This window comes from Capra hircus, chromosome 2 (genome assembly GCF_001704415.2).
Source record: "Capra hircus breed San Clemente chromosome 2, ASM170441v1, whole genome shotgun sequence".
NCBI lineage: Eukaryota > Metazoa > Chordata > Mammalia > Artiodactyla > Bovidae > Capra > Capra hircus.
In genome coordinates, this window is record NC_030809.1 from 134,405,125 (window position 1) to 134,527,020 (window position 121,896).

At 42.5% G+C, this 121,896-nt stretch overlaps 2 protein-coding genes across 3 annotated transcripts; both read right to left on the reverse strand.

The window, feature by feature from the left end:
• On the reverse strand, positions 54,540-103,321 carry PLEKHB2 (pleckstrin homology domain containing B2). Of its 2 annotated transcripts, none has more exons than XM_005675826.3 (8): positions 103,207-103,321; positions 89,130-89,174; positions 87,331-87,483; positions 85,914-86,016; positions 78,192-78,231; positions 76,899-76,988; positions 62,604-62,709; positions 54,540-57,342 (listed from the first exon to the last, which is right to left on the reverse strand). In XM_005675826.3, exons 2-8 carry the CDS (start codon positions 89,164-89,166, stop codon positions 57,206-57,208), a joined length of 666 nt encoding a protein of 221 aa, XP_005675883.1. In that variant the 5' UTR covers positions 89,167-89,174; positions 103,207-103,321; the 3' UTR covers positions 54,540-57,205. The 2 variants fall into 2 exon arrangements, with proteins under 2 accessions (XP_005675883.1, XP_005675882.1); XM_005675825.3 differs by having other exon boundaries at positions 62,604-62,712.
• On the reverse strand, positions 120,399-120,937 carry LOC102190997 (60S ribosomal protein L23a). Its single transcript, XM_005675823.3, has one exon. It carries the CDS (start codon positions 120,929-120,931, stop codon positions 120,455-120,457), a length of 477 nt encoding a protein of 158 aa, XP_005675880.2. The 5' UTR covers positions 120,932-120,937; the 3' UTR covers positions 120,399-120,454.

The window sequence follows — 121,896 nt, forward strand, 5'->3', positions numbered from 1 at the left end:
ATTTTGTAACATTTTTTTTTCTGATTATAAATCTGTGTTCATTGCAGAAAATTAGAAAATGAGGGGGAAGAGGGAAGGTGAAGAAGAAATAAAAGCTATTCATAATTCTCCTGCCCAAAGAAAACTGCTGTTAATAATTCAGTATTTTTCCTACTGGTCTATATGTTTCAAAGGTGAGCTATTGAATATTCAGCTGAGTACCCTGCTTTTTTCAGTTAATACTTTATACTATCATTTCTTACTTCCTTAAATATTGCCTAAAACAAGACCTTTTATAGCAGTGCTACATTATACTAAGTAGATATTTTTGCTAATATCTCACTGCTAAACACCAGTTTTTCACCATTGCAAATGGCAATACAATGCCAATTCATGTTCACAGACAGTTTCTACCATCTCTAAAGCATCCTTTGTAATTGTAGCAGTGGCTAGCTGGTCATCCCTATCCCCCAGTTGCTAGCTGGTCATCCTCTTTGGTACACAGTCAGGCTCCACTCAGCCTCTGTGCCTGTGCCTGCACCCTGGCCACCCTCGAAATCCCCATAACTCCTCTCCTTGGAAGTCACATGTTCAAATGTCAGAACCACCCTCAGCTCTGCCCCTGAGTAGCTACATGGAAAAGAATGACCCTAGAGATCTTCTGAGCAGCCCAGGAGAGCCATATGAACAACAATTCAGCTTCTGTTGTATTGACCCACTTGGGTCTTGTGAACAATTTAGCTAAGCTACTGCATGGTGCTGCCTTGATAGCCACTCTGCTTGGCCAAGGGGGGGCGATGGGGCCTTAAATTGGCTTCAGTTCAGTTCAGTTGAGTTGCTCAGTCGTGTCCGACTCTTTGTGACCTCATGGACCGCAGCACACCAGGCCTCTCTGTCCATCACCAACTCCTAGAGTTTACCCAAACTCATGTCCGTTGAATCAGTGATGCCATCAAACCATCTCATCCTCTGTCATCCCTTTCTCCTCCTGCCCTCAATCTTTCCCAGCATCAGGGTCTTTTCAAATGAGTCAGTTCTTCACATCAGGTGGCCAAAGTACTGAAGTTTTAGCTTCAACATCAGTCCTTCCAATGAACACCCAGGACTGATCTTTAGGATGGACTGGTTGGATCTCCTTGCAGTCCAAGGGACTCTCAAGAGTCTTTTCCAACATCACAGTTCAAAAGCATCAATTCTTTGGCTCTCAGCTTTCTTTGTAGTCCAATTCTCACATCCATACTTAACTACTGGAAAAACCATAGCCTTGACTAGACAGACCTTTTTTGGCAAAGTAATGTCTCTGCTTTTAAATATGCTGTCTAGGTTAGTCAAAACTTTGCTTTCAAGGAGTAAGCATCTTTTAATTTCATGGCTGTATTCACCATATCCAATGATTTTGGAGCCCCCCCCCCCAAAAAAAATAAAGTCAGCCACTTGATGGGAACAGATGCCATGATCTTCGTTTTTTAAATGCTGATCTTTAAGCAAACATTTTCACTCTCCTCTTTCACTTTCATAAGAGGCTTTTTAGTTCTTCGCTTTCTTCCATAAGGGTGGTGTCATCTGCATATCTGAGGTTATTGATATTTCTCCCGGCAATCTTGATTCCAGCTTGTGCTTCCTCCAGCCCAGCATTTCTCATGATGTACTCTGCATAGAAGTTAAATAAGCAGGGTGACAATATACAGCCTTGACGTACTCCTTTTCCTATTTGGAACTGGTCTGTTGTTCCATGTCCAGTTCTAACTGTTGCTTCTTGACCTGCATACAGATTTCTCAAGAGGCAGGTGAGGTGGTCTGGTATTCCCATCTCTTTCAGAATTTTCCACAGTTTATTGTGATCCACACAGTCAAAGGCTTTGGCATAGTCAATAAAGCAGAAACAGATGTTTTTCTGGAAATCTCTTGTTTTTTTGATGATCCAGTGGATGTTGGCAATTTGATCTCTGGTTCCTCTGCCTTTTCTAAAACCAGCTTGAACATATCGCAGTTCACTGTTCACATACTGTTGAAGCCTGGCTTGGAGAATTTTGAGCATTACTTTACTAGCGTGTGAGATGAGTGCAACTGTGCAGTAGTTTGAGCATTCTTTGGCATTGGCTTTCTTTGGGATTGGAATGAAAACTGACCTTTTCCAGTCCTGTGGCCACTGCTGTTTTCCAAATTTGCTGGCATGTTGAGGGCTGCACCCTTATAGCATCATCTTTTAGGATGTTTAATAGCTCAACTGGAATTCCATCACTTTCACTAGCTTTGTTCGTTCATAGTGATACTTCCTAAGGCCCACATAACTTCACATTCCAGGATATCTGGCTCTAGGTGAGTGATCACACCATCATGATTATCTGGATCATGAAGATCTTTTTTGTGTAGTTATTCTGTGTATTCTTGCCACCTCTTCTTAATATCTTCTGCTTCTGTTAGGCCCATACAATTGTTCTCCTTTATTGAGCCCATCTTTGCATGAAATATTCCCTTGGTATCTCTAATTTTCTTGAAGAGATCTCTAGTCTTTCCCATTCTATTGTTTTCCTCAGTTTCTTTGCACTGATCACTGAGGAAGGCTTTCTTATCTCTCCTTGCTATTGTTTGGAACTCTGCATTCAAATGGGTATATCTTTCCTTTTCTCCTTTGCTTTTCGCCTCTCTTCTTTTCACAGCTATTTGTAAGGCCTCCTCAGACAGCCATTTTGCTTAGTTGCTTTTCTTTTTCTTGGGGATGGTCTTGATCCCTGTCTCCTATACAATACCACGAACCTCCATCCATAGTTCATCAGGCATTCTGTCTATCAGATCTAGTCCCTTCCACTGTATAATCTTAAGAGACTTGATTTAGGTCACACCTAAACTGGCTTAGCCTCTCACATAAGCACTTGTCTCAGACAGCAGCCCACAGGGTCACAAGTAAATATAAGTTACTTGCAGGACTGCCCCTAAGGCAGGAGACAGATGGGTCCCAGATTGAGCAGGTGGAGTCTGTCCCCTGTGGACAGATACTCCAAGATGGAGATAATGGCAAGAATGAAAAGGAGCTGAGTCCTGCCCAGGTCAGATATAAAGAGACCACATATTTCTCACTCTCAAGTTCAAGGAGACCTTCCTGATTACACAAGTACAGAAAGTTTCCTCTGGGATCAGAAATGGAGGATGCACCACTGCTTAGCAGGTAGTGTCAGTCTACTCATAGGCCTCTCCTAGGATCCATCTTGGCTAAGAGATGCATGCATACATTGGAGAACCCTGAGATAAACCAAATATGGGCCCAGAACAAGGCAAAAAAAAGCAAGATGACTGGCCAGAGGAAACTTGGAAGAAATGCCCCATATAAGTGATTTAAACTACTGCAAGGGTGCCTCTCTCTCTCTCTCTCTCTGGGCCTGCGCATGTATGCCTATTCACATGTACGCTTTTCCTCCTAATAACCATTTTTACTTGTTTCACCACTTCCCATTTCTTTGCTGAAATTCATTTCTGTGAACAGACAAGCCAGGGCCTTGTCACTGGCCACTGGCCCTCGTGGTCTAGTGGCTAGGATTCAGTGCTCTTGCTGTAGAAGCCTGACTTCAATCTCTGGCTGGAGTACTGAGATCCTGCTTCAAGTCACTGCAGACCAAGGTCACCCAAGATCACCTCAGTGACCCTTGGATCAACAGTCTCCCCCGACCTCCAAGGGAGGCCTTTGTTGGCCTCTTGGGATAAGACCCAGTAGAGCTTTACCAAAACTCCATTCTGGTCCAGACTGAGCAATCCAGACAGCCCAGAAACAAGAAAACACCCTGCCACAGACTCGAGCAAAGGCACGTGCCCGAGGCTTAACCTCACTGTCTGCACTCTACCTGGAGCTCCCTGTGCGCCCACTCCCAACCCAGGCCTGCTGCGAACATCCTCCAGGACTGGAAGCAACAACTTCCTATTGCACTTCCTCTGCTGCTCTATTGCTGGATCTCAGCTTGCCCTCCAGCAGCCTGTGCTCCACTTAAGGAAATTTAATCTAACATTGTCATCAAAACAGGAGGATGCCTCATGAAGACCTCGCATATTACTCAGGAGGCCTTGGAGGGTCTAACACGATGGCCTCCTGAGAAGGAACCATTCATCCAGACTCCCAGGTTTTATAGCTTCAAAGCGGCTTACAACCCCAAGGACAGTCCTCAGGGGGCAGGCCACACAACCCACCTCACAGAGCAGGCTCTTGGCTCCTGGTCCTGGAGCCCTCATGTCACCATGGTTAGGAGAAAGCACCTGGGGTGGTTCTTAACCAGTGGAGGGCCTTATGTTGGCACCTCTGCCAACTGGGATCCCCAACACTCTTATATCTGGGCCGTCCTGGTGCAAGTTCCTCTCCTTAAAATAAGCCATTGCTTCACCCCAGACTCCAGTCTCAAAGGCCCAGACAGACGCCTCAAAAGGCATGTATTAGAAGCCTTCAGAGAGTCGTGCAGGCCCCTCTGCTGTAAGCACTTCCCAATCTGCAGCCCCCCGGAGCATTCCCCTGGGGATGCCAGGGATGGTCCCTCATTTAGAACTCTGGCGGTCCACTGGGACAAAGGCCATCATCACCAGACTATTCTGGCTCAGTCACAATGATTTCATAGTGACTCTAAATCCCCCAAGAGAACCTCATACAGCCTAGAAGTCATAGCAGGTAAAACTGGAAGGGGAGTGCCAATGAAGCTGGGTGTTTCTATCGGCACCATATTTCTAAAATAGTTTCCAGTGGTGGGAGCCACCTCTGGCTCTCTTTTCCTATTAACTCAACCAGAGACATACTTGGAATAAACCTAAATCCCTGGACTTCCTCATCAGTTCAGTTCAGCCGCTCAGTCATGTCCAACTCTTTGCAACCCCATGAATCGCAGCACGCCAGGCCTCCCTGTCCATCACCATCTCCTGGAGTTCACTCAGACTCACGTCCATCGAGTCTGTGATGCCATCCAGCCATCTCATCCTCTGTCGTCCCCTTCTCCTCCTGCCCCCAATCCCTCCCAGCATCAGAGTCTTTTCCAATGAGTCAACTCTTCTCATGAGGTGGCCAAAGTACTGGAGCTTCAGCTTTAGCATCATTCCTTCCAAAGAAATCCCAGGGTTGATCTCCTTCAGAATGGACTGGTTGGATCTCCTTGCAGTCCAAGGGACTCTCAAGAGTCTTCTCCAACACCACAGTTCAAAAGCATCAATTCTTCGTCACTCAGCCTTCTTCTGAAGAAGGACTTCCTCATAGGAGCTGCCAAACGGGAGCCTTTCCAACTGCCTTCTCCAGTACAAACAGTAAATGCATCACAATATAGGCTAAAATAAGGTGCAGATGACCTTGGCCCATCATTAGAGATAAGTTTGATATTAGGTCATAAGGCCATCATCTCACCCTGTAATAGCTTATCTTGCCAGAGTCAAAACTGACCATCAGTGAAGGAGATTAATAATTGATTAATGATACTCTTAAATGCACAAGTTCCCACCATTAAGGTCCTCGTGCCCAGCATCTTAGAGATAGTAGATGTTGTCCAGAAGATTCTAGGCTCCAACTTTGCTGCCCTAGATCTAGCCAACATGATCCACTTGGTCTTGATAACCAAAGACTCACAGCCTCAAATTGCCTTCAATTTCAAGGGTGTCCACCATACCTTACTTGGGTGCCCATGGTTTTCTTGATCTGAATTCACTTAGAATAACCCACTCCTCCTTTTGGCGTTATATAGACAGCATTCTACCATGGCGGCCCCCTTAGGATGGCATCTGAGAGGGCTTGTACCTAATTACACAATATTTACAGCAGAGAAGATGAACCATTGCTGCCATAAGATCCAAAGACCACCACTTTGTTTGTCAAGCTTCTGGGCATAGAGTCATCAGCAGGCTGTAAAATTCCTCTTGTTAAAAAATGTCAGCTCCTCACAATCAAGGCTCCAGCACACTATAACAGATATGACATGTATTAGAGGAAACACCTCTCCACACCTACCCATTCAACTTAGGTTATTTGTGCCATGACACAAAAATTAGCTTCTTTCCACCAGAATTCAGCCAACTGCTTTATGATGGGCCAGCCAGCCACACAGCAGACCCTGGCCTTAGTCCCTCTGGCCCAGACAGCTGAGCTGAATCACTGGTGACATCTGACTACTCCTCTTAGAGTCTGGCTAAGCACAGTTCCACGGAGCTCTGCATGGGGCTCTGGATGAAATGTCCAGCCAGAGAGCAGCCACTTCGGTGATAAATCTCAGAGCCTACTGGGCTTCACGCACAACTCCCCACTCAAACAAGACTCTGGAAGGCTCCCATGTCGGGGTGAGTGTCTCAGGGTGACAAACTGAATCATGATGGCAAATTGACTTTGTTGGGCCGCTGCTGCCCTCTGCTGGAACTAGAAGGTGTGCACCCACCATCAGAGATACCTTGCCTGGACTTCTGCTGGCTACACCAAGTCACCTTCTTAATCAGGTATGTGCTCACCCTCTTTGGCCCACCAGACATGATAGATTTACATCAGTGTACCCATTTCGCCAAGTTGTTCAGCCAGAGGCTCTAGATTGTGGAATCTTGTGAAATTTCCACCTGGCTGACCAGCCCCAAGCAGCTGAACATAGAGAAAGGCCCAGTGTCCTCCTCAAACACGTGCTCCTCACACTTTCAGACAATAGGTCGTCCCTCATATGGACAGAAATTTTACCCCAGATTCTAATCCTGCTCAATGTGTGGGCCTCAGGTCTCCAAACTCCCAACCAACAACCAGTCAACAAAGACTCCTCTACTATTATTTGCAGGGACCACCATCTCTTTGACATCAGAGAGGATGTCATTTATATTTGCTCACCAGATGAATACTCCCCTTATGTCACGGTTTTTCTATCATCTTATCATCTTCTATAAGCTGGCAACCCAACTGAACTTGGATTATGTGATACGATCCCCTTATAATAGAAAGCCAAGGGGACAAACCCTACTGACTTGCTTAGAGACTGTGATTATACAGATTTCCTTGGCCCACATGGTGGCCTAGCGCCAGCCACAAAGCAGGCTAAGGCTACCAGCTTTGCCTCACCATTTGGGTTATAAGTGAAAGTCTGTTCAGTCGTGTCCGACTCTTTGAGACCCCATGGACTATACAGTCCATGGAATTCCCCAGGCCAGAATACTGGAGTGGGTAGCCTATCCCTTCTTCCCAATCCAGGAATTGAACTGGGGTCTCCTGCATTGCAGGCAGATTCTTTACCAACTGAGCTATCAGGGAAGCCCTGTATTATAAAGCCTGGCTAATTAAGCCAAATGCATCACAAATTTTGCAGGATAGTGATATTATGGCTTCAGGACAAACAGCAGAATTGTGTGGGTCTCAGAACATGGGAAAAAGTTTCTCCATCCAGTGGATGGCAATCACACTAGGAAATGAAACCCAAACCCAAACCCTGGAATCTAGCAACCTCTGCCCTGCCCTAGAGGAAGAGGGAAGAAACATCTTGCCCCAAAGCAACAACACTTGGCCTTTGGTGTTCAGTCCCCAAAGGAGGTCTCCTGGACACTACCCAATTCAGATGTTCTCCTTGGGTGGCTCCTACCATTACCATGTACAACCTGGGTAACAGGGATGCCAGTAGACCACTCTGGCCTAACCCTGTCTCAGGTAATGTGCTGGAACAAAATAGGGTGACTACCAGTCATGGACACTGACCCAGAGAACACCACCCTCTGTATTTACAGGTGCCAACGGAAGTGATGCTTGAAAGAGTTGCTCCCTCCTTATACCAAGCCTCAAATTATATCTCAGACAGGATGGCTGAGATATAATTGGTTACCCTCCCAAGGTAACCGAGGCAGATCCATCTGGCTGACAGGTTTGTGCTTTAATGGTTCTATAGTTTGAACAGGGCTAACTCTGGATTGTGAATCTGTCATCCGCAAAATGTCGCTACCGTAGACCAGAATCTATATGCATTGTGGGTGGAGTCCCCACAAAGCTTGGTCATGGACACCACGTGCTCTTTTGTAAGGGGCACCCCTGAAGACCTGCTGAAGGAGCAAAAGAGCCTGCACTTGTGGGGCTTCCTGACCCAGGCCTCCAGCACTCACATGCAGTCACCCTGACCTTTCATGACTCTCCACCTGGGAAGACTCCTCCCCAGTCAGCTCCGATTACCCCCAAGCAGACCAGTGCCCCAGACGACCTGGCCCTGGCCCAAGAGCTCGCTTTGTGAGGTGGCTGTACCAAGGCCTTCCAGAAGGGGCCCTCCATTCTGCTCAGCATCCCTGTGTGCTGGCCTCCTCCCTGGATGACTGGGCCTTCCCGTTTTACAGATAGGCTTTTTGTGGACATGATGTTGGTCTGGCTGTGTTCATCAGCTTTAGCCAGCGCCCTTCCCTGGCCTCTTCTTAGGCAGAGGTAAACTGACACCATATCATCACCACACACCAAGAATTTGCCACTCGGACTTTCACAGACCCTGCTTATAAGGGCCAGCCGGGCACTAGCACTCTAGTCACCACCAGAAGCTGTGGGAAGGAAGTATGGCCCCCAGCAAACTATGGAGTCACCCAGGAGGTTCCTGTACCACCAGGGAACTTGGTAAGCTGCTGTGGGAGACACCGCATCACTCCAGTGCCCTCACCAGCTTCTGAGAGTTCTGGGGTCCTCAGAGGTCTGCCTCCATGTGCAGTTCAGATCCACCCACCCCTGCTCCTCCACGGCTGTCTGAGGCATTTAGTCAGATTTCCATAGAAACAGTGGCCAAATTCTAGCCTTGGACTTCTGTCTGCAGCTGAATCAACCTTCCAGTCATTGGATTAATCTTTTCATGTGTTGAACCACTTTTGCCTTTTCATTCCAGTTGTTTCCACTCCTGCTCCTTGTTTTCTGTCAAGTGGAGGAGGGTGTCTTATTAGTGACTCATCCAACTTTGACTAAGAAATTTAGGGGAAAATAAGAAGGGCAAAGAAACACTCATCCTTAAATCTACTGTGTGCCCTGCAGATTCTTGGGAGGGAAAATGAATTACATGTAGAAGGGAGCATGCTACAGATGCTACCGGCCTCTGGGCTCCATCCCTCAGACCCACACTCAGTGCATCATGCTCCTCCGCCTCATGACTGGGCCATTGCTTTGACAGATAGGGTTCCAGCAGATGCATCACCCATGTTGACATGGTCAGGCATCCAACTGCACTTCTACCAGGACTTTGCATCTCTGCTGCCTCCCAGCCTTGGAGCTTAGCCATCCTAGCCAACCCACAGGCCTGAGAGCAAGAAATACATGCTGGTGGCTGTAAAAACATGGAGGTATTATCAATGCATGTTACAGAGCAAAACCTGACTGGGGTGGAGAGCAGTTTCTCCACTACATGAGTTCATCATCATGTCCCAGGGTGGCGACCACAAGTCCCCATACAGCCTGAGGCCAGCAGTGGCATGTGCAGTGAGAGCTTTGACAAGGGGACATTGAGTGGAAGACTGGGCAGAAGTGTGAGCAGGTGGGTGCGGTGGGGAGCAGTGACCCCAAGACAGGAGGTGTGCGCCTGCATGTGAAGGACACAGGAGAAGGGCCAGGGTGACAGCAGGAGCAGGGGGCAAACAACCAGAAGTTGATCCAGAGGAGCCTTAGGGGGTCCCTGGAGGGCAGGAAGTGTCAGAGATTCCAAGGGTCTCCCCACAGACAGGCGGGAGGCAGTAGCAGGACCCAAATAGAACCCGGTGCCCTGGGCCAGGCCAATGGTAGGGAAGGGGGTGCAGCTAGGTCTAGAATCCATCTTGAAGACAGAGGTAAATGCCTTTGCTGTAAGACAAAGAGGGCTGGACAGGAAAGAGAGGGATGAAAGGTGCCAAGGTCTGAAGAGGGGTGTGAAAGAGAGCCTAGCTGCCTTCCACCGGAGGATCCAAGCCTTCCCTTGGAGAAGACAGTGGGATTTGGTGTTCCCTCACTGGGCAGTGACTGAGAGAGCACCCCACAAACCATTGCCACCTTCAGGTGCTTGCCGACACTGCCCAGGCTAATGCAGATGCATGTGTGTCCCCAAGCCCAAGAATATTAATCTACTCCATCTTCCTGGAAAGCTGCTGGATTCTGCTAACACAGAAAGAAGGACAGCCCAGGAGGACGTGGCCAAAGTCACTTTCTTTTCTCATAATCACTAGGGCTCATTCCCTCCAGGCAAATATGAGCCAGAAACACCAGTACATGCCCCTTGGAGATCCTAAAAGTCAGTCTCTATCACCCAAAACACTGTGGTGTGTTTACTGTGTGCCCCTAACTTTGTCTTTCATTACACATCCAACATTCCAGAAGCTTGTATATTACCTGGACAGGCACATAGAAATGGGACCTCAGGTCACATCAATTCAAAAATGCCCTAACTCGTGCTGTGCACAGAGAAGGCCATACGGTGCAGCACGGCACAGCACAAGAAAATGCGGCAAGTACAGAGCCCTTAAGGAAGACTAGGGCTCACACTCAGATTCTGCGACTGTGATAAGCTGCTTGATCTCTCCGATCCTCAGATTATTCACGTGGGGAAAACATAAGACAGCCCATTTCACAGGTACTGGTGAAATGTGATGAACTCGTATGTGAAACTCCAGCCCATCCCATTCACCACCAGTCCCCACCACAAAAAAAGCCTTCCCAGAGTGCTCAGGACATCTGATGACAGTCAGAGAGGAAACAATGGGCCCAGAGGATGGAGTGAATGAGCCAGATTCTCCAGGACATCTGCAAGGCCCAAAGGACATCACAATAACATAGTAGGGTCTGCTCCCTAACCACAGACCACAGATAAGCAGCAGCCAGTGACCACAGCGAGCTGCTCTTATTCACAATTACTTTCTAAATGTGCATCAATCACCTCCTTTATTTCTCCAGCAACTTCAGGAGGAAAGTGCCGGCGATCACAGCTGCAAAACTCATGGCTGTGGCTCAGCCTCATGGCCCCACGTTCAGGCAACAGAGGGCCCATGTGCAGCTCTGGGTCCCCATACTCCACAGCCAGGCTCCCCACTTCCTGGGCAAACTCTCAGACAGCACCAGGACCCAAGGCACTGATTGAACCCCTAGCTAACTCTCACCTGGGTCACCAGTGGCTGACACCTGACCTCTTCTAGAGCTGGGTCCTCTGTGAGAGGAAGAGGATCATAGGCTGGCACGGCCAAGGTGTCCTAGAGGAAGGATCAATGCATGGAGAAGGTGCCAAAAGCCTCCAGGTAATCCTGAACCCCTCTGTTCAGAACGCATCATGGGCCTTCCAGCTGCGGTGGTTTAGCACTGGCACAGCCTGGCCCCTCCATCTCCGCCTGGCTCCCACCTCCACCCCCACGGAGCATTCCTCCCCACCAGCACAGTGGGCCCCTCCTCAGCAGCGAGTGCCTGAGCCCCACTCTCCCCCTGCTGTCTCACGCTTGTCAGGAAGGACTATTTACCATGGTGGGAAGAATTCTTCAGTCAAGCTGCCATCCTTCAACAATATTTATGAGGCTGTCACAAGGTGAAACAGAAATATTCACGAATATAAGAGGGCCTGCCTCCTGATACCTATATATTATAGTAAGCTATGGATGCAGACAGTTTGGCTACACAGAAAAAAAATGACTCTGGCATGATTATTAAACTCATGAAGCAAGTCTTTCCACATTTATCCACAAATGGAGCCTCAAAGTTATCCCAACAAAAGGTGCTCTACAGTGCCTGAATCCACCCCATGGTATCTACCCTACGTGTCATACAAGGTCCTCCCATGTTCCCAGCAGCCAGCTCCACGGGGGCCAGCAGGGCAAGGGGGAGGGGAAGAGGACACACAGAGGGAATGCCAATATGGGCCCGCCAAGGGCACTGACTCTCCACACCAAATCAGTGCTGCCTGTTCTGCTCTCAATGAAACGTTGCTGCTGCCAGCCATGTGTTACATCGTGATTTGTGACCTCCAGAGGACAGGATTTTGATCCAGGGTCAGAGGCGAGGCTTGACCACTTGGAGCTTTTTGTGTAGCAAAGTTTTATTAAAGTATAATAGAGATAGGGAAAGCTTCTGACATAGACATCAGAAGAGGACAGAAAGAGTGCCCCCTTGCTAGTTTTTAGCAAGGCATTTTATGTCTGTTAGCAAGCTGCTAATCAGATAAGAGAGACTCCTCAAGGCTGAGGGAGTTTCACCAGGTCGCTCTCCCGAGGTGTGTCATCCCCGGCCATAAGATGATTGACATGAATACTGGTTTGTTGAGCCATTATCAGTCCAAGGGCTGAGAAAAGAAAAAAAAAAGTTAGTCTTAGGCAGAGCTAGTTTCGTCAACAGAGAATGGGTTGGGGGGCAGGGGGGGCGGGAATGTCTGCCACTTGCAGTTTATTTCCTCCTGCCACTTGGGGACCTCTGGCCTTCCTACCTGCTACCCTCTCATTTCCCCTTTTCTTTTAGGAGAATTATGTTGCCTACGGGAAGGGGCAACGTTCTCATTCCATAATCGCTTCTGAGCTGATGAGGAGCATCATCCCTAAATTGGTGAGGCAACATATTCCCCTCACCCTCATATTGGGAGTCTCTGGTCCAAAGGCCCCAAGTAGTAGCTGGAGGAAGCTGTGGCACTCAGTAGGAGTTTGGACAACCTTTTGTAACTTAAAAGCCTTGAAGCAGCTATAAGCAAATCAAGCTACACAGTTACAGATGCAGGAGCAAACAGCAAGAACAGAACAATCAGAATTATTACAATTAAGATACTTCTCCACCATGGGGAGCTAGTTAACATCTCCCAAAGTGAAGGGGCTGAGACTTCAGGAGTATCCATAGCCTGGATCATCATGTTCATGTGTTTAGTAAAGTGAGTAACATTAGTGCTCATATCTGGTATATATGTACAGCATCGAGTATGAATAATGGCACAAGTTCCTCCTTGTGCAGCTGTTAGAATATCTAAGGCCAATCTGTTTTGTAAAACCACCTTTCTAATTTGTATTTGTTCAGCATTAGGGGCTGAAATAACTTTTTGAGAATCTTGTAAGGTTTGTTGAGTAAAGGTAGTCAGAGGATCAACTCGTAGCATAACGTCTGTAGTTCCCAGAGAGGGAAGGAATATTGCAGCCAAATAAGCATACCAGTAACATACAGACCTTATCCAATGAGTTTCAAGTTGTGGCAAATTAGCAGGAAGCTCTGAAAATATGAAGCCATGAGTAAAAGCTCGACCTAGGGTGCATCTCCCTATCCAGCTACGGTGAAGCCACGCCCATAGGCAAGAGTCACATATCCAATAGGCCCAGTTTGAAGCAAGCCAGCATGACTGAGGGATCCAGTCCCAATCAGTGCCTGGCCAGGCAAAAGCAGGACCTGTACTGGGGTTAGAAAACACAGGAATTATTATATTGCATGTTTCATATGAGGCAAAAACCCCAGTTGTTTCCAATCATTATAATTAAGTTGTCAGCTAACTTCTGGAAATGGTTCTGTTTGTTCCCAGCATATAGGGTCACTAGACATTAGGCACCCCTTTTCAGGAGTTAGCCATATGACGTCATCCCATATTTGATAAACATCAGGTAAAAAACCTGACCCATAAATCTAGACCCATTTGTCTTCTTAAGTACAGCAAAAGAGTCATTAAACCAAGACAAAGTATAATCAAAGTTAAAAGTTACAATATGTCCATAGTTAAGCTACAAAGTGTTTCATCAGTCCATTTTAGGATCATTAAATGTGATCAGATTAAGAAGAGGCACCACATATGATTGTTGTTGGCAAAGGTAGTCACAGACTTGGAGAAAGTCCTTCCCCTGAAGTGGAGATGCCCGCCATGGGAAGCCTTCCACTGAGGATGGGGGAAGTGCCCTGCAGATCCAGCAAGTAGACCGATTGTGGAATGCAGCATAGGAGTGAGCCCAGAACAGGAAGGCATTGCCTTGAGGGTCATATGGCAGGCTCAGGACTTTTGGAGTTAGCAGAAGCAGGCTCATACAGATTATCAGGAACACCTAAAAAGTGAAGAGTAAAATCAAAGAGAATAAAGACATAAAAATGACATGGCTTAGCCTGAGGGGGTCAGGATGCCACTTTTTAATTCCAGTACGGTACACCCACGAATTAATTCCTGGCACCTTGACATTTGTGGGAGAAGAAAGAATTACCTCATAAGGGCCTTCCCAGAGGGGCTCTAGAGATTGCCCCCCCAAGGTCCCAATGTCTTTATCAGGACCTCTGTTCCTGGCTCAAACAACAGCTTGTTTGACTCAAAGGCTGAATCAGGAGTCATCTTCCAGAGTTCCCATAAAGTCTGTTGAAAAGCTGAAATTTGAGTTATATAACAAAAACTGATATTTAAGAAGCCAACTGACTGTCATCCAAATATTAACTTTAGAGTTTAAGATTCCACTCACATCATGAGAAGCCAGTACAAGAAGATTTCACCCATTAGTAAACTAAAGAGCTTTAGGCACTGTTAAAGCAATAAAAGCAATTACTCTTAGACGATGTGGCATCTAATTTTCTACTCAGGTATCCTATACATTTCTGGTGAGGTCCTTGGGGTTGTGTCATAACTCCCAAGGCCATACTTTTTCTTTCACTGACAAACAAATTAAGCTCTGACACTGTGGGCAAGCTCAAAGCAGGAGCTTGCAAGAGAGCAATTTGAAGAGCCTTAAGTGTCTTTTGAGTATCTCAAGACCAAACCAGTTTGTCAGTTTGGGTTTGTTGAGTTTCAGTTATAAGTTTATATAAAGGCCAGGCAAGTTCCACATAACCCGGAATCCAAATGCAGCCGTAGCCTGTGATGCCCAAAAATCTTCTCAATTGTCTTAAAGTAATAATAGGTAAGGGATGATTTAGCATAGGCTTACTTCTCTGGGGCCTATGGCCCTTGTCCCTTTGGCTATGATTAGGCTTTCAAATCAATGACTGAAAAATATTTGGCTCATTCAGAATTTCAGATAATAGATATACCTCACATCCTTTCAAGTAAGGTCGTAAAGGAGAGTAGCACCCTTAAAGGCTCTAATATATTTTTCTGGGTCCTCCAAACAGTCCCCCAGATCCTCCTTGATTCTCTGTATTTCTTGATAAGAAAAGGGCTTAGTAACTCGCATCGATTGGTTGTTTTTCCCGGTGGGTGCTTCATGGAGAGGCAACAGCTTCTGTAGCTGTTCCTCAGCCCCTCTGGCTGCCCTTCGCATATGATCCCAGGAATAGATTGGAGAAACCGGTTTTTCCTTATCTGTCTGTCTCCTGTCCTCCATCTCAACCTGCATTTCACCCTTCGTTTTACCTGTCTGAGCTTCCCTTACTTCACTGATCCGAGTTTCACTTGAAACCTGTGGAGTCCAAAGTCATACTGAGACAGGAATTTGAACCTCTACTGACACTGGAGCAGTTTGAACTTCAGTTTGAGTTTCTACCAAGAACAAGGCCACCGTCCCCTGAGGGGTGCCCTGACTCTCAGTTTGCTCAGATGGAAGCCCCAGATATAGGGGCAAAGTAGGAGGACAGGAGGGAGCTGAAGGTTTCACACCCAAATCTATACCCTTAGGACAGAAGTCTGGCATGTCACACAGAGAGAAAAAAAGGTAACACCTATGCCGTTTCTACCCATTTCCCTTATTTTCTATAGAACCGGTCTAATTGTAAGACAGTATTGTAATTAAGAGACCCTCCAACTAGCCATTGTTCGCTGTCCTCCAATGGAGACTGTGGCCATGCAGTATCACATAGGAAGTTCAGGCGTGTCTTCTTGAAGCTCTGGGGGTCAAATCTATCCCAGTTTCTCAGGATGCAGTTCAAAGGAGTGAGGCTTGAATTGTTAGCTCCCATCAGTAAGAGAGAAAAAGCAGCGTCCAGCAGCCTTTTCTACCGGAGGCATCCCTCCCTGCTCTAGATGGGGGTGGAGACAGGTCTTCCACCTAAGCTTCCTTCCCTGGCCAGAGTCAACCTATATCTTACCAAAGCAGATGTCCACTACCATCCCTTCCTGTTCTATCACCAAGGTGGGCTGGAGATGCACCAGGGGTTAGACCCGGTGGCCTCCCAGATTGATGTCCTGTTCCTCACCATTAAAACTTTGCCTGATTTCTGCTCCTCCTCTGATGCCACCCTGGGTGCAACAGAGTAGCTTTCCAGAATGCCTCTCAAGCTAAGACCACCAGGGGAAACATCTGTCTCCTGCACGGCTGTGCACAGTCCTGAGTATATTCCTGACCATAATAGAACTATATAGTGAAGTCGGTCAGTCGTGTCCAGCTCTTTGCGACCCCATGGACTGTAGCCTACCAGGCTCCTCTGTCCATGGGATTTTCCAGGCAATAGTCCTGGAGTGGGTTGCCATTTCCTTCTCCAGGGGATCTTCCCAACCCAGGGATTGAACCCAGGTCTCCTGCATTGTAGACAGATGCTTTACCATCTGAGCCACCAGGGAAGTCTGATAGAAATGGCAAATCATAAAAGGACAAATATAAAAGCCAAGATGTCCCTTTTGAGTGTCACCACACCAGTATATGTGATAGCAAAAGAGGTGGTGAAGGGCTGGCCAGCAAGGAAAAAGTGATTTTTGTCCTCGAGCTATTAGGGCCAATTCTTCCAAAGCCACAAGAGAGCCGCCTCTGGTCCACTAAGAGCTAGCTTTACCAAAGGAAGCATTACCATTGCACCTCCAATCTGACCAGATCCTGGGATTCCAGATCTGTGTCCTCAAAACCTCTGTGTCCTCAAAAGCACTAGTCACCAGCAGTGCTTCTAGCCACAGAGATCAGAGGCACAGCCATAATAAAGACTCACTTTCAGGTCGCTAGCCCCTGAGGCAGGCAGCTAAGAGAACACCTTATAGCCTGAGAGATGTTCTTAGAACTAGAGCTCCACCTAGCTACCAAACGTGCTCTTGTCTGTTGCTGCTGCTGCTAAGTCGCTTCAGTCGTGTCCGACTCTGTGCGACCCCATAGACGGCAGCCCACCAGGCTCCCCCGTCCCTGGGATTCTCCAGGCAAGAACACTGGAGTGGGTTGCCATTTCCTTCTCCAATGCATGAAAGTGAAAAGTGAAAAGTGAAAGTGAAGTCGCTCAGTCGTGTCTGACTCTTCATGACCCCATGGCCCGCAGCCTTCTAGGCTCCTCCGTCCCTGGGATTTTCCAGGCAAGAGCACCGGAGTGGGGTAGTGCACAATAAAACAACCAAGAGCACAGAACTGCAAGTCCCTTGAAAGTCTGTGATCCAACAGGTTTGGTTATTAGTTCTAATTCCTCAGGCAGTTACCAAATGGCCAAAGAGACCAGGAAAAGGTGACCGAGAAAGGAATGTTTTGTCCACATGAATCACCCATGTCTGACCATTCCTCTCACAGGGACACTGGGTGCCTCTTGGTATTGGCAGGTTGGTATAAACCCCCAACAAGTCTCCCCTTGGGGGCTGCCTTCAGTCACTACGAGGCACTGCAAAACTGCAGAGCAGGGTTCAACACTCACTTCGTGAAACACTATTTTTATGTCTGTTAGCAAGCTGTTAATCAGATAAGAGGGACTCCTCAAGGCTGAGGGAGTTTCACTAGGCCCCTCTCCTACAATATGTGTTTTTGAGATAGGATGGCACAAGGTGTGCCATCCCCAGCCATAAGATGATTGACATGAATCCTGGTTTGCTGAGCCATTATCAGCCCAAAATTTGAGGAAAAAATAAAAATAAAAAAGGTTAGTCTCAGGCAGCATTGGTTTCATCAACAGAAAAGGGGGTGAAAAAACATCTGCCATTTGCAGTCTATTTCCTCCTGCCACTTGGGGACCTCTGGCCTTCCTACCTGTTAGCCTCTCACCAAACAGTGCCCGGAGGCTCAGACAGAAGGGATGCAGGGGACCGGCTGGCAGCCTGCTTGTGAAGCCCGCAGTGCTCCAGGCACTTTAAGTGGTAGACTTCTTTTCCAAACGAAGATTTAAAAGGAAGTACCACATATGAAACAAGAATGAGTGACACAGATCTGGATACAGTGGGTGAGGGGACTCAGAGTCCAGCCCCCTCTGCTTTCCCTGCCCGCCTCCAGCCAGCACAGGGACCCCAAGGCAGAAATCCACAGAGAAAACACTGCTCCTGTCCCCTGCCTCAAGCCCGCTGTCAGTTGCAGTACAATCTGGAGCTCTGTGAACTGCACAGCCTAAGGCTGGTCCCAGGAAACCAGCTGCATCTCTTGCGGAAGGTGGTAGCCAGGGCCCTGTCCACACAGCACACAGGGCACCTGCTCAGCCTTTATCCCTGGGACACTGTGACCCACGCCCAGGGCCCCCAGGGAGGCAGACATCAATCCAACCCATCTCCACCTGAAGCCTGCTGGCCCCACAGCAACAGACCAGGTTTCCCATCTCTCAAAGAGGTCTATTTTTACTAAAGATATAAAAGCAGAAATGTAATCTGCCATCACAATATTTTTATAATCTCTGATTTGAGTTCAACTCCTTTGTCTCTCCCACCTGACCCATAAAGAAAAGAGGTGGTCAAGGCCACACTGTCAGTACAGCATGGAGGTCTCAGGACAGGACTCCTGTGCTGGGCAAGCAGCAACCCCATGCCGGGCTCTCACCTGCCCTCAGGACCGCCCCCAGCCTTGGCCTCAGTTATAACAAACGAACGCCTGCAAACAAGCCTTGTGCAAGGATGAAGGGGAACCATATGAAAGCTGAAGGAGCCTTGGCCTTGCAGGGATTCTGTCTAATTCTCAGTAGACAAGGAAATATGAAGGCCACTATCTCAGACCAAGCCCTGAATAGATGCCAGCTCAAGACACTGCACCCCAGGCCCCACCACAAAAACAAATTCCAGACATTTTACCTTTTTTCTTTGACCAGAAGGAACACATACATTGTGTGTGTTCTGTGTGCGGAGCCCCTCATCCTGGCCCATCTTATTTCCTTCACCAACAGGTCTTATTTGCTTGTTTGTTGTTACCATCGGGCTCTCAGTAAGGAGCCCTGGATCTTCCCAGCATGTGAAGATGGTCAAAGCCCAGCAGCTGAGTGAGAGATGAGGCTGGGTACTGGGAGAGAGGCGTGCACCCTCCACGTGGCCCAGGAATGTGTGCAGGCTGCCCCTGTCATAGCAGGAGCAGCCACGGGAAGACCACATAGACAAGGGGTCAGCTCCCAGGTCTCCATGCAGGACCAGACTCCCTTGGGCGAGGTGGCCCAGCAGGGGCATGGCTTCTCCACATCTCACCACGCGCTGCCTGGTGGCCCAGTGGCCAGTGCGGTATCTGGGCCCAGGTGAGAGTTGGGACATCACTCACTTCTCATGCCACCCCCACTTCATGCAAGAGAAGTACAATAATACCACGTCCCAGGGTTGGCTCCTCCCCTCTGGCCCCCTGCTGCAGCCCTCTACACCTCAGACCACCCCAGCCCAGCCCCAGTTGCCACCAGGGCTCCTGCTCTCCCCATTCCAGCAGGAACACAGTCCTTCCCATCTGTGGGCCTGAGGACACGACACGACCCTGGAGGCCACCACACCAGCTGCAGGACCACGTACCCAGTCTCAGTGGGAGGGGATTCGCCCTGCTCAGCTTCCTGTCAGGCTGCCATTTCCAGGTGCTGGGCAGCTCCTGTCAACAGCTGGCACCCCAACCCAGACCACCCAGTGCTGAGCATGACTGCCGCTCACACACACAGAGAAGGCTGCTCTCACCCTCACCCTAAAGAATGGCCATCAGTAGGGCAGGGCTCCCTCCCCTGGAATATAACACCCTAGTGGAGGAACGAGAAAATCAGGGGACTCAGGCTTCCTCTTTTCTGGCTTCTCTTCTCTTCTCTCCAGGGTCTATGTGAATGCTCCCTGCCAGGCATATTCCTTGATCCCTATGGAATGACATCACAAACTGGCCAAGACAGGCAAGCAGCCTCTGCAGTGAGAGCAGAACAGACCAAGCCCAGGGCATCAGTGGACAGGGCAGCCTCACAGCAGGGGCTCTGCCCTGCCAGTCAGTCAGGAAATACTCAGGCTGCTTCTGTGATGAGCCAGGCCTACCGAGGGCAGGGGGAGGGCAGTGCAGTAAACAGAAAAACCCTTGGCCCTCAGGGAGCTTACCTTCTCGTGAGACTGAACAGGCAGTAAACAAAAGATCAAGTGTGTTAGGTGGTCTTCCCTTGGAGAAAAAATACAGCAGGGAACATGGGGACAGGGAGGGGTGCAGATGCAGACACTCTTCCATCACTGAGGGTTTCTGTGGACTCATCTCAATGAAATAATATTTTGGGGAGTCCTCTGTTGAAATAATATTTGGGGGAGTCCTCTATTTGCCACAGACATAAATGTCCAACCAGCTGGCCAGAGCATAGCCTCCCATAGTCTCAGATCAAGAGAACTGGGAAAAACAGGAACTCAGTTTATTCTATACTTAGAGAAATGCCAAAGAATGACTCTTGTCATAGGAATCTTCTAACTCCCTTTCCATTTGTAAATCAGCATCCTAAACAGCACTGCTGTAGTGAGCTGGTGACAGATGCACTAGAAACGCATCCTCCCGCATGCCCATCAACTGATTTACTGTTTCAATTAATCTTGACTCTTCCTCTTCCACAATTCATGTGGCTGCTTTTTAAGTAAGTCATCTTTGGAGCTTAAATGAGCACAAGCATGAACACCAGTTAATTTATGTTTTCACTGTAGATGATTCCACATCCCTCAAGTATCTCTCAGTCCCCTCAAAGGGCCAGCAGAAAGGTTCCCCCAACCAGCAATTGGGGTGACAGTAGTCCCTTAACCGCTTGGCCAGTGAGAGTACCCAACATATTGTGTCTTGTCTATTTGGAGAGACCATAATTTCAGATGCCCATATGAAAGAAAAACACTCATTTCCCCCACAGAAGAGAGTGCTGAGCCTGGGCAACCCAGAAATGGAAATAGGAGGAGGCCGAGGGAGACTTGTGGAAGGAGCGGGGAGCAAGTGGCCAGCAGCCTTGCCAGCATAGAAGGTGTGTCAGCCAGCATTGCTGACCTAAGTTCAGCTCAAAGACTTGCTGTTCCCTACAGAGAAAACACTGGAAAGCCCCACCGTAACCCCTCTCTGGATCCTGGCAAGGAGATTTCATGTAGGTTAAAGAAGAAAGTCACATGGCCTGTTTCCAGCCTGGCAGGAGAGCTGGGAGGACACTGCAGAAAGGATGGGAAACACAGACTACACATGACCAGACTACAGTGTGGAGATGCTGGGTGAAAGAGCACGGCATCCCAGGAGCTGAGTTGGAGAGATCACTCAGGCACAAACCCGCAGTCTCTAGGCTTTGTCCCTCCCCTGCCTTCTCTGGCACTATCACCCCACCCTCAGAGGACCCAGCCTCCTGGACCTTCCTTTGGCCGTCTCTTCAGTCAGCCTCTCCCTTCCCTTCACACCCTTCAGTGACTCCTCAGGGCCTCAGGATAAAGTCCCAAGTCCTCTGATGGCATTCCATGGCCTTCCTGATTTTCCTCTTGAATCTCACTCCCCATCCCCACCTGGAGGTCCATTCTCACTCAGGGGCCTGCAGTCCCCAGGACAGTCCAAGCCTCCAGGTACCTGCAGGCTAAGGCTCAAGTAACAAAGCTCTTCCCACCGCTCCTGTGCCTGACAACTCAGACTTGAGTCCGACCTCAATCACGACCAGGTTTTCCACACATCTCCTGATCCTGATGCTCCCCTGGTGCTCAGCGCTCCCTTGTGCTTTACCCATCAGAACCTTTCTCATCCAGTCCTGGACTCTGCTTATTTCTCTCCACTACCAGCCTGTGAACTCCCTTAGTAGAGGAATGGTGCCTCCTTACTGACTCAGTAAGACATGCAGCCACAGACTCCTGTGTAAGGGAAGACTGGATGGATGGAGGGATGGATGGAAAATATATTATAAACCATAAATACTTAAAGAGAGGGACCTAATCACTTTCAGGAAACTAAGTCTTTGAGTCTCAAAGAGCCAAAAAGTGAAATACCATTTAATGTGTGGTGTATTAGGAGATAGCATGTTCTTTTTTAAAGATATATTTATTTAGCTTTGGCTGCTAAATAAAGTGAGTCTCAGTTGTGGCCACGGGCTTTTCATTGCAGCATGTGGGCTTTGTAGTTGCAACACACTGGCTTAGATGCCCCCACAGCATGTAGGATCTTAGTTCTCATTAAAAAGTGTGTTAGTCATTCAGTCATGTCCAACTTTTTGTGACCCCATAGACTGTAGCCCACCAGGCTCCTCTGTCTATGGAATTCTCCAGGCAAGAATACTGGAGTGGTAGCCATTCCCTTCTCCAGAGGATCTTCTTGACCCTGGCATTGAAACAGTGTCTTCTGTATTGCAAGGATATTCTTTACTATCTGAGCCTCCAGGGAAGCCCAGACCAGGGATCAAACCTATGTCCATTGGAAGGCAGATTCTCAGCCACTGAACCACCAGGGAAGTCCCAGGAGATAATGAATTCTTTTTCAAACTCTGCCATGGACTTGCTGGTTGATTTTGGCCAAGGCACTTCCCCACTGTGGACTCAGTCTCCCCATATAAACAAAATACTCTGATTTCCAGGTCTTATAAGATGGTGGACTAAAATAACCTCAAAATCCTTCTAACACAAAAATCAAGAAATACTCAACCGAATACTCAACCAAGAAATACTAAGAGTATAATAATTTTTAAATGCATAACTGGGCTCATAAGATATAAATGAAGGGACTTCCTTGGTGGTTCAGTGGCTGAGACTCTGTGCTCCCAATGCAGGGGGCCCAGGTTCAACACTTGCTCAGGGAACTAGATCCCACGTGCTGCAACTAAAAAAAAAAAAAAAAAAAAAATGATGCCACAGCTAATGATCCCACATGCTACAACAAAGATCGAAGATCCTAAGTGCCAGGCACAGCCAAATAAGTAAAGAAATAGAAATAAATGAACACCTTTACATGTCAGAAACAAAAGGAACACCAAAATCTGCACCCTGAAATATATAAGCTGATGCTGTGACTGTCCAGTGAGTGGCTTGAGAGAGTTTTGGATCCAGCTGATTACAGCCTAAAGTGTTTATACCTACCCAAGACTCATGAAGATGATGTAATTCTTCTAAAGCACAGAATTTTGAAAGTTACACAAATAAAACCTCCTGAAATGAAAAATATAATAATTCAAATTAAAAATCCAAAGGGATGGATTCAATAGCAAATTAGATATATTTGAAGAGAAAAATAGTAAAGTAGAAGAAAGAACTGAAAAAGTTAGAATAAAGATCAAAAGATGGCAAGTATGACAATAAGGTTAAGAAACATGGGGTAGAGAATGTGAACGTACAACATCCACTGAACAGATGCTCCAGACGAGAGAACAGATAGAATGGAAGAGATATGAGTTTTTAAAAAGAAAATGGCTGAGAATTTTCTCAAAACTTTATTAAAGTATGAATCTTCAGGACTTGCCTGGTGATCCAGTGGTTAAGAATCTGCCTGCCAATGCAGGGGACATGGGTTCGCTCCCTGGTTGAGGAGGATCTCACATGCCACAAGGCAAATAAATCCATGCACCGCAATTACTGAAGTTGGTGCAGCTAGAGACTGTGCTCTACAACAAGAGAAACCACTGCAATAAGAAGCCCTTACACCTCCGCTCACCACAATTAGAGAAAGCCCACATGCAGCAATGAAGACCCAGCACAGCCATAAATAAATACATAAAATTAAAATAATAATATATGTGAGATATATACTGTATTATAATTAGTTTTTAAATGAATCTTCAAAAAGGAACCCTCCTTACACTGATGGTGGGAATATAACTTGGTGCAGCCACTATGGAGAACAGTATGGAGAGTCCTTAAAAACCTAAAAATAGAGTTTCCATGTGATCCTATATAGTCACTCCTGGATATATCTGAAGAAAATTCTAATTTGAAAAGATGTGTGCACCCCAGTGTTCATTGCAGCAGTATTTACAATAGTCAAGACGTGGAAGCAACTGAAATATCCATCAACAGATAGATGGATAGAGAAGCTCTGGTGTATATATTTGCAATGGAATGTTGTTGTTGTTTTTTCAGTCTCTAAGTCATGTCTGACTCTTTGTGACCCCATGGACTATAGCACACAAGGCTCTTCTCTCCTCCACTATCTCCCGGAGTTTGCTCAAATTCATGTCCATTGAGTCGGTGATGTTATCTAACCAACTCATCCTCTGCTGCCCTCTTCTGCTTTTGTCTTCAATCCTTTTCCAGTGAGTTGACTCTTTGCATCAGGTGGCCAAAGTATTAGAGTTTCAGCTTCAACAACAGTCCTTCCAGTGAATATTCAGGGTTGCTTTCCTTTAGAATTGACTAGTTTGATCTCCTTGTAGTCCAAGGAACTCTCAAGAGTCTTCATCACCACAATTTAAAAATATCAATTCTTCAGGACTCAGCCTTCTTTATGGTTCAGCTCTCATATCTGCACATGACTACTGGAAAAACCACAGTTTTGACTTTGTTAGCAAAGTGATGTCTCTGCTGTCTAGGTTTGTCATAGCTTTCCTTCCAAGGAGCAAGCATCTTCTAATATCATTTAACAGTAGTCAATGTCCGCAGTGATTTTGGAACCCAAGAAAAGAAAATCTAAACTGCCTCCATACTGCCACCCTTCTACTTGCCATGAAGAAATGGGACTGGATACCATGATCTTAGTTTTTTTAATGTTGAATTTTAATCCAGCTTTTTCACTCTCCTCTTTGACCCCCATCAAGAGGCTCTTTAGTTCCCCTTCAATTTCTGCCATTAGAATGGTATTATCTGTATATCTGAGGTTGTTGATACTTCTCCCAGCAATCTTGATTCTAGCTTGTAATTCACCCAGTCCAGCATTTCACATGATGTACTCCGCATAGAAATTGAACAAACAGGGTGACAATATTCAGCCTTGTCATTTTCCTTTCCCGATTTTGAACCATTCAGATGTCTTATGTCTGGTTCTAAGTGTTGCTTCTTGACCCTCATACAGGTTTCTCAGGAAACAGGTAAGATGGTCTGTTATTCCTATCTCTTTAAGAATTTTCCCTTAGAAGAAATGGGGTAGCCCTCATAGTCAACAAAATTGTCTGAAATGGGTGCTGGCTCTGCAGCAGGGAACAAATACTTACATTGAAAATGTATGATCAACTTTTATTATTTTATTAAACATTCAGTAAGCACACTTGTTTACAACATACCAGATACTAGAGATTGTATAAATTTTTTGAAAGTGTCTGAAATGCAGTACTTGGGTATAATCTCAAAATGGAGTATTGCTGCTACTGCTGCTGCTAAGTCGCTTCAGTTGTGTCCAACTCTGTGCAACCCCACAGACGGCAGCCCTTCAGGCTTCCCCGTCCCTGGGATTCTCCAGGCAAGAACCCTGGAGTGGGTGCCATTTCCTTCTCCAATGCATGAAAGTGAAAAGTAAAAGCGAAGTCACTCAGTCGTGTCCGACTCTTAGCGACCTCATGGACTGCAGCCTACCAGGCTCCTCCGTCCATGGGATTTTCCAGGCAAGAGTACTGGAGTGGGGTAAAATGGAGTATTACTCAACCATAAGAAAGAATGAAATAATGCCATCTGTCCCAGCATGGAAGGACCTAGAAGTTACTAGAAGTAAGCCAGAAAAAAAAAATCAGTTATATATGACATCTTAAATAAAAGTGATACAGATGAACTTATATATAAAACAGAATCAGACTCACAGACATAGGAAATAAACTTATGTTTATCAAAGGGGAATGGAGAGGAGAGACAAATTGAGAGTTTAGGGTTAACATACACATACTAATATATATAAAATATGTAACAAACAAGGACCTACTGTATAGCACAGGGAACTACACTCAGCATTTTGTAATAACCTGTAACAGAAAAGAATCTGAAAATATATATATATGTATGTATAACAATCATTTTGCTGTACACCTGAAACTAACACATTGTAAACTAACTATACTTCAATTAAAAATAAATAAATATAAATAAATAAACAAAGGAAATCTTCAGATGCTTAAATCATGACTTTCAAAATAAATTATGTTTAAACTATACCTGTTGTAATGAAACTGATAAAAAGCAAAGACAAAGAAGAAACAAAGAAGTAACTAGAGAGAAAAGATACATTACTAACAAAATGAAGAGAAATTGTATTGAAAGCAAGCCCCCAAATCACAAACTTTCACAAAAGATTGTGAAATACCTTAAATGTTGATCCAAAAGAAGAAGAATAACTATCAACATAGTGTTCTATTTTAAGTTGCAAACACTCATTCAAGAGTGATAGGAAAATAAAGATATTTGCAGACAAAAACAGGGGAAGTTTATCATCCGCATACCCAACAGAATGACTACTAAAGGAAAGAGATTGCACATAGAAGGAGAAGGGGATACAAGAAGTCAGGATGAGCAAAGAAATAGCAAATGCAGAAAATATAAACATCTGTTTACCATAAAAATAATAATGACAAAAAAGATGGAACTAAAATACTAGACAATAATAGAGAATGGCTGGAAATAATAGGAGTTAAAACATTCTAGGGATCCAGCATCATTGAGGAGGAAAATTTGACTTTATCAAGTGTGTTACGCAGACTGAAGAATAAGCACTAATGAGGAGGAAAATTTGACTTTATCAAGTGTGTTACACAGACTGAAGAATAAGCACTAAAATCTATAACCTCCAAGTCATGGAGGGGAGAAGGTTAAAAAAAAATTTTTTTTTAATGGAGAATTCCCTGGTGTTCCAGTGGTTAGGACTCTGTGCTTTCACTGCAAAGGACCCAGGTTCAATCCCTGTTTGGGAAACTAAGATCTCACAACCTGCACAGTGTGGTCAAAATTTTTTTTCTTTTCTTATTCACTCAAATAGAGCAAAAGAGAAAAGTGTACTTAAAAAAACAAACAAACAAACAAACAAAAACAGAGAGAACTACTAGTTCTGCACAAGATAGCACAGGCCCAATTCTCCCTGCTTCTCTCCACCAAGTGTAATTATAAACCCTGGAAATGACACAAAAAGCAGCAAAGGAGAATTCTGAAACGTAGTAAGAAGGAAAGCTAGCTTAGGACCCCAATTAGGACTGGAAGAACATATTTATATCTTACATCCCTCCACCCAAGACAAGGTGCCCCAGACCTATTGTTTCCCAACCGAATCAGAACAGGTGGCACAGGAAGGGTCAGGCCTTTTCTAGATGTAACAGGAGTCCCTCCAATCAAGTCAGCACCCCAGGTAAGGCGGCTGATCAAGAAAGAACCCAACTGACAATTAGCGATATGGTAGGCCCACTTCTTCCTGGCCAGGCCTGAGACTCTTCAACCCTAGTGGCCAGTTAGAACTAGCAGCCCAAGCCAGGGAGCCTCTTCACTGCCGGGGCCTGAGACTGCCCCGGCCATCAATAACCCAGGGGCAGCAGGGAGGCGTTGGGAAGCACAGGGGAGAGGGCTTCCACTACAATGAATGAGCTGAGCAAAGATAGGCAAAGGGGCTTTTTTATGCCCTTGAACCAGAGAGGCCCTTTCATGACTGGGACACACTGAAACAGCTGAAGGGAAACATTGCACTAAGCCGGGGACCCGAAACTCATCTTTGTGCTGGTGGGCCTGAGATGCCAAGATGCACTGAGAAATTACAAGAAGTTACAGGGAATTCCCTGATGATCCAGCGGTTAGGACTCATCACTTTTACTGTCAGGGCCTGGGTTCCATTCCTGGTCAAGGAACTAAAATTCTACAAGCTTCACAGTGTGGCCAAATAAACAAATAACAATAAATTACAAATTATCTTTAAAAAAGTGAAAAATAGAAAAATTATAATAAAAGCTATTTTGAAAAACAAGTAGAAATTATAAAGTTGAAAATTTCAATAACAGAGATAAGAAACTCACTGAACTGGCTCAGTAATATATATAAAGATGACAGAAGATAGAATCTGTGAAGCTGAAGACAGATCAATAGAACTTACAAGAGAGAATACAGAAAATAAATCAAACTAACAGAGCCTCAGAGTCCTGTCGGAAAAGGTCAAAAGAGCTAACATTCATATCTTCAATGTCACTGAGAGGAGAAAGAAAGTGAGTTTGAAAGGATATTCAAATCAATAATGGCTAAAAACTTGCTAAATTTGATAAACAACACATACTCACAGATTTAAGAAGCTGAGAAAATCCCAAACAAGATAAACCCAAATAAGTCCATTCCAAGATATGTCGTAATTAAACTTCTGAAAACTACAGACAGAAAAGAATCTTGAAAGCACTAAAGAAAAACATGATACCTATGGAGGAACAATCAGAATGACAGAGGCCGTTTCAACTGAAACCATAATGGAAAAGGAAGTGGCACAATATCTAACAAGTGCTGAAACAAAAAACTGTCAAGGGTGACTTTTTTCTGAAAGGACAATTTATTTTTTATTGAGGTCACATTGATTTATAAAAGTATATAAACTTTATGTGTACAATATTATATTTCTATTTCTGGATCACCTACAACATGCACGCACGCATGCCCAGTCACTTAGGTGTGTCCAGCTCTTTGTGACCCTCTGGACTATAGTCCACCAGGCTCTTTTGTCCATGGGATTTTCCAGGCAAGAATACTGGTGTGGGTTGCCATGCCCTCCTCAGTCCACAACATGCTAAACCACCAAAAATTTACTTTCTATCTATCACCAAATAGTCAATCCCGTTTAACCATTTCACCCTCTGCCCCACCCCTTCACCTCTGGTAACCACTATTCTGTCCTTTATATCTACATGTCTGTTTTTGTTTGGCTTGGTATGTTCATTTATTAATACTTTAGTTTTTCATTTGTATTTATACTCCACATTTGAATGAAACCATACATTATCTATCTTTCTCATTTCATTTAGCATAACACCCCCAAGATTCATTTATGTTGTATCAAAGTATAATATTTAATCTTTTATGGATGAGTAATATTCCATTGTACTTAAATACTACATTTTCTTTATCCATTCATCCATTGATTGATATCTAAGTTGCTTCCATATCTTGGCTATTGTAAATAACATTTTCAATTTAATGTTTTCATATTCTTCACATGAACTCTCAGAAGAGAGATAGCTGGATCATCTAATAGTTGTGTTTTTAATTTTTTGAGGAACCTCCATACTGTTTTTCATAATAGCCGCATGGATCTATATTCCCACCAACAGTGTACAAAGTTTCCCTTTTCTCCACATCCTGGCACACCCTTTTTTTTTTTAATCTTTTTGATAATAGCCATTCAAACAGAAATAAGAAGATACTACATTGTGGTTTGATTTGCATCTCCCTAATAATTAGTGATGTTGAACATCTTTTCCTATGCCTGTTGGCCATCTGTATGTCTTCTTTGGAAAAACATCTATTCAGGTCCCCTGCCTATTGCTTAATCAAATTATTTTGGGGTTTTATTGTTGAGTTGTATGAATTCTTTGTACATATTGCTTAATCAGATTGTTTTGGTTTTCTGCTGCTGCTGAGTTGTAGGAATTCTTTATATATATATATCACAAGTGTGGTTTGCAAATAGTGTCTCCCATGCAATAGGCAGCCTTTTATTTTGTTTATGGTTTCCTCTGCAGTGAAGAAGCTTTAGTTTGATTTAATTTAATTTGTTTATTTCTGCTTTTGTTTCCTGTGTCTAAGGAGATATACCTAGAAATATCTTGCTATCACCCATGTCAAAGGGCATACTGCCTATATTTTCTTCTAGGAGTTTTATAGTGTCAGCTCTTACATTATTTAAGCCGTTTTGAATTGATTTTTGTATATAGTGTATAACAGTTGTCTAGCTTCATTTTTTTTACATCTGGTTGTTGAGTTTTCCCAACAGTATTTATTGAAAAGACTGTCCTTTCTCCATTGTAGTTTCCTTACTCATAAGTTAGCCATTCCTACATGTATGCGTTTATTTCTGGGCTCTCAGCTCTGTTCTATTGATCTATGTATCTCTTTTTTCTGCCAACACCATGTTGTTGCTGTTGTTCAGTCGTTCAGTCATGTCCAACTCTTTGTGGACTCCCATGCACTGTAGCTCGCCAGGCCTCCCTGTACCTCACTATCTCCCAGACTTTGCTCAAATTCATGTCCATTGAGTCGGTGGTGCCATCCAGTCATCTCATCCTCTGTCATCCCCTTCTTCTCCTGCCTTCAATTTTTCTCAACATCAGGGTCTTTTCCAATGAGTCAGTTCTTTGCATCAGGTGACCTAAGTATTGGAGCTTCAACTTCAGCATCAATCCTTCCAATGAATATTCAGTGCTGATTTCCTTTAGGATTGAAAATGTTATAAGTTAGTTGTTCCTATATGAATGGGTTTGTTTCTGGGCTCGCAATTCTGTTCCATGGATCTATGTACCTCTTTTTTCTACCAATCAACACCATACTGCTTTGATTATAGTATCTTTGTAATATTGCTTAATATTAGGACATAGGATACTTTCAGCTTTGTTGTTTTTCTCAGAATTGCTTTGGCTATTCAGGGTCTGCTGTGGTTCTGTATAAATTTTAGAATTTTTCTTTTATATGAAAAAATGGGATTTTGATAGGGATTACATTTAATCTGTAGATTACTTTTGGAATAAAGGACACTTTTAACAACGTTAATTCTTCCAACCCATGAACATGGGATATCTTTTCATTTATTTGTGTTTTCTTCAATTTCCTTCAACAATGTATAACAATTTTAAGTGTATGAATCTTTCACCTCCTTGGTTAAATTTACTCCTAAGTATTTTGTCTGTTATAGTTATGTGAAATTGTTTTAATTTCTCTTTCTGCTGGTCATTGTTAGCATATAAAAATGCAACAGATTTTTTTATGCTTATTTTATAGCCTGAAACTTTACTGTATTCATATATTTCTAATAGTTTTCTGGTTGAAATATTTAGGGGTTTCTATATATAAAATCATGTCAAGGTGCTGGTGAGGGACCTCTGACAACCAGGCGGACAGGAGGAACCCCCAAGTGACTGGGGAGGATGTGGGAGGAAGCAAGGAAGGGAGAAGAAATAAGGCCAGACAGGACCAGTGCACATGATGGGTAGCTGGGGGAGGGAAGAGAGGTTTACAAGCCAGAAGAGGAATGCTTGCCAAAGGGGGACCCTTGGGACCTGGAGGACGGGGGAAGGTGCTTGGCATTCCCTGTCCCACCCACTTGATCCCAGGGGGCCTGCTGAGACCCTAGGACTAGTCCCATACACCCTAAGGCCAGAGGCACTCCAGAGGCCCTGCCAGGAGGGGCTGAGCCTGGGCCTTGCCCTCCAACTCACCCAAGGCCTTTCTAGTGGCATAGGTCCTAAACCTAGACCTTGCCGCCACCTAAACCCCACCTTAGGTAACTAAGCCCTTCCCTGGCTAAGGCCTCTCCCCTGGCTTTTTCCTTTTTTTCTTATTGTTGTTCTTTGCTATTGGAGTTCAGTTTCACCCTCAGGTGATTGTTTCACATATAGTCTAATTTTTTTCTGTTATACCCATTAGTTTCATAAATATATTTTATTTTTATTCTTGGTCATTGTTCTCTTCCTTTTTTTTTTTTCCTGCAGCAACCTGTGGCTTGCAGGATCTCAGTCCATGGGCCAAAGATTGGGTCTGAGTTCCTGCGATGGAAGAGCCAAATCCAAACCACTGGACTAACAGAGAGTCTCAGGCTCCAGGGAATATGACTTGCAGCGAGGTATTCCAGAGGTCTACATCTCTACCAAGACCCAGCTCTACCAAACTGCCTGAAAACTCCACTGCTGGAAACCTCAGGCCAAACCACTAGTGCAGCAGGAACACAGTCCCAAAAATCACAAAGAGAGAGACAGAGACAACAGAAAAATATGTTACAGATGAAGGAGTAAGGTAAAAACCTACCAGACCAAATAAATGTAGAGGAAATAGGCAACCTACCTGAAAAAGAATTCAGAGTAATGATAGTAAAGATGTTCCAAAATCTCAAAAATAGGATGAAGAAAATACAACAAATATTTAATAAGGAGCTAGAAGAACTAAAAAATAAACAAACAGTAATGAACGACACAATAACTGAAATTAAAAATACTCTAGAAGGAATCAGCGGAATAATTGAGGCAGAAGAATGAATAAGTGAGCTGGAAAACAGACTAATAGAAATAACTGCTGAGGAGTAAAATAAAGAAAAAAGAATGGAAAAAATTTAGGATAGACTCAGAGACCTATGGGAAATATTAATGCAACATTTGAATCATAAGGGTTTCAGAAGAAGAGAAAAAGAAAAGAATCTGAGAAAATATTTGAAGAGATTATAGTTGAAAACTTCTCTAACATGGAAAAGGAAATAGCCACTCAAGTACAGGAAGCACAGAGTCTCATACAGGATAAGCCCTAGGAGAAACACATCAAGACACATAGAAATCAAATGTTTAAAAAAATTAAGACAAAAAAATATTTTAAAAAACAGGAAGGGGAAAGGAAAAAATAACATACAAGGGAATCCCCATAAGGCTATCAGCTGATTTTTCACCAGAAACTCTGCAGGCCAGAGGGAGTGGATATCTTTAAAGTAATAAAAGGGAAAAACCTACAATCAATATTACTCTACTCAGCAAAGATCTCATTTAGATTTAATGGGGAAATCAAAAGCTGTCAGTTCAGTTCAGTCACTCAGTCATGTCTGACTCTTTGTGACCCCATGAATCACAGCACGGCAGGCCTCCCTGTCCATCACCAACTCCCGGAGTTCACTCAAACTCACGTCCATCGAGTCGGTGATGCCATCCGGCCATCTCACCCTCTGTCGTCCCCTTCTCCTCCTGCCCCCAATCCCTCCCAGCATCAAAAGCTTTACAGACAAGCAAAAGCTAAAAGAGTTCAGCATCACCAAATCAGTTTTACAACAAATGCTAAAGAAACTTCTCTAGGCAGGACACACAGGAAAAGAAAAATACCCACAAAAACAAACACAAAACAATTGATAAAGAAACATGTTGATAATTACATTAAATGTAAATGGATTAAATGCCCCAACAAAAAAGACACAGACTGGCTGAATGGATACAAAAACAAGACCTGTATATGTGCTCCCTACAAGAGACCTACTTCATACCTAGGGACATATACAGACTGAAAGTGAGGGAATTTAAAAAGAAATTCCATGCAAATGGAGATCAAAAGAAAGCTGAAGTAGCAATACTCATATCAGACAAAATAGACTTTAAAATAAAAACTGTTACAAGAGATATGGAAGGACAATACATAATGATCAAGCAGCTATAATAATTATAAATATTTATGCACCCAACATACGAATGCCTCAATACATAAGGCAAATACTACCAACCAACCATAAAAGGAGAAATCAACAGTAACACAATGATAGTGGGGAATTTTAACAGCTTCCCTGGTAGCTCAGACGGTAAAGCATCTGCCCACAATGTGGGAAAACTGGGTTCAATCCCTGGGTCGGGAAGATCCACTGGAGAAGGAAATGGCAACCCACTCCAGTACTCTTGCCTGGAAAATTCCATGGACAGAGGAGCCTTGTAAGCTACAGTCCACGGGGTCGTAAAGAGTCGGGCACGACTGAGCGACGTCACTTATACCAATGGACAAATCATCTGGACGGAAAATAAATAAGGAAACACAAACTTTAACTGACACAATAGACCAGATAGATTTAATTGATATTTACAGGACATTTCACCTGAAAGCAGCAGAATAAACTTTCCTCTCAAGTGCACATGGAACATTCTCCAGGATAGACCATATCTTGGGTCAGAAATCAAGCCTGGAAAAATTTTAGAAAGTGGAAATTGTATCAAGCATCTTTTCTGATCACAACACTATGATATTAGAAATGAATTATATAGAAAAAATACAAAAAAAACACAAACACATGGAGGCTAAATGATATGCCACTAAATGACCAAGTGATCTTTGGAGAAATTAAAGGGGAAAATAAAGCAATACATGGAAACAAAAGACAATGAAAACACAATGACCCAAAACCCATTATGTCTTGTCTTTTTTTTTGCTTAGTCACTGAGTCGTATCCAACTTTTTGTGACCCCCATGGTCTATAGCCTACCAGGTTCCTCTGTTCATGGGATTTTGCAGGCAAGAATACTGTAATGGGTATCCATTCCCTTCTCATGACTGCAGTCACCGTCTGCAGTGATTTGGAGCCCAAGAAAAAAACTGTATCACTGTTTCCATTGTTTCCTCATCTATTTGCCATAAAGTGATGGGACCGGATGCCATGATCTTCATTTTTTGAATGTTGAGTTTTAAGACAGCTTTTTCACTCTCTTCTTTGACCTTCAACAAGAGGCTCTTTAATTCTTCTTTGCTTTCTGCGACTAGGGTGATGTCATCTGCATGTCTGTTGCTGCTCAGTCACTCAGTTGTGTCCGACTCTTTGCAACCCATGTACTGCAGCATGACAGGCTTCCCTGTCCTTCACCATCTCCTGGAGTTTGCTCAAACTCATATCCATCAAGTTGGTGATGCCATCAAACAATTTCATCCTCTGTCATCGCCCTTCTCTTCCTGCCTTCAATCTTTCCCAACATCAAGGTCTTTTCCAATGAGTCAGTTCTTTGTATCATGTGACCAAAGTATTGGAGCTTCAGCTTCAGCTTCAGCATCAGTCTTTCCAATGAATATCGATGGTTGATTTCCTTTAGGATTGACTGGTTTCATCTCCTTGCAGTCCAACGGACTCTCAAGAGTCTTCTCCAACACCACAGTTCAAAAGCATCAGTGCTCAGCCTTCTTTATGATCCAACTCTCACATCCACACTTAACTACTGGAAAAATCATCACTTTGACAAGATGGACCTTTGTTAGCAAAGTAATGCCTCTGCTTTTTAATACACTGCCTAGGGTTTGTCATAGCTTATCTTCCAAGGAGCAAGCATCTTTTAGTTTCAAGTCTGCAGTCACCATGTGCAGTGGTTTTGGAGCCCAAGAAAATAAAGTCGGTCACTGTTTCCATTCTTTCCCCATCTATTTGCCATGAAGTGATGGAACCAGATGTCATGATCTTCGTTTTTTGAATGTTTAATTTTAGACCAGATTTTTCACTCTCATCTTCATCAAGGGTCTCTTTGGTTCCTCTTCACTTTCTTTCTCCCAGCAATCTTGATTCCAGCTTGAGCTTCATCCAGCCTGGTACTTCACATGATGTACTCTGCATAGAAGTTAAATAAGCAAAATGACAATGTACAGCCTTGACTTACCCCTTTCCCAATTTTGAACCAGTCCCCTTTTCTATGTCCAGTGCTAACTGCTGCTTCTTGACCTGCATACAGATTCCTCAGGGGGCAGGTCAGGTGATCTGGTATTCCCATCTCTTGAAGAATTTTCCACAGTTTGCTGTGATCCACACAGTCAAAGGCTTTAGTGTAGTCAGTGAAACAGAAGTAGATGTTTTTCTAGAATTCCCTTGCTTTTTCAATGATCCAACAGATGCTGGCAATTTGATCCCTTCTTCCTCTGCCTTTTGTAAATCCAGTTGTACTTCTGGAAAGCCTTGGTTCACATATTGTTGCAGCCTAGTTTGAAGGATTTTGAGCATTACCTTGCTAGCATGTAAAATGAGGAGAATAATATGAAGGTTCTTTAAAAAGCTAAACATAGAACTACCATATAACCAAGCAAGTAATTCCACTATTGGGCATATACCTTGAGAAAATCATAACTCAAAAAGATACATGTATCCCAATGTTCATTCCAGTACTATTTACAATAGCCAAGACATGGAAGCAACCTAGATGTCCATTGAAAGATGAATGGATAAAAAGATGTGATACATATATACAATAGAATATTTACCATAAAAAGGATCGAAAATGAGTCAATTGTAGTGATGTGGATGAATCCAGAGCCTGTTATACAGAATGAATTAAGTCAGAAAGAGAATAACAAACATTATATATTAACATATACATATGGAATCTAGAAAAAATGGCACTGAGGAACCTATTTGCAGGGCAGAAATAGAAATGCAGACATAGAGAATGGACTTGTGGATACAGGGGGAAGGAGTGGGTGGGATGAATTGAGAGACTAGCATGACACACATACACTACCATGTGTAAAACAGATTGCTAGCAGGAAGCTCAGCTTGTTCCTCTGTGATGACCTAGAGGGATGGAAAGGAGGAGGGGGTGGGAGGGAGAATCAAGAGGGAAGGAATATATGTATACTTATGTCTGATTCATGCTGTTGTACAGAGAAACTAATACAACATTATAAACCAATTATATTCCAAAAAATAAAAATAAATAATTTTTTTAAAGCACGTCATCTGATTTCTCCAGACATATGGATGGATAATAAACACATGAAGAGATGCTCAACACCACTCATTATTAGAGAAACACAAATCAAAACTACAGTGAGATGTCCCCTCACATTGGTCAGAATGGCCATAACCAAAAAATGCACAAACAACATGTGCTGTAGAGGGTGTGGAGAAAAGGGAACCACCTTGTACTGCGGATGAGAATGTAAATTGATAGAGCCACTATGGAAGACTATATGGAGATTCCTTTTAAAATTAGGAATAAAGCCACCATATGACCCAGCAATACCACTTCTAGGCTTATATCCTGAAGAAACTAAAAAAGACACCTGTACCCCACAGCTACTTACAATAGCTAGGACATGGAAGCAACCTAGATGTCCATCGACAGATGAGTGGATAAAGAGGCTGTCGTACATATACACAATACAATACTACTCAGCCATAAAAAGGAATGCATTTGAGTCAGTTCTAATGAGGTGGATGAACTTAGAGCCTATACAGAGTGAAGTAAGTCAGAAAGAGAAAAACAATTATCATATATTAACACATATACATGGAATCTAGAAGGATGGTACTGATGAACCTGTTTGCAGTTCAGCAATGGAGATGCAGACATAGAGAACAGACTTATGGACAAGGGTAGGGGAGAAGAGAGAGAGAGTGAGATAAATTGAGAGAGTAACATGGAAACATATACACCAACATATGTAAACAGATAGCCAATGAGAATTTGCTGTATGACTCAGGGAATTCAAACTGGGGTTCTGCAATAACCTAAAGAGGTGGGAACCTAGGGAGGTGGGAGAGAGATTCAAGGGGGAAGAGACATATGTACACCTATATTTAATTCATGTTGATGTATGAATGAGATGGATGAAACTGGAGCCAATTATACAGAGTGAAGTAAGCCAGGAAGAAAAACACCAATACAGTATACTAACACATATATATGGAATTTAGAAAGATGGTAATGATGACCCTGTATGCAAGACAGCAAAAGAGACACAGATGTGTAGAGCGCACTTTTGGACTCTGAGGGAGAGGGAGAGAGTGGGATGATTTGGGAGAATGGCATTGAAACATGTATACTATCATGTAAGAAACGAATCGCCAGTCTATGTTCGATGCAGGATGCAGGATGCTTGGGGCTGGTGCACGGGGATGATCCGGAGGGATGATGTGGGGTGGGAGGTGGGAGGGGGGTTCATGTTTGGGAGCTCATGTACACCTGTGGCAGATTCATGTCAACGTATGCCAAAACCAATAAAGTATTGTAAAGCAAAATAAAGTAAAAATAAAAATTAAAAAAGAAATCAAACCAATATTATAAAGCAATCATCAATCAATTAAATATTTTTTAAAAACATGTCATCCACAAATAGTGACAGTTTTACTTCTTTCTTTCCAGATTTGATGACTTTAATTTCTTTTTCTTGCCTTTCACTCTGGCTGAGACTTCCAATACAATTGTGAATAAGAGTGGTGAAAGTCGGCATCCTGGCCTTCTTCCTGACTTCAGAGGGATTGCTTTCAATTTTTCAACATTAAGTATAATGTTAGCTGTGGATTTGTCATACATGACCTTAATTATGTAGAGGTGCATTCCTCTATGGGTTTCCCAGGTGACACAATGGTAAAGAATCCACCTGCCAGTAAAGGAGATGCAAGAGATGTGGGTTCAGTTCTCGGGTTGGGAAGGTAAGATCCCCTGGAGCAGGAAATGGCAACCTGATCCAGCATTGTTGCCTGGAAAATTCCATACACAGAGGAGCCTGGTGGGCTACAGTACATGGGGTCACAAAAAGTCAGACATGACTAAGCAACTGAGTGCACACACAGACACACATTCTTCTATGCCCATTTCATTGAGAGCTTTTTAAAATCATAAATGGGCTTCAAATCTTGTCAGATGTTTTTTTCTGTATGTATTGAGATGATCATATGATTTTTATCCTTCATTTTGTTACTGTGATGTAGCATGTAGATTGATTTGTGGATGTTGAACCATCCTTGCATCCCTGGAATAAATCCTACTTGATTTGGGGATCCTTTTAGTGTATTGCTGAATTTAGTTTGCCAATATTTTGTTGAGGATTTTTGCATCTATGTTCATTAGAGATATTGACCTGTAATTTTATTTTTTGTCTGATTTTGGTATTAGGCTTCATAAGATGAACTAGGAAGCGTTCATTCCTCTAATTTTTTTGCTATTTTGAGACGTATAGACCTTAAGTCTTCTTTGACTGGTAAAATTCAACTGTAAAGCCGTCTTGTTTGGGGGAAGTTTTTTGATTACCATTTCAATCTCTTTACTAGTGATTGGTCTATTCAGATTTTATATTTATGATTCATCTGTAAGGTTGTATGATTCTAAGAATTTTTCCATTTCTTCTAGGGTGTTCAATTTGTTGGCATATAGTTGTTCATAATATTTTCTTATAATCATTTATATTTCTATGAATGTTATTTCTCCTCTTTCATTTCTGATGTTATTTTTCAGTCTTCTCTCTTTTTTAGTCAAAGGTTTGTCAATTCTTTTTCTTTTCAAAGAACCAATTCTTAGTTACATTGACCCTTTTAATTTTATCTTTAGTCTGAATTTATTACTGCTATGATCTGTATTTTTCCTACCTTCTACTGACTTTGGGCTTTGTCTGGCCTTCATTTTCTAGCTTCTTTAGGTGTAAGGCTGTGTCTCTGTGTGTGCGTGTTCACCCATGTGCAAGTCTTTGCAACCCCATGGACGGTAGCCCACCAGGCGCCTCTGTCCATGAAATTTTCCAGGCAAGAATACTGGAGTTGCTATTTCCTACTCTAGGGATCTTCCTGACTTCAGGGATCAAATCTCTTGCGTCTCCTGCATTGGCAGGCAGATTCTTTGCCACTGAGTCACCTGAGAAGTTCCGAGGTGAGCATAACGTTGGATTGTTTAAAATTTTGCTTATTTCTTGTTGTAGGCCTGGACTGTTATAAAATTCCCTCCCAGTACCATTTTTTGCTGCACCCCATAGATTTTTTCCTATGTTGTATTTTCATTTTCACTTGTCTTCAGGAAATGTAGATTTATCCTTTGGTTTTTCAATAGCATGGTGTTCAGTCTCCACATATTTGTGATTTTTCCAACTTATTTATAGTCAATTTCTAGTTTCATAACACTGTGAACAGAAAAGATTGATATGATTTCAATCTTCTCAAATTTAATTAGACTAGTTTTGTGTTGCAAGATAGGAATTGCTCTTGAGAAGGTTCCACAGGCACTTGGAATGTTCTGTATAAACCTATTAAGCTCATCTCATCTAATGTTCCATTTAAGGCTGCTGTTTCATTGTTGACTTTCCGTCCAAATGAGCAATCCACTGATGTAACTAGAGTGTTAAAGTCCCCCAGTGTTATTGTCTGCTGTGAATTTCTCTTTAAGTGTGTTAAAAACTGTTGTATATATTTTGGTGCTTTTATGTTAGGTGCATATATATTAATCACTGTTATTGTCTTATTACTGAATTTTCTCCTTTATTTTTATATACTGTCCATTTTCATCTCTTCTTACCTTCAAAACAGTGTGAACTCTGTTTTGGCTGATACAAGAATGACTAAACCTGGTATATTTAGGCTGCCATTTGCTTGGAGTATCATCCCTTCACTTTGAGCCTACGCTTGTCTTTAGAGTTGAGGTGAGTTTCCTGGAGGCAGCATTAGTTAGGTCTAATGCTGTGTCTTTTGATTTGTTAATTCACTTCACTTACATAGAGTAATTATTGCTATGCGAGGGATCAGTACTGCCATTTTATGTTTTTTTGGTTGCTCTGTATCTCCATTGCTTCTTTTCTTTGTTTTTCTGTCTACTATTTCAGTTTGGTCTTTTTCCGTGATTGTCTTTTCAGTTTCCTCTTTTTCTGTATTTCATGTCTCTGCTCTAAGTTTATGTTCTGTGATTACCATAATGTTTGTATAAAACATCTCACAGATGAAACAGTTCTTTTGCTGCTGACAGCAACTTGTCTTCATTTGCCTATTTGGGTTTCATCATTTTCCTTTTCCCCTTTGGCTTTTTTGTTGTCTCAAATTACTCCTTTTTATGTTGTGAGTTTGTTACCAAATTTAAGTAGCTATAGTTATTTTTTCTGCCTTTTTTCCTTTAGCTTTTATGCTCTGATAAAGTGTTTACAAAACCTATTCTGAGGAAGAGTTGCAATTTTCTGATTTATCTATCATCTTACTCAAAGTTTGGGTACTTTTGCCTTTTCATCACTCATAGGAAAGTTCCTTTCAATTTTTCTTACAAATCTAGTTTTGATGAACTCTCAGTTTCTATTCATCTCTGAAAGCCCTTATTTCTCTTTCACATCTAAAGGAAAATTGCTGAAATAGGATATTTTTGGATGACAGTTTTAATCTTTCAATATTTTGAGAATGTCATTTCACTTCCTCCTGGCCTGTAGAGTTCCTGCTGAGTAATCTGCTGATGACCTAATGGAGGTTCCTCTGTAGGCTACCATCCTTTGGTCCCTGGCTGCCTTCAAAATTTCTTTGTAATTTATTTTGATAATTTTAATATAATGTGTCTTGGAAAGTCTTTTTGCACTGAGGTAATTAGGTATTATTTTAGCTTCATGGACTATTCAATTCCTTCCCCAAGTTTGGGAAGTTCTCAGCTATTATTTCTGGGAACTCTTTCCTCCCTCTGTCTCTTTTCTCTTTCTGGGATGGCCGTTACCATGATGTTTTCCTTCCTAAAAGGGTTTTATAGCTCTTGTAGAGTTTTCTCTCTTTTTAGCCCTTAAATCTCTTCCCTATTCTGCTTGCATCATTTATAGATTTCTATCCTCAAGCTCACCTAATTCTCTCTTTCATTAGGTTTGTTCTAATGATTTTAAAGCATTCATCATCTCATTTATTAAGTTCTTCAGCTCTAGAATTTCTGTTTGGTTTTTTTAAAAGTTTGGTAAAGCAAAGAGAATTTGTTCCTCATCAGCACATCCAAAGTAGTGACTATCTTTCTACTTTAGATAAAACTTTTTTAAAAAAACTTGATTCTAAGTATTCAGTTCAGTTCAGTTGCTCAGTCATGTCTGACTCTTTGTGACCCTATGAATCACAGCACACCAGGCCTCCCTGTCCATCCATCACCAACTCCCGGAGTTCACTCAGACTCACATCCATCAAGTTGGTGATGCCATCCAGCCATCTCATCCTGTCATCCCCTTTTCCTCCTGCCCTCAATCCCTCCCAGCATCAGAGTCTTTTCCAATGAATCAACTCTTCTCATGAGGTGGCCAAAGTACTGGAGTTTCAGCTTTAGCATCATTCCTTCCAAAGAACACCCAGGGATGATCTCCTTTAGAATGGACTGGTTGGATCTCCTTGCAATCCAAGGGACTTCAAGAGTCTCCTCCAACATCACAGTTCAAAAGCATCAATTCTTCGGCACTCAGCTTTCTTCACAGTCCAGCTCTCATATCCATACATGACCACTGGGAAAACCATAGTCTTGACTAGACAGACCTCTGTTGGCAAAGTAATGTCTCTGCTTTTCAATATGCTATCTAAGTATTCAACATGTTAGAAATTATGGGCCTTTCTTTTGCTTTTCAGTAGCTGAACATATGTTCTTGGTTTCTCTTACCTGAGAAGCCTCTGCTTAACTGCAAGTCACACTTTCCAACTCTCCACTGTCTCAGAGTTATCACCCAGAGTCATCATCACTGTTCACTGCTTTGGAGTGATGGGTGCTTGACTGCTGCCAGGTTGCTGACATGCTGCCTGGAGCACCAAGATGGTGGGCTCTACCACCATGTCCATGATCTCCTGGGTCACAGGCTCCACCCCAACAAGGGGAAAGGGAGGGTGGGAAGGTCGCAGGAGCCTCTGCTGTGTCAGGTATTGTCAGGTTGGCAGATTCTACCACTGTGAGGGATGGGAGTCCCAGGCCCCACTGCTGCTATTACCTAGTTACCACGGCTACAGGTAGCCAGGAGGCCAGAGTCCTGGGCACCGCCTCCCCTACTCCTACCAGGTTCCCTGGGGCTGTGGCTTAGTAGCCTCAGCCAGGGGACCAGGATTGCAGGCACCAACTCCACTGTTGCACCTCCTCTATGTGTCCAGTCCATCTACCTATTCTCTGGCATCCTGGTGTGTTGGCCAGAGGTACCTTTCCTGAGTTATGTATGTTTTGCTGGCTATAGATTGAAAGAGAGAGACAAAGAGATCATCTTCCTCTGCCATAATGCTGAGGTAATTCCAAATATAATTTTCTATATTTAGTGAAATTATCTTTCAGAAACAAAGAGGAAATAAAGGTATTTGGAAACGAAAGAAAGTTAAAATAATTTGTCATAAACAGACTTAAAGATAGACTAAGGCTAGTACTTGCAATACTTCAAACATTAAGGAAATGATCAAAGAAGAAATAAAAAAGAAAAACAGTAAGAGAAGAAATATAAATATATACAATAGATTATACTTCTCTCTAAATAACTTATAAATTATGCTTGGTGACTAAAACAGAAATCATTTATATCAAAAACAGCAACATTTTTAAATAGGAGAGGTAAACAGAACTAAAAGGAAGGATATACAATTATGATTTATAGTTATCAAGATTTTCTTCTGCCTACTCAAATTTGCTGTTGAATGACCCTAGTGATTTTCATTTCAGCTACTGTGCTTTTCACTTTCAGAACATTGGTTTTATTCTTTTTTATAATTTTATGTTAACTGATATTCTCATTTCAGGAGAAATATATTTCCTTACTTACATTTAGTGTCACCTATCTTCATATATATGTGTATATATACACGTTTGTGTGTATTTAGAAAAGTCACTAAATGATGGTCAGCCCTCAGCAGTCTTTAAAGAGGGAAGAAACAAATTTCCACAGTAAACACATAATATTCAGGATGCCCAGCTCTCAAAAACACCAACAACAAAATTACAAATCATACAAAGGAAAAGTCGATTCACAGGAAAGTGAAAGTAAGTATTTGACAGAAACCATTCCTGAGGAAGCACAGACAATGGAAGGAAATATTAGTCAAAAACATTAAATAAGCTATCTTATAAAATAAATAAATTTATATATTTTTTAAAAAGCTATCTTAAATATGCTCAATGATTTAAAGGAAACCATGGAAAAGAACCAAAGGAAATCAAATACAACTATGTGAGCAAATTGAGAATATCAATAGATACAATTATTAAAAGGAGTCAAACCAAAATTCTGGAATTGAAAAGCACAAGGGCTGAAACAAAAATCACTAGAGGTCTTCAACAGAAGATGTGAGCAGGCAGAAGAAAGGACCAATGAACCTGGACATATGGCAACTGAATTGAACCCATCTAAGGAACAGAAGAAATATACAAAAAAGGTCTTCAAGACCCAGATAATCACAATGGTGTGATCACTCACCTAGAGCCAGATATCTTGGAATGTGAAGTCAAATGGACCTTAGGAAGCATCACTACAAACAAAGCTAGCGGAGATGATGGAATTCCAGTTGAGCTATTTCAAATCCTAAAAGATGATGCTGTGAAAGCGTTGCACTCAATATGCCAGCAAATTTGGAAAACTCAGCAGTGGACACAGAACTGGGAAAAGTCAGTTTTCACTCCAATCCCAAAGAAAAGCAATGCCAAAGAATGTTCAAACTATTTATTGCACTCATCTCACATGCTAGCAAAGTAATGCTCAAAGTTCTCCAAGGCAGGCTTCACTAGTACATGAACCATGAACTTCCAGATGTTCAAGCTGGATTTAGAAAAGGCAGAGAACCAGAAATCAAATAGCCAACACCTGTTGGATCATCAAAAAAGCAAGAGTTCCAGAAAAACATCTACTTCTGTTTTATTGACTAAGCCAAAGCATTTGACTGTGTGGATCACAACAAAATGTGGAAAATTCTTCAAGAGATGGGAATACCAGATCACCTGACCTGCCTCCTGAGAAACCTGTATGCATGTCAAGAAGCAACAGTTAGAACTGGACATGGAACAAAAGACTGATTCCAAATTGGGAAAGGAGTACATCAAGGCTGTACTGTGTTACTCTGCTTATTTAACTTATATGCAGAGTACATCATGAGAAACGCTGGGCTGGATGAAGCACAAGCTGGAATCAAGACTGCTGGGAGAAATATCAATAACCTCAGATATGCAGATGACACCACCCTTATGGCAGAAAGTGAAGAACTAAAGAGCCTCTTGATGACAATGTAAGAAGAGAGTGGAAAAGTTGGCTTAAAACTCAACACTGAAAAAATGAAGATCAGGGCATCTGATCCCATCACTTCATGGCAAATAGATGAAGAAACAATGAAAACAATGAGATTTAATTTGAGGGGCTCCAAAATGACTGCAGATAGTGACTGCAGCCAAGAAATTAAAAGGCACTTGCTCCTTAGAAGAAAAGCTATGACAAAGCTAGATAGCATAGTAAAAAGCAGAGACATTATTTTGCCAAAAAGGTTCAGCTAGTGAAAGCCATGGTTTATCCAATTGTCATGTATGGATGTGACAGTTGGATGATAAGGAAAGTTAAGAACTGAAGAATTGATGCTTTGAACTGTGGTGCTGGAGAAGACTCTTGAAAGTCCCTTGGACTTCAGGGAGATCAAACCAGTACATCCTAAAGAAAATCAGTTCTGAATATTCTTTGGAAGGACTGATGCTGAAACTCCCATACTTTGGAGACCTGATGCGAAGAACTGACTCACTGGAAAAGATCCTGATATTGGGAAAGATTGAAGGCAGGATGAGAAGGAGATGACAGAGGATGAGATGGTTGGATGGCATCACTGACTCAATGGATATGAGTTTGAGCAAGTTCTGGGAGTTGATGATGGACATGGAAGCCTGGCGTGCTGCAGTCTATGGGGTCGCAAAGAGTCGGATATGACTGAGCAACTGAATTGAACTGCACTAAAGGAGCAACCTAGATAGTATATTCAAAAGCAGAGACAGTACTTTGCCGACTAAGGTCCGTCTAGTCAAGGCTATGGTTTTTCCTGTGGTCATGTATGGATGTGAGCTGGACTATGAAGAAGGCTGAGTGCCGAAGAATTGATGCTTTTGAACTGTGGTGTTGGAGAAGACTCTTGAGAGTCCCTTGGACTGCAAGGACATCCAACCAGTCCATTCTGAAGATTAACCCTGGGATTTCTTTGGAAGGAATGATGCGAAAGCTGAAGCTCCAGTACTTTGGACACCTCATGTGAAGAGTTGACTCATTGGAAAAGACTCTGATGCTGGGAGGGATTGGCGGCAGGAGAAGGGGACGACCGAGGATTAGATGGCTGGATGGCATCACGGACTCAATGGACGTGAGTCTGAGTGAAGTCCGGGAGTTGGTGATGGACAGGGAGGCCTGGCATGCTGCGATTCATGGGGTCGCAAAGAGTCGGACACGACTGAGCGACTGAACTGAACTGAAAGGAACATAAAGAAAAAAGAATGGAGAATAATTAATAAGCTTGACTGACTTGTATAATAGCATCAAAAATGCCAACATATGCATAACAGTTTCAGGAGGAGATGGAAAGGAACAATATGGAACAGAAAGAATTCTTAAGAAATAATAGCCAAAAACTTCCCAGAGCTGCTGATGCATATACACATTCAAGTTGCTCAACAAATACCAAGCAGAATAAGACATCCACACCAACTCACATTACAGTAAGTTATCAAAGGCCAAACACTAAGAATGCTTAATGCTTAATACAGACTCATCACATACAAGAGATTTTCAATAAGATTAACAGCTGATATTCCACCTGTACCATGGAAGCCAGAAGACGTTGGATGGCATACTTAAAGTCCTGAAAGAAAAGAACTGTCAGCCAATAATTTTATATCCAGCAAACTATCCTTCAAAAATGAAAGTGAAATTAAGACATTTTCAGATGAATAAAAACTGAGGGAGTGAATTACAAGTAGACCTACACTACCAGAGATGCTAAGGGAGTCCTTCATGCTGATATGAAAAGACCGTAGACACTAACTCAAAGTTAGAAGAAATGAAAAACAATGGCAAAGGCTGATGTTATTGCACTTTAGGTTTGTAACTTCTCTTTTTGTCTTAAATGATTTAAAAGGCAACTACATAAAGCAATAATTAAAAATCAACATCAATGAGAAAATAATCTATTAAGATGTAATCTGTAACAATAATGATTTAAAATGCTTGGGGCTGGTATACTGAGACGACCCAGAGGGATGGTACGAGGAGGGAGGAGGGAGGGGGGTTCAGGATGGGGAACATGTGTATACCTGTGGTGGATTCATGTTGATATATGGCAAAACAAATACAATATTGTAAAGTAATTAACCTCCAATTAAAATAAATAAATTTATATTAAAAAAAATAAAAATAAAAAATAAAAAAATAAAATGTAAGGGATGGCAAGGTATACAAGCAGAATATTTCTATATTATTGATACTAAGTTGATATTATTCAAATAAAATTTGTTTAATTGAAACAATGGCTTATGGTTGTTAATTGTTAAAGGTAACCACTTTAAAATAACTAAAAATTATACAGAAAAGTAAAAAAAGAAAGGAATCAAAATGTACACTACAAAAAAAATCAACTAAACACACACAGACAAAAAATAAGGGAGGAACAAAATATATGTAAGACACAGGTAAAACAAATAGGCAAACGGCAGAAGCAAATGCTTCACTGAAGTAGATTTCTTTAAATATTAGTAAACTCTCCTATTAGAAGGCAAAGGTTGGCCTGCCCATAGGGGCAGTGCCAGCTGTTTCCAGACTGGAAGTGGGCCATGCAGTGGGCATGGAAGAAAGTTGGACCACACACAAGTCTGGCATTGTGGGGCCTAAACCCCCCATGTGGGCAGTCCTCATGAATAGAGATCCCAAAGATCCCCTTTCAAGCAGGCTTTAAATTTCCTCAGAGTGCCTCAATGCCATGGTGGGCTCTTGTCTCTGGTGACTTCCGCTTGCTAGTGATAGGAAGAAAATTGAGATTAAATAAATGGAAGTTCATTCATTCAGTATCTCCAGTCCCCCAACTGCCACAGGAGGCCTGAAGCTAGAAAAGGAACAGAAATAAATTCCACTCAGTGACTGAGAGTCTTGATTGGATAATTACAAAAATATACATGTATTGAAGGAGGAGCCCCAGAGGAGCAGTGAAGAAAAGGAAAGCACCATAAGAGAAATGAGACGCTTGTCTCCAAGGTCGGGGCAGGAGGTGGAGTTCCCTGAGAAAGTGCTCTTTTGGTTGAGAGTCGAAAGACGAGCTGCAACTCACTGGGGAGCAGATGCATGCTGTGAGGGAGGCAGAATAGGGTGGGGAAGGGGGAGACACGGGGTAGGGAGCAACGTCCACACTGGGGAGACAGTGAGTGAAGAAGGGTGGGGGACACCGGGGCAGGGAATGTTCAAGGGGTAAGAACAGCAAGTGCAAAGAGTGAAGAGGGGTGGGGAGGGAGACACTGGGGCAGGGAACAGAGTCCATGCAGGGGGAAGAAACCCCCTGTGGCTGAAAAGAAGGGAGGCTGGGGACAGTGCAGTGCTGGGAAGGTGCGCAGCCTGAATCCTGGGGGAAATGGGAAGTCTGCAGTGCCCGAGGACCCCGTGGCTATGGGGCCAGAGGCCTTTCCCGTTACTTGGCACCAGGCTTCTTGCTGCTTCATGATGTAGTCTGGAAAAACTGGCCAGTCAGTCTACAGTGTCTATGCACTGGCCGCTTCAGTCCAGGGCAAGCTGACGTCACTCCTTCACCAGCGTGGTCGCTCGTTGGCCCAAGTGTTGATCTAGTAAGATGCTTCTGTTCAAACCTGAATATTCAACAAATGTTAGTGAATTCCACCACTGCTAAGCACGTAGCCCCATGTCAGCCACAAGTACATGCTGGAACCAGTTCTAAGAGAGGGGACAGTCACAGGAGCCCTGACTGAGTTACCTTCCTGGGCTTCGGTGTCCTCACCTGTGAAAACAGTCCTAGGAGGTGCACACAGGATGCTCACCTATGCTGGACACTCTTTAAGAGTCTTGAAGAGTGTCCTGCATGTTAGCTCTGGAGCAGCTGCTGCCACGTCCCCCTTTTACAAATGAGACTGCTGAGGCTTCAGAGGGGAGGAGGGCAGAAAAGGAAACAGCTGGGCACATCTCTCTCCAGGGCTCTCCTTCCTGGTCACTGAGCAGGCACTCACCTCCCTGCACTGGTGATCAGGGCTCCCTTACAGACCTTGCAGCATGTGGCACACAGCCGCCAGGGACAGCCTGGCCCACTCAGAGTGGGTGCAACTCAGGGCCAGACTCGACCCTGGCAGCAAATGACAATAATGGTGATACCCACTTCCAACTTTAGATGTGGAGTACACCTTGAGGGTACCATCTGGAGAGTACATACAAACTGTGTGTGCACAGCTGAGCGTCTCCTTATGGCTCCTCCTGAAGCCAAAATGTGGCCCCTGGACCTCTCATCCTCATGTGCCACGGCCCCCTAGGTGAGGGTCTCAAAGTCGATGAAGCCCACATGCACTGCACTCTCAAAGATACTCAGCTTACATCACCTGGTGTGCTCAGAGGCTTAATCCCCAAAGAGGAGCTTCAGAGCTGGCTGATAGCCCTAATGCCTGAGACCAGGCCCTTGAGATAGGTGCCTGGGGATGGAAAGCTGGGGTGGGAGTGTGGGGAGTGGCAGGGGAGGGCGGGGGAGTCGTGCACGGTCTGTGTGCAGGCCTTGTCCCAAACCAATACTCCTGCCCTCTCCACCTTCCACTGAAACATGTCAAGATACTGACCTCCACTTGCTAAACCTCTATGGCCACATCCCCTGACCACTGTGTCCACACCTCCAGTAGCCTAGCTACTCTTTACATGCGCTCACCACCCCGTCAGCCCTCCTTATCCCTCACCTTGGCTGTTTGGCTGGCAGGGTGGTTGCTGAGTCCTTGCGGGCTCCACAAGGTGGCGGCCTTATCTGTCTGGCCCAGGGCTGTGCCTGGCACTAAGCAGGGTGCAGGAGTTTGCTGAGCACATGGGAGGGTAGGCTCTGAGTGGGCTTGAGCCAATTCACACAGAGGAAAGGACAGGGCAAAGACCTCACCCTGTCAAGGCTCAGGGGTGATCTCAGGCAGGCCCCTTAGCCTCTCGAGACCTCCCTGAGGCCCCTTCTCAGCCCAGAAACATTGGAGGCAGAGCCGTGGAGCAGGTGCTTCAGCCCAAGCCTGTGACAAGGAAGCAAAGCACGGGTACAGGACTTTGAGACACTGCAATCAACCCCATGCCCTGATCCAAGCACTTCCCTTTCTGGGCTAAGTCTGGGAAGCCCCAGGAGACACAGCAGACGTTGGAAGGACCTGAGAGCAGGTGTGACAGCAGGGACATTGCTGGGGCTGCTCTGACACCCAGTGGTGACTCTCAGAACCAGTTGTGGCAAGGAAGAAGTGCAGCTGCTTCCAAGGTGGAGAGAAAGAGCATGGGGGAGAGGAAGAGAGAATGTGAACGAGTCTATTCTAGACCAGTGATTCTCAAGATCTGAACATGCAGTGGAATCAATTTAAAGGCCAGTTGGTGACTCAAGTTTCTGAGCTGAGCCTGAGAATGTGTTTCTAATAGGTTCCCACTGGCCACTAAAGAACCACTGTTTAGGAGCGGAATGGAAGAGAAGGGATGGGTGTGTTAACACTGTGTCCTCTGGGGTCGAACTTCCATTATTACCCTTACTTTATGGAAGAAGTGGGCTTCTCTGGTGGCTCAGCTGGTAAAGAATCTGCCTGCAGTGCAGGAGACCTGGGTTCGATACCTGGGTTGGGAAGATCCCCTGGAGAAGAGAACAGCTACACACTCCAGTATTCTGGCCTGGAGAATTCTATGAATTGTAGAGTCTACAGGGTCACAAAGAGTCACACAAGACTCTCAGTAGCTGAGACTTGCAGAGCCCACGCTGTCTATGTCCCCATAGTGCTGGCCCCAATTCCTGCATGTGCTCCCTACTGCATGTCTGCGGGGGTGGTTACTGCCTGCCCTTGTACCTGCCATACCTATTTGGACAGGTGAGGTGGCTGAAACTGGGATAAACAGTCTCCGTGGCACATTGCACAGGACACCTCCCTGCAGAAACTCTAGGCCTCAGTCACCCATTGCACCCAGGATGTATTCCCTGCCCAGGCAGTGCTCACCTGGCCTCTGATGGGTAACTGCAAGAACCAGGCAGGCCCTGCCTGAGAGACTAAGAGCACACCAGGTCCACTGCCCACTGGGCAGTGGAATGTCACCTGGAGGGCACCGCGTCACCAGCCCTCCTAGGCCCCACAGGGAAGCACTTCTGATTTAACTTCCCATCAGCCAGGCAGAGAAAAGGCCAGACAGACATGCAAAGCCAGTGCCAGGCACCCACCCCTTGCTGTGTCCCACTACATCTCAAGTGACGTAGGGAGGTCTATTCTTCCCAGTGCAAGAAGAGACCCTGAAAACAGGCACCCACCCCTTGCTGTGTCCCACTACATCTCAAGTGACGTAGGGAGGTCTATTCTTCCCAGTGCAAGAAGAGACCCTGAAAATAACAGAGCAACAAGCAAGAATGTGTAACTCACAGAGAATCAGGGGACTGGAAATGGTGAGAAGGCAGGATATAATCTGCCATGATGCTCAATGAATACTTGATAGTAGACGGAATGAATTTAATGTATTAAAGAATGGATGTAATGACTATATTCCTTGTTGGAAAGGGTGAATGTCTTTCTCTAGGTGCAAACCTGCCAACCAGTTGGTAAGAAGGGAAAGAAATGATGAAGCAACAAAAAAATTGTGACGAAACAACATCTGTATTACATGAACCAACAATGTACGTGTAATTTGCAACTGTCCACTGTCAACTCAGTTCAGTTCAGTCACTTAGTCGTGTCCGACTTTTTACGAGCCCATGAATTGCAGAGAGCCCCTCCCCATCCATCACCAACTCCCGGAGTTCACTCAGACTCACATCCATCGAGTCAGTGATGCCATCCAGCCATCTCATCCTCTGTCATCCCCTTCTCCTCTTGCCCCCAATCCCTCCCAGCATCAGAGTCTTTTCTAATGAGTCAACTGTCCACATGAGGTGACCAAAGTACTGGAGTTTCAGCTTTAGCATCAGTCCTTCCAAAGAACACCCAGGACTGATCTCCTTTAGAATGGACTGGTTGGATCTCCTTGCAGTCCAAGGGACTCTCAAGAGTCTTCTCCAACACCACAGTTCAAAAGCATCAATTCTTCAGTGCTCAGCTTTCTTCACAGCCCAACTCTCACATCCATACATGACCACTGGGAAAACCATAGCCTTGACTAGACGGACCTTTGTTGGCAAAGTAACGTCTCTGCTTTTTAATATGCTATCTAGGTTGGTCATAACTTTCCTTATTAACCAGTAAATGCTGTACAAGTGGGTTAATAGAAATCTGATTTCCACTGAGTGTTAAGGATAGTTGATCATCAGTAGATAAGCCCTGGGTGTTCTCTGGAAGGAATGATGCTAAAGCTGAAACTCCAGTACTTTAGCCACCTCATGCAAAGAGTTGACTCACTGGAAAAGACTCTGATGCTGGGAGGGATTGGGGGGCAGGAGGAGAAGGGGACGACAGAGGATGAGATGGCTGGATGGCATCACTTACTCCATGGACGTGAGTCTGAGTGAACTCTGGGAGATGGTGATGGACAGGGAGGTCTGGCATCCTGCGATTCATGAGGTCACAAAGAGTCAGACACGACTGAGTGACTGAACTGAACTGAATTACCATTTACTCTGGCTCATCAGCAGCTGCAGCCAGGGCAACTTCTTCCTGAGCTCAGATTTACACCTCCCCAGACCCTTTGCAGAAGAAGGCAATGGCAACCCACTCCAGTGCTCTTGCCTGGAAAATTCCATGGATGGAGGAGCCTGGTAGGCTGCAGTCCACGGGGTCACGAAGAGTTGGACATGACTGAGTGACTTCACTCTCACTTTTCACTTTCCTGCATTGGAGAAGGAAATGGCAACCTGCTCCAGTGTTCTTGCCTGGAGAATCCCAGGGACGGGGAAGCCTGGTGGGCTGCTGTCTATGGGGTCGCACAGAGTCAGACACAACTGAATCTACTTAGCAGCAGCAGCAACAGCAAACCCCTTGCATGGCACTAGGGCCACATGACTAGCTCTCACCACTGGAATGAGAGAAGATTGAGCACCACTGCCAAGCTGAGAAGGGCTCTTCCCCATCGTCTTCCAGCAGGGTGCAGAAGCTCCCTGAGGACTCCAAGGTACCAGACGGAAGCAGCCCTTATCTCCACATGACTACCAGGAGCAAAAGCCTTGCTCCCACACAGGCCTCATGGATGCAGACTTGGGCAAGACAGATTTTGGCCTTCAGCCCCTGAGGTGGCTTATCACAGCAGTCAGCCTCTGTGCACACCATTCTCCAACTCCCAGTCTCAGGTGTTGGTGTGATCCTGGGGGCACCAACCAATGGAGAAGCTCCAGATATGCTCCAAACCTTGTCATCCACTAGTTCCACAAGGTAAAAAAAACACAATACCTCCACAAGCCCCACACTGAGACAATACATTTGAACTATATTTCATTCCTTGTTAGTGAAAGTACTGGGCTGGTCAAAACCTTTGTTCAGGTTTTTCGTAGCATTTTAGGGAAAAACCCAAATGAACTTTTTGGCCAACCCAATAAAAGGGTATGAATGGGCAAATTCCTTACGTGCTGATATGGAAATACCTCAGATACATTAAGTGAAAACATGGATAAAACAGCATATATCAGCAGTTTTTAAGGTATGATACAAGGATCCCTGAGGGTGCAAAAGACCCTTTCAGAGGGTCTGCAAGGTTCTCCAACTCTGTGTCTACATGAGGCCTTATTTCCGTCTATCCTTCAATCAAAAACAAAAAAACCAGACTGAATGCATAAGTAGATAAACAAATCCAGCTATTAAGCCAGATGCTACAATCTTTCAAATATAAAGAAAACTTGGCCTCACTGATTTTGTATTGGAAAATATTTTTTATAAAATTTATTTTTCAAATACAATGGGTTTACAATTTTGTAAAGTTTTTAAATTTTTCAACTTTATTATCTAATATAGTAAATAATGATAGATATAACTCACCCTAAAGAGTTCTTGGGAGGCCTCAAAACTTTAATCCTATAGAAGGATCCTGAGACTAAGAAGTCTGACTACCACTGGTATATACACTGGTTTCATTAAAAAAAAAAAAAGGCAGGAAAATAAGAATTTATCTTTATACTAGTTTATATATGCATTAAGAAAAACTCACAAAGGATAAATAAATCAGTATGAGTAGTTAAGCAAAGAGAAGGCAGAAAATGGGTAGACAGAAGACCCTTTAGTGACTTTTTCATTCTGAATCTGTGTGTGTGTCTATGACTTCGTGTGTGCGTGTGTGTGTGTGTGTGTGTGTATGACTTCCCTGGTGGCTCAGATGGTAAAATGTCTGTCTACAATGCGAGAGACCTGGGTTCAAGCCCTGGTTGGGAAGATCCCCTGGAGAAGGAAATGGCAATCCACTCCAGTACTATTGCCTATAAAATCCCACAGGCAGAGGAGCCTGGTAGGCTACAGTCTATGGGGTCGCAAAGAGTCGGATATGACTGAGTTATTCAAAAACAACTAAAATATTTTTAAGAAAAGAGCCAGAGACAGCATGACAGAAGAATGAAGTCCAGCTGAAAAGTAAAACAGCTTACAAAGTTTGTGTGGAGTGTCACCCCTCCCCCATACCGAGAAATAACTGTCCCCAGGCAAAATACTAGAGAATTATTCTCTGAAAAAATGAAACCAAGAGACTCAGAGCTTTCAGTATGAAGACTCCTCATCTTAAATTATGACAAGCAACCACACATCACAACTTAATGGAGGTCTGCAACAGAGGAGACAGACAAAAGCCCAGAGGAGAGTAATTTAGAAAGAAAATTTTAAATAATTTTTTAAAACAAAACAACAAAAACACAAAGTCGTACCCAAAGATATCTGAAAAGTTACTGAACCCACACTGCCAAGTTGAGGAACACACTGTCAAGTTGAGGAAGATAACTGTGCTCTCAAGAAAAGAATTTTAACTTCTGAGCCTCAGTTTCATGCAGTGTAGCCCGGATAAATACCTCTTTTACAGAGTTAAGACAGGAATTTAATGAGGTATTGTTTTCCGATGTGACAATACATTCCCTAGCACTTAGGGAAAGCTCAATAAATGGCATTCTTATTGCCTGTGATGCAGCAGAAAATGCTGTGTTACTACAAAATAATTTTTAAAAAAACAGATCAGTGTTTGCCAGAGGAGACAGTGGGGAATGGGATAAATGCCTGAAATGTTTTTATCTTTATAGTTAAAATAAACTGAATTAAAAAAAAACAATAGAAGTCAGTGAAATATGCTTTAAGGTTAACAATCATTTAATGTATTAACATTTTCACTTATAAACATACAATTTGCATATACAGGGAAAAACTGGTTCAGAGGACACAAAAGAATACTGGACACAGGCAAGCAATCAGAAGAGAAAAGAAAAGATCAACCCGAAGGGAAAAAAATGGAACTGCATTCCATGCCGGTGTCTATAAACTTGGGAGGAGAGAAAGATCGCACAGAATCACAATTCATGTAGAAAACAAACGTGGGTCATTCGGTATCAATGGCAGGAACTTCTCCCATGATCCAGATCTTGCATCCCGGTCCGCCCCATTTCATGAATGTTGATCTGAAACACAGTCGCTCATCTCTCCCTTCTCTTTAAATCTAACCCTGAAGTTAACTCAAGAAATTTAATGCACAGAGCTAAGAAACAAGCAGACTGGCATGTGTGCAATATCAACGGCCAACTATTTAAAAGTGCACGTGGAAATAAAATGCTGACTAAACATTTTACTTTAGTTAAAGTGAACAAGTTCCTTCCAACTCACCTAACTTCTTGATTTAGGACTACCTAAGCGAGGTGACCAAAGGATTGGCATCTATGAGAACTGGAGCCAAGGAAATGAAGCAGCTCAGCCCATCATTATGCTGAGCATGCACTTCCTCTCAGGACCAAGTCACCAGGGACAGTGAACTTCCAGACTCAACTACAGTTGCCCAGCGTGGCTTGCTTGGCGAGGGACAGGGACTGGAGATGGGGAAGCACATGTATGTCAGGACTTCAGTCCACAGTTCCTCCCACTCTGTCAGGGAGCGGAACACAGGGAGACCATCTGCTTTAAGGGCATTTCAGCGACATAACTCAGAATCTGTGGTTCCGGTAATTCCTAATTCAAAATTAACACTCCAGTGCAACATTAAAAACTGAGTTTAGTACTTTGCTTGTAAAGGATACAACTTGAATAATGATTACCATCTGAACAAAGTTATTCTTATTACATATGATGTAAAATAAGTAACATTTTAACCATCAAAACCAGTATTGTCACAAATCACATGTGGCAACTTTCTACCACATGACACATCCAAAGAGATGACAGCCAAGTATACTTCTTTTCAAGCTGGAAGCAGACTCTCCAGTGTCAAGAGGTACAGTAGAACCGGCTGGGAAACAGACCTGTGGTCACCACAACATTCATTTGGCATCTAGTTTCCATACAGAGATAGAACTATTTAAGTCTGCCTTAGAGGTGGAGTGGACTGATAAGTGAAACAAAAGACTGTGCCTGTAACTGGCCACATAAAATAAAAACAGAATTTGTGCTACCAGGAGTGTGTTTTAAGGAAATATGGCCACATGGAGTATACAGGCAGAGACCTTCAATATGCCTTTGTAAATGTACATTTTTTAAAACATGTGGGACAGAAAACTGGAATAACTGAAGTTTTAAAATTTACATAGCTAAAGAAATAAGAAAATTACAGAAATGCAGGACCCTTGGTTTTTCAGAGCTTCACATGTAAGTTGGGGCTCCAAATTAAATGGTTCAAGCTTCTCTGTGACACTAAAGTCAGAAATAAAAGCAAGGCTGGTGTCCTGGTCAGGTGGAGCGGTATCTTGAGCAGGTCATTCATGTCTCTGGGCCGAAATTCCCATCTATAACCTGAGTTTCCCCCACCATGCAGCACAGGCTCAGGGGCAGCACAGTGCCCAGTCCTACACAGGACAGGAGATGGGCTCATCAACAGCCTTCAGAAGGACATGAACACATCCTCCGTGCAGCCCAATCCCCTGGAACAGGAGCACTGCAACTATGGCTCTCATTTCACTTTCCTCACCATTCTCTTAATAATACTTTCTCAGCAAGTAGAAAAATAAGCTATAAGTAGGCTGAAGTGGCCATAAAAAATGCCCAAAGCAAACACTGAAACCATGATGCCTCTGAAAAAAATAAATCTACCTCCACACACCTTTCTGTAGTTGTTGTGCCTTCTTCAAGTTTTAAATGATAAAGCCCTAAAATGTTGACACTCAAGTCTACTCCTAATTTGGGATGCTTTCCAAGTATCACTACCAAAAACAAACAAATAAGAATAAAATGAAAAAGCATCATTTTCAAGGGGGGAAACTGCCATCCCATCCATCGTCCTGAGCAATCAGCTTTGCTGGAGCCCCAGAGGCTGTGGGATATCACACCGCTGCCTAAGGAAGGTTCCAGCCTACTAACTCCTGAAGTAACATGCAGCCAGTTCTGGTCTGAGGTTTCAAAGTCTGACATTAAACCAAAAGAACTGCAGCTTTTCTCGCCACAGTCATTCACTCACTCATACATCACCCATGTTACCAGCAAAACACTAAAATAAATTATCCCGTAAGAAGTAAGACCTAACTCTAAAAAGAAAATGGCCTTTCAAAACGGGTGTGTTCAAATAAAGCATTGACAGAGTTTTATAAGGAAACCCCTCAAATGAGCCAGTGCTGCCATAGAGTCCACATTTTAGCTAAACAGCAGTCCAAAGCTTTCTCTGCAGTACTTCTATGTACTTATAAGCATTTTGTCACTACTTTCAAAAGAACTATTAAACCTATTACTAAAAACATTTATAACAAACAGAAATGCCCTGCAAATCATATTATTGCACACGGGGTATCAGAAGCTGTGCACACCGAGGTTCCACGGACTCTAGAAGACCCAGAACAGAGACCCCAGGGCCATGCCTGTGGCTGCTCCGGCCAGCATGCCCAGCGCCAGGTCGCTATCGTTGTCTCGGTACCGCTCACGAATGATGACTTGGTTGGCAGGCTGCTGTCCATAAAGCCCTGGAAAAGAAGGAAAGAACAGACTCCTGAGGAGCAGTTTGTGAAGCTCAACATTCACTCAAAACGACAGCTCATTTGCCTGGGACCCTTCCTGAGGTTTCTCCATGCACAGCACTCTTCCTACAGACTCGTCTCCCTCAGAGAGCTGGGCGTGGGGGGGTGACTTTGGTGAGTGCTCCCCAGCTCTCCTTCACCAGAGGTGAAGGGGACTCGGCTTGGCCGAGTGAGGGGGACACTCCATATCTAAGATGGAACTAAGAGAAAAATCAAGATGCTCAGTTTCCCAAGGTCCACAGTCCCGGACACTACAGAGAGCAGAATCCTAATGAAGTTGCAAACCCCAGCCTACAATGTCTGCTTCAGCCCCCAGTGTTCATCAGGATGGCAGGCAGACCAGGAACACAGGAGACACACAGAGCCTAGAGACTGTGGGAGAGCCAAGGATCCCCATCCAGAAGTTAAACAGCTTCTTAGTATTCATGGAAACGATATGTAAATTAAATTAAACCTTAAATCTGCTAACATAATCTGCTCTTCATTTTTAATGTTATGCCTTTATGGAGAAAAATATTTGTCAGAGGGAAAACATCTAAAAAACAAACTTTAAACAAATTTAAACTTAGTTGCACAATTAAAGTTCTCAACTGGAAATGTTTTCTTCTATATTTCACAATATGTTGTCCAAAAGCTAGTTAGCTTTAAAATTGTTCCCACAGGACTTCCCTGGTGGTGCAGTGGATAAGAATCCATCTGCCAATGCAGGGGACACAGGTTCGATCCCCAGACCAGGAGGAGCCCACACTCCAGAGCCCACAAGCCACAACTACTAAGCCTGCAGACCGCAGAGCCTGTGCTCTACAACAAGAGAAGAGCCCCCAGTCTCTGCAACTAGAAAAAGCCCACATGAATCCATGAAGACCCAGCACAACTGGAGATGAATTTCCTCACATACAGTGCTAACGTTCCTCCTTAACCCATTATTCTCTTAACAGTTCAACCCTAGGAAAGTGAGAAATTGATCCAATAGTGATACGTCCATAAAGAATGAAGATACTAAATGATAAGTGCTTACCAGTCTAAGCACTTACAGTATTACAAGCATTTATATGTACAGACTCACTTAATCCTCACAACAATCCTTGGAGTTGAGCTTACTGTTATCCCTGTTCTATAAACAGGGAAAGAGAGAGGTACATGGGGCCTGAGCACACTGAGTGCATGCCAACCCAGGCACTCTGGCTACAGTGTGCACTCAGACACCAATGCCCCTAATATGATGAAGGAAAGAGAAGCATCAAAGCCACAGAGTAGGAAAATGGGACCATTATAAACCTAGAGGCTTATGAAGGTCAGGCAATAACATTAGAAGCAAAGATTTTTTTTTAATGTAATATTTAAACTACATAACTGGTAAACTACAGCATTCATAATCACAGCCTTGAAATTTTAAAAATTTCAACTAGGCAACTCCAATTAGTAACATGTAATACAGCAGGACCCTGTAGCTGACCTAATTTAAAGACCCCTGGAAAATCTAAATCTGCATTCCAGCTTTAGCTCCACAGAAGGACCCCTCACTCCATGACCAGGAGCCAACTTCTGCAGCTCATCTCTATTTCTACCAAAAGCTAAGTCTTTACCAAAGTCAGCTGGGGAACATTTCCAAACTGTATTCATTTTAATTATCTAGTTTAATCTTTACATAAATGATCCAAACATGAATGTAGAAAAGGAAGATACTGTTAGATATTTTAAGAACAACTAAGTCAGATACTTTTTAGCTTCCCTGGTGGCTCATATGGTAAAGAATCCGCCTGCAATGCAGGAGACCTTGGTTCAATTCCTGGGTTGGGAAGATCCTGGAGAGACTAAATAAAGGCAGATAACTTTTACAGATTACTATCAAACCAAGAAATTGAGAATTATAAAATCTAGAGGTGTTCTCTCAGACTTAGCCCTGGAAACTGCAGAGCAATTACGTGACATGAGTACCATCTCAACAAGACAGAAACAGAGGACTCCAACCAAAGGAGCCAATTCAAACCAAAGATCTCAAGGTCACATCAAAAGACAACTGAACAAATGTCCACTAGTGTGGGGAAATTAAAACAGAATACTTACAGTGTGTACACAGCACTTTTTAAATTGGTAGACTGACCACCAGTTCCAGTAATAGTAAAGAGAAGGCCTTTAACCTTCTCTGCACAACAAGGGCCTCTATGGACACTGCAAGGCAGTGCGTCATGAAGCTGGCAAAGCACCAGAATCCTAGAAAGGCCGACTGAAGACCTCCTGTCTGGTTACCAGCATGATGCTGCTGTGGGACAGCCACAACTGAGCAGCCCTTTCACAGCAAGCACACTTACAGTGTGTGCACAGCACTTTTTATATTGGTTGGTAGGCATTTGGCTGTCATGATGCAAATGCCAAATGCCTACCAACTGCACTCAGCCTTCAGCAGCAAGTTGTCTGAGGTTGCGCTGAGAATGCTGTCTCGTTTTTCATGATGAAAGTCAAAGGCAGGGATGGAATCCTATATATAAAACTTCCCTTCACAAGCACAAAACTTCTGCTCTTCTACAGAGTAAGAAACAGCTAGGATTATCGCAATCTATGGCCTAGGGGCTGAATAAAAGTCTGGCTCTCATCAGACAAATAGGCTGACTTAAAAACTGAACACAAACCCCAAAATAAATGTGAAAAAAAATAATTCATACAGGAAAAGAATTAATTTGTAAACAATTAATTATACAATCTTTATCTTTGCCAGTAATTAGAAATGTAAACTAAGGCAACCTGGTTCCATGTTAAGACCTAATGAGGTTATCAAAACTTTCAGAGAACAACAGAAACAGCAGGCAATCTTGATGCAACTGCAGAGAAACCAGCACATCAGTAACTCCTGCTGCCGCTGCTGCTAAGTCACTTCAGTCGTGTCCGACTCTGTGTGACCCCATAGACGGCAGCCCACCAGGCTCCCCCATCCCTGGGATTCTCCAGGCAAGAACACTGGAGCAGGTTGCCATTTCCTTCTCCAATGCATGAAAGTGAAAAGTGAAAGTGAAGTCGCTCAGTTGTGTCTGACTCTTTGCGAGCCCATGGACTGCAGCCTACCAGGCTCCTCCGTCCATGGGATTTTCCAGGCAAGAGTACTGGAGTGGGGTGCCATTGCCTTCTCTGCAGTAACTCCTAGGGGCATTATAAACTGGTGAACTACTCTGGGAAATAACTTAGTAAATGCATAGCATCAAGAGTTACTGTAACACTGTCAGATGAAATGAAATAAAGTATAAGCTTCCCTCAAAACAATCCAGAGCTGGGGGAAAAAGGTACAGATGAAACAAGATGCTGTAACTGTTAAAGCTGGAAACAGGTAAATTTAACAGCTCATTTACTGTCCTTACTGTAAACTTTTATAATTTTAAAATGTATCAAAAACAAAATGTTTATGCCCTTTGACATATTAACATACAGAAATCAAAAATGTATTCTAAGACATACTTAACAGGAATAAAAAACAAACTGATTAGAAACAGTCAAAGCAATATCTATGAGAGAAAAACTTAAAAGAAAAAGTAAACAGCCAGTAAGTACTAGAAGACTTAATATTACCCCATATGATAGGATGTAATCATTAAAAATAGTAATGAAGATTATGTAGCACTCTGGACAAAATACATAAAATTTTTAAATGAGAATGAAATATAAAATCTAATGTAATGCCATTAACAAAACAAAACATAATAAAGCAAACACGCTCCAAAAGAGTAATGTAAGATAACAAAGATGAAACTATTGGTTTACAAGAAGAAAATAATTAATAAAATAATTAATAAAATAATTAAATAGCTGTGCTCGGATCAGAGGATAGACAAATAGCTCATTTTTTAGTATCATTATTTCACTGGTTTTCAACCTGACATGAAAAAAAAAAAATCAAGCAAGGCAAAACTTCAGAGTCTACACTACCTTAGTGATCAGCATCAGATTTCCAAAACAGGTTAACTGGAGAAACTCTCCTCTATTAGGTGCTAACGCACCACTAACCACCACTACTGTGAGTCTGGGGAAATCCAGACTCTGTGGCAACCCCACTAGCTTCTTTGCGGCATTAATACCAGTGACCACTCACTCTTGTGGTAACAGTCCTTCCACTGCTTCTGCGATAAGGCACTGTGCTAGACTGCTGATCTCTCAGCAACCTGTGGGCGTGCGTCCCAATCCATGCATCAGTTCCCTCTCACGTGTGTCGCTCTGACATGCCACACTCACTGAGAACTGCCCCTGACTTCATTGGGGTCTGGTATGGCCTCACTCTTCAGGCCATTAGCCACACAGCTCAGGTCACCACTGCCCTGGCTGTAGGCTCCAGCACCATTCCCCACATATTCCTGACCTCCACCCTACAGACATCCCTCTGCCCAGGCTGCACCCAGGACTTGACGCTATCTCAGTTCAGTTCAGACACTCAGTCATGTCTGACTCTTTGAGACCCCATGGACTGCAGCACCCAGGCTTCTCTGTCCATAACCAACTCCCAGAGCTTGCTCAAACTCATGTCCATTAAATCGGTGACGCCACCCAACCATTTCATCCTCTGTCATCCCCTTCTCCTCCTGCCTTCAATCTTTCCCAGCATCAGGGTCTTTTCCAGTGAGTCAGTTCTTCACATCAGGTGGCTAAACTATTGGAGTTTCAGCTTCAGTATCAGTCTTTCCAATGAATATTCAGGACTGATTTCCTTTGACACTATCTACACAGGTCAATCGCTCACACCTAACACTTAGTTTCAGGTGAGATGAAAATGAAAGGAGTAAATATAAGCCTTCTCCAGAGTAAATATAAGCCTTTCTATGCCTCTACTTCATCTTCAAAATGAAACATCACCTCCGTAGTGAAAATTTTTGAAAGCTACAACCAGAAGGAAAAAAACAGGAGAAAGATTACCCCTTATTCCTTAAAACAGAACTCTTAGGTTATTTCTTAATGTAAGTGTATTTCAGTAAGCACAAATTCTCATCTTGGGAACGAATCTGAATACAACAGTGAAGTTTTAAAAATCAAGCCTACTCTAACTTTGTAAAGTAGTGTGAAAACATATAATGCTTTCTTTTTTTTTAAATAGCACAGTGACTTGTCATCTATAACCAGAAAAATTACAGTTCACTTACCTCTAAACTGAGAAACAAAAATTCCTCAGGCTTCACTGATCTACACACTAAATGACGAGAAACTAGGAATGAAAGGCTGGCATGAGTTACCTGCATACGGGTACTGATAGGGTACAGCATAAGCCTGTCCGTTTGCAGCATAGACAACTTGAGTTCCTGGTGGGTATGCACCACTGTATGGACCATAGCCATATGCCTGCTGAAAAAAATATAAGCCCATTAGAAATACAATTTTAAAACTCAACATCCATTTATAATAAAAACTCTCAACCAAATGGTTATAAAGAGAACATACCTCAACATAAGAAAAGCTACATATGACAGGCTCATAGCTAGCATCAACACTCAATGGATGATGAAAAGCTAAACAATTTCTCTATGATCAGGAATAAGACAATGATGCCTACTGTACCCACTTTTATTCAACCTACTATCAGAAGGCCAAGTCAGAGCCATGTAGACAAGAAAAGGAAATAAAAGGCATCCAAACTAGAAAGGAAAAGATACTGAGTTAGCCAAAAAGTTTGCTGGGGTTTTCTGTAAGATGGTATGGAAAAAAAACAAATGAAATTTTTGTCACTGTTTGCAGATGACAGAATAGTATATACAGAAAACCCTAAAGACTCTACAAAAAAACTAAGAATAAATGAATTCAGTAAAGTTCCAGGATACAAAATTAATACACAGAAATCTGTTGAATTTCAATACACTAGGAACAAACTTTCAGGAAGAGAAATTAAGAAAATCATACTATGTACAATTGCATCAAAACAATAAATTATGATCTTCCCAACCCAGAGAGCAAATCAGGGTCTCCTGCACTGCAGGCAGATTCTTTACCATCTAACACACCATGGAAGCCCATGATAAACATACTACTATATCTAAAACAGGTAATCAACAAGGACCTACTGTATAGCACTGGGAACTCTACCCAAAAGTCTGTAATAACCTATAAGAGAAAAGAATCTGAAAAATAACAGACATACATATATCTACAGATGAATCAATTTGTTGTACACTTGAAACTAATACAATATTGTAAACCAAGTATCTTGTTGTGCAGTCGCTCAATCGTGTCCAGCTCTGCCATCTCATGGACTGTAGCACGCCAGGCTTCCCTGTACTATCTCCCGGAGTTTGCTCAGATTCGTGCCCACTGAGTCAGTGATGCAGTCCAATCAGCTCATCCTCTGATGCCTCCTCCTCCTGCCCTCAATCTTTCCCAGCATCAGTGTTTTCCAATGAGTCAGCTCTTCTCATCAGGTGGCCAAAGTATTGGAACTTCAGCTTCTGTCCTTCCAATGAATATTCAGGGTTAATTTCCTTTAGGATTGACTGGTATGATCTCCTTACTGTGCAAGACACTCTCAAGAGTCTTCTCCAACATCACAGTGCAAAAGCATCAATTCTTCAGCACCCAGCCTTCTTTGTGGTCTGGCTCTCACACCCTACATAACTACTTGAAAAACCATAGCTTTGACTATACAGACCTTTGTCTGCAAAGTGATGTCTCTGCTTTTTAATACACTGTCTAGGTTTGTCATAGCTTTTCTTCCAAAGAGCAAGTGTCTTTTGTGGCTGCTGTCACCATCCACAGTGATTTTGGAGCCCAAGAATATATAATCTGTAACTGTTTCCACTTTTTCCCCTTCTGTTTCCCATAAAGTGATGGGACCGAATGCCATGATCTTATTCTTAGTTTTTTGAATGTTGAGTTTTAAGCCAGCTTTTCACTCTCCTCTTTCACAAAGAGGCTCTTTAGTTCCTCTTTGCTTTCTGCCATTAGAGTGGTATTATCTGCATATCTGAGACTGTTGATACTTCTCACAGCAATCTTAACTCCAGCTTAGGATTCATCCAGCCTATGTTTTGCATGATATACTGTGCACATAAGTTAAATAAGCAGGGTGACAATATACAGCCTTGACGTACTCCTTTTGCCAATTCTGAACCAATCCACTGTTTCATGTCTGGTTCTAACTTCCTTCTGAAGCTACTTACAGGTTTCTCAGGAGACAGGTTAAGTGGTCTGGTATTCCCATCTCTTTAAGAATTTACCACAGTTTGTTGTGATCCACACAGTCAAAGGCTTTAGCATAGTCAATGAAGCAAAAGTACATGTTTTTCTGGAATTCCCCTGCTTTTTCTATGATCCAACAGATGTTGGCAATTTGATCTCTGGTACCTGCCTCTTCAAAACCCAACTTGTTTATCTGGAAGTTCTTGGTTCATGTACTCCTAAAGCCTAGATCAAAGAATTTTGAGCATAACCTTGCTAGCATGTGAAATGAGCGCAACTGTACAGTAGTCTGAACATTCTTTAGTGTTGCCTTTCTTTAGGATTGGAATGAAAACACCTTTCCCAGTCCTGTGGCCACTGCTGAGTTTTCCCAATTTGCTGACATAATTGTGTGCAGCACTTTAACAGCATCATCTTTTAGGATATGAAATAGCTCAGCTGGAATTCCATCACCTCCACTAGCTTTGTTTGTAGTCATTAATTCTTCCTAAGACCCACTTGACTTCACACTCCAGGATATCTGGCTCTAGGTAAATGACCACACCATCGTGGTTACCTGGATCATTAAAATCTTATTTGTATAGTTCTGTATATTCTTACCACTCTCTTAATTTCTTCTGCTTCTGTGAGGTCCCTGCTGTTTCTGCCCATCTCTGGGCACAATAAAGATACCATGAAATTGTATCTTCCAATTTTCTTGAAGAAATCTCTAGTCTTTCCCATTCTGTTGTTTTCCTCTATTTCTTTGCACTGTTTACTTTAAAAGGCCTTTTTATCTCTCCTTGCTGTTCTCTGGAACTCTATATTCAATTGGGAATATCTTTCCCTTTGTCATCTGCCTTTTGCTTGTCTTCGTTCTCAGCTGTTTGTAAGGCATCCTCAGACAACCACTTTGCCTTCTTGCATTTCTTCTTCTTTGGGATGGTTTTGGTCACCACCTCCTATTCAATGTTACAAACCTCCACCCACAGTTCTTCAGACACCCTGTTTACCAGATCTAATCCCTTGAATCTATTCATCACCTCCACTGTATAATCATAAGGGCTTAGATTTAGATAATACTTGAATGGTCTAGCGGTTTTCCCTACTTTCTTCAATTTAAGTCTGAATTCTTCAGTAAGGAACTCAATCTGAGGCACAGTCAGCTCCAGGTCTTGTTTTTGCTGACTGTAAGAACTTCTCCATCTTTGGCTACAAAGAACGTTATCGATATAATTTCAGTATTAACCATCTGGTGATGTCCACATGTAGAGCTGTCTCTTGTGTTGTGGAAGAGGGTGTTTGCTATGACTAGTGCATTCTCTTGGCAAAACTCAACCTTTGTCCTGCTTCTTTTGTACTCCAAGCTAAACTTGTCTGTAACAGGTATCTCTTGAGTTCCAACTTTTACATCCCAATCCTCTATGATGAAAAGAACATTTTTATGGTGTCAGTTCTAGAAGGTCTTGTAGGTCTTCATAAAACTGGTCAACTTCAGCTTCTTTGGCTTTAGTGGCTGGGGCATAGATTGGATTACTGTGATGTTGAATGGTTTGCCTTGGAAACAGACGAAGATCATTCTGTCCTTTTTGAGATTGCAACCAAGTATACTTGTTGTTTACTTTTGTTTACTATAAGGGCTAGTCCATTTCTTCTAAGGGATTCTTGACCACAGTAGTAGATACAATGGTCATCTGAATTAAATTCGCCCATTCCCATCCATTTTGGTTCACTGATTCCTAAAATACTGATGTTCACTCTTGGCATCTCCTTCTTGACCATGCCCAATTTACCTTGATTCATGGACCTAACATTCCAGGTTCCTATTCAATATTGCTCTTTACAGCACTGGACTTTATTTTCACCACCAGACACATCCACAGCTGAGCCTCATTTCCTCTTTGGCCAAGCTACTTCATTCTTTCTGGACCTATTTCTCCACTCTTCCCCAGTATCATATTGGATAACTGCTGACCTGGGAGGCTCATCTTCTGGTGTCATATCTTTTTGCCTTTTCATTCTGTTCATGGGGTTCTCAAGGCAAGAATACTTCAGGGATTTGCCATTCTCTTCTCCAATACATCACATTTTATCAGAACTCACTACCATGACCCATCTATCCATCACAGTATGGCTCACAATTTCACCAAGTTACACAAGGCTGTGATCCCTGTGATCATTTTGGTTAGCTTTCTGTGACTGCGGTTTTCATTCTAGAGGTGGTGGGACTGTAGTCAAGTATATGCTAATATAAGTACACTTGATATTTAAGTGTAACAAGTATACTCTAATATAAAATGAAAATTATAAAACAAAACGAAAAAGCCATAAAATGGCTAGGATAAATTTAACCAAGGAGGTGAAGGGCCTATACACTGAAAACTATACAACAGTGATGAAAGATACTGAAAATACAAATAAATGAAAATATATTCCAAGCTAATGGATTGGAAGAATAATTAAAATGTATATACTATCCAAAATAATCTATAGATTCAATGCAATTCCTATCAAATTTCCAATGGCATTTTTTGTAGAAATAGAATAATTCTATAATTTGTATGGAACTACAAAAGACCCAACATAGCCAAAGAAAGAAGAATAAAGCTGAAGGTATCATGCTCCCAGATTTCAAACTAAACTACAAAGTAATCACAACAGTATGGTATTGGCATAAAAACAGACACAGAATCAATGGAACAGGAGAGCCCAGATACAAACCCACATATATATGGTAAATTCAGTCAGTTCAGTCGCTCAGTCGTGTCTGACTCTCTGCAACCCCATGAACCAACCGCAGCACGCCAGGCCTCCCTGTCCATTACCAACTTCTGGAGTTCACTCAGACTCACGTCCATCGAGTCAGTGATGCCATCTAGCCATCTCATCCTCAGTCGTCCCCTTCTCCTCCTGCCCCCAATCCCTCCCAGCATCAGTCTTTTCCAATGAGTCAACTCTTCTCATGAGATGGCCAAAGTACTGGAGTTTCAGCTTTCTTTCCTTCCAAAGAAATCCCAGGGCTGATCTCCTTCAGAATGGACTGGTTGGATCTCCTTGCAGTCCAAGGGACTCTCCAACACCGTAGTTCAAAGGCATCAATTCTTCGGCGCTCAGCCTTCTTCACAGTCCAACTCTCACATCCATACTTGCCTACTGGTAAAACCATAGCCTTGACTAGATGGACCTTGGTTGGCAAAGTAATGTCTCTGCTTTTGAATATGCTGTCTAGGTTGATCATAGCTTTCCTTCCAAGAAGTAAGCATCTTTTAATTTCATGGCTGCAGTCACCATCTGCAGTGATTTTGGAGCCCCAAAAAATAAAGTCTGACACTGTTTCCACTGTTTGCCCATCTATTTCCCATGAAGTGATGGGATCGGATGCCATGATCTTAGTTTTCTGAATGTTGAGCTTTAAGCCAACTTTTTCACTCTCCTCTTTCACTTTCATCAAGAGGCTTTTTAGTTAACTTACCACAAAGGAGCCAAGAATAATCGAAACAATGGGGAAAGGAGAGTCCCTTCAATAAATGGTGCTGAGAAAGTTAAGACAGTCATATGCAAAAGAATGAAATTTGACCATACATGGTATCTTATGGCAAAGAGTTGGACACAATTGAGCGACGTCACCTCACCTCACCTCTGGTATCTTATACCATACACAAAAATTGACTCAAAGTGGATTAAATATGTAAGATCTGAAACCCTAAAACTCCTAGGAAAAAATCATACGTGATAAGCTCAACAGTGGTTACAGTGATGATTTTTTTGGATCTGATTCCAAAATCAAAGGCAACAAAAGCAAAAATAAACGTGAGACTACATCAAACTAAAAAGCTCCTGAATAAGAAAGGAAATCGTCAACAAAATGAAAAGGCAAGCTATCAAATGGGAGAAAATATTCACAAATCATGTTATCTGATAAGAAGTTAATATCTAAAGTATCAACATATAAGGAACTCATACAACTCGAAGGCAAAAAACAATCTGATTAAAAAACAGACCAAAGAACTAAACAGACATCTTCCCAAAGAAGAAATACAGATGGCCAACAGGCACATGAAAACGATACTCAACGTCACTAATCACCAGGGAAATGCAAATCAAAACCACAATGAGTATCACCTCACACTTGTTAGAATGACTATTACTAAAAAGACAAAAAATAACAACTGCTGACAAGGATATGAAGAAAAGGGAACCCTCATACACAATTATGATAAGATTTTATCTTATCTGGTGCCTCCTGTATCTAAAACAATAATAGAAAGGAGTTTCTCAATGAGGTACCACTTCACACCAGTCAATGTCTGCGATCCAAAAATCTGCAAGCAATAAATGCTGGAGAGGGTGTGGAGAAAAGGGAACCCTCCTACACTGTTGGTGGGAATGCAAACTAGTACAGCCACTTTGGAGAACAGTGTGGAGATTCCTTAAAAAATTGCAAATAGAACTACCTTATGACCCAGCAATCCCACTGCTGGGCATACACACCGAGGAAACCAGAACTGAAAGAGACACATACACCCCAATGTTCATCGCAGCACGGTTTATAATAGCCAGGACATGGAAACAGATGTCCATCAGCAGATGAATGGATAAGAAAGCTGTGGTACATATACACAATGGAGTATTACTCAGCCGTTCAAAAGAATACATTTGAATCGGTTCTGATGAGATGGATGAAACTGGAGCCGATTATAGAGAGTGAAGTAAGCCAGAAAGAAAAACACCAATACAGTATACTAACACATATATATGGAATTTAGAAGGATGGCAATGACGACCCTGTATGCAAGACAGCAAAAAAGACACAGATGTATATAACGGACTTTTGGACTCAGAGGGAGAGGGAGAGGATGGGATGATTTGGGAGAATGGCATTGTAACATGTATACTATCATGTAAGAATAGAATCGCCAGTCTATGTCCGATGCAGAATACAGCATGCTTGGGGCTGGTGCATGGTGATGACCCAGAGAGATGTTATGGGGAGGGAGGTGGGAGGGGGGTTCATGTTTGGGAATGCATGTACACCCGTGGTGGATTCATGTCAATGTATGGCAAAACCAATACAGTATTGTAAAGTAAAATAAAGTAAAAATAAAAATTAAAAAAAAAAAAAGAATAGAATTATCAGTTGATCCAGCAATTCCACTTCTGAGTATTTATTTAAAGGAAACAAACACTAACACAAAACGGTATCTGTATCCCCATGTTCACTGCAGCATTATTTACAATAGATAAGATATGGAAACAATGTAAAGTGTCCATCAGTTAACAAACATATAAAGAAAATGTGATCCAAATATACAATGGAATATTATTCTACCATTAAAAAAGGACATCTTGCCTTTTTTGCCTGCATGGATAGACCCTGAGTGTTTGAAAGAAGTCAAAGACAAATACCATATGATCTCATCTGGTATCTCATAGATTCCGTATGTGGAATCTATCTTTAAAACAAACCAAAAAAAAGTTCACAGATAGAGAACAGACTAGTAGTTGCCAAAGAGAAGGGGGAACCAGAGAGGTGGGGTTGCGGGGTGGGCAGGGGATGAACAAATTGGTTAAGGGAATCAAAACGCACAAACTTCCAATCGTAAAATAAATAAGCCATGGGGATATAATGCACACCACGGTGGTTATAGTTTATACTACTATACTGCATATTTGAAAGTTGCTAAGAGAGTAGATCTTAAAAGTTATCAGCGTTTAAGAAACAATTTTTTACATATGGTGAAAGATGTTAAACAGACCTACTGCAGTGATTATTCTGCAGTAATATTATTTTGAAATAATACCAATATAGATTATGCTGTACATTGGAAACTAACATAATGTTGCATGCCAAATATACCTCAATTTTTTTAAACACAATTTGAAAACACTGGCAATGTATTAAAATTGGTTCTCCAAGTTCCATTCTATAAAGTATGGTAGTCTATAAAAAAGTAAAGAATATGAGACAGTATGCTTATATACTTTAAGGTTCTAAAAATATAAACCCATAACTGAAATCTACTTTCAAGCTATAAAATAAAGAAAGCAGAAAAAATACAACAAAAAAGAGAACCAGACTTGCCAGTGATTCCAATTTCAATTCAGCTCTACCATCAACCTGACCTTCAGTAAGTCATCCATCTAACTCCTGTAGGCCTTATTTGGTTCATCTCAAAAATGATCAGTTTGGACTAAGTGAAAAATGAGATTCATCCAATGTCAGTTTTCTCTTGATAAAACCAACCTAGTAGCAAAACCCTTCCCACAAAACCCTCCCCAGTCCAATTTCCAGAAGTTCCTGTGTGGAGAATATAAAAGACTGAGGCTATTGAGGAGTCTGAAGACAGAGGCCTGGACAGGTAACTGGCAGTTTTCCAACAGGACATGCCTATGAAAGAACACAGCCAGAAATGAGCAGTGGACTGCTTCCACTGACCAAGTACAGGACTGGAAAGCATGGAAATAAAAGGCCTGGCCTCCCTTACCGGCTCACAGCTGGTGGGAAGGCAGATGTGTTTACAGACAATTACAATTATTGTCACTGCGTGACAAAGGCTACCGCACAGGGACAGGGAGCAGCTGCAGCCTGGCAAATACACAGGTAGATCTGAATCTGTTATCTTACCAAAGCAGGAAATAAGAGTTATGCTTTTGGAGGATAAAATAGATGCAGATGTTTTCCCTATTCCTCCTGCTACATACAACTGAAAACCTGGACATTACACATACAACAAACGTGAGGAGACTCTGAAAGGTGGAGAGAAGGCAGTCAACGTCTGCAGGCTTCATGACCCTAAGAAGGACATGCCGTGAGTCCCCTGAGTTTTCTTTTTGCCTCCTACATCCTAGACTGGATAAAGCAGAAGTGGCAACACAGAAATGCCAGTATGTGCAGACCTTTCTTTGCCTGCCTCAAAGAAAGCCTGCTGTCTCTACCCAAAGAACCTGGGAAGGAAAAGGGTAATCTAGCAAGAGAGACCATCTTTAGGCAATAACTGCTCCACTCAGCCAAACAACACAAAAACAGCTGTGGCTGTTACTTCCACCAGCAGAGTCAAGTCTGGAGAAAGGCTCTCGCCCACCCCATCCTGAACAGCGTCAGAGAAGGTCAAGTGGGAAGCCGGAAATATCATCCCTGTCAGACAGAAACGTGGCAGCCCCAGTCCCACGCCGTGTCAGTGGAGACCATGCAGGGAGCCAGAACTTCCACCTGTGCCCAGCGGAAAGAAGGTGCCCCTTCCCATCCTGCTGGGGTAGGGTCAACAGAGACCAAGTGAAGATCAAGTACGTTCACAAACTCCTACCAGTAACCATAGCTACATAGTTACAGAGAGGCTTATGGGAAACAGCAGAAAAAGTCCCTCCAACTCCCAGGCAGGCTGGTGTCAGCAGAGACCTAGAGAAGGGCCTAAATTCCCAGGCCTGCAAGCAATGACAATGAGCTACAGTCAATTGGGACCCAGTGGAAGACCTGGACTTCCACCCCTTACATGGAAGAAACAAAGCCAATCCTCACCCACCAGAGAGGCTTTAGAAGGAACTCTGCTAAAATGCAGGACTTGAATAGATTCAGTCTTATAATATTTAAAATTTCGAGGTTTTGATAAAAAATAATTTGTCATACCAAGAACCAGGAAGATCTCAAACTAAAATGAGAGAAGACAAAAGAGACCAACACCAACATAACAAAGATGTTGGAATTACCTAAGAAGGACTTTAAAGCAGCTACCATTAAGAAATTACAGACAGGTAGTAATGACCTTGGCTTTCCGGGTGACGCAGTCGTAAAGAATCTGCCTACCTTGCAGGAGATGCATGCAGGTTCAATCTCTGGGTCAGGAAGACCCCCCCAGAATAGAAAATAGCAACCCACTCCAATATTCTTGCCTGGAAAACTCCATGGAGAGAGAAGCCTGGCAGGCTATCATCCATGGGGTCACAAAGAGTCAGACATGACTGAGAGACTGAGCAAACGTGCACCATTAAAATATTTCAATAAGTAAGAACACATTTGAGATACACTTAAAACAAAAACAGGGTCTTCACAAAACCAGAAAAATCTCTGTAAAAGCTATATAAAGATATATATCAATAATAACCAAATAAAAATTTTAGAAATAAAAAAATAATGAACTGTTCAGTGAAGAGACTCAACAACAAATAGAGATGATGAATAATCAATGAACATGAATATAAAGAGTAGAAATTACCCAGTTAGAACAGAGATAAAACAGATTAAAGAAAAAAAATGAGCAAAAACTTTTAAACATGTGGGACATCTAACATCTGTGTCATTAGTTTTAGAAGAGAAAGAGGGTGGGGCTAAAAAAAAATTCCAGAAATAATAGCTTGAAATTTCCCAAATTTAGCAACAAACATAAACCTGTGTGAAACTGAATGAACACCAAATAAGACTAACTCCAAATGTACACTTCACAGGCAAACCTCTGAAAACTGAAGACAGAGAGAGCAGCCAGAAACTATGCACTGCCTTAAGGGAGAAGAAAATTCGAATGATAGCAAATGTGTCGTCAGAAATCAGGAGGGCCAAAGGAAAAAGCACACATCTCCCCAGTGCTGAAAGAAATGTCAACTCAATTCTATACTAGTGAAAACATTCTTCAGAGAAAAAGATGAAATTGAGACATTTTCAAATGAAGGAAAATGGAGAATTTGTTGCTAGCAGATCTGTCCTAAAAAAATGACAAGAGGAAGTTCACTAAACAGTAAATAATAAAAAAAAGAAATCTGGAAACATCAGTAGGTAAGAAAGTATGGTCACACCAGAATACATGTAAATATAATAAAAACCACATATTGATTTTTCTAAGTTTGACAGCCATATTTTTTTATACACCATACTCAATACATGTAAAAGAAATACTTAAAACAATGATACCATAAAACGAGAGAGAAAAACAGAATTTAGAGGCAGTGGTTTGGGCTTCCCTGGTGGCTCAGCGCTAAAGAACCCGTCTGCCAGTGCAGGAGAGACAGGCTCAGCACCTGATCTGGGAAGGTCCCACACGCCACAGAGCAACTAAGCCCACGCACCGCAATCCTGAGCCTCTGCTCTAGAGCCCCGGAGCCTCACTTCCAGAGCCCGCGTGCCGCAGCTCAAGAGGCCCCCACACCCCAGAGCTGCTGCTCCGCACAACAGAAGCCACTGCAATGAGAAGCCTGCGCATCATAACTACAAAGCAGCCCCCACTTGCCGCAACTAGAGAAAAGCCTGGGCAGCAACGAAGACCCAGCACAGCCAAAGATAAATACATACACACAATCATAGAGGCAATGGTTTGACACTTCACTGCACTTGATAAAATTCAATCATCTGACTGAAAAACATGTATATATGTATAATAACTAGAACAACCACTAAAATATTAATAGCAATACAAAAAGATACTCAAAACATTACAGATAAGTGAAAATGTAATTCTAAAACATGTTTTATGGGAATTCCCCGGTGATCCAGTGGTTAGGACTCCATGCTTTGACTGCTAAGGGCCCAGGTTACATCCCTGGTCCAGGAAATAAGGTCCCACAAGCTGTGTGTGGTACAGCCCAAAAAAATAAAAATAAGTAAAATAAAATAAGACATGTTCCAATAATCCACAAAACGCTTAAGACAAAGAACAGAGACATGAAAAAATAGAGCCAAAAACACAAACAATAAAACAGCATGCTTAATGTATCGAAATCACATTATATGCAAATGATTTACAGGAAAGGATGACTGATGTGTTTTGATACAAACTTGAAACAAGTATTATATAAGCTTTGAGATCCAATTCACCATATAATGACTAGAGACAATAATATTATATTGTAATTATGTAAAGTAATAAATATTGCCACACTGGCACTCATTTACCCTACATAAAGGTCCCAAAATAACAGGGTACACCTTAAACTTACACAATAAAAATGTAAATGTCCTAAATATACCAACTACAAGTTAGAAATCTGTCAGATGAGGGGGTGAGGGCATGACCCAACTACGTGTTGCCTACAAGAAACTACATGCCGTCTATAAGGAACACGCTTCAGTGTAATATGTACGTTGAAAGAAAAAAGACTAAGCCCATGCGCCACAACCACTGAGCTGTAAAGAATCCGCCTGCAATGCAGGAGACACGGGAAACACAGGTTTGACCCCTGGGTCAGGAAGATCCCCTGGAGAAGGATATGGCCATCCACTCCAGTATTCTTGCCTGGGAATTCTCATGGACTACAGCTCACGGGCCGCAGAATAGTCGGACACAACTGAGCACATAGCACAAGCTTTACTTGCATGCCTGCTATGTGTGTGTACATCCTGGAGCCTGGGAGCTGGCACTGCTGAGCCCGCGTGCTCCAACTACTGAAGCCAGCGTGCCCGAGAGCCCCGGCTCCACCACAAGAGAAGCCACCACAATGAGAAGCCCACGCACTACAGGTGGAGAGCAGCCTTCGCCTGCCACAGAGAAGAGCTACACACAGCAGTGAAGGCCCAGCACCACCAAAAGTAAATGCGAACAAGTAAACAAACACAAATTTTAAAAGTTAACTGCTAATGGAAATGACTTGTATGTAAACGCCAGGACTATGAACTACCAGAAGGTAACACAGGAGAAAACCTTGGGAAGCGTGGTCTAGGTGAAGTGTTAAATGTGACAACCAAGCACGATCCATACAAGGAAAGACCAATAAATTAGACTGTGTTAAAAACTGTGAAAGGCACTGTCAAGAGGATACAAAGATACGTTGCAGATCACACATCTGACAAAGGAATATTCCTATCTCACATGTATAAGAACCCTCAAAACTCAACAATAAAAAAATAATTAAAACAATTAGAAAATGAGCAAAAGACAAGAAAACACAGCTTACTTGAACAGCATACACAGATGGCAAATAAGCACAAAAAGATGTTCAGATCACAGACTACTATGGAAATGCAATTAAGACCACAATGAAATATCACTACATACCTATTGAACAATCAAAATAAAAAACAGTGACAATACCAAAAGCTGGTGGGATACAAAGAAAATGAATCCTTCACACACTACTGATGGAAAAGTGAAATGGTAGAAAAATTCTGGAAAGTAGTTTGCCAGTTTTTAAAAAAAATAATCATATACTTTAATATATTCAACTTAGCAACTGCATTTTTGGGCATAAAACTTTATGTCTGCACAACAACCTGCACATGAGGGTTCATAGTAGGTTTACTGGTAACAGCCAAAATCTAGAACAATGAAAATGTCCCCCAACAGGTAAATGTCTCTCAATACAAAACGTGGTACACTCATATCATGGCACACCACTCAGCAATAAAAAGGAAAAGACCACTGACACATGTATTTGAGTGCTGCAATTTAACAATGCAACAAGGGCACTGTGCTGAGTAAAAAAAACATCAAACTCAAAAGATCACAGGCTATATGATTCTGTTTACACACACTGCAGAAATGACACAATTATATAGACGGCCAACAAATCAGTGATTGACAGCAGTTAAGGAAAGGGAAGGAGGGTATGACTAGAAGAGGGTGTAGTAGGAAGAGGATGTTATAAACAGTTTTACATCTTGACTGAGGTAGGAGATAAACATGTCTACATGCATGATAAAATGACAGAACCAGATATAAACACTACACCAATTTCAAACATCTGGTTTTGATTTTATTTACCATGTAACAGCTAGGGAACAGGGTAAAGAGTACATGAGATTTTTCCATATTATCTTTGCAACTTCTTGTAAGTCTATAATTATTTCCAAATTAAAAGTGAAAAAAGCAAAAAAAAAAAAAAGCAGAAGTGCCTCCTGCGACAGAGGCTTCCATATGCAGCACTGAACCCCTGGCCCTCTAATTAGGGCACACCCAGACCCACTCCAGTGTTCTTGCCTAGAGAATCCCAGGGACGGGGGAGCCTGGTGGGCTACCGTCTATGGGGTCACACAGAGTCGGACACGACTGAAGTGACTTAGCAGCAGCAGCAGAGGGGTTTGGCATGTGACTTTAAGGTTCTGGTTTTGTATCTTCAAATTAAAAAAGCATATTTTTCTGATTATAAAGAGTATCCAAGTAAAAAAATTAAGTATAAACTTAAATCATCAGAATCATATTATTAATACCATGATTCATTTTTGGGTCTATATTGAAAATTTGAACATGAAGATTATATAAAGCAGTTGCTTTATAAAAGCAAAAGACAATAGATAATCTGTTTAAGATAGAAAAAAGTTTAAAGAAGGAAAGGGTTTCAAGTACATTTCTAATTTCTCTAATACTGTTTGGCTCAAAGTTTTCTTTTAGTTTTTAAAGGATGGTAGCACAGAGACCCCAAGTTTCCCTCAGTTGGATTCGGTAAAGTGAAGATCGGCTCCCTACCTCAGGGGTCGGTGCAGCATATGCTGTGTAAGGAGGTGGAGAGGAAGCCACAGCTGTCTCATCATACATGACTTCTGAGCCAACGTAAGCCTTAAGAGAGAAATTGTGAAAAAAAAAAAAAAAATTAAAGGCCAAAAAGTAATCTTTGAAGGGGAAATATAACAACTCTCTGAGAAGCAATGACTAGCAAGATGACCTTCTCCTTGCCCCCAACCCTGCATTTAGAGTCCTTTGAATTAAAGAGGAGTTGGTCCTCCTCAGTCACCAGTAGCAGGTAAAAGAGTTCTCACTGCCCAAGAAAGCCACAGAGCCTCCAGTGTTACCCAGGCCCTTTAAAAGATGTGATACCACTCTCAACAAGACTTTTCTTCACAAATAAAAATCCTACAGTCTAAAATGTAGCAGGCAGGGATACGTCCTGTACTCACAACCTGGTTTCTACATTAAAAACTTTTTCAATCTTGCATTAAATTACCCCTCAGTGGAAAACAAAAATATATGCGCTCCTTTAAAAAAAATCCACATAGAGAATCACCTTGGCTCTTGTCCCTAACTATATGAATCATCAATACTAAATAACTTCATTCGAGTAGAGGATTTTCATCAGAGAAAAGGTAATGGGAGTTTCAGAGTAAGCTTAGGGGGAAGAATAGTCCTGAGCTAACAAAAGTAGTAAAAAATAGCATTTCAATATTAAGTCTTTTTACTTTCTTTTCCCACCTGTACAAATCATTTAAAAAGCTCCATCTATCTCTTTTCCTCCTAGAGAAATAAAGGAAAAAATAAAATCCTATCTGAAGAATGAAAGAAAATGTTGACCATGGAGGGAACTGCCTTTTACTCCCTGACAGACACAAAGATGGTACCACTATCCTCTACAAATGGGGTTTACTGTCTCAGTTACCTCCTAAAGTCAAAAGAAACTAGAGACAAGCACAAGACTCAAAAATGTCTATTTCACAGGCTGAGATGCTATACATGGAAAGGGCCCTGTAATCCCTTTTGTGCTTTCTCTGCAAACCACAGCAGAATTCAAAGTGCTGTAAATCTTTGTGAGATACAGACATTTCTAAAAAATAAAACTGGGATTAACGTACCTGTGTTAGATTGGCTCCTGCCAAAATGTTTTCCAAAATCCAGCTGTCAGTGAAACTTAGCCTATCTATCTCTGCTTGCTCATCCAGGGCCAAGTGGCAAAAAACACTGCCATTTTCCTTCTCACTCTCCTATTCTCCCATTTTTTACAGCAAGACTATGAGAAAACATTGTAAGTGACTGCCATTAGTAACTTACTGTGTTTGTCCTGGAATCCTGGAGTGTAAATTTCCAGGCCCTAAAGAAAAGAAAAAGAAAAAAAGGTACTTTATCTGAGGCAATCCAACATCCATCTCAAACCTGGTGGCATCAGAATTTTTGAAAAACCTTGTTTTAATAACAGACTTTTAGCCCTTTTCATATTGTTCGTGGGGTTCTCAGCCACCTCACCTGCCTGCTGAGAAATCGGTATGCAGGCCAAGAAGCAACAGTGAGAACCGGACATGGAACAACAGACTGGTTCCAAATTGGGAAAGGAATACGTCAAGGCTGTATACTGTCACCCTGCTTATTTAACTTATATGCAGAGTACATCATGCGAAAGGCTGGGCTAGATGAAGCACAAGCTGGAATCAAGACTGCCAGGAGAAATATCAATAACCTCAGATACACAGATGATACCACCCTTATGGCAGAAAGTGAAGAAGAACTAAAGAGCCTCCTGATGAAGTGAGAGGAGAGTGAAAAAGTTGGCTTAAAACTTAACATTCAGAAAACTAAAATCATGGCATCTGGTCCCATCACTTCATGGAAAATAGATGGGTAAACAATGGAAACAGTGACAGACTTTATTTTATGTGGTCCAGAGAAGGGGACGACAGAGGATGAGATGGCTGGATGGCATCACCGACTTGATGGATGTGAGTTTGAGTGAACTCCGGGAGATGGTAATGGATAGGGAGGCCTGGTGTGCTGCGATTCATGGGGTCGCAAAGAGTCAGACACGACTGAGAGACTGAACTGAACTGAAGTGAACTGAAACCTATATTTATCAGGTCATGTTACATAGACAGATCTATTAATATTTGATTTTTTAAATGGCTACATAAAGTTCCACATATGAGATATAGAAGGTCAGCAATATTTTGCACTTAAAAATATTGCTGGTATTTGAGAAGCTGATATATAACAAATTAAGTTTAAGGTGTACAGTATGATGATCTGAATCACATATGACATAATTGATTGCTACAATAAGGGACCTCTACCCCTACACATCTGATTAATTTTTTACTTCTTTGGTGATAACATTTAAGATCTACTCTCTTAACTTTCAAGTATATGAAACAGAACTATTAATTATAACCACTGCTGTACAAGAGATACCGAGAACTTACTCATCTTACAGCTGGAAGCTTATACCCTTTGTCCAATATCTCATCATTTCCCTCAACCACCGGTAAACACTATTCTACTCTCCACTTCTATGAAAATGAAAGTCTTAGTTGTTCAGTCATGTCTGGCTTTTTTAGATTCTTCACATTAATGAGAAATACAGTCATTTTTCTTTCTTTGTCTGACTTACTTCACTTAGCATAAGGCCCTCAGGATCCATTTATATTGTTGTGAAAGCAGCATTTCTGTTTCCATAGTTGATTAACAGTCCACTGCTCACACATGTGCAAGTCTGTGTGTGTGTATATGTATCATTTTATCAATTCATTCATTCTTCAGACACTTAAGCTGCTTCCATGTGTTGGCTACTATGATTAATGCAAGAGACACAAGGTGCAGCTATCTCATCAACACAACCATTTAATCCCCTTCAAACATATGTTGAAAAGTGGCATTTCAGAATCATATGTTAGTTCTATTTTTGTTTTTCTGAGGAACCTCCATACTGTTATCCATAGTGGCTTCACAAATTTACATTCCCACCAAAAGTGCACAGGATTCCCTTTTCTCCACATCCTCACCCAAGAACTTATGTTTTGTCTTTTTGTAACAGCCATTCTAAGGTAGCCATACAATTGCACTCATTTCACATGCTAGCAAGTTAATGCTCTAAATCTTTCAGGCTAGGCTTCAACAGTACATGAACTGAGAACTTCCATATGTACAAGCTGGATTTAGAAAAGGCAGAGGAATCAGTGATCAAACTGCCAATATCCACTGGATCATAAAAAGCAAAGGAATTTCAAAAAAACATCTACTTCTGCTTCACTGACTACCCTAAAACCTTTATGTCGATCACAGCAAACTGTGGAAATTTCTTAAAGACAGGGGACTACTAGACCACCTTATCTGCCTCCTGAGAACCCTGCAGGCAGACCAAGAAGCAACGTTAGAACTGGACATGAACAGTGGACTGGCTTAAAACTGGGAACGGAGTGCATCAAGGCTGTGTGTTGTCCCCCGTACTTGTTTAACTTAGGCACAATGCTGGTATGGATGAATCCAAAGCTGGAGTCAAGACTGCTGGGAGAGGGCTTCCCAGGTGGTCCGGTGGTTGAGAATCTGTCTGCCAATGCAGGAGATATGGGTTCAATCCCTGCTCCAGGAAGATCCCACATGCCACGGGTGGAGCGACTGAGCCAGCACTCTAGAACACATGCTTCACACAGGAGAAGCCACTGCAGCGAGAAGCCCGCGCACCACAGCTGGACAGTAACCTGCCTCTCCACAACTAGAGAAAGCCCCGGGGCGGCAGCAAAGACGCCATACAGCCGCAGATAAATCTTATAAAAAAAAAAAAGAGTGCTGGGAGAAACATAAACATCAACCACCTCAGATATGCAGCTGATACCAACCTAATGCCAGCAAGTGAAGAGGAACTAAAGAGCCTGTTGGTGAAGGTAAAACAGGAGAGTGAAAAAACTGTTTTAAAAACAGGGTTCTGTAACAACCTAGAGGGGTGGAATGGGGAGGGAGGCAGGAGGGGGGGGTTCAACAGGCAGAGGACATAAGTATACCTATGGTTGATTCATGTTGATAATTGGCAGAAAACAACACAATATTGTAAAACAAGTATCCTTCAATTAAAATAAATTTAATTTTTTAAAAATTCAGCATTCAAAAAACTAATAAGCTCATGGTCTCCGGTCCCATCACTTCATGGCAAATAGGTGGGGGGAAAATGGCAACACTGACAGACTTTATTTTCTTGGACTTCAAAATCACTATGGATGGTGACTGCAGCCATGAAATTAAAAAACATTTGCTCCTTGGAAGAAAAGTTATGACAAAGCTAAACAGCATAATAAAAAGCAGATAAGACATCATTTAGCTGACAAAGGGTCTATCTAGTCAAAGCTAAGGTTTTTCCAATAGTCATGTATGGATGTGAATTACCATAAAGAAGGTTGAGTGCTGAAGAACTGATGCTTAAAATCAACACATTAATAAACCTCTATTTTCCCATACAGATTAAGAAACAACCTCCTCTGACTCACCTAGCTCTTCAAATCCAAACAAGGCAAGTCTTTCAGTGTATTTTTAACTCTTCTCCCTCCTCTATGACAACACCTCCCATGTTTCGTTATTAAACTATTCTAAAATTTTAGTTCTAGATGTTTTTTTCCACTACTACTTAAAGGAACAGTCCACACACGACATCTCAGCACACAGCAGAGTAGAGCAGTTAAGAACAAAGGGCTATAAAGACAAACACCTTCTTCCAACAACCCAAGAGACGACTCTACAAATGGACATCACCAGATGGTCAATACCGAAATCAGACTGATTGAAATCTTTAAAGTCAAAGCAGGAGAAGCTCTATACAGTCAGCAAAAACAAGACAGGGAGCTGACTGTGGCTCAGATCATGAGCTCCTTATTGCAAAATTCAGGCTTAAAGTGAAGAAAGTGGGGAAAACTATTTTCTTCCACTCAGGTATGACCTAAATCAAATCACTTATGATTATACAGTGGAGGTGATGAACAGATTCAAAGGATTAGATCTGGTAGACAGGGTGCGTGAAGAACTATGGATGCAGTACTGCACAGGAGACAATGACCAAAACTATTCCACAGGAAAAGAAATGCAAGAAGGCAAAGCAGTTGTTCCAAGAAGCCTTGCAGATAGCTGAGAAAAGAAGACAAGGAAAAGGAAAAAGCGAAAGATATATACCCAACTTAATGAAGAGTTCCAGAGAGTAACAAGGAGAGATAAAAAAGCATTCTGAAGTGACAAAATGCAAAGAAATAGAGGAAAAACAGTAGAATGGGGAAGACTACAGAGATCTCGTCAAGAAAATTAGAGATACCAAGGGAACATTTCATGCAAAGATCGGCTCAATGAAGTGCAGAAACAGTCTGGACCTAACAAAGGAGGCGATATTAAGAAGAGGTGGCAAGAATACACAGAGAACTGTACAAAAACGGCCTTAATGACCCAGATAACCACGACAGTATGGTCACTCACCTACAGCCAGACATCCTGGAGTGTGAAGTCAAGTGGGCCTTAGGAAGCATTACTACGAACAAAAGCTAGAAGAGGTATGGAATTCCAGTTGAGCTATTTAAAATCCTAAAAGATGATGCTATTAAAGGGCTGCACTCAATATGTCAGCAAATTGGGATAACTCAGCAGTGGCCACAGGACTGGAAAAATGTCAGTTTTCATTCCAATCCCAAAGAAAGGCAATGCCAAAGAATGTTCAAACTACCAAACAGTTGTGCTCATTTCACATGCTAGCAAGGTAATGCTCAAAAATCCTTCAAAGTATGCTTCAACAGTATGTAAACCCAGAATTTCCAGATGTACAACCTAGATTTAGAAAAGGCAGAGGAACCAGAGATCAAACTGCCAACATCTATTGGTTCACAGAAAAAGCAAGGGAATTCCAGAAAAATATCTACTTCTGCTTCATTGACTAAAGTTTTTGACCATGTGGATCACAACAAACCCTGGAAAATTATTAAAGTGATGGGAATACCAGACCACCTTTTCTGTCTCCTGAGAAACCTGTATGCAGGTCAAGAAGCCAACAGTTAGAATCAGACATGGAACAATGGACTGGTTCAAAATTGGGAAAGAAGTACAGCAAGGCTTTATTTTGCTACACTGCTTATTTAACTTGTATACAGATTACATCGTGCAAAATGCCGGTCTGGATGAACCCCAAGCTGGAATTAAGGTTGCTGGGAGAAATATCAACAACCTCAGATATGCAAATGATACCACTATAATGGCAGAAAGTGAAAAGGAACTAAACAGCCTCTTGAATTTTTTTAAATTAATTAACTTTTTATTGAAGGATAATTGCTTTACAGAATTTTGTTGTTTTCAGTCAAACCTCAACATGAATCAGCCATAGGTATATATGTGTCTCCTCCCTTTGGAAACTCCCTCCGATCTCTTTCCCCATCCCACCCCTCTAGGTTGATACAGAGCCTGTTTGAGTCTCTTGTTAACTATCAAAGAGGAGAGCAAAAAAGCTGGCTTAAAACTCAACATTCAAAAAACTAACATCATGGCATCCAGTCCCATTCTATTCAGTTCAGTCGCTCAGTCGTGTCCGACTCTGCGACCCCATGAATCACAGCACGACAGGCCTCCCTGTCCATCACCAACTCCCAAAGTTCACCCAAATTCATGTCCATCAAGTCGGTGATGCCATCCAGCCATCTCATCCTCTGTCGTCCCCTTCTCCTCCTGCCCCCAATCCCTCACAGCATCAGGGTCTTTTCCAATGAGTCAACTCTTTGCATGAGGTGGCCAACGTACTAGAGTTTCAGCCTCAGCATCAGTCCTTCCAATGAACACCCAGGACTGATCTCCTTTAGGATGGACTGGTTGTATGTCCTTGCAGTCCAAGGGACTCTCAAGAATCTTCTCTGACACCACAATTCAAAAGCATCAATTCTTCAGCGCTCAGCTTTCTTCACAGTCCAACTCTCACATCCATACATGACCACCGGAAAAACCATAGTGTCAACTAGCCTTTGTTGGCAAAGTAATGTCTCTGTTTTTTAATATGCTATCTAGGTTGGTCATAACTTTCCTTCCAAGGAGTAAGTCCCATTACTTCATGGCAAATAAATGGGAAAAAGTAAAGCAGTATCAGATTTCATTTTCTTGGGCTCCAAAATCAGTGCAGACAGTGACTGCAGCCATGAAATTAAAAGATGCCTGGTCTTCAGAAGGAAAGCTATGACAAATCTAGACAGCGTACTAAGAAGCACAGACCTCACTTTGTCAACAAAGGTCCATCTAGTCAAAGGTATGGTTTTTCCAGTAGTCATGTACAGACATGAGAGTTGGACCATAAAGAAGGCTGAGCACCGAAGAACTGTTGCTTCAAACTGTGGTGCTAGAGAAGAATCTTGAAGTGTCTTGGACAGCAGGGAGATCAAACCAGTTAATCCTAAAGGAAATCAATATCATGGAATATTCACTGGAAGGACCGATGCTGAAGCTCCAATACTTTGGCCACCTGATGCAAAGAGGTGACTCCTTGGAACAGACTCTCATGTGGGAAAGACAAGGCAGGAGTCATCGACTCATGGACATGAGTTAGAGCAAACTCTGGGTGACAGTGAAGGCCTGGTGTGCTGCCATCCACGGGGTCACAAAGAGTCAGACACAATTGAGCGACTGAACAACCATCACCCACGTTATAAAGTGAGGATTAAACAACATATATAAAGCAGTCAGCACAGAGCCCAGGTCAAAGGATGACTAGTAAAAATACACAGAGATCCAATTCATAAAACAGTAGCAAACTGGCTTGATGTGTTCATGTCTCCATTCGTCTGTATGAAAGCTACATCTCTTCCAGAAAGTGACATTTATGATTCACTAACATAAATATGAATGTAAAAAAGAAACTACATCTGGCATTTAAACTAAAAAGTTCAGCATGCCTATAATGAGGATAAGCATATATGTAAAATGCAGGGTCAGACACTCTAACAAACTGGCCAGCTGGATTTTATAAAAATGTCATATACATATGAATATTTTAATATACAGGAATATTATTATAATCTCTGTTAATGAATTCTCAAAATGTCCAGAGTTAACCTATGGTAGTGGTAGAGTGTGGACAGAAAAAAAAAAATATCAGTTTTCAAGATTCTCGTCCTACATTAATGCTATGTATGGGATGTTCTGGGATGAAAATTAATAAAGTTGGGCTTTCCTTCTTGTATTTCTATACTCTTTCTTCAGAGATAGCAAATGAAAGTGAGAACCATCAAAAGAGGGAAAAGGCTATACAGATGTCAGTGCTATTTAAAAATACATTGACATTAAAATAACAGGATTTAATGGTGATTCCTTGCTAGTCCACAGGTTAGGATTCTGCATTCTCACTGCTGTGGGCCCAGGTCCGATTACTGGTTCAGTCAGTTCAGTCGCTCAGTTGTGTCCGATTCTTTGCGACCCCATGAATCGCAGCACGCCAGGCCTCCCTGTCCATCACCATCTCCCGGAGTTCACTCAGACTAGCGTCCATCGAGTCAGTGATGCCATCCAGCCATCTCATCCTCTGTCGTCCCCTTCTCCTCCTGCCCCCAATCCCTCCCAGCATCAAAGTCTTTTCCAATGAGTCAATTCTTCACATGAGGTGGCCAAAGTACTGGAGTTTCAGCTTTAGCATCATTACTGGTTAGGAAACTAATATCTCACAAGCCAGGCAGCACAGCCAAAAAAATCACAAGATTTCAGAACCCACTTAAGCCATGCCCAACATCCAGTGCACGTCTAGTAATGAGGAAAGAACACAAATCCAGGGTATCTAATACTTCCTGCCATGCTCACTGTATCAGCACACTGCATGAGCAGCTCTGCAGAGGCAGACACAAGCATCAGGGCATCAGATACAGACTAAGACACTGTTAACATTCCTTTCACACACCTCTAAGTCACTTATTATGCTGCCTAAAGGAAAACTTAACTCCTATTCTTTTCCCTTCCTGCAACTGGAAGCTAAAACAGAAAGTACTTTTTAAGTTAAACACATCAGAAAAAACTTACAAACAATCATCTGTGCTTTCTGCACAAAGACTGATGGTTTTTCCATCTCGGCAAACAATCTGCAGCATACAGTCTTTTGGCTTCCCATCTGGTGGCTGAATATCTATAAAAAACATACAGAAATATTAACACCATTTTTCCCTCCAAGGATTTCTTCTTAGTAGCTCAGATAAGCAAAGGACCAGTACTTCAGAACACTGTAATTATAAAACATCTTTATTCTGCCCTACAGAACCAAACACATGAATCATTACTCCGTACTATTTCGACTGCCTGTAGGAGAAACAAGTAAGCCTCTTCAAGAGGGCATCCACATATGATGACACACAGAACAGGCCAGACATCAGAACAATAAGCACAATGAAAAGCGTTGCAGAGCATCAGTTACTAGAATACTTACTTCTTTTAGTCACACGAAGCATCAAACTACATCAGTGCTTTAGAAGTGGAAATCAGATGTTCAAGTGTCTCTGGGACTTCTCCGGTGGTCCAGTGGTTAAGAACCTGTCTTCCAACGCAGCGAATGGGGGTTTGATTCCTGGTTAGGGAACTAAGATCCCACATGCCACGGGGCAACTAAGCCCGAGCAAAAGCCTGTGTGGCACAACCAGAGAGACTGTACGCCACAACTGCTAAGCCCACACGCTCTACAGCTCACCACAACTAGAGAAGTTTGCATGCTGCAACAAAATACCCAGCAACCAAGATCCCACGTGCGGCAGCTAAGACTCGACACAACCAAAATCAGTATTTTTTAAAAACAAACTGAAAAACTCATAAAAAGAAATAAAGTATATCTGTGTACCAAGAAGTATAAGGCCTATAATAACTGAGCCTGGTTCAAGTAAGTATTTCAACAACTAGTCCATAGAAACTTGTGTTTCAAGAACTTATATGGGCAGGATGTTACAACACCAATGGTTACTACAGCAGACTCTACTCGAGAGCTAAGAAAACAAACAGAGAAGTCCACATATGCCATTAATTAGAAAAGTCTGTGCTTATTAAAAAACTATTCCTTCAAAATTTATATAAGAGGTAACTCCAGGAAAGACATCAGATTTTTAAGAAACTGACTGGAGCTGCTATCAATAAGCCAGTTTCTGAGTCACAAAATCTAAACTACCTAGAGTAGCTCCATCCTTCCTGGGGTTCCCAGCACTCTGATTCCTTAGTTCTCCATCACTTTCTTCATGAGAGAACAGAAAGTGGACTGATGGATCTATTCAGAGGAGAAAATTAACCTGCCGACGCGTATGGGTTATAATCAGGGGTCTGGTTTCATCTGGCTACCTCTTCCTACATGAAACCCTTCTTTGATCTGTAAATGAGAGCACAGTGGCTAAGAAAGAGGAATCGCCCCCGCCAAGAATGGAGAAGGGTAGGTGCCAGAAGCTGGCACGGCAAGCCCACTTACCCCGACACTCACGCCCCATGCGAATGTTGATGCAGTCCACCGGCATGTGGACCTTATCTTCTACACTCTGCCGAGTTTGGTCATCGTAGTAGACCAGGTGACCATCTGACCACAGGTCAAACCAATTCTTCTTCCAGCGCTTCAAAATAGTACCTGAAAAAAAGCGGGAATGTTGGCTTTGAGTGGAAAAGCAAGGACTTTGTCCTCTGACTCACAGGTATTAGAAACAAAACCTTTCCTCTTGCCCCGAAAGTATCCCTGCATATGCCTGCCCAGGGCAGTCTATCAAAACGGAAGTGGAAGCAGACCCGGGCTACACAAACACTCATGCTACACCAGGGTTGCAGGCAGCACACGCTAAGATGACAATTCCACTCCTACTGAGAACGCTGCCTCTTAAGTTTCAAAACACAAAAGAAAACAAAAGCTGAATAAATTTCGAGCTAATGAAATATGTCTAGCATTTAACTCTCCATGTGGTATATCTAAACCTTCTGAGTAGTATCTAACTGCTAGATCAATTAGAAAATGTTGGACTATAAACTCTCTATTTAGAAATAACAGTAATACCTTCCTCTTCTGGAAAATATCTTTCTTTTTCTTGAAAGACTTTCATGTATACTTTTCTCTAACATTCACCTTCCCTTACAGCCCACAGTGTGGGAGAGTCTCCCTGCCTGAGGCTATGCAGAGGCAGGCTCAGATACTGGACACATCCACTCCCAGGGCCTGGCTCCCATCCAGCATGCATCCATCACAGTCTATCAGTTTGACAGAATGCATCCTTTCATTTGTAATCTTGGACTAGGCATTTAACTTCACAAAACTCTCATTTCCTTGTCAGCCAAAAAGGAAAACTAAGTCATCCCTGCACCATATCTATACCTAACAGCTACATCTTTCGTTCCTATAGATCCCAATTCCAGGCCAAACGTGCACAAATTCCATTGCATGTGCCTCTCCATATCTCCCATGTCCACTGCAGGTATCAAAGGAATGCTCATCACAGCAGCCTTCCGAGTTTCTTTTACCACTATCAAGCACCCACCTTGCCGAGAAGGGCAACCACAGCACTTGCCCAAATTGATAAACAACTGGCATCTAGCATCTATTTGATTGGCAGTGACTGAGCTGTGCAAAAACTACTGAAGAGAGCCACCCAAATGCAGACAGGTGTGATCACAAGGCTGGGGAGTGCCAGCCAAGCACCACAGCTGCCGTCAAAGCCCCAACTGCAGAATCCTAAACCAGACTGTCAGGCCCAAGAGACGAGTCCAAGAAAATGAACTCAATCTCACAGGGAAAGAACTGAGTCTCTTCTCCAGAGTCCTTTAGGAGATAAAAAAAAATTCAGTTTTAGGTAAACGCACTCCCTCAGATCAAATCTTAATCTATAATTGAAGACTCCAGTATTTCAGAATCTCATCACTGTTCAATTCCTAAGATGAGACAGCTATTTCCTACAAAGTAAGCAATACCTTCATAGTAATATACCAGCTCAGCTTGGGTGGACTTAAGAACCTCAGGTCAGCCATTAATAATAGAGAATACTAGTAAGAAAAACCAGCAGGGACTACTATCCCCTGGTTTCTGTCAAGGCAGCAAGCAAGAAGAAGCTTCATGTGTGCAGAAAAATAGTTCACAGAAATCTAAAAATCTGCAAGAGGAAATCCAGAGCAACAGCATTAATAAGACTTTGTTATTTGTTTGTAAATGTCAGCAGTATCAGCCACAGAAATAAAAGATGAGTCCTAAGGCAACTCTAAACCCAGACCAAGGGGCTCATGTCCTATACTTACTCTGTCGCAGCAACCATCCACTCTTCACAAATGCCATTTTCTCACCTACAGAAAAAAAACAGGCAGGTTCAAAATCATATTCAGAAAAGAGAATGACCCATATGAGCTGTTTTTACTCACTTCTGACACCAAATGTGTGTGCCAGTAACCAATTCTCCAATTCTCAGGACACCAATTGGATGTCTACTGATTCAGGTGGATTCCAACACTAACTATGTGGAGTGAGCATCAGACCTCACAGCTTAAAGGTTCAGTTCCACAAGAGTGCTCCCACTTTAAAGAAAAGTCCTAGGCCTATTGTATTCCTGATGTATAAATCGGGAGATTGGTACATATAAATTGACTTATTTATACATACAAATTCATATATATATTGACTCCCTCCTGAGATTCAATAATCTGCTATGGCTCACAGAACTCAGGAAAGCACTTTACAATTTTGTTTATTATAAAAGGATTCAACTCAGGAACAGCCAAATGGATGAGATGAAGTGTGCAAGCAGAGCTTCCACTGCCTCTCCAGGCACCACTTCCCAGCATCTCCATGTGACCATTCAAACTCTGTCATTTATGGGTTCCTAAGGAGATTCCATTAGGTAGCCATGATTATATCACTGGACACTGGTGATTAAGCAGCAGTCTCTCTGCCATCTCTGGAGGTCCAGGAATGGGGTTGAAAGTTCTAACCTTCTCATCACAAGCTTGGTTCCTCTGGCAACCAGCCCCATCCTTAAGTCACCTAGGTGCACCCCACACCAAGAGTCATCTCATTAGTATAAACTCAGGTATGGTTGAAAGGGATTTATTGTGAACTAAAGAAAAAACAAAAAAAAACAACTCCTTATGCCTCTAATCTGTCAGAAAATGCCAACATTTTAGAAGTTCATGTTTCTTATCATATCACAAAATCACAGTTGTTTTGGTCTCTCTGTCCTTACTCCTTCCAGCTGGGTAAAGGACCAAAGTCATTTTATGTCACTGGCCATCTGGAATTTACTTAATACCTCGTTAACTGGGCCAATACAACCCCTGACACATACATTCTAGTTTTTAGCCTCAGCACCCTGCCCACCTTTTTAAAGTAAGACTGATGCTGAAACTCCAATACTTTGGCCACCTGATGCAAACAGCCAACTCATTGGAAAAGACCCTGAAGCTGGGAAAGATTGAAGGCAGAAGGAGAAGAGGGCAACAGAGCTGAGATGGTGGGATGGCATCACCGATTCAATGGACAGGAACTTGGGCAAATTCCAGAGATGGTGAGAGACAGGGAGGCCTGGAATGCTGCAGTCCGTGGAGTCAAAGAGTCAGATAGAACTTGGTGACTGAAAAACAACAATCCTGCCCACCTTACTAAGTCTAACTCCACTTAGGTCTAATAGACATAAGGCAGCCCCAGAACACAAAGATTCAGCTTTGTCAAGAACTTGTGACTTCTCCTAACACGCCTGGAATGGTGGGGCTCTGGGGTCCAGCTGCCTAAACCCTACCCTGGGTGTACCCTGCTGCTGCTGTTGCTAAGTCGCTTCAGTCATGTTCGACCCTGTGCGACGCCACAGACGGCGGCCCACTAGGCTCCCTGGTCCCTGGGATTCTCCAGGCAAGAACACTGGAGTGGGTTGCCATTTCCTTCTCCAATGCATGAAAGTGAAAAGTGAAAGTGAAGTCGCTCAGTCATGCCCTACTCTTAGCGACCCCATGGACTGCAGTCCACCAGGCTCCTCCGTCCATGGGATTTTCCAGGCAAGAGCACTGGAGTGGGCGGCCATTGCCTTCTCTAGGTGTGCCCTAATGACTTTACATAGCCCAGTTACAGCTGGGCGTGCATGGGTGTCAGCCGGTGGAGTGGCCAGGTCACAGCAGAACAAAAAACTCAAAGAGCAGAACTCACCAAAAAAAAAAAAGTCTAATAACTTTAACTCCATAAAAATAAAAATCTGAGTGGCAAAACTAAAGAAGACCAATAAAAGACTAAGAAAAATACATTTTACAACCATACACATAGCAGCAGTGAGTTAACTTTCCTTCACTTACAAAGCCGACTGACAACAGAAACAGCAATCATTTGACAGTTCAGAGAAAAAGAAACATGAATGGGCAAAAAACTCAAAAGCTACTCCATTTCTCTCTCAATTCAAATAACAAAATTCAAATCACAAGTTAACAACATTACCTATTATAGGGCCACAAATAAAAGAAACTATGATACCCAGAAAGGAGAAAGCATAATGTCAGGAATGAAAACTGCTGTAATCTTTTGGGAGGAGAATTTGACAATATCCATCCAAACTTTAAATATTCATACACTCTGACCTAGCAACCTCACCATCACTAGGAATATGCCTCCTTGATACACACATGCAATTTCACCCACATATGCATAACACTGTCCCCAACCAGAGGCCCCTCCACACATGGCAGATGATCATACAGATGTGGAAAGGACTGCAGCGGAACAGTGTGTGCTAATGAACACACAGAGCCGGTATCAACCAGCACAACTGCTTTCTGGAAGGTATCATAAAACTGTTAATAATGTGTACCTCTGAGGAGAGGAATGGGCAATGCTGAGCATCAGAAAAGAGGGTGAATACTCAGGCCTATTACAACTTTCTGTACTATTCAAGTTTTTAAAAACAACTTGCAAATGTTGTATCATTTCATTTATTTAATTCTTGGCTGCACTGGGTTCACTGCTGCCTGAGGGTTCTCTCTATGTGTGGTGAGCAGGGGCTACTCTCCTCTCGGGGAGCACGGGTTCTGGGGTGCAGGCTGCAGCGCTCCTGGCACACAGGCGCCGTAGCTGCAGCCTACGGGCTCAGAGCATGGCCTCAGTAGTCGTGACACACAGGCTTAAGCTCCCCGCGGCACGTGGGATCTTCCCAGGCCAGGGACTGAACACATCAACAGATACTATTTGGAGGCTGAACTTATGAGCTACTTTTGTTTTCTACTTTAGCATTTTTAGGTATTCTCTTAAGACATATAAGTTTTGGAAGGTTGGCAAAACGGAGCACAAGCCCAAGTAGCCACCTCAAAGGAACAAATGAGCTCTCCCTCGTTTAATGTTTCCCACACCTAAGTACGGCTCACGAGTCATCCTACACTTCAGCGTCTTCAAAATGAATGTTCTTAGTCTCCCGGAAGTTTTTGCCAGTTCACGCTGCTTGTCCTCACCAAGAAAGAAAAGATGTTTTTTCATCTTTCTCTCCCACATTTAGGTACTCAAACATACAGTCCCAGATGAACTAGATGCACAAAGTCAGTCTCTTCCTTCTCCCAGAGGATGTGCGTGCTGCTTACTGCTGCTGCTGATGAGGTTACATGCCCGAGGCAGCTGACTGTTGAGAAGGCAGTGCTAACTGCTGAGCCACTGACTCACCCGACCAGGAAAATTCCCGCTAATGCAAGGCTTTCCATTAAGCAAAATGATGGGTTTCATCATTACTTAAACCGAGTTTTCTGCAACTTGCAGCCTATAATAAGGGTCCCCAACCCCCAGGAAGCAGACTGGTGTGGTCTGTGACACAGCAGGAGGTCGGTGGCAGACAAGCAGAGCCTGCTACCCATAGCCTGCTGGCCCCTACTCCACAAAAACAGTCCCTGGTGCCAGAAGAATGTTACAGGTGGCCTGTAACATCCCTGAAACGATCGTTTACTTCCAAAAGCATTTGAGGCAGAGAAATAATACTATTATATTTTCATTCAACAAATATTCTTTGAACATCTGATGTGTGCCTAGCCTTGCAGCACACACTAAGGATAAAGCAGTGACCAAGCCAAAAGCCCAGCTTTCATGCTAGTTGACACTCTAATGGAAGAAAAAGATTAAACTTGGAAGTTAAAAAGACAGGGGATGGATGTTACAGATGCCATCACATCTCTGCAATGATATTATTACCCCAAAACATAAAACTGAAGGGTATTCACTCATGCCAAATCCTGGATATTTATACTAAAACTTCCTACAATCGTTAACAGAAACTCGTTTATTTTCCGAAAAGGAAAATAGTTCGGATTAGGCCAAAAATTACCTGTAGGTATTGGGAGCCACCTAGTTTACAATACATACATAAAACCTGACTGAAATGCTGCCACACAACTTTGCTGGTGGATGTGGAACCAAGTGAACAGTGCAAAAATGTGGAGCAATAGGAAGGAATTTCCCAAACTTCTGTGGCAAATTTTTTAAAATCTCTAATGATTGATATTCCTTTAGCTATGTTTGTTGACATTTATACTGGTCAAAATGGCAGCTCAGCCTAACACTGAAATTAACAGCAGCTTCATTTATTCACAGGTCTTTAAGAATCCGAGGCCAGCAACTTTATGTGCCTGTAAGATTAACATCCCAAGTTTGAGCAAGCTCCAGGGGTTGGTGACGGACAGGGAAGCCTGGCATGCTGCAGTCCACAGGGTCGCAAAGAGTTGGACACAACTGAGTGACTGAACTGAACTGAAAATTAGCATCCAGATTAATCCAGAACTGACCATTCACATCCTGGATCCACTAGCATCCAGGAAAGTGAAGACTTAAAAAGAGAGTTCCTTAAGGACCAAGAAATTTCCAGTTATTTACTAACTGTATACATTAACATTTGAGTTGCCAGATATCGTGCCTATGTTTTCTTTGACATTTGCTTGGGGGTGAGGCTGGGTTTCTTTCACTTTTCAGGTAGATGTGACTCAAGGGGATGTCAACAAGAGAAAACTGAAAACCCAACTTGGAAATCAATTTCAGGCCACTTGAGGCAAGATTTAAAACAGGAATAAAACGGAAAAAAAAAAAATTCTACACAGATAGGACAACATTATAAATGTACCTCTGGCATGGCTAAATAGTCAAAACAAATGAAGAAAGGGAAAGGTAGATGATTACAAGGTAGAAAGAAACTTAAACTGAAATTAGCAACAGAAACTCATTACTTTTTGAAAAAGGGTAATTGTTCTGCAGACTCAGGTAGCTTCTTATCTGGTATCATCCTGTCTACCCTTAGTCATTACATGGACAATCTTACATGCCCAGATATTCATCTCTAATACTGGTCTCCTCTAAAAGGAACCTGTACTTGAAAATGAGCTGGTTACAATTCAGGGACAAGATACCTCAAGATGTGCCTAAGATGTCTTACTGTCAAAAAAACAAAGGTGCTCTCAGGAAAAAAGCCAACCAGCTAAAGAAAGGGTATTTAATGGCCAAACTGTGACAACACAAGTGCCAATGTGAAAACAGTGATCACAGTTCATTAAAACCAACTGAGGCTAAAAGGCATCCTAAGTATAAAAATGATTAAAACCATACAGCCACATCACTATAGAATGTGCCTGAGAAAACATACACTGTGACTTCAATTTCACAGTGAAGGGGATGGTGGTTACAAAAAACAGGTCAAACTATTTGATTTGTGTAATTCCTTCCCCTTACTAAATAACTCAAAGTTACAGCATTAACAGTAAGAGATATTTGTTATTTACAGCCTAAAATGTTAGAATTTCTTTTTTAAGACAAAAAGTCTAGAGTTCTGAGTTAAGGACTCAAATGTACTGAAACACAGGCAGCAGAGAAGACTGTAGGAACAGGCTACAAACCATCCAAAACCTTAAAAAACAAGCTCTTTCTCTCCATTAAAGAGGTGTGCTTCCTTTGTGCCTGCCAGCCTCTTCTGTCAGGTACCATGTCACACCACTATGTGGAGCATATTGCCTCATTAGCAGGAGCATCCTCAACCTCTGGCTCCCAACCTATAAGTGAGACGTAACACAATACAGACCCCAACACTGAGCCGCATAAATAAGAGACACCAAGGTAACAAGTACATAAACAGGAGCAGCTGCTTCATCTGCTCCTAAATGACCCACCTTACCAATGCTGGACCACAGCTACATCTTTTTATCTAGAGTCTGTCCCCTGCCAAGCTCCTCCAGCATATCCTGAGCCCTGATCACAGAGCGGAGGAGGAGGGATACTGCCCATCACTCAGCCTACTTGCCCTCAGCCTTGTAGAGCATTCACATGCCACTGCCCAAAACAGGTCCATCATCAGCCTAGACCAACTCAGTGCTCAGAAGGGAAAAAGAAAAAAAGGCAGACTTTAAATATCCATCTTGCCATTTTCCCATCCACAGTATTTAGAAATATTACATATTTCTACAAGTCCATATTTCTTGTCACTAAACACTTCAATTCACATGAGAGTTAGTTTCAAAGAGAGAAGACGCAACAGTGACATTAAAATGAGAATCCAAGACAAACAATCTATTAATAATGTAAAGATCACCCCTCCTGGACTGCTTTGCTATTTTCAACATTAATGACAAATTAAACACCTAATCTGCTTTCTCATGAAATGAATTTTAGTTGCATAAATCCACAAAGGCAAAAAGAATGGCAACAGAAACAAAAGCAGATGAGCTGCTAAGAACATAGTGAAAGGTCTAAAGTAAATGAACAAGTAGTAACTAATAAATATAAAATTTAGCTTTCTCTGCTTTTCATGTGCTAACAATCAAAACACAGCAAGCCAACCCTAGTCACAGAACACTGTGAAGATTCAGGATTTAGAAATATGAGATAATTCTAAAGGTGGGGGAGATTATCAGAATTTACTGAAAGTCTTTAAGAAGAGTCACTAGGCCCTCTAACACATCCAGGCTACTATCCTCCCCAATCCTGAGGATTTCCTTTCTGGAAAGGCTGAAACACAAAGGATTTATCTACTCTTGGTGACATCAGGGATAGCTCAGACTGGAAGTGAGATGCCACACTTAGAGGAATAACAGAGTAAGTGAACATCCTGAACTTCCTGTTCTCTTCCTTTTCTTAACTCCCAGACTCTCCAGGTGTGGGCAAAGGCCACAGCCCAAGGCTCATTAATACTGAAAAAAAAATTTTTTCTATAAAACAACTGACCTCTGCCTAAAACCCTAGAAGAAAGCTCACCAAGTAGTAAACTTTAAACAAACACACAAACCTCCAGGAAGTATTTTTAACATCTTAAGTAGAAACAGCATGTGTGTTCGGGCTTCACAGGTAGTGCTAGTGGTAAAGAATTCGCCTGCCAATGCAGGAGATATAAGAGACACAGGTTTGATCCCTGGGTTGGAAAGACACCCTGGAGTAGGAATATCCCCTGGAGTGGCACCCTACTCCAGTATTCTTGCCAGGAGAATCTTTTGAACAGAGGTGCCTGGTGGGCTACCATCAATATGGCTACAGAGAGTAGGATCTGACTGAGAGTCTGAGCACAGCATGTATGTTCAGGCATCTGAGGAAGCCTCGAGATAAGAGACTAAAAAATATAAGATTAGAAAAAAAAAAACAAAAAACTGACACTTTCACAGGAATTAGAAACAACTGCAGGGAGCAAAGGAAAACTTTTAAGAAAGTTATTACGTTGGTGAAAAAGTGACTACAGTTTTTCACTGTTGAACTTTGCCATTTGATATTGGAATATATCCTTAAATAAAAATAGTTAAGTTATACATCATCTTAATATGAATTTCTCGATTTATGTTTTTTGGCTAATGACTCATTACTTGCTGTTTATTTTATATTTATTTTAGACCATGGAAATGATGTTAGACAAAAAGCAAATTCAAGCCATTTTCTTACTCGAGTTCAAAATAGGTCATAAAATAGTGAAGACAACTCGAAACTTCAACAACCCATCTGGCCCAGGAACTGCTAATGAATGTACAGTGCAATGGTGGTTCAAGAAATTTTGCAAAAGAGATGAGAGTCTTGAAGATGAGGAATGCAGTGGCTAGCCATGAGAAGTTGATAATGACCAACTGCGAGCCATTACTGAAGCTGATCCTCTTAAAACTACAGAATAAGTAGCCAAAGAACTCAACATGGACCACTCTACAGTCATTAGGCATTTGAAGCAAAATGGAAAGGCAAAAAAGCTCGATAAGTGGGTGCCTCATAAGCTGACCACAAATCAAAAAAATGCTTGAAGTGTTTGTCTTCTCTTACTGTACACAGCAACAATAAACAATTTTGCAACCTGACTGTGACATGTGACAAAAAGTGGATTTTATACAAATGGTGAAGACCAGCTCAGTTGGTGGACCAAGAAGCAGTTTCAAAGCACACCCAAAGCCAAACTTACACCAAAAAAAGGTCAAGGTCACTGTTTGGCAATCTGCTGCCAGTATGATCCACTACAGTTTCCTGAATTCTGGCGAAACCATTACATCTGAGAAGTATACTCAGCAAATCGGTGAGGTGCACTGACAACTGCCCCCAGTGATCAACAGGAAGGGCCCAACTCTTCTCCGCGACAGCACCCAACTGCATGGCACAAAACCAACGCTTCAAAAGTTGAATGAACTGGCCTACGAAGTTTTGCCCCTTGCGCCATATTCACCCGACCTCTTGCCAACCAACTACCATTCTTCATGCATCTCGACAGTTTTTTGCAAGGAAAACGCTTCCACAACCAGGAGGAGGCAGAAAATGTTTTCCAAGAGTTCATCGAATCCAGAAGCATGGATTTTTACAGGAATGAACAAACTTATTTCTCATTGACAAAAATGTGCTGATTGCAATGGTTTCTATTTTGATGAATAAAGATGTATTTGAGCCTAGTTATAATGATTTAAAATTCATGGTCTGAAACCGCAACTACATTTGCACCAACCTAATACTGTTACCAGAGAAATGACACACAATATTGTAGCCAAAAAACAAAATGTTCTAAAATATAAACATTCAGAGCTCTCAGTTTAAAATGATGAATCAAATCTAAAATACAAGAGCATAAAAGATCGTAATGGGAGAACTCTCTCTGAAAGGGGAAAAAAAAAAAAGGCCAAGAATTGAAAACAAATAAATAAAGGATAACCCTGGTTATAAAGCATCCTGCTTACAAGAGAGTTACATAAATAAACCACTGGAAAAAAGTAGAAAAAATACTATACAAACATTTTCCAGAAGATGACAATGCATTTCTAGACACAAAAGCTTCACTCAGTGTCCAGCAAGATGAATTTAAAAAGATCCTCAGTAAGATTTAATTGAAATTGCAGACTCTACAGACAAAAAAACAGAACTTCAAACTTCCGGGGAGGGGGGCGGCGCAGAGTCACATAATGGATAAACAAAGCACAAGGGCATTCCTATCAGCAATACTGGAAGCCAGAAGGCGATGAATCAGTATCCTCAAACTGCTGAGAGAAAATTATTCTCAAGCCAGAATTCCATACCGAATTATTAATCAAATAGATAAAATAAGGACATTTACACACATGCTCAAAGACTTAAGATTTACCTTCCATGCACCCGACTCTGTTTCCAGAACCTAGTGAAGAACGTATTCCACCATAATAAGAGAGGAACTAGGGAGCCAATAATGAACAAAGGGAAAGAAAATGCCCAGGATGAAGGTGAAGGAAGGTCACAGGAAGATAACTGTGCCACAGGCCCAGAAAAGAAACCAGTCCAGATTGGAGGACAGTGGAAAGGGACAGAAACTGACATTATCTAAGAGACTCTGGTAAACTCAAAAAGTGTGTTTACAGGAGGCAAAAGTCCTCCATGGCAGGAAGTCAAAGATTACATCTAAATCAATAGCAATGTTACTATATCTCAAACATAAAAAAGGCAGCTAAAAAAACTAGTTGTCTCTAGTTAATGGAAAGGGAGTGGGTTTTTCACTCTTAGGTTTAAAGTGCTATTTGGATTTTCAATTTATGTATATACATTATTTTGATAAATGTGAACATGTAGGCAATAATTTTTATTATTCTTAAATATATTTTTTTTAATCCCTAAATGAACAGCATTTACCTGAACCTTCCTTCTAATAGTTCTTTGTTTTCAAAATGGAGGGAGAAACTTGTTATATTTTTAGGAATCAAAAATCATAAAGTATGATTCTGATAATATGCTTTAAAAAATTCATAGAACCTAATGCTTCAGAGTACAGGGTTTGAAGTCAAAAGAACTGCATTTAAATCCTGGCTCAATCACTTATAAATCACCTTGGGCAAGTTACTTAGCTTTTCCAAGGCTTAGTTTCTTCATCTATAAAGTGAGAATACTAATTCCTACTTGGATAAGATGTTTGGAAAATTGGGTAAAATAGCTTGTGCTTGCATAGTGTGTGACAGTTACTAAAACCAACAAATGGTAGCTACTCCCACAGCAATTATTACTACTATTTTTGCTATTATTTCCTCACCATCCACCTAAAATTTGCCCAAAACATTTCTAGAAGACAGAAGCACATGAGGCTGCTTCTCAAATGGCTTAGGAGACTTACTAAGATGCCCCTGGCTGTCAAAATTTGAACACACAGTAGAAGGGGGGGGAAAAAAAAAACCCATAAAGCAAAAACCCTTCCCAGAATACCTAACTAAATCAGTCTCTGAAGAAACAGTAATAGCTTTCTGACATACCTTGCTGAATTTCACTTTCCGTGTGTGTTTGTGTGTGTGTGCACACGCACACAAGCGCTTAATCGCTCAATCGTGTCCGACTCTTTGTGACTTCACGGACTGTAGCCTGCCAGGCTCCTCTATCCATGGGATTCTCCAGGAAAGAATACTGGAGGGGGTTGCCATTCTCTTCTCCAGGGGATCTTCCCCACCCAGGGATCAAACCCACGTCTCCTACACAGCAGGCAGATTCTTTACCTTCTGAGCCACCAGGGAAGCTATACCCTGAAGTAGGATCTAATGCATAAACTAAAACTCTACAGGAGTCGAGTTCTACAGGACAGAATACCTACCAGCAAACTAGCTGCAAAATAGCCACCTTACTCACATACCAATAAAATCTACAAAAAGTTTTAAAAATACAAATCATATTCAACATTTCATTTTTGGGGGGTGCACCTCTTGGCTTATGGGATCTTAGTTCCTTCCCCATCTAGAGATCAAACCCAGAACACATACCCTGCCCTCACCCCAACCTTGGGGCAGTGAGAGCACCCAGCCCTAACCACTGGACTGCCAGGGAATTCCTCAAGTCACTTTGAATATGAACTCAAATCACTTTAAAAATCATTGAATCTTAAAGGGACCAATTTAAAAGTTGGAAAGAATATTGCCTTTGGAATCTGACAGTTCTGACTAAAAGCCCACTTTACCTGGCTCATTTAGTTAGCACTGTCTACCTTTCCAAGGAATATGACTACCTCAAGAGTGGTATCTGGAGACTTCCCTCACGGTCCAGTGATTAAGACTCCAAGCTCTCACTGCCAAGAGCAGTTCAATCTCTAGCTGGTGAACTAAGATCCCACAGTTGCACAGCTGGACAAAATTTTTTAAAAAGTGATATCTGTTCATTCTGTACCTACACATTTCACAAATTCACTCCCTGAGATTATCAGGAAATTTACTTACTAGGGGCTTCCCTGGTGGCTCAGACGGTAAAGAGTCTGCTTGCAATGCAGAAGACCCTGGGTAGGGAAGATCCCCTGGAGAAGGGAATGGCAACCCACTCCAGTATTCTTGTCTGGAAAATCCCATGGACAGAGGAGACAATCCATGGGATCCCATAAGAGTTGGACACGACTGAGTGACTAACACTTTCACTTTCAGAGGAACTAGTATTTTAGCTGTAAAATTACTTCCTTACCAAAGGAAGGAAAACTTTGTTCTTCAAGGACTCCAAAACAACACAGGGGACAAGGATTGGGTAATCTATTATCATTCAGAGGTCAGTTCATATTTGGTGTTGGCCATTTTACATACTGATCAATTTTTAATAACAAACCCAATACAAGCACCCATCAAAGGACAGACAGACTAAAACAAAAAGGCAAGAAAGTTCAATACTCTGTACTCAGGATCAAATTCAGAAGCAGACATACAGCCAATAAAATAGGACTGATTCAACTAGCCCACTTTTTGTAACTTTTCAAAGAATATTTGTTTGGCTGCACCAGTCTTAGCTGTGGCATGCACGATCTTCCATCTTCATTTTTATTGCAGCGTGCAGGATCTTTAGTTGCAGCATGCGGATCTAGTTCTTTGACCAGGGATTGAACCCCAACCCGTGCATTGGGAGTGCAGAGTCTTAGCCACTGGACCACCAGGGAAGTCCTTTTGTAACATTTTTAATAGTTAATTTTACTCAGCAGTTTTTGGTAGTTACTGACACTAATAAAGTAATTCTTTAATTTCTTTAGACATCCAGTAAGAAACAAAAAAAAGAGGACAGGAGAAAGAACCCAAATATTAATGTAGGATAGCAACCTGGTAAGTACAGCAGCAAACATTCTAGAGTGAAATCAAGAAAAACCTCTATTTTCCCAAGAAGTAATATGACTACCTCAAGAAGGTATCTGTTCTTTCTACACCACTTACATACACATTTCACAAATTCAGTCCCTGAGATTATCAGGTTATTTACTTACAGAATATGCTAACACCATTAAAAACATGCTAGTAAAGAAACGGCATTAGGTTCTGAGTTCTATTCTGCAATCTCCTTCAGTAAGCATTTACTGACCACCTATATTGTGCCAGACACTCTCACCTGCCAGGATAATCCTGCAACATATGTTTGATTCCTGCTCTCAAGAGATTTGAGGGGGAGTGGGGGGAAGGGCCGGGGCACTGGTTAAGTCATCACTACCACACAAGGGTAAACACCAATCACAGGGAAGACCAGACAAGCACCTGCCCAGCTCTCTCCCCAACAACCACCTTCTATCAATAACCATCAGACCAGTCCAACCCAGCCCAGGGTTAAGAACTTCCTGGGCCGAGGGGACGTGCTGAGCACAAGAAAACCAGCTGCAGGAGCAGTCTTGCTGCACATGCACGTAACACATCTATTGTACTTTGGTCATTATTTGTCAGACAAACATTAAGGGTCGTAAACAAACAGGTAGTTAACAGGTAAGTAGCTCGGGGCCCTAATTCCCCCTCCCTTCGTGACTGAGACAAGTCACTTCCTGCACTGGAACTGGTCTCCTCAAAGTTCAACAAGACCCAGGAACTTCCTTTCCTTTATAGACAAAAGCGCTGCTCCCTCTGGCAGTGGCTCTACCCAGTCCTAGACAGAAAAGACATTAAAAAAAACGAGAGCTTCTCAGGAGACAATTCCAACATGATTTAAAATTAACTATGTCCCCCTAGATTTTTTTTGATACTGTGACCGTCTCACCTCATTCCTTTCCCCCGCCCACCCTGGAAACCTGGAATTTTACTATTCGGTCATTTATAAACACGTTCCTGTGTAAGTTACTCTACTTTTGAGTTAAAAGAACAAAAAACCCCTGAGCTCTGAGATTCCTAATGTAACTGGCAGGTGAGACAATCTGTCAAATAAAGACATAATGCAACTAGGAGCACTTAAAAACTAAGACACTGCAAAACCGAGAGTACATGAAACCAAGCGGAGAAGGGCCCCACACGCGAGCGCAAAGCTTCAATGCCACTCCAGACTCCTTCTTAAGGAGGATGAGACCTCCAGGTGTGAGGAGAACCAAAGAGTCCAAATCCCCTGGGCTGGCGGGACAGCAGGGGCGGAGTTCTGCGCCCACACTGCAGATGGGCAGCGGGCCGGCGGGGGGCACCTGCAGGAAGGGGGGCAGCAGCAGGAGCTCTCCAGCTGGCCGGGCGGCTCCAGAGGAGGCTCTAGGGAGAGAGGGAAGGAGCCGCCGAGGGGTCAACTCGGATGGGGCGCGGTCGCGCAGCTCCAAGGGAGGCTCCAGAAGGAGAGAAAAAAGGGACGAAGGGAGGGGGGTTTCCTGTGGAGAAGACACAGGCGGACGGCTATAGGGGAGGCTCCGAGGGATCGGAGGGGCGGAGCGCGACGGTCTGGAAGGGGGTTCCGCTTGGAGGAGGCGAGGGCGGCGGCTCTTGGACCAGCTTAGGAGGGCCCGGGGGAAAGAGGGAAGCAGAGAAAGAGGGTGACATGGAGGAGAAAGGAAGGGGAGGGGAAGGGCTCGGGCGGGGCTGGGGGGCGCGGATAGGCCTTTCCAGAGGAGACTCCGGGGGGACCGCCGCCTGGGTGGGGAACGGAGGGCGCGGGCCTGGGGTCTCCTCGGATGGGCGCAGGGTGGGTGGGCCCGGCCTGAGGGCGTCTGGGTCGCCGAAATCGGACAGGAATATTCACCTGGAAAGCCTCCGGCCACCACCGCGCACAGAAACAGCTCCGAAGCGAAAGGACACTGCCGGGTTACTCGGCACCGGCGGCCTCACGCTGGCGTCCCGGCCGCCGTCAGACGTCACGCCTCCCGGCGCGCATGCGCAGGGCACGCAAGGCAGGCCGGACGTGCGGCGGGGCCCAAACGGGCCTGACTAATGGGGGCGGCGTGGGCAGGGTCAGGCTTAAGTTTCAACTGGAAAGGAGCTGTAGACTCCCCTGACATTGCTTGCAAATACCACTTTCCCGCAAAAGGAGCTGGGCAGGGCTCTTGAGAGATACCGGTGACTCTAGAACTGGGACGGGGAAAGTACGACTGAGCCTGCAGCATCCCACAGCGCCATAAGTCAGGAATACTCCAAAAATACGTGTAGGTGTGTCAAGGGACAAAGGACTCAACCTGCAGCAGCTCCCAGTGCCCAAACCTGGCACAGTTTTATTTAGAATATAAGGTAAGTATACTAGAGTCTATTCTGCTGTAAGTAAATACATTATTTGGGAAGGGAGCTAAGTCTTCCTTATAGAAGAATTCTAATGAATCACACTCCATCCAGAAGATTTATTAATCGCCACCCACCCATCCCTGAGCATGAGCTGTGCCTAGTCATTTCCTCCCACGGTAAGTGTTGGCAAAAGGAAAAATTACTTCACGGTGAAGAAACCTGTCACACACTGCTCAACCGCATGATCAAGGTTAACATAAACAGCAATGTCTTTTTGGTAGTATTTACCCTTGATATGACATAATGACAAGGTCACTTTTCCTACAGTCTTACTCCCCCGAAAAAGCATAGCCCTAGTCTAACTATGAGAAGAACATCAGACAAATCTCACTTGAGGAATATTCGGCAAAATGCTTCACCAGTTTTCCTCAAAACTCAGGTAGTGAAAAACAAAGAAAGACTGAGAAACTCGCATGCAATGTAGTGTCCTAGATGGGATCCTGTAACAGAAAAAAAGAAAAAAAGATGTTAGTGAAAGAATTCATAAATTCCAAATTCTCATTTTAGTTAACAGTAATTATTGGCCATTTTCGTTCTGACAGTCATACCATGGTTATGTAAGATGTTAACATTAGGGGAAACTGAGTGACAGAAATAACTCAGTATCCTGGGGGATGCTGACCATCTCAGTAGAGCTACAGGTCTAACTCTGACTACCTTCAGTGTTAGATATCTTTCAGAGCTTGGATTTGGAGGGTCCAAAAAATACACTAGCATATTGTCTTTGAGTGACAGGACTCCAGATGACTTATTTCTTCTTCCTGCTTTTCTGTACGTTCGAAATTTTCTTTAGAGAATCAGTGAAACAAAAACCACTTGAACAAAAATGAACAAGAAAAAGTAGTACTTGAGTCCAGTTGTAGGTAGATAGATGTTCTGGGGACTGGAGCAGGTACACCTGTTGAGTAAGTTTTCTGCTTTAGTAAAATTGGCTTTCTGTCCAAGCTTGCTGACAAGAAAAGTACAGTAGGGAGAAAGCTAACCTTGGGTAATTCACACATTTCCCAATACTGAATATGTGGCCAGTACTGAAAGGTGTGTCTCAGGGAACCACACTGAAACTGTTTCCATCAGTTGCCTGACTGTCTCCATTGATTGTGGGGTACTCAAGTCAAGCAAACCAAACTATGATCTGATTAGCCCCACTTCCCAATTACTAGTACTGCTTTATATTGAAAAACTGAAAGTGATAAGTTCTTGTGGTTAAAAAAGAATGTCTAGATAAGACATGGAACTTGCCTGGTGGTCCAATGGTTAAGAATCCACCTGCCAATGCAAGGGACACGGGTTTGATCGCTCATGTGAGAAGATTCTACATGCTGCAGGGCAATGAAGCCCATGGACCACAACCACAGAGCCCACGTGCTAGAGCTAGAGAGCTGCAAGTACTGAGACCCAAGCCCTGAGAGCCAGTCCTCCTCAGCGTGAGAAGCCACCACAATGAGAGACCGTACACCCCAAAGAAGAGTAGCCCCTAATCGCTGAAACTAAAGACCAGCAAGGAAAACCCAGTGCAGCCAAAAATAAATTTTAAAAATTTTAAAAATAGGACATGAAGTAAAATGTCATCTCCCTGCCACACCCCACATAATCTGGAATGAGAATCTTCCAAGCAACAGGAGGTAATAGACATAGAGACGTTCTTTTATTTCCCGCTTCCTTTACCTGTTCTAAATGAATCTTAACTGCTCCTGTTCTATTTATGGATTACTGTCCCCCCGCCCACCCCTCACAGTATCTGTCTGTCTGTCTAAAGCAGAGGTACCACTTGGGGTAGAGCAGTGGAACTTCACCAGCTTCACAGTTTTCATCAGTACCCCAAATCTCTCCCAACAGACATACAATTCTAGTGAGAACTGACTGTAGGGCAAGTCAAAGCGAAGTCTAACCCAGAACAGAAGCTCTTCCACCAAACTTGATACACTTTTGCTCCTACTATGAGGAAGTGCAGGAACTGCCGCTAAGAAACAAGTTTTTGTACGCTTAGATTTGACTTTATTTTGCCCTCAACATCTGCTGAGAAGCCTCGGCTTTCTTCAGTTGAGTTCATTCCTTCTGAGGAGATCAGTTGGGTTTTTGCTCACTATAAACATGAAACTAACATCATATGAGAATGGGGAAGATAGATGAGGTCCAGCTGTGGCACAGGCAGCCTTGCAGTTACTATTCCTGTTTCCAGCTTCGTTTCTCACCACCTTTCCCCCCTGCCCCCTCACACCTGCTCTGGGTTGCAGCTTTTTCTGCCTATTTGAATTATCCACTTAAAAGTGAGTCCCTTCCCTCCCCAACTGCATGCACCAGGGCCTCTACTGCTGCTTCAGTTTTCTCTGATGTCTATTATTTTTTAAACATTTATCATCTATTTCATAAAAGTGTAAGGAGAAATGGAGAAGTATGTTCTTGATCTGCCATCTTGGATCAGAAGCCTCCGACCCCAATTGCTTTCTTTTATGACCAGTTATCTCAAATTTTCAGTTAACTGACAGCGTCCTTTAACTTGTTTTCTGAAACTATTTGGGACTTTAAAAAATACCTTCTTGGGGGACTTCCCTGGTGGTCCAGTGGTTAAGAAGCCACCTGTTAATGCAGGGACACCAGTTTGGTCCCTGGTCAGGGAAGCTTCCACATGCCACGAGGCAGCTAAGCCCGTGAGCGCACCTGTGTCAGCACGCTAAAGCCCTCGGGCCTCAGCAGTGGGACACAGCGCAGGTAGAAGCTCGGGCACCACACACTGCCACTAGAGAGCAGCCCCCTCTTGCACCCACTAGAAAAAAATCCATACGCAGGACCAAAGACCCAGTGCAGCCAAAAAAAAAACTGGGGGACTTCCCTGGTGGTCCAGTGGCTAAGACTGAACTCCCAAAGCAGGGGGCCTGAGTTTGATTCCTGGTCAGAGAACTAGACCCCACATGCCACAGCTAAGACCCAGTGCAGTCAAATAAATAAATATTGAAAAGTAATTTTTAAAATACCTTTTCTTTTACCTTAACAGGGCCTTGGAAGGGAAGAGACATAGATCTCTGTGTTCATCCCAATGTGCAAAACCAGAACAGAGTTATACGTTGCCTCCAAAAACGTTGCCTCCAGATAGTGAACAGAAAACAGTATTTTCCTACTAAACCCTCAATTTATATATAGCTGACAAGAAAAAACACTGACTCCAATAGAAAAAAAAAACCAGGCAAAGTATATATGAATAAATCATTCCTATAAGAAAACATGCAAATATAACATTTTTAAATAACTCTTGGCTGGAATCTAACAAATGCAAATTAAAACAAATGAAATATCGATTTTCAGTGATCAATTTAAAAAAGATTTTTAGTGAAATAATAGAAGTGATAGGAAAAAAAAAGAAGTGATAGGGACAGAGTAAAGGGACAAAGCAGGTGATTAAGTAGCTAATCCCACTTGGAGATTAAAGTAGAAAAAAAGTATGAGACACCCCCTGTAAGTTAATGATTACTCAAGAAAGCAGGTATACTTAAGCACCAAACCAAGCAGGCTTGCTTAGCAATAAAACCATGCGTCAGAAGCATGAGACAAGACCCAAAACAATAAAACAGTGGGGGCAAGATCCATATCCTGCTCACAGAGCTCAGTGTTAATGACCCCTAGCACATGCTCTCTGCACACATAAAAAATAATTTAGGGGAAGGTGACATTTCAAAGTGAAAGACCCTCATTGTACTGAGACCTCAAATTATTTTTTCATAGTGCCGTGACAGTCCTGGCTTGACAATGTAGGGAAAATAAAACTCTCCTGCCCAACCTGGAAGAGGAACTAATGATGGAAACCTGACGTCCGTCTACTCATGCATGAGGAAGAATGTGGTTTTTCTCCCTCCCCACTTTTCCTTTGATTATAAAATTGTAGCCCACTAAGTTCTCCCTCTCACACCACTGCTTGTAAGCCTCACAAGCATCCCACTCTAATAAATCACTTCTTTCCTTGTTGGAGCTTCAAGTAACTTCTTTGTTGAATGAGATAGTAATAGTTTTTGAATATTAGAATAGTTTTGTGCTATTCAAGGTATGACACCTACATATACTATCCTTTTAAATTCTTCATCTGTATTGTTAGTACTATTTCAATCATGTTCATAAATCCATAAAATTAAAAAATTAACAAAGCAAGAAATCAAACCCGGATCACTACTATCCCATGAGTTGCATTCCTGCCATGGTGCATTTCAGGCTCTAGAGGCAGTACTGTGAAAGGGACGCAGGAAGGGAGCCCACAGCCAAATATTAATGTAATAGCTCAGAGTTTCCACCTGGCAAAGCCCAGAGCTCCCCAAAACCTTAGGGAACAGGCAACAAGAAAGTAATTAGAAAAGTTTGAATTGTATTTATTCCTTTTGTTTTTACACCAAGTTCCTGTAATTCAATGGTTAACAAAGTCTGGCTTGCCAAATTCCTGAAAACGTACTCTTGGATTCCCAGAGATGGTGCAAGCACGGAAAGCAACCTGCACGCCACTGAGCCTGAGTAGCTATCGTTCTCCTAAGGACTGCCATGTTGTCTTATCCGAAGTTTTGGTTGTTATCAATAAAACTGCTATGAACATTTCTGTACAACTCTTTGCATGGAAGAATGCTTTCATTTCTCTTTGGCGGATACCTTCAATTTACTGGCTGACAGGATAGGTGTATAGGTGTGCATATTTCTGAAGAAATGACCAGACCTTTTTCCAAAATGATTATACCATTTTATATTCTTCAAAATATGAAAATTTTATTTCTTTTTAATTGTATAACGTGATACATTCCTGTTGTTGTTTCAGTCGCTAACTTGACCCCACAGACTGTGGTACACCAGGTTCTACTGTCCTCCACTATCTCCCAGAGTTTCAAATTCATGTCCATCAAGTCGGTAATGCTACTTAACTATCTCATCCTCTGCCACCCCGTTCTCCTTTTGCCTTCAATCTTTCCCAGCATCAGGGTCTTTTCCAATGAGTTGGCTCTTCACATCAAATGGCCAAAATACTGGAGCTTCAGCTTCAGCATCAGTCCTTCCAAAGAATATTCAGGGTTGATTTTCTGTAGGATTGACTGGTTTGATCTCCTTGCAGTCCAGGGGAATCTCAAGAGTCTTCTCCAGCACAACAGTTCAAAAGCATTTATTCTTCAGCACTCAGCCTTCTTTATGGTCCAACACTCACATTTATACATGACTACAAGAAAAACCATAGTTTTGACTAGACAGAATTTGTCAGCAAAGTGATGTCTCTGCTTTTTAATATGCTGTCTAGGCTTGTCATAGCTTTCCTTCCAAGGAGCAAGTGGCTTTTAATTTCATGGCTGCAGTCACCATCTACAGTAATTACAGAGCCCAGGAAAATAAAGTCTGTCATTGCTTCCATTCTTTCCCCTTTTATTTGCTGTGAAGTGATGTGGCTGGATGCCATTAATATTAGTTATTTTTGATGTCAACTTTCAAGCCAGCTTTTGGACTCTCGTTCACCCTCATCATGAGGCTCTTTAGCTCCTCTTCACTTTTTGCCATTAGAGTGGTATCATCTGCATATCTGAGGTTCTTGATATTTCTCCTGATTATCTTGATTCCAGCTTGTGATTCATCGCTGAATCACAAGCTGAGTTGCTGGCATTTCACATGATATACTCTGCATATAAGTTAAATAACCAGGGTGACAATATGTAGTTTTGTCATACTGCTTCCTCAATTTTGAACCAGTCAACTATTCCATGTCTGGTTCTAACTCTTGCTTCTTAATGCACATACAAATTTCTCAGAAGACAGGTAAGGTCGTCTTGTACTCCCATCTATTTAAGAATTGTCCACAGTTTGTTATGATTCATATAGTCAAAGGCTTTAGCCTAGATAATGAAGCAGCATTAGATGTTTTTCTGGAACTCCTTTGCTTTCTGCATGATCCAACGAATGTTGGCAGTTTGATCTCTGGTTCCTCTGCCTCTTCAAAACCCAGCTTGTACACCCAAAAGCTCTTGGTTCACATACTGCTGAATCCTAGCCTGAAGGATTTTAAGCATAACCTTGCTAGCATGGGAAGTAAGTGCATTTGTATGGTAGGTTGAACATTCTTTGGCATTTCCCTTCAGGATTGGAATGAAAACTGACCTTTTTCAGTCCTGCGGCCACTGCTGAGTTTTCCAAATTTGCTGGCATACTGAGTGCAGCACTTTAACAGCATCATCTCTTAGGATTTGGAATAGCTCAGCCTGAATTCCGTCACTTCCACTAGATTTGTTCACAGAAATGCTTCTTATGGCCTACTTGACTTCAAACTCCACAATGTATGGCTCTAGGTGAGTGACCACACCATCATGGTTATGTGGGTCATTAAGACCTTTTTTGGTATAGTTCTGTATATTCTTGACACACTTCTTAATCTCTACTGCTTCTAGTAGGTCTTACCTTTTCTGTCCTTCATCATTCCCATCCTTGCATGAAATGTTCCCTGATATCTCCAATTTTCTTGAAAGGATCTCTAGTCTTTCCCATTCTATTATTTTCCTCTAACTCTTTGCATTGTTCATTTGAGAAGGCCTTTTTATCTCCCTTGCTCTTCTCTGGAAGTCTGCATTCATTTGAGTATATCTTCCCCTTTCTCTCTGCCTTTTCTCTTCTTTCCTAAGCTATTTGTAAAGCCTCCTCAAAACACTTTGCCTTTTTGCGTTTCTTTTTCTGTGGGATGGTTTTGGTCACTGCCAATGTGGGAGACCTGGATTCGATCCCTGGGTCGGGAAGATCCCCTGCAGAAGGGAATGGCTACCCACTCCAGTATTCTGGCCTGGAGAATTCCATGGACTGTATAGTCCATGGCGTTGCAAAAAGCCAGGCGCGACTGAGTGACTTTCACTTTCAGTTTCCTGTTACAAACTTCCATCCATATTTCTTCAGGCACTCTGTTTATCAGATCTAATCCCTTGAATCTATTAGTCGCCTCCAGTGTATAATCATAGAGAATTGACTTATTAATAGGTCATACTTGAATGGCCTAGTGGTTTTCCATTTGCTCAGTTACTCAGTCATGTATGACTATTTGTGACCTTGTGAACTTTAGACTACCAGGCTCCTCTGTTCATGAGATTATCCAGGCAAGAATACTGGAGTGAGTTGCCATTTCCTCATCCAAGGGACCTTCCTGACTCAGGGATCAAACCCATATCTCCTGTGTCTCCTACATTAGCAGGCAGATTCTTTACCACTGAGCCACCTGGGAAGCCCAGTGATTCTCCCTGCTTTCTTCAATTTCAGCCTGAATTTTGCAATAACGAGTTCATGATATGATCCACAGTCACGTGGCAGAGCTGTTCTCCTGGGTTCCCTTACCTTACTGCTCTCCACCCGGGTGCCCTTTCCCAATAAAATCCCTTGCTTTGTCAGCACATGTGTCTCCTGGGACAATTCATTTCCGAGTGTTAGACAAGAGCCCAGTTTCAGGCCCTGGAAGGGGTCCCTCTTCCTGCAACAATTTGATCATCTTTTCTCAGGTAATTTAACCAACCAAATAAACACAGTTTAATTTCTCTGTTTGGGATGTTTCAGTTCAGTTCAGTCGCTCAGTCGTGTCCGACTCCTTGCGACCCCATGAATCGCAGCACGCCAGGCCTCCCTGTCCATCACCAACTCCTGGAATTCACTCAGACTTACATCCATCGAGTCAGTGATGCCATCCAGCCATCTCATCCTCTGTCGTCCCCTTCTCCTCCTGCCCCCAATCCCTCCCAGCATCAGAGTCTTTTCCAATAAGTCAACTCTTCGCATGAGGTGGCCAAAGTACTGGAGTTTCAGCCTTAGCATCATTCCTTCCAAAGAAATCCCAGGGTTGATCTCCTTCAGAATGGACTGGTTGGATCTCCTTGCAGTCCAAGGGAACTCAAGAGTCTTCTCCAACACCACAGTTCAAAAAGGGGCCCTCTAAATCATCCCAAAGTTAGCTAGAGGTCAAAAGAACTTCAAAAGAATTTGATTTAGGAAGTTTTATCAAAAAGATCAATTAAAAGCATTTAGAACATTTGGTCAGATTTAGTCAGTGTTGATGGGTGTATCATTTAGCTTGATATGTCACATGGGAGTAAATACCAAGACTCGAGGTCTAGTGAAAGTCAGCTCCACCATCTTGGACCTAGTTGACTCTAACCAGTTTTTTTATGGCTGTGTAATTTTTAACAAAATCCATTTATCTACCTAATTGCAATCCAATTTTAGAAAATCCTGATCATGCATAACTCTTTTTAGTATTTTTTTATACCTTTTACTTTTTTTTTTTAATGAAAACACACTTCCTACTTTCCTTTAGTAACCAAGAACTAACTTTTATATTAGCATTTTATAGATTGGTGAGCATAGATACCAGTGATAATGTCTAAAACCCTTGCTTTCTTAGAACATTTTGCTGCTGCTGCTGCTGCTGCTGCTGAGTCGCTTCAGTCGTGTCCGACTCTGTGCCACCCCATAGACGGCAGCCCACCAGGCTCCCCAGTCCCTGGGATTCTCCAGGCAAGAACACTGGAGTGGGTTGCCATTTCCATCTCCAATGCATGAGAGTGAAAAGTGAAAGTGAAGTTGCTCAGTCGTGTCCGACTCGGCAAGAGTACTGGAGTGGGGTGTTAGTGCCTTTAGGATGGCACCAACCATTATTTATTTATAGTCCCAAATCTCTTTAGTTTCTCTGTAAAAGGAAATTAGTGTTTAGTAGTAAATGTTTCAAAATCTTATTTTATTTGGAAATGACCTATTTGATAGACTTCCAACACTTAGCACACTTGGCACAACTTTTAGAAATTTAAGTTCCACCAATCTGGAGAGACTATTTTAGACAGATATTTCTAAAGAATAATTATTTTTAATAGCTTTTATATAAAAGCTCATATTCATTTACATTTTTTTAGAAGTTTCTTCACTCGAGGTAATTTCCTTGTTGACAAACTAGTAAGAGGTATAATATTTAACTTATATTAAACCTAGGTACAGTGAAAATATTCTACTTAATGTTAATTACTCTAAGACATGTCTATATTAGATAGGTCAACAAACAAACATTAATATCAAGTATTTAATACTAAATATTTCCCAGTTCCCATGAACCTGGAATTTATTGTTTAATTTAGAATTATTTGATTTGTAAGTGCTTACCTTTTTTTAAGCCAATTAAATAGAGCTCATTTACAAATTAACCTCAAAAATATTACCCAGAGACAAAGACATACCAAGACATATTCAGACAGACACAGTGAAGATCTAGGTTCATTTTCTAAGTTTAGTCATGAATTAGATATTACAATATAAAATTTACTAGTTTATAAAAAAACAGTTGAAATAAATAAAAATTTTAAAGTCTTTTCCCCCTTTTCCCTCAGTCTCAGGAGTTAGAGATGGTCTAGATAAGTGTTCCTAAGAGCCCTGGTCTCAAGGCACAGGGAAAGAAAATCAAGTTCTAACAAAATGACAGCAGGCCTAAACCAAATGGTGGCCAGACAAAGCAAAATGGCCATCAAAAATCACAACATAGAACACAGAGTTAAAACTCACACATATAAACCTGGCAGTCCTCATCAGACATTCCCTTAAATACAAGAATACAGTCTCTCAGAAAGCCTCCTATAGAGACACAGAACTTCAGATCCAAGTACTAACAGCTTCAAAGATTTCACAGGGAGCAAAGGAAGCCAGCTTGAAAGAAAAATGGGGAGGAGGCGGGAGAGCAGGGCAAAAGGGGTAGCCTTACAGACGTCTCCTGCCACCTGCAGCTACCCAGGCGTTATGCGGCTTTTTCCTGGGCCTCCAGAGAATGGAGGACTGGGACTCGGCCCTACCAGAAATCAGACCAGAACAGAACCAGAATTCGAGATCTCTGCCAAGAGGAGGCGATCAGTCTCCAATCCTCAGCTCAGGCTGAGGCCCTTCAACCAGATTCCTGCATCCAGGACCAGGGAACTAGAAAAACGAGGAAGGATAGGAAGGGTTAAGGAGAGGAAAGAGAGGGAAGGGGAGAGAGGTCAATAAAGTCTCTTGTTCCTTACCCCGTCGGGGCACTCTAGCCAGTTGTCCGCATCAAGAGGAGACCAGGAACAAAAGGGTCCCAGTTGTGGTTGCTGGGTATGGTCCATTGACAGGCAAGCTGGCCCCTGAGTACCCGGAGTGGTCAGGATGTCAGTCTCAGGGAAGAAGAGTCCCCGCCAGAGTCGCCATTTGTAGAAGGAAGGGGGACCCCTTCCAGGGCCCAAAACTGGGCTCTTGTCTAACACTCGGAAATGAATTGTCCCAGGAGACACATGTGCTGACAAAGCAAGAGATTTTACTGGGAAAGGGCGCCCGGGTGGAGAGCAGTAAGGTAAGGGAACCCAGGAGAACAGCTCTGCTGCATGGCTTGCAGTCTCAGGTTTTATGGTGATGGGATTAGTTTCCGGGTGGTCTTTGGCCAATTACTAATTCAGAGTCTTCCCTGGTGGTGCACCCTTTGTTCAGCCAAGATGGATGCTAGCAGGGATTCTGGGAAGTGGATGGACTCGCAGTGTCTTCTTTAGACCTTTCCCGAACTCTTCCGGTTGGTGGTGGCTTATTAGTTCCATATTCCTTATCAGGATGTCCTGTCATAATACAATTCATGCAAATGGTTACTATGGTGCCTGGCCAGGGTGGGCGGTTTCAATCAGTGTGCTTCCCCTAACAATATCACAGAGAAGACAGTTTAGACAACCGAAATTGACGTTCTCACAGTTCTGCAGACTGGAAGTCCAAAGTGCCAACAAGTTAGGCCTCTCCTGAGGCCTTTCTCCTCTCTCCTTGGCTTACAGATGGTCACCTACTCACTGTGTCCTCACTTGGTTGTCCATAGATGTATATTGTCTGTATCGTAATCTCCTCTTATAAAACCATCAATCAGATTGAATAAAGGCCCACCCTACTGACCTCATTTTAACTTAATTACCTCTTTAAAGGCCTATCTACAAATACAGACATTTTGAGGCATTGGGCTTTAGGGCTTCTACACACGAAAGTAGGTGACATCTCAGCCCATAACAACAGTTCTACTCTTTGCTTTGTCCATTTAACAGTTTCAGTTCAGTTCAGTATTCAGTCGCTCAGTCGTGTCCAACTCTTTGCGACCCCATGAATCACAGCATGCCAGGCCTCCCTGTCCATCACCAACTCCCGAAGTTCACCCAAACTCATGTCCATCAAGTCGGTGATGCTATCCAGCCATCTCATCCTCTGTCATCCCCTTCTCCTCCTGCCCCCAATCCCTCCCAGCATCAGTCTTTTCCAATGAGTCAACTCTTCACATGAGGTGGCCAAAGTACTGGAGTTTCAGCTTTAGCATCAGTACTTCCAATGAACACCCAGGACTGATCTCCTTTAGGATGGACTGGGTGGATCTCCTTGCAGTCCAAGGGACTCTCAAGAGTCTTCTCCAACACCACAGTTCAAAAGCATCAATTCTTCGGCGCTCAGCTTTCTTCACAGTCCAACTCTCACATCCATACATGACCACTGGAAAAACCATATTCTTGACTAGACGGACCTTTGTTGGCAAAGTAATGTCTCTGCTTTTCAATATGCTGTCTAGGTTGATCATAATTTTCCTTCCAAGCATTAAGTGTCTTTTAATTTCATGGCTGCAATCACCATCTGCAGTGAATTTGGAGCCCAAAAAAGTAAACTCTGACACTGTTTCCACTGTTTCCCCCTCTATTTGCCATGAAATGATGGGACCAGATGCCATGATCTTAGTTTTCTGAATGTTGAGCTTTAAGCCAACTTTTTCGCTCTCCACTTTCACTTTCATCAAGAGGCTTTTTAGTTCCTCTTCCCTTTCTGCCATAAGGGTGGTGTCATCTGCATATCTGAGGTTATTGATCTTTTTCCCGGGAATCTTGATTCCAGCTTGTGCTTCTTCCAGCCCAGCGTTTCTCATGATGTTCTCTGCCTGGAAGTTAAATATGCAGGGTGACAATGTACAGCCTTGACGTCCTCCTTTTCCTATTTGGAACCAGTCTGTTGTTCCATGTCCAGTTCTAACTGTTGCTTCCTGAACTGAATATAGGTTTCTCAAGAGGCAGGTCAGGTGGTCTGTTATTCCACCTGTTTTCCGGTCTGTTTTTCAGAATTTTCCACAGTTTATTGTGTTCCACACAGTCAAAGAATTTGGCATAGTCAATAAAGCAGAAATAGATGTTTTTCTGGAACTCTCATGCTTTTTCAATGACCTAGCAGATGTTGGCAATTTGATCTCTGGTTCCTCTGCCTTTTCTAAAACCAGCTTGAACATCTGGAAGTTGTTTACCTTGAAGATATTTCCATTTTATTATATAGATAACCTGCTCATTTCTATCTTGAGTAATGGAGTCAACTATTTAGTCAGTCCCATTGTGACAAACACTGGGATTGTTTCAGATATTTTGCTACTCCTAGCAAAGCTGCAGTGAATAAGCCTGAACCTATTTCATTTTACACTTCAGAGAGTATCGCTGTAGACAAACTCCCGGAAGTGGAATTGTAGAATGAAAAGTTTTCTTCTGTATACTTTTCTTGATTTGATGTTGTATAGCTGCTAAATTGTGTTTGACTCTTTTTCAGCCCCATAGACTGTAGCCTACCAAGCCTTTCTGTCCATGGGGTTTCCCAGGCAAGAATACTGGAGTAGGTTGCCATTTCCTTCTCCAGGGGATCCTCCCCACCCAGGGACTGAACCTGAGTCTCCTGCACTGGCGGGCAGTTTCTTTACCACTGAGCGACCTGGGAAATCTATATTTGTCTTGATACACATCACTGAATGGTCCCCTCTGCAATCCAGCTATGTGTCTGCTTCCCCACAGCCTCACCAATAGAGAGTATTTCTGTTCATATGTCAAAATTTCTTTTTGGTGCTTGCCAATCTAAGAGGGGAGAAGATGCTATCTCAAAGAGTTTTTTTTTTTTAATATATTTATTCTATTTTTATTTGACTGTACAGGGTCTCAGCTGTAGCACTCGAAATCTTCCATCCTCGTTATGACTTGTAGGATCTTTAGTTGTGGCATGTGAACTCTTTGTTGTGACATGTGGGATCTAGGCCCCTGACCAGGGACTGAACCCAAGCCCCCAGCGTTGGGAACGTGGAGTCTTACCACTTGACCCCAGGGAAATCCTCCTCAAAGAGTTTTAACTTTCTTTTTATGAGTGAGGTTGAATCTTTTTATTTTTTATTTTTCATGTAATTAAGAGAAATTTATTTCTTTTTCTGTGAACTTTCCTCATTTTTTGATTGGATTTTAGGGCTTTGTCTTATTGACTTCTGGAAGCTCTTTAAATACTAAGGAGATTAGTTCTTTGCCTATGGTTTGTGTTGGAGCTATTTGTTAATGTCAATCATTTGTCTTTTAAAGTGAAATTGAAAGTTGCTCAGTTGTGTCCAACTCTTTGCAACCCCACTATAGAGTCCATGGAATTCTCCAGGCCAGGATACTGGAGTGGGTAGCCTTTCCCTTCTCCAGGGGACCTTCTCAACCCAGGGATCAACCCAGATCTCCCGTATTAAAGTCAATTTGTCTTTTAATGTTAATGTTAATCAAAGACAAATGGTTAATCATTTGTTAATACATCTTTTGGCTGTTCTCATGGTGCTTTTTTTGTCAAACCAAAGCTTTTCATACCCACGATGTCTAGATTTTGATAGGCAGCTTAAAAAGGTTTTCTTGGAACTCTGCTCAACGTCATGTGCCATGCTGAATGGGAGAGAGGTGTGGGGGAGGATGGTATGTCAGATCAGTTTACTTCTCTTCCTGGGTTCTTGCCTCATTGCAACAAAAATTTGGAGCAATGGGCTAAACGGTCTGACAAGTTACAGCTTAGTTCAGCTCAAGCAGACAGATCTTTTATTCTGAGAAGGCAATGGCAACCCACTCCAGTACTCTTGCCTGGAAAATCCCATGGCTGGAGGAGCCTGGTAGGCTCCAGTCCATGGAGTCGCTTATTAGACACTTGAATGACATGAGAACAGGCCCACCCCAAAGGAATCCTCCTCATTCTTCCTGTTGATCCCTCTTGGCTTCCTCCTTTCATACTTCCAGTCTCCTCCTTTGGGCCTGTGCAAAGTAGCACTTATCATGGAAAAAGCAAGAGAGTTCCAGAAAAACATCTATTTCTGCTTTACTGACTACGCCAAAGCCTTTGACTGTGTGGATCACAATAAACTGTGGAAAATTCTGAAAGAGGTGGGAATACCAGACCACCTAACCTGCCTCTTGAGAAATCTGTATACAGGTCAGGAAGCAACAGTTAGAACTGGACATGGAACAACAGACTGGTTCCAAATAGGAAAAGGAGTACGTCAAGGCTGTATATTGTCACCCTGCTTATTTAACTTCTATGCAGAGTACATCATGAGAAACACTGGGCTGGAAGAAGCATAAGCTGGAATCAAGATTGCCTGGAGAAATATCAATAACCTCAGATATGCAGATGACATCACCCTTATGGCAGAAAGTGAAGAAGAACTAAAAAGCCTCTTGATGAAAGTGAAAGAGGAGAGCGAAAAAGTTGGCTTAAAGTTCAACATTCAGAAAACGAAGATCATGGCATCTGGTCCCATCATTTCATGGGAAATAGATGGGGAAACAGTGGAAACAGTGTCAGACTTTATTTGTTTGGGCTCCAAAATCATTGCAGGTGGTGACTGCAGCCATGAAATTAAAAGACGCTTACTCCTTGGAAGAAAAGTTATGACCAACCTAGATAGTATATTCAAAAGCAGAGACATTACTTTGCCGACTAAGGTCCGTCTAGTCAAGGCTATGGTTTTTCCTGTGGTCATGTATGGATGTGAGAGTTGGACTGAGAAGAAGGCTGAGCGCCAAAGAATTGATGCTTTTGAACTGTGGTGTTGGAGATGACTCTTGAGGGTTCCTTGGACTGCAAGGAGATCCAACCAGTCCATTCTGAAGGAGATCAACCCTGGGATTTCTTTGGAAAGAATGATGCTAAAGCTGAAACTCCAGTACTTTGGCCAGCTCATGTGAAGAGTTGACTTATTGGAAAAGACTCTAATGCTGGGAGAGATTGGTGGCAGGAGGAGAAGGGGATGACAGAGGATGAGATGGCTGGATGGCATCACTGACTTGATGGACATGAGTCTGAGTGAACTCCGGGAGATAGTGATGAACAGGGAGGCCAGGAGTGCTGCGATTCATGGGGTCGCAGAGTCAGACACGACTGAGCGACTGAACTAACTAACTAAAGTAGCTCTTGTACTCACCCCCAATCAATGAAAGGGAATGCAAATGGGCATATGCTATATGACAGTAGACTATGCTCTTTATCGGAGAAGGAAATGACATCCCACTCCAGCGTTCTTGCCTGGAGGACCCCAGGGACTGGGGAGCCTCATGGGCTGCAGTCTGTGGGTTGCACAGAGTCGGACGACTGAAGCGACTTAGCAGCAGCAGCCTGCTGTTTATGTCTTTCCATAATTCAGTCTGTTTTAATTAGATGTAGAATATTCATGATCCCTTACTGGGCTCCTAACTGCCTAAGGTTACTTGGAGAAGCCCCTGTGGTCATTTTGTGGTGCCTAGGACACAGATGCAGAAGTTGAAAAGTCTCTGTGTTTATTTTGCAGCCTATCAGTGAGCTCTCCTGGGTGTGTCTAAGATGGAGTTCAGAGATCAGCTTGCATCCGTTTCAGCCAGGCCTCCCCTTGTTGCTTTTGTCTAACTTCCTACCTAACAGATACATGTATATGTGAGGCTAAGTCCTTTAGCTGTTCACCTGAAACTGCCACAACATTGTTAATCAGCTATACCCAAATAAAAAATAAAAAGTTTAAAGTTTGATTTTTTAAAAAGGCTTTTTTATTCCAAGATAAAAAATTATTTTTTATTTCTTGTTCTTTTATAGTTCCATTGTTGTACATTGTATCTTTTTTGATTTGGATTTTATTCTGGTATGGTAACCTATAGATTCAATTTTATATTTTTTCAGATGGTTGTTTCTGTCCAAATACCATTTATTTAGTAGCCTATCTTTCTTTGCAGTAACTTGAGATGCTGCCTTTATCAGATATCACTTCTGAAAATAATCTGAGTGTATTTCTGAATGTTCTATTTCACTGATCTGTCTATTCATGTATCCGTGACACATTGCTTTGTTGGTTGAGTGTAAGGCTCGGAGAACCGCGCTCTGAAAGGAACACTCAGGGACAGCCTCTAGTGGACTGACAAAGTTTATTATCCAGCTGCACAGTTTTATGGTCTCAGGGAACAGAGCATAAAGCAGACTTGCACGTAGCCTTTTTCGATAAACATCAAAGCATTCAAGCATAAAATACAGTTCCCACCGCCCAAGACATAACATAGCCTTGTCGAAACTCTAAAGGGAGTCTTATCATGAAACAACAGTCCTTGCTCCAAGAAACAGGTGGTCAAAAGGAAGCCTTTGAATGCCTCAAGGCTGGGCGTATTGACCCTTCGTCATCCGTTCCCAGCCTCAGGGAGCACTCGATGAATGCTCATAACCCTCCGTTATGGTTGTTCCAGCTCCCAACCTTCATCATCAGTGGATCAAATATTTGCTCAAAGCCTTCCAGCTCCTCCGCATTGAGGATTTTAAATACATTTTCTTATTTCGATAGGTCTAGTAGCACCCTTACTATTACTCTTTGCCCTCAATGTTTTCCTGGCAAATATTCTATTTTTTTTTTTTATAGTGAAAACTTTTATATTTGAAATTAGCCAGCTGGACTCAGTTTAGATGATCCCAATTTTGTTGGCAACATCCAAAGCATCATAGTCAGGAGCCAGTCGAACATATGCCTTCTTCTCTCCATCAGGCCTGATCAGAGTATTGACCTTGGCCACGTCAACGTCATAGAGCTTCTTCACAGCCTGTTTGATTTGGTGTTTGTTGGCCTTGACATCCACAATGAACACCAGTGTGTTGTTGTCTTCTATTTTCTTCATGGCTGACTCGATGGTGAGGGGGAATTTGATGATAGCATAGTGGTCAAGTTTGTTTCTCCTAGGGGCGCTCTTCCGAGGATATTTGGGCTGCCTCCTGAGCCGCAGCGTTTTGGGCCACCGGAAGGTGGGTGACGTCCGGATCTTCTTTTTCTTGTGGCTGTGGACACCTTTCAACACTGCTTTCTTGGCCTTCAAAGCTTTTGCTTTGGCTTCAGCTTTAGGAGGGGCAGGGGCTTCCTTCTTCGCCTTTGGTGCCATCTTCATGAAAAGCCAAATATTCTATTTTTTGGCTTGAAGGATCTTAGTTTTCCAATCAGGAACTGAGCCTGGGTCCTGGGCAATGAAAGCTGAGTCCTAACTGCTAGGGAATTCTCCAGATACTCTTGCTTTTGATTTTTCTTGTTGATTTTTTCATGTGTAAATCAGAATCACTTTACCTAATTAAAAGTAATTATTGGTGTTTGATAGGAATTGTATTACATTCATAAACTTAGAAAAAATTATCCAAGAATAATATGTTTTTCTTCATGTATTTGAGAGGCTTTTTTGTGTGATTTGGTGCATATTTTAAATTTTATTCATATAGACCTTTCACAACTATTATGCAAGTTTTATCTCTGGGTATTATTGTTATTTTTATATATTGTTTTGTCTATAAGTAATCAACCTTGTATAAAATGGATCTTCTCTTCCATCATATCTTCTAATTCGTTGTTAATTTAGATACCTTATATTTTTTCCCATTTTGATAATCACTGGTTGCTCTTGTTAGTATAGTTTTTTAGATGATTCCACTTGCTCCAGATGTGATGTTTAAGTGAGAAATAAACTTCTCTATTGTGTGAAAACACTGAGATCTGGGGCTTGTTACTGCAGCATTTCCTAGCTATCCTGACAGATACAAGTGATTTTAAAAAATAGAGAGACTAAATACACAAATATATTAATATTAGGGTTAAATTCTGTGCGGACGGTGGTATGCAAGCAGGAGTTTAAGAAGAAAAAGCACAATGGAATTCTGTACTGTTACAGAACTTATTCTTGTATTTCTAAATTATCTTTGGCTTATTGGGTCTTCCTTAAACTGCAAGGACTTTTTCTAGTTTCCGTGAGCAAAGGCTACTCTTCCTTAGGGTACATGGGCTTCTCATTGCAGTGCCTTCTCTTGCTCTGGCTTAGTTGCTCTTCTGCATGTGGGATTTTTCCCAGACCAGGGATCTAACTGCATC

Bases quoted from the DNA above. Each gene is read 5' to 3' on its own strand.
- PLEKHB2 (XM_005675825.3), bottom strand. From the start codon at position 89,166: ATGGCATTTGTGAAGAGTGGATGGTTGCTGCGACAGA. The intron at 87,484-89,129 runs GTAAGTATAGGA...GCTTTTTTTCAG, and splicing joins TGGATGGTTGCTGCGACAGA to GTACTATTTTGAAGCGCTGG. The intron at 78,232-85,913 runs GTAAGTTTTTTC...TCTTTTCTTTAG, and splicing joins GAAAGCACAGATGATTGTTT to GGCCTGGAAATTTACACTCC.
- LOC102190997 (XM_005675823.3), bottom strand. From the start codon at position 120,931: ATGAAGATGGCACCAAAGGCGAAGAAGGAAGCCCCTGCCCCTCCTAAA.